Source organism: Colossoma macropomum, unplaced genomic scaffold (genome assembly GCF_904425465.1).
Source record: "Colossoma macropomum unplaced genomic scaffold, Colossoma_macropomum, whole genome shotgun sequence".
NCBI classification, from domain to species: Eukaryota; Metazoa; Chordata; class Actinopteri; order Characiformes; family Serrasalmidae; genus Colossoma; species Colossoma macropomum.
The window spans coordinates 4,084,173-4,210,814 of NW_023494799.1; the positions used below are offsets into that span (position 1 = coordinate 4,084,173).

Below are 126,642 nucleotides of genomic sequence, written 5' to 3' on the forward strand. Positions count from 1 at the left end.
TGCATACTTTGTCAGCCCCCTTTTACCCTGTTCTTCAGTGTTCAGGACCTCCATGGACCCTCACAGAGCAGGTACTGTTTGGGTGGTGGATCATTCTCAGCACTGCAGTAACACTGACATGGTGGTGGTGTGTTAGTGTGTGTTGTGCTGGTCTGAGTGGATCAGACACAGCAGTGCTGCTGGAGTTTTTAAACACTGTGTCCACTCACTGTCCACTCTATTAGACACTCCTACCTTGTCAGTCCACCTTGTAGATGTAAAGTCACAGACAATGGCTCATCTGCTGCTGCACAGTTTGTGTTGGTCATCTTCTAGTCCTTCATCAGTGGACACAGGACACTGCCCACAGGACGCTGTTGACTGCATATTTTTGGTTGGTGGACTATTCTCAGTCCAGCAGTGACACTGAGGTGTTTAAAAACTCCAGCAGCACTGTTGTGTCTGATCCACTCGTACCAGCGCAACACACACTAACACACCACCACCACCACAAAAGTGTTACCACAGTGCTGAGAATGATCCGTCTCCCAAATAGTACCTGCTCTGTGAGGGTCCATGGGGGTCCTGACCACTGAAGAACAGGGTAAAAGGGGGCTAACAAAGTATGCAGAGAAACAGATGGACTACAGTCTGTAACTGTAGAACTACAAAGTGCACCTATATAGTAAGTGGAGCTGATAAAATGGACAATGAGCATAAAAACAAGGAGGTGGTCATAATGATAACCTGATCAATGTGTGGGACAATGGCTATTATTCTATCATGATACAGACGACTGCAATGATAAATAAAGCTAAATGTAAGCTACATAACTTAACATATCTGTTCAAAACTAATAAAAATTTGAAAAAAATTAAATAGATAAGTGGTTTTAAAAATAAATAAATGCAGGATATGGGCCCTTTAAAACACGTCAGTTTGCTTGTAACACTCTACATACAAGCAAGGAGAAACGCTTCAGCCCTAACGAACCACCTTGTGTATGGATTTATGCCTGCGCAGAGCACTTGGGTCGGCGAATGACTTCGGGCAGATACTGCAGGCATACGGTTTCACGCCTCTGTGGATGTTCTGGTGGAAATTCAAGGTCGCTTTGCGAGTGAAACTCTTCCCACACTGAGAGCACGTGTAGGGCCTCAGGGCAGCATGCGTTTTAATGTGTACTCTCAGTCTTTGCTCTGACAAAACTACTTTTCCACAAATATCACAAGCAAATGTACTTCCTGTCTGCCTCTCAGGGACAGAGGTAGTTACAGTTCCGTCAATCTGTATGAAGGAACACTGTAAATCTGGATCCTGTGGCAGGCAAGTTTCACGTCGAAGCTGTTCTTTTTCCGCCTCTCTGTCTTCCCCCTCTCCATTAGAATTAGTGCATGGTCCAGTTTGAGTGTTCTGGTTCTCCTGCTGTCCCTCTCTTTCTTCCTCATAGTCTGTAATGCTGCAGTCGTTCCAGTCAGGCTGTGAACTGTGGAACACTGATTCAGTCTTCTCCGATTCTGTCTTGAGGTCAGGCCTGAGGTCAGAAAGCTGAGCATTTCTGTCCGTGACTGGAACTCCATCACTGGACACATCTAGGGAGAGTAAAGGAAGAGAAAGCATGAAGAAAAGTAAAAATGACTTATGTGGCTGAACATAAACACACTGTTTAAACTTTTAGCTGGTTAACTAGCAGAGCACTTAATGCTTTAGCCTGTGAGTCGCTATGGTGTCCATCATGTTTGCTAAGTAGTTGCTATGGTGTACTAGGTGGTTGCTAAGCAGTTGCTAGGCAGTTGTTATGGTGTCCTACGTGGTTGCTAAGCAGTTGTTATGGTTTCATAGGTGGTTGTTAAGCAGTTGCTATGCAGTGATACGATGTCCTAGGTGGTTACTAAGCAGTTGCTAGGCGGTTGCTATGGTGTCCTAGGTGGTGGGTTAAGCAGTTGCTAGGCAGTTGCTATGGTGTCTTAGGTGGTTGCTAAGCAGTTGCTATGGTGTCTTAGGTGGTTGCTAAGCAGCTGCTATGGTGTCTTAGGTGGTTGCTAAGCAGTTGCTAGGCGGTTGCTATGGTGTCCTAGGTGGTTGCTAAGCAGTTGCTAGGCAATTGCTATGGTGTCCTAGGTAGTTACTAAGCAGTTGCTAGGCGGTTGCTATGGTGTCCTAGGTGGTTACTAAGCAGCTGCTATGCGGTTGCTACAGTGTCCTAGGTGGTTGCTAAGCAGTTGTTATGGTTTCCTACTTTCCACACTGTGCTGATATGGTGAGATTTCAATTGCCCAAGGACCAAAAAGAGTCCTTGGGCAAGATACCTAACACTACACTCCACTACCTCTGTATCACAGTTAAACTGTTAGTCACTCTGAATAAGAGTGTCTGCCAAATGCTTTAATCTAATGTAAATGTCGGCTTTCACCTGTTCATAATGAAAACATTTCTGCATGTAGAACACACTGGACACTTTCGGCTGCACTAAACTGTACTTTTCTGGACTGATTCACTGTTTATGTCCTGTTTTCTGTTGAGGGTGGGCGTCGTAGACCTTGGTGCTGAATGGGCGACACCAGCATGCCAGTTTAAAAACGTTCTAAGGAAGTGAAAGTAGTGAAGAATATATACTAAACAAGGGAGAAATGCAGGGTCAAATCTGTTGAAAGAAGGAGACGGGCTCTGAGAACCCCAACGTAAAATTATAACCCAACCCGAGCCCAACGTGAACAGCTGGGAATCAAATACAATCGTGGCCTGAGTGTAATGTTACACCTTAAGCTGATTCCAATATTGGCTGATTCCGTGCAGTCAAAAATAATATAATCCATGTTAACTTCTCACATAGTTTGTTCATGGGCCCTTACCATGCACCCTGCTCTCCACACTCTGAGTAACATACATCTCCGTCACCTCTTCTTTAACTCCCACCGATGCATCGCTCTGCTTCTGCAGCTGCACAAACAAACAAAGAAATGAGTCTCCAACCTAAGTTTTCCCAAATTATAAAGGTTAATCTATGACTTAAACACAGTGTAAAGCATGCACTATCTGTAACATATACACTGTTTATGAGGACTTTAAAGGGGAATTCCACCTATTTTTCTAAATTTCTGCATAAGTAATCGGATAAGATTCATAAAATCATCCTGCATAATGATTTAATTACGCAGAAATTTTGAAAAATCTGTGGAATTCCCCTTTAAGCATCATGCAAAAATCTTTTATGCACTTAACCCTACTAAAGCTCTATTATTCAGAGGTCACAACTAATTATAACAACTAAATATGAAGCTAATGTGTGATTAATGCAGACATAACAGAGTGTGGCTTATATACAGACCTTTTGAGACCCTGTTAGCAGGCTGATCTGCTCATAATACATCCTACCAAATACTGCTGCTCTGAAAACTCATTTTGAGCATGATTAAACAAATAATTATATAATGAACTGTTTCTCTACTATACTGTATACTCTATACTGGCCCAAACCCACAATGCAAGTGTGAGAGGATTAGCTGCTAACTCAAATTGTTGAAACTGTCAGGTGTGCCAGCTGGTGACATTACCTGCTGACCACTATTGACCGCTCCAGCATCAGTCCCCACATTAAAGGCCTTTGGCCTACGATCTGAAAAACAAAAAAGTTGCAAGGTTAAAGAGGAATTCCAACCATTTTTCAAAATTTTTAAATAATAAGGATAATGTTAAAATCCAAGCAAAGTCATTCAAAGTGATTTGATGTGAAAAGCTCTGTTCTAGAGAACCTTACACAGTGGTGGTGATAGGAACCAGACGTCTGAAGAGATTAATGCCTTGAAAAGCTCCCTCACAGAAGGAAACTTTGCTTTAGGTTAATTTAGAGATGGGTTTTAGGCCTACAATGTATTTTTAAAAATGAATTCATGGCAGATACATACAGGGTGTTTAAAGGAAAATAAATCAGCACCCAAAGAAAACTTTTGTTTTAGAGAAACTTTGCGAGTCAGAATTGTTCACAGTGGTGCTGACAGGAATCAAACATATGAAGCATCTGATACCTTTAACAGCAACAGTACTGAGAAGGTTTAAAACATATTTTTAAGAGTCCTTTCCCTGGTGTAGACTCAGCGACCCCTGGTTCCTATCAACACCACAGTAAAGACATCCAAGTTGTTCTACTATGAACCATTTCACTCCTGCATTAACTGCGGGGAACTTTGTAAAAACGGTGGAATTGTCCTTTAATAAGTTCTTCTTTCTCCTGGGATTCATTTCTAACATTGCAACATGAAATAGTGTGAGTACTTGTGTGGGCCACTATACTGTAATCTACAGTTATGCATTCTGTGCATACTTAGAAAAGGATGCTTCTTTAGCAAAGACAATGGTTCTATTTAGAATCATGAGTTCTACACAGAACCATCTGCATGCTTAAATTGTTCTTTGCATGGTAAAGTGGTTCCTCAAGGTGATGGAAAACATGTTGTATAGTTTTGGTTCCTTATAGCACCAAAATGGATTTTACTATCATTGCGATGTCAAGCTTGCAGCAATAGAAGAACCCTTTTCGGTGTTATAGAACCATTTTTTAAAAGGTTCTTTATAGAACCATGTACAACACAATCTCCATCAATCTGAAGTACCATTTCAACATGCAAAGAACCATTTAAGCATGAAATGGTTCTATACAGAACTCAAATAGATCCAGTCCCTTTACTAAAGAACTCTTGAAGAAAGTTTTTAAGGGTGTGGCTAAAACAGGCCAAAAGCAGAGTGTGGCCACTGTGGGTCCAGTTTGTGGACGATGAAATGTTTTGACTGACTAAAGAGGAAACAGACCTCAGAGGCACTGTGGACCTCAGAGGCATTTCTCTCTTATTCCCACCCTTTTATACCGCAAAAGCTCAGGAAGATAATCATAAACCACAACTTATGGAGCCCAATGGAGTCCCGCTAGTGACATCCAATATAAGTAAAACTAATGCATTGCCATGCCTTATTAGCACGTGGCAACGAGATCCTAACGCGTGGCCATGACATAGTAAGGCATGGGAATGTGATCATGCCTTACTAAGTCGTGGCCATGCATTAGGATCTCGTTCCCATGGCTTACTAAGTTGTGGCCATGACTTAATTATGTTGTTCCGGTGCCTTACTAAGTCATGGCCATGCATTATTTTTATTTATACAGGATGTCACCAGTGGGGCTCCGTAACAAGTAGACATCCCATGTAAATCAAAATAATGCCTGGCCACACCATATTAATGCGTGGGAACGAGATCCTAATGTGTGGCCATGACATAGTAAAGCATGGGAACGAGAAGATGAAGTCATGGCCACGACTTAGTAAGGCTTTGGAATGAGATCCTACCGCGTGGTCATGACTTAGTAAGGCTGGGAACAAGATCATGCCTTATTAAGCTGTGGTCAAGGCTTAATTATCTCATTCCCACACTTTACTACGTGGCAATGCATTAAGATGTCGTTTCCATGCCTTACTAAATTGCGACTTAATTATTTAGTTCCCATGTGTTAATACAAAGTATGGTGTGGGAACGTGAGAATCAAGTTGTGGCCATGATTCAGTACGGCTTGGGAACAAGATAATTAAGTCGTGGCCACGACTCAGCAAGGCATAGTGACGAGATCCTAATGTGTGGCCACTACTTAGCAAGGCATGGAATGAGATGATTAAGCCTTGACCACAGCTTAATAAGGCATGATCTCGTTCCATTGCCTTACTAAGTCGTGGTTACGACTTAATTACCTCGTTCCCACGACATACCTTTATTTATACGGGATGTCACCAGCAGGGCTCCGCACACAAGTATTACAATAATATAATTTGTTGTAGATTATGTTGAAGTTTTGGAGAAGCAAAACCAAGAAGGCAAACCGAGGAGAGGTCACTGAACAGCTGCTGAGTGCGGTACTGACTCCTGCACCACTGACCGTGCGCTTTTCTACTGCCATCCTCCGCGGCTCTGCTGTTTCTCTCCTGAGTTTTCAGCGGAGCCGCTTCTCTGTCAGGTGAAACGCTCCGCTCTGCAGTAAAACTCCGCAGCTGCCGCCTCAGCTCCTCGTTTTCAGATGTACTTCTCTCTATTTCCCTCTGTAAAGATGTGAAGACGCTGTCAGCCAGAGCGCAAATGTCCACAGCCGCTGTTTTAAGCAGCACGTCCAGAATAGCCGTCAGCTGGACCTGAAAATACGAATCTGCCATCCTCGCTAAGACAGCCGGGCTGCCCACGTCAGTCCGCCGCTGATCCACGTCCACTCCGCCGCTGATCCACGTCCACTCCGCCGCTGATCCACTTCAGTCCGCTTTGTTTTTCCTCTTTGAAAAATGATGCTGCATGTCGCCACCAGCTGGCGTGAACGGAAGATCTTGGGACCATTGCAGACGGATCTACAAATTAAAGGCCCAGTAAGGTTAGATGTATTTGGGATTAGTTTAAAAATAAGAATATAATTAAATGGGTATTCTGAATATCTACGGTTATAAAGTATCAATACAGTGTCCGTACAAAAAAAATCTTGATTTTATATAGATAGTACAATTGCCCCGGTGAGGCTTTTGAGGGGTTATCATTAGTTATTTCCCAAGACACACAATTACAATTTGTTGGTCATACTCAATGTTGTTTCCCATTGCAATGTTAAGGCCAACCACCTGAAGGATCCTGCTTGCTATGCAATGCGATTTTATATTTTTTTGAGTAATTCTATTCCTTCAATATTTTACCCCACCCCCCTCTACAATTTAATAACCATATACCTCAATACTACTACTACTACTAATAATAATAATTCAGACAATTCTTATAGATTATATAGACAGGTATATTCCAAATAATTCACACACACACAAACACATATAATATATACAAATAGTATGTAATTTGTATAAATACAAAAAAAATATATTTATATAATTTACAAATAAATATCCATTATATACATATACATATATAACATATTTGTATTAAATACGATGACCATGTAGAAACAGAAGGATAATCCAAAATTCTCCTTTGTCTTCGGAGGGGCATGCTTTGGATACTACAAGTACAAGCTTGCTATTTTAATTCTTTACAAATAATTTTAATTGATAACTTACCTAATGTGCAAGTTTGCATGTTTTTTTATTGTTATATTGTTATATTTTTTATTTTTTTATTATGTATTAGATAATTACGTTTGTACAAAAGCAGTACAAAGCAGAACAGATATAGTTAAGTCAGATAGCAAACTGCATAAACAAAAGATGTGGTAACAAATGTAAACAACAAAGTCTAAACAAAATAAAAGAAAGAAAGAAGGAAAAAATGTTTTTATTTAATTTGTTTTTACAAAAACAAATTAAATAAGGTGCATATATTCATTGTTTTGACAGCTTTTATGTTTGTTTGCGTGTCTCGTCTCCTTTTTACAAAAATTGGTCGAGCTTTTATTTTGGGATATACAGCCAAAGGCGGCCGGAAGTCAGCCCCGCGACTGGGGATGGTTTCACATTGCACAGAATTTAATGTTTGCTGTCCGGCTCTGTGAGGAGCTTTTATTTTTCGCTACCAGACGTTAACACGCCGGACAGAGGTTCGGTTTTCAGCATCATGGACATCCCCACACCCCCAGAAGGTGAGAGCCGAGCGTAGATGGAGTGAGCTAAGCTAACAGCTAACCCATTCTGAATAGCTCCTGCGTGTTAGCCGCTTAGCAGCTGCAGACGAGAGCGCGTTTGTGTGGCGTTACTTTAAATACAAAAACAGGCCACACGAGGCGAATATTATAGAAATTATATGTTTAATAACGCTTCGGTGATGTTTTCTGTTCAACTAATACTGGTGGAATATTAGCTCAGTGTGACAGTGAGCTGACTAACTGCTCAGCTGTCTCAGAGCTGAAGTTGTTGTCTTTTCTCTTTCAGTCATGAATTTCTCTCTTCAAAAGTTCGTTATTAAACCACAGATTTGACCCATAAATTGTGCCACATCTCTCATAAAGTTATTAGCATGCAAACAGCTCCTCTTGCTCGGTGTTGTATTGGTGGGCGTCACTGAAATAGCAACGGTGGTCTCTGTTTCTGCACAATGTGCTGCATAATAGTTATAACTAATTGTCAGAGGTGGGCAGAGCAGCCTAAACACATAACTAATAAAGCAGAAGTCTTGCTACTTTGGTGAAATAGTGGATCTAGTAAGAAAGAAAAGTTCCTTTTCGAAAAATGATGTAAAGGGGAGCTCCACCGATTTATCAAATTTTGTGTATAATTCAGTCGTTGAGATGTAAACATTCAGAGTGGTTTGATGTGCAGTGATTCATTGTAGAGAAACCTGCCAGCTTGGATTTCTTTACAGTGGTGTTGATGGGAAACCAGGGGCCACAATGTGTACAGCACAAAAATTGGTATTTAATTTACTATCCAGAACCTCCAGTGAACCTACATGTGTCTTCTGATTTTTTATGTGAAATGTTGATGATGGTAAAATAATGTTTGACAAAATAAAATTTGGACACCCTTCATGTACCCCTCCACCATGAATCGAGTAAAATATGTTTTAGGCCAGAATGTTATAACAAAACTACTATAACCTAAAATAAACTGTTCACTATATATAGAATACAACACATCACTGCTTACTCTAACAGTACGGAACATATTGTGTATATATATTGTATTTATAGTATTATGAGTGTATATATGATTCATAGTTATATTTATAAGTTTGTGTATACTGTTCATATAGTTATATATTTCATAGACCTGTCATATTTATGCCTGTTATTGCACTATTGCTACTATTTGCGCTTCTGGAAGAGGCTAACTGCATCTCATTGCCTTGTACTTGTACAATGCAATGACAAAGTTGAATCTATCTATCTGTCTATCTATGTATCTATCTATCTAAAGTCTCAGACATCATGCAGGGAATTCATAACCATTTCATGTAGTAACTTTCTGTGAGGGAGCTTTTAGAGGTGGACGTCTGGTTCCTATCACCACCACTGTGAACAATTCTTACTCTGTAAGTTTCTCTAGAACTGAGCGTTTCACACCAAACCTCTCTGAATGACTTTGTTTTTTACATCTCAACCATTTAACTATGTAGAATTTTTGAAAAATTGATCAAGTTCCCCTTTGACACTGTGCAACTTATAGAATTGCAGTGGAACTTCTTAGTATATCCAGCATTTCTCTGCACAGTAACTGATGTTTGTTAGGCTCGGTTCTTCTCTCTCTGATGCACTTTTGTCTGAATAAAATGTAGATTCTTTGCTCACAAATATACTAGATAAGAAGTAAAAGCATTATCATGAATGTACATGTGTCGAGTACATGTAACTAAGTAAATGGAAGTGCCCAGTTCTGAGTCTAATATGTAGGTTTATTCAAAGTTGTCAGTTTAGCTGATAAACGCTTAAGGCCAGTTTCCCAGACAGGGTTTAAATCTAGGCGTAGTCCAGGTCTTAAAGGGGAATTCCATCGATTTTTCAAAATTGCTGCATTATTCAGTCATTAAGATGTTTACAGAGACATTCATAGTGGGCTGATGTCAATATTTAATCCTTCTAAAAGCTACGTCAGATAAAGTTATTACATGAAATGGTCAGAAATATGTTGCCTGATGCCCGAGACACTGTTTTACGGTAAGCTTTTGGCCTAAAATATACATATTTTTTAAAATCCATTCATGGTGAAGAGCTACATGCAAGGCATTTTAAGGCAAAATAGTCCCCAAAAACATACACTGTTTTACCATTACATATAAAAACTCACGTGTTGACTCATTGGTCTTTTAGGTAGCAAATAAAATGGTTATATATGTGTAGTAGACATCACAACCCCTGGTTCCCATCACCACCACTGGAGAGAAATCTGAGTTGGTAAATTTCTCTAAAACGAAGCATTTTACTTTAGTCCACTCTGAATGACTTTCAGTGATTGAATTATGCAGAAGTGTTTTTTTTTAAGCACTGGTCTTCCCATTAAAGCTGGTTCCTGCACATGGATTAAGCCTAGTCTTGGGCTAATTTGCAGTGTCAGTAATGTTTAGTTTTTTGTGTAGGTTTAGGCTTATTTGGGAATTCGCAAAACCAGCTCTAGGATATTTATTTTCCTGCAGTAAAACTGTTTTTGCCTAAAATTTAGTGGAGCTCATGTCTTTTAAGCCACGGTCCCATCAGCAGAGAGAGCTGCTTGGGTTCGTTTTACTTGTTTATGTGGGATTGGTTTCTGTATTCATCCAGACACGCAGCAGTGTGCACATTAAAATATTACATGGTGAAAATAACAAAAATGTAGAAATATCCAATGAATCATGGTGTTGCTGTCAGAACTGGTCTTGAATTTAGAATGGGACCAGTTTGTTAGACCGAGGTCTTGGCAGCTAACACAGTCGACCTAATTGAGTTCCACAGTGAAATTGCACTGAATTCAGACTGAGTCACGATCATTGAGAATAATTTCTTGCATGCTGTTTATTTTGATCTGCTGCTGATGAAGGACTTTCATGTTCACCGTAGTTTGAATCTTTTTTTTAGCTAATGCTTCTTGTCCTTTCAGACCAAGAGCTTCGCAATGTCATCGACAAACTGGCGCAGTTCGTGGCCCGCAATGGGCCCGAGTTCGAGAAGATGACCATGGAGAAACAGAAGGACAATCTGAAATTCTCCTTTCTCTTTGGAGGAGAATACTTTGGATACTACAAGTACAAGCTTGCTATCGAGCAGCAACAGCGTACGTACACTGAAGCTATTAGTGGATGTTTCCTGCAAGGTTTTTCTACAGTGAGCTGGTTTGTTGCTGCTTATGATGTCTGATTTTGTGTTGTTTGGTAGTTTTACTAATGTAACTTGTACTAATGTATATGGAAGGCCATTCACGGCAGGTAGAGGAGGAAAAAAACCTCTGTCTTTGTTTCTAGCAGCTGTATGTCATAATTATGACTCATCTCAAAATAATGACCTATTTTCTTTGTATAATGACTTACTGTGTTGAAACAGTGACTTAAATGTTTGAATTTTTGTTTTCATTAAATTAGTAAAATTGATAAAATAATGAATTATTTTCTCGTGACATCTACTGTATCACAATTATTAATTCTTTTATGTCTATGTCAAAATAAGGCCTTTTTCCTTTACATTTTGACTTATTATGTGACAATAATGGTTGAAATAGTCAATATGTTGAGGTACTAAGTCAAGATTTTGAGAATATAAGTAATTATTTTTTGAGATGTTGATTGAATGTTTTGAGGAAATAAGTCGTTTGGAGGTACTAAGTCAAGATTTTGAGAAAATAAGTAATTATTTTGAGATGCTAATTAAGTGTTTAGAGGAAAATGTCATTATTTTGAGATACTAAGCCAACATTTTGAGAAAATAAGTCATTATTTTACAATACTCATCAAATCTTTTGAGGAAATAAGTTCTTTTGAGGTACTAAGTTAAGATTTTGAGAAAATAAGTTTTTATTTTGCGATCCTAATTGAATGTTTTGAGGAAATAAGTCGTTTGGGGGTAATAAGTCAAATCTTTGAAGAAATAAGTCATTATTTTGAAATGCTAGGTCACGGTTTGAAGATACTAATTGAATATTTAGAGTCAATAATTGAAAATTTAATCAACATTTAATGAAGCAGAGAGAAAAACAGGCCTCCTGGTCGCAATGGGCTTCCATAAATGTAGCTTTATCAGTTAAAGTTTAACTTTTTTTGAAATAGTTGTCAAGGTGAGTGCCAACATGTTTTCCCCCAGTCGAGTGTCTAAGTACAGAAATATGCAACTATGCTTTGTGTGTGTCTAAGGCCTCCTTCTCTCCTCGTAGATCCTCCCACTCATGATGATGAATATAAAATGGAAGGTATTTACTAGATTGACGATCAGAAGCAATTGGTATTTACTGTATAAACTTCGCACCCTGCCTGGTGTCTTTGAGTATTTTTGCATCATCAGTGCTTATCGGCGCTTCCTCTTTACGTTTGTACTGAGCTTTGTCAGACATTTTTTGTTTTGTTTAAGGTTTTGGGAAGGGAACTTCCGCTGCCTGTGACAGAAGCAGCCTGTTCGGAAAATTCGTTCCCATCTAAACACAAAACTGGCTAAAACGTTTGACATATCTTGTTGGCTCAGAAAGGAGACATTTCATCTTAGTTTGTTCCTTGTTATTTGCTTGTTGTTCAGTTTGATTTGTTTTATTTTTTATTAGTTGTATGACTCCAGTACAGCCCCATGCGTTCCACAGCTGACTTTTCTTTTTTCTCCCCCGGAAGAGTTTGTTCTAGTTTTTCATGGGTATTTTTGCACACGGTGAAAAACAGGGCAAACAAACCAGCATGAGTGAACACCGATGCATGTCTGAGTGCTGTTAATATCCCGACTGAATGGCTTTGCTTTGAGAATGTCCATTCAACAAAGTCATTTTCCTTCTTACGGTTGTTCTTTCCAGTTTATGATTTTGGATGTTTCCCTTGGTTCTTTCATCAGAATGTGTATATTTATACTGATCCATAGCTTTATTGGCCTTTTAGCTGAAGGTGTTATGATTTCTTTTGTGACTGGATGGTTTATGCATATATGTATATACACCGATCAGGCGTAACGTTATGACCACCTCCTTGTTTCTACGCTCATTGTCCATTTTATCAGCTCCACTTACTATATAGGTGCACTTTGTAGTTCTACAGTTACAGACTGTAGTCCATCTGTTTCTCTGCATACTTTGTTAGCCCCCTTTTACCCTGTTCTTCAGTGGTCAGGACCCCCACGGACCCTCACAGAGCAGGTACTATTTGGGTGGTGGATCATTCTCAGCACTGCAGTAACACTGATGTGGTGGTGGTGTGTTAGTGTGTGTTGCGCTGGTCTGAGTGGATCAGACACAACAGTGCTGCTGGAGTTTTTAAACACCTCAGTGTCACTGCTGGACTGAGAATAGTCCACCAACCAAAAATACCCAGCCAACAGCGTCCTGTGGGCAGCGTCCTGTGTCCACTGATGAAGGACTAGAGGATGACCAACAGAAACTGTGCAGCAGCAGATGAGCTATCGTCTCTGACTTTACATCAACAAGGTGGACTGACGAGGTAGGAGTGTCTAATAGAGTGGACAGTGAATGGACATAGTGTTTCAAAACTCCAGCAGCACTGCTGTGTCTGATCCACTCGTACCAGCACAACACACACTAACACACCCCCACCACGTCAATGAGCGTAGAAACAAGGAGGTGATCATAATGTTGTGCCTGATCAGTGTATACATATACATATATACCATAGCACTAATTAGTAATCATATTTTGTATTGCAGTGCTTTGCAAACCTCCGGGTAAAGAGGTCAGTGATGTTCCTCCCCCGATGTCTATGCTGGCCCCTCCACCGATCCCTCCCACCACACCTTCAGTGGAGGAGCTCATTCAGCAGAGCCAGTGGAATCTCCAGCAGCAGGAGCAGCACCTGAATAGTCTCAGACAGGTAGCGATGGTCATGGGCACCACCTGTTCACGCTGAAGTTATAAGGAGTGTTTCAGCCCAGACAGCTTTTTGAATGAAGCACAATACAGAACAAATATTAGTCTGAAAAGCACAGCAACAGAACCAGCCTGTTTAATTCTAGGGGATAAAGAGAGGTTGTAATAAGTTAATGTAAAAATAAATTACTGTTGTTTTTGGTTAATAAAATCGTGCAACGTCAAAAGAGGGTCTCGGCAAGGGAAGGAATGCATAGGATATGGGTTCTTTAATTGTATCTTACATTATTCAGTGTTGTCTAAAGTTTCAAGTCTAAATTCTACAAAAAAGCTGGTCTTTTTGGCAAGAAAAAGGCAGAGAGGTTAATTTATAGATCAATAATAATCAAATTTAAATTGCAATACTGGATAGAAAAATCACATCTAGGTATTTTCCGCAAATCGTCTAGAACTATGCGCATCTGATACTGTGATTGGTCAAGAAGCTCACATCACACAGTAAAAATATTGTGGAAAAAAACTGATCTCATTTAAATATTGATATTCTCTTTGTCAGTATTGCAAAGACCAATATTGTGATGAACAATGAAAATACGGTTTCTTTTGTTATTTTTGTGTAATTGTGAATTATTGTATAGCCCTAGTTTGAGCATGTGGTGAAGTATATAGTTCTGATTAGGATGCTTAACATGTTTTATGCAAAGATTTCCGTGTTTCTAACAGGGATGATTTTCTTTGTGTCCTCCAGGAGCAGGTGACCGCAGCCATCGCGCTGGCTATGGAGCAGCAGACCCAGAAACTGCTAGTGGAAACACAGCTGGACATGACTGAGTTCGATGGCCTTCTGCAGCCAATTATCGACACCTGCACCAAGGATGCCATTTCGGTATGTGGCAAAAGAGCTTCAGTGATGTTCAGTGAGTGGGAAAGGAACTTGTTTGCAGGATAGAGTTTAATTTGAGTGATTTGCTTTTATTATTGTCCCAGGCTGGAAAGAACTGGATGTTCAACAACGCTAAAACCCCGCAGCACTGCGAGCTGATGACCTCACATCTGCGCAACCGCATCACAGCAGAGACAGCACACTTCGAGCTCCGCCTACACCTCATCTATCTCATGAATGATGTCCTGCACCACTGGTACTGAAAATAATAAAACGTATTACATTATAGAAAGAAAAGCAAATAACATTTTGGCCACCAAAACATTTGAGCTGGAAATGGCCACAAATGAGGCTTGGTTTTTGGCCAAAAGAGGAAAAATGCACTAGATGCCTCACTCTTCTAATTTTCATATCCTGTCAGCCAAGCCACAGGGAGATTCACTCGAAAGAGGCCCCGAATATTCTGTTGTAACTCTTGTTAGGATGAAGCAATCTGAACCAAAGAAATACGCTACATACCTTGACGTATGTGTAATCGATTGTATTACATGCAATCCTGGAAGTGATCTCCGTTTTCTGACAAACACATTTCGACGCAGTGCTCCATGCTCCTGAACGTATTGGCAAGTATATTGGGAGGAATAGCAGCAATTTCACGTTGGATGTTTTCCTTCAAATCTTCCACAGCGCGAGGCGTGTTCTGAAAGACTTTTCCTTTGAGCAAACCCCAAAAGAAGAAGTCTGGTAGCGTCCGATCTGGCGACCGCGGTGGCCAAAGCCCCTTTGAAATTACCCTGTTGCCGAAGAAGGAATCAATTTCTGCCATGCTCCTTGCAAACTGTATACTGAACAACATCCTGATGAGAAGTCGAGTGACTGAGTGAAGGGGTACGGGGGTCTGCACCCGGACGTTGCAAACAGGTTAAACGTTGCGACGGCTGTGTAGTGCCTACCTCATCGCTCTGATGCAGGGGCATCCCGGCTTGTTCGAAGCTCCATATACTGAGGAGCACATTGTTTCGTTCAGATTGCTTCGTCCTAGAGAGAGTTATTGCAGAATATTCGGGGCCTCTTTCGAGTGAATCTCCCTGTATAATTTTTGTCAGAATTATGCCTCATTTAGAAAACCCACAGTTATTGTTTTTATCCTGTAGCCCTCTACTGTGAACTTTTACTGTGTTTTCTGAGAGGTCAGTAGTATTGAATTCACTTGAGATCTTCTGTTTTTGTAGCCAGAGGAAGAACCAGAGGGATTTGCTGGCCGCTCTGCAGAAGGTAGTGGTGCCAATCTATTGCACCAGCTTTTTGGCTGTGGAAGAAGACAAGCAGCAGAAAATTACACGGGTACCTTTTTTTTAAAATGTCCCCAAAACTACAGACACATTACCACATGAGAAGAAAAAAATATACATGTTTCAATGACACTAATTAATTCACATATCTTTATAGGGGTGTTAAGACACATCTGAAGGTGGTCATATAACTTTTGAATTTTATAATTTTGTAACATATAATTTTTGAATTTTCCATTTTAATAATGTTTTGCAATTATATAATGTCAATCCTGTATCATAGATCTTTCCGTATTCCGCATTCGTAGTTCCTTCAGCCACATTTGTGCATATTTAATAACTCTGTATCTTACCAAAATAATTGAATCATAAAATCTGAGGTTTCTTGATGCATTCAAGGTTTTTCATTAAGAAGTGTATTCAAATCAACCCGAGATTTACACTTCAACATTGTTGAAGAACAGAATGCATGTTGACATTGTTCACCTTTGACATTGTTGAGCCTTTTTCACCCATTTTAACACTTGTTTTTGTTTCCAGTTGCTCCAGCTGTGGGAGAAGAATGGCTACTTTGATGATGTCACCATTCAGCAACTCCAGAGTCCTGCTCTTGGCCTGGGACAGTATCAGGTACAGTTATCTATAAGAATTCTTACTATTGTCCCAGCTTATTTCATCCTGTCATAATGGGGTCACTTTGGCAATAAGACAGTCACAACAGTGCTAGTATGTGTTTGCAATAACATTTGTTAATATTCATATTTTTTGTGGCTTTAAAATAGTAATAATGGCTGTTAGTATCATTATTAATTTCTATTCCTGCAATTAGTAGACTTAACAGCACTCAGGGGGAAGTAAAATCTTTTAATAGCAGCGAAGTGTGACCTAGCAACCTGTACTTTTTTATTCATGAGTATTAATATATTTGTACGTTTGTGCGTTCGTGTATTTTTGTACAGTTGTCTGTTTTATTGTATAAGGTGTGCCGAACTGTTGAAGGCCACAGGAAAGTTCCTGTTTTTAACTAAAGTTGTGTCTCTGGACTGTTTAGGCATCTCTGATCACAGAATATGCCGGGGTGGTGCAGCCTGTGCAGCTGGCCTTCCAGCAGCAGATCCAGGCACTGAAGACGCAGCACGAGGAGTTTGTGTCCAACCTGAAGCAGCAGCAGAGCGTCGCTGCAGCAGCCGCAGCGGCCGCCGTCGGCCAGTTAGCTCCGCCAGAGGCCGAAGTTAAAGTGACCCAGCCGCCGCTGACTTCTCAGTCTGGTGAGTAGAACCTGTTACAGCATAAGTGGAGCCTCAGAGGAACACAGCAGCTATGAAGATTTGCAGGGTCTGCATAACTTCTGTCGCTATGCTACCCACTGTCTGCACGTTTAAGCTGATTTGTAAAAGAAAACCTGCTTTATGCATAAATATGAATGGAGATTATGTTTACTAAATCACTTCTTTGGCTTATAATGTTTTTGCATGCTTGTTAGTTTTTAATTTGATTTGCATTGCAGCGTTTTTTACCAGAATGTGACTTACAATGTGTGTCTCGATATGTTCTCAGCAGAGGTGAAGCCTCCGATGGCTGGCCCTCCTCCAGGTGATTATGAAGGTGCTCAGACGAGGCCACCGGACTCTAATCCTTCTAATCCTGACATTCAGTCCACCAAGCCCGGCTGGTTCGACCCTCAGCACAGCATGCCACCCTGGAACCCACAGCAACCAGTGAGTGTCATTTTCAATTACAGTCTAATGTCCTAGCAGTAACAAACAACACATTCAAGGAAAAGATGCAGCGGTCATGTACTGAGACCTGCATAAAATGCAGTTTTCTTTTCAAAGAATAGAACTGACAAGTTCAGTTTTGTCAAAACTTTTCAAAAGTTCATAACTTTTAACAAAAAGTTTCCCTGAAACTGAGACATTTTTAATAAATCAGTCCAAGGTTAAATAAGACAAAGTCTGCATTTAGCAGGCAGTATAAAGTGATTATCTGCATGATATGTGTGCATGTATGTTGTTTTATTGAGTTGAAATGGATATAAAGAAACTGTTAAGCCATATTCAAAATATATATATATGTGTGTGTGTGTGTGTGTGTGTGTTCTGGAAAATATTGAGTTCATATGTGTCTAACACCTAATTTTTTTTGTATTATTTTTAATAAAGTAAAAGTACCCTTTTTATAATAATAATAGTTTAATACTTTGCTATATTTATATAGCACATCATATTTATATAGCACATACACCAGTAATTTAAAAAAGTCTAATACATCAGTATAAAAAAGGCATACCCTTTTCAATCATTTTTAGTTTGTGCTTCAATTGTTAGTTTCCACATGCACCCCTAACCCCACTGTTTCTCCCTCAGCCACCATTCGATCCCACTCAAGCACCCCCTCCTTGCCCACCCTGGAACAGTCACGAGGGGATGTGGAATGAGCAGAGGGATCCCAGCTGGAGCGGTCCCCGAGAGGGAGGTCCAGGTGGCCCAGGGGGTCCAGGTGGCCCAGGAGGCCCAGGAGGACCCGGAGGCCCTCCTGGAGGTCCCGGCGGACCCGGTGGTCCCTGGGGCGGACAGAACGAACCCCCACCCTCCTGGAGCGGGCAGTTCGACCAACCACCCTGGAGCAATCAGCCAGATCAGCCCCCGTGGAGCCAGAGGGAGCCTCCTTTCCGCATGCAGCGGCCGCCGCACTTCCGAGGACCCTTCCCACCCCACCAGCAGCCGCCCCCCTTCAACCAGCCCCCACCACCCCACAACTTCAACCGCTTCCCGCCACGCTTCATGCAGGATGACTTCCCACCGCGGCACCACTTTGAGCGCCCACCGTACCCACCGCATCGCTTCGATTACCCACAGGGAGACTTTCCTGGAGGTGAGGATGTGATTTACTAAATCAGAATCAGGCTTTGTTGGTGCACATATAAGGAATTAGTTTTCGGTTACACAGTAGCTCATACTTATTTGTTCAGTTTCATTAGCCACGTTTACATGCAGCCTAATAATCCATTAATAATCTGACTAATAGCTCAATCAGAATACAATACGTCCATGTATACACCTCAATCGGAATAGACTAGTCCGATTGAGGACATTCGGAATACAGTTTCTATCCGATTGATCGAGGTGGGTAATCCTGTAAATAATCCGTTAAATAGAAGAATAATATCCGTGTAAACGCCTGTATCTGATTACATTCCCAGTCGGAAAGTTTAAGTACGTTCTGATCATGTTCGTCGCGTCATAGTGAAAGTTTATACCGTTCAACATGGCGGAGCAGAAACTGGTCTGCAGAGGAGACGAAGGCAGTACTACAGAAAATGCATGCAGACTAAATTAGAAACATACAATACAGTGGTGTGATGTCTGCTCTTACTGAGAGAGAGCTTTGTGGAATCAGTTCTGTTCAAATGCATAATTTTCTTTCCTCTGAAGTGTCTGAAGCCTGATAATTGTTGTATGTCCCTCTCTTAGAAATGGGCCCACCCCACCACCATCCAAACCAGAGAATTCCTCCACCAGGAATAGCTGAACATCCTCCATGGGGTAGCAACCAGCACCCTGACTTTGGACCCCAACCCCACGGCTTTAACGGTCAGTCCCCTCATATGAGGCGCCAGACCCCATCTCATGTGACCCAGGATGACCCCAGTCTGGTCCCCAACGTCCCATACTTCGACCTGCCAGCAGGCCTCATGGCTCCTCTGGTTAAAGTAAGTTTTTAGACTTCCTAGTCTGAAAAAAAAGTCTTCACTAAAGCTAAACGTGGTCAAATCAGTAATAACTTCAGTAAACTTAGATAAGGGAGGTTTTTCATCCAGTTGTGCAGTTTGGGCACCAAATGTTCTGAATGAATGTTGGTAGGGGTGGAAACCTCTGACCTCAGAGTGATTTCATTTGTTTTTCATTCTTTAGGAATGGAAATATGTCTTTTTTCACATTTTTTTACTCTTCGTTTACATTTGCATTTAACCTGTCATGTTCTTTGCTTTTTATTTAGCTGGAAGATCATGACTACAAACCTCTAGACCCCAAAGACATCCGACTGCCTCCCCCCATGCCCCCCAGTGATCGTCTACTGGCCGCTGTGGAGGCTTTCTACAGTCCTCCTTCACATGACCGACCCAGAAACAGGTCACCTTCACACATACTCATGCACATATTTTCACGCAGTGGAGTTTTGTTGCTCCATATGGTTAAACCCTGCTCTTAACAATGGCTGAATCTCAAATGGCTCCCTACGTAGTGCACTATGAAGATATTAAAATATGGGCTCTTGCACTTAAACAGTGCACAATATGTCTAACAAATAGCCATTTTGGGTTCAGACGTGTGTCTACAATTCAATACTGGACAAATGGTGCACTATTGGGTTGTAGAAGCTAGAGTTTTATAACTTACATAGTGCATTGTATAAGGAGTAGGGAGCCATTTGAGACTCTGCAAGTTTTAACATTAATGTAATTAATGGGGCAGTCATGAGCTGGAGGTTGGGGAACCAGCCCTGTGACCGGAAGGTCGCCGGTTCGATCCCCTGAGCCGACAGTACGTGACTGAAGTGCCCTTGAGCAAGGCACCTAGACCCCAACTGCTCCCCGGGCACTGCGGATAGAGCTGCCCACCACTCCGGTGTGCTGACTGCCCCCTAGTGTGTGTGTGTACTCACTAGTGTGTTTGTGGTGTTTCACTGCATGGATGGGTTAAAATGCAGAGGTGAAATTTCCCTGTTGTGGGACTAATAAGGGTCACTTAATTGGTCTTCTAACCAAGGTTTTAAGGAGCTTCTAAACCAGACGAGAAGCACACCATATCAAAAGATGGAGCATTTGTGTAAAAAAAAAAGATTGCATTTAATCTGCATCTTAAACTGTCATTAAATGATCTTTGTGTCAGGATTTTTATGTATTTATGACCAGCTTTTTATGTTCAGCTCTGACACAATTTGTCAAACAAATTGTCAGATATTCCTTATCGCAAGACTTGCAGCTTGAAAGTGCAATTTATTGATTTTCAGTGAGGGCTGGGAACAGAACGGCCTGTACGAGTTCTTCAGAGCCAAAATGAGGGCAAGGAGGAGAAAGGAGGAAGAGAAACGCAACAGGTGGGTGTGTACGGTGCTTGCTGTGCAGAGTACTTTGACTTGGGTCACTGATTTTTCTTTAAGGCTTCTTTTTGTGTGCTTTTATCAGAGCAGGAGAAAAAAGCTTTGGAGGATTTAAAAAGCTAGATTCATATTTAAACATGCCAAACGTCCTGTAGGAGTCAGAATAGAGAATAGTGAAGATCAGTAATGTTGATTTGTTAATATTTGTTTCTTTATTTCGTTTCTTATTGTTACTTTATATTGTAACCAACCTTTCTCAACTCATAATTCTTTATTAGTCTTTGAAATGGAGACATTCCACCTTTTTTCAGGCACCATTTTTTTTCACCACTGCAATTAAGTTTTTTTTTGTTTGTTTTTGTTTTTTTTTTTAGAAAACCTTGTTCTTTTTTTTACATAATTTAAAAAGGTCAGCTTTACATTATGCATTTTTTCATGATGAATGGACCAATAGAAATAATTAAAAATTATTTTTGGGGGAAAAAAAAAACGTACATTAAATTACATTAGTAAAGTTAAGTGTGTTTTCCTTCTCCTGAAGTTACTTTCTTGGAAATAGGAGGTTTTGTTCCAGCAATGACAGCTTAAAAGCTGAATATTAAACATGTTTTACTTGTGTATCTGATTCATCACAGCACACGAGGAAGTCGCTCTCGAAGCCGTTCCCGCAGCCGCGGCAGGTCATCGTCCCGTTCCAGCTCCAGATCCTCCAAATCCTCACGTTCCAGGTCGTCCAGGTCACGATCTCGGTCCCGCTCCTACTCCAGATCTCACTCCAGGTACCATTGCACCACTCCCATTTGCACTAATGCTAGACTGGTTTCCATTAAGAAACATTTCTAATTTCAGGGATGTACATTAATATTTGTCCTGTTACAACACAGTTATATTGTGTTTTGGGCAGATAATTGATTAAAATACCCTTTTACCACTAACAGTATCGACTCTACAGAAGGATTATACTAATATTTGTTCTGAACAGACAAAACTGTGATGAATCACAGCCCAGTAAATCAGAATCAGAATATCTTCAGCGATGTAAGTTTGGACTGGATTTTTTACTTTTTTTTTTTTTTTCCCCATTCCTGCTTTCAGGAGCAGGAGCCACTCCAGATCAAGGTCCAGAAGCCGCTCCCGCTCCAGATCACGCTCTAGGTCACGTTCACCTGACCGGAGGCGACATGCTGCAAAGTCCAGCAGTCCCACACCACCGTAAGTTTGCACCGTGTTCACCTACTTACATACGCAGCCAAGTTTAAGAGACGTGCTAAAGGTTATAAGTTCTGTTTGTCTGCAGCTCCACTTCTGGACTGGGGTCAGGGCCCTCAGCTCTGCCTGCTGAAATGAGGTTGGGAGAAGAAAACAAGGGCCATCAGATGCTGATGAAGATGGGTAAGTGATTCAGCAAATTGTGTGTGCATTGGATCTCTAGCTTTCTATGAACAGGATAGAGCGGAGGTCACTAATAGGCGGACCGCAGTCCGAGTCCGGACCCGGACGCTGTCCTATGTGGACCTGGACCTATAACCGATAAACTATGGATAATCGCATGACCAGTCGCATGTGTTGTGAATGTCACACGTGGCACTACTCAGCCAATAAGATCTGTGCATTACATTGAGCACTGAGACTCCAGTGAGAAGCGCACACAGGGGAGGGACGAGGCGAGCGTGCTCTTAAAAAGAGAAAACTGACAATAAATGTTGTTGAAATATGACTGAATTGTACTTTATTTGATTTGACATTCAGTTGTTGACTGTACAAGATGTTGATATAATTACTAGGCTACTTCAGTAAACAGTATATGGCCCTGAATCATAATGCAAGTTAGACATTATGATGTTCTGGATCTTTGCTTGAGGAAATTTTCTTTAACTGGACCTTATTGAACTGTAATTAAATACCTATAGGATAGAGAATGTACAATTGTATGCAAAAGTTTGCGCACCCCTGGTCAAATTTAAAACACTGTTAATGTTTCTAGCCCCTTTTCCTCTGTTACAGCACTTTTTAAAATCCTAATCTTTTAATTTTTTGTACATTTTTAATTTGATGTTTTAACCATCCTAATTTAATTTCTAACTTGATTTTTAATTATTTTTTTTATATCTGTTGTTTTGATCATGCTTTTAATTTCTATTCTCGTTTACCTTTTTTAAACAACTGTTTTTTCTCATTTGTAAAGCACTTTGAATGACAGCAGTGTATGAAAGGCGCTATATAAATAAACTTGCCTTGTCTATGTTCACATTACGAAATCACGTCTGGCCCTGCGAGACTAATGACTGATTAGATGGCTCTTTTGCATGCTGAAGCGTTTTGCAGTAGCTGTATTGCAAAGGCCAACATTGTGATACGATTAACAAACTATACATTGTGCAGCCCTCTGTCTGTGTGGCTCTGTGATCTCTGTATGACCTGTATGTTGAGTGCAGAATGGAGTTTGTGCTTTTCCGTGAACTGTAGTTAACTGTGTGCAGGATGGAGCGGCTCTGGAGGACTCGGTGCGAAAGAGCAGGGCATTCAGGATCCCATCAAGGGGGGTGATGTGCGAGACAAGTGGGACCAGTACAAGGGTGTGGGAGTATCACTGGATGACCCATATGTGAACTACCGGAGAAACAAAAGCTACAATTTTGTCGCACGGATGAAAGCCAGAGAGAAAGGTAGCGTTCCCACTCAGCTTCTCACAGTGGTGGATACGCAGTTAACCATTAAGTATTAGAGTAATAAGGGCATTCACTATAAAATAATGCTTATTATCAATAGGAAGAAATCAAGTTACATCATGGTCCACTGACACTTTTAGATCAGTTCTTACTCCATTGTCTATTCTGTAATATCAGACTATGATTTATTATTGAAAAAACTCTGCTTAATCAGTGCTTGTAAATGTTCACTCACTAGAAACATTAATGCAAGCAACTTTCATTCAGAATTCATCTCACCTATTTGTCTCCTTTGTTTCCAGTGAGCCGGGATCCACAGGAGGCCCCAACTACAGAGTGATTCTTCCTAACATTGTTTTTTTTTTTAGACCTGAAAAGCCCCTGCATAGATGTCTTTCACTTTCTGTTCTGAAAATGGTTATTCTGTTTGGTTTCTTTAATTGTAATAAATCAAAATGTCAAGTCATGTTGTAGTTTGAACATGAAAAGTCCTTGCAGTCAGTTAAATTTAGCCTAGATTTAATACTCAGCACAAGGAAATAAAGGCATTTTAAACATGTAATGATGCTGTTTGTCTGTATAGAACTGTTAAAACCTATTATTTATCCGTTATAAGTGAGTCTTAGTTAAAATTCTTTTTGCAAGGGAACTGTAAGCACCATAAATGACTTATTACACAGTCACAGTGCAGTAAAAACACATTTAATGTAAAACGTTTTTAATGTATATTTCATTTCAATGCACAGTGGTAAGCTTACAAAAATATCTTAATCACAGATTTACAAATACATAAAATCCCAAGAATGTTCCACTCCAGCTGCCTCCAGTTCACATAAGGTACTGCATTTCTTTTACAAAATTGCGTATGTGACGTATTGCATATCACTGTTGTTGGAAGAAAACCTTGTATCTCCAAAATGGTAACTTTATAGGAGAAGAAAAAAAAACTACTTTTAATGTAAGTCAATGGAACCAAAGTCTTTTCCAAGTCATTTTGGTCCATTTCTTTGGACAAACAAAGTAAAGGGTAACAGACATTTTCAAATTATCAAAAACTGAAAAACACCAAAAATGGAGATACGAGGTTTTCTTCCGACAGCAGTGATATGACCTGCAACTAGAAACTGGAGTACAAAACACCATTAGTTTGCATCACATGGGATCAAGGGTGATGTATGTATCCCATATGCCAAAAAGAGGCTGCTTATACAGCTTGTTCCCATGATTGTGTATCTGTGTACTTCATATGTAGTGATATTCCCTCATCTCCTGCAAAACCTCTTCCAAAGCGTCCTTCATGGTCAGCTTGGGTGATCTGTTACAGCGGATGAACTGAGAAAGAAAGGCTTAGTTGAGGAAACCAATATTGTAACACCAAGACAATTATATGAAAAGTACACTAGCTTTGTGGATTTGGAGACCTCTCTGGTGGAAATGTGTAATTGCACACAACATGCAGAACATTTTGTAAAGTATAAGCTGATTTTGCATTTGAGACCTAAACATCAAGCCAGACCTTCTTTTTGAGTCTGTGTGTGTGACTTAAAGACATACATGGTGTGATTATTTTAGGCTTTAGAGGGCGACTCAAAGCAGCGCACACTCACCATATTTTAGCCTGTTTTTATTCTCCTGATTCACTAACGCTAATTATTTGAATTATAACTAAATTCTACATGGTGCAGCTTTAATATTAACATAAATGATGAACCTAATGTCAATTTGTTTTTTGATGTTGCACTAATACCACACTGGTATCTTTGCAACATACTGGCACTTAAAAACAGCATCAGTATTGGCAGTAGAGAATACTGATACCATTTAAGCAATTTTCTGATGTGCGTCAGTAGATCCGTAACTGAAGCAAGTTTTTGCTACAAAACCATTAAAATGTGACATTATCTGACCAGCGAATGCAATTCAGTCACGCTTAATATGTTTTATTTGTGAGACAGAACAATGTTTATACCAAAATAAAATTTATAACAGGTTGAAAAGGATTTATAGGCACCTATTGAGTCGTTATGTTAGTGTTAGGATCGGTATCTGTATTGGAAGGGAAAAAGAGGCATCAGTCCATCCCTAGAAATAACTTTTAGAGTATTAAATGTCTGCTGCATGTTCTGCACATCCTCACTGTCAGAACAAAACCGTGTGTCTCTGAAATAATAACTTTACAGGAAAAAGAATGTTAAATGATTTTATTTTATTTTGGAATATAATATAATATCCATTTATCACAAAATATTTACATGAAAAAAAGCTTTCATTAAAAAAAAATAAAACACAAGCTTAACAAGACAACAGTTTTAATATGACAGTGATGATTTACACCGATCAGGCATAACATTATGACCACCTCCTTGTTTCTACGCTCATTGTCCATTTTATCAGCTCCACTTACTATATAGGTGCACTTTGTAGATCTACAGTTACAGACTGTAGTCCATCTGTTTCTCTGCATACTTTGTTAGCCCCCTTTTACCCTGTTCTTCAGTGGTCAGGACCCCCATGGACCCTCACAGAGCAGGTACTATTTGGGTGGTGGATCATTCTCAGCACTGCAGTAACACTGATGTGGTGGTGGTGTGTTAGTGTGTGTTGTGCTGGTACGAGTGGATCAGACACAGCAGTGCTGCTGGAGTTTTTAAACACTGTGTCCACTCACTGTCCACTCTATTAGACACTCCTACCTTGTCAGTCCATCTTGTAGATGTAAAGTCAGACGATAGCTCATCTGCTGCTGCACAGTTTGTGTTGGTCATCCTCTAGTGCTTCGTCAGTGGTCACAGGACGCTGTTGGCGGGATATTTTTGGTTGGTGGACGATTCTCAGTCCAGCAGTGACACTGAGGTGTTTAAAAACTCCAGCAGCACTGCTGTGTCTGATTCACTCAGACCAGCACAACACACACTAATACACCACCACCACATCAGTGTTACTGCAGTGCTGAGAATGATCCACCACCCAAATAGTACCTGCTCTGTGAGGGTCCATGGGGGTCCTGACCACTGGAGAACAGGGTAAAAGGGGGCTAACAAAGTATCAGAGAAACAGATGGACTACAGTCTGTAACTGTAGAACTACAAAGTGCACCTATATAGTAAGTGGAGCTGATAAAATGGACATTGAGCATAGAAACAAGGAGGTGGTCATAATATTATGCCTGATTGTATATAGATAAAGGTCTCTTTATAGATGTACTACTGAAACTGAAACATTTATCGTCTATTACAGATTACACTCGGAAGAACAAAAAAAAGGTACTATAATTCAGAAAAGCAAAAAGAGGCACCCCAGTGTTTCCAAAAAGATTCTTTTTTTTTTACCTCTTTGGCTTCCTCCAGTGTGGTGTATCTATAGTCAGCAGGCCCCAGGGACTCCACCATAGCCTGGTGCAGATGTCTGCTGGACTCAATGAAGCTCCTGGTCAGTGCTAGCTGCTGTCTCAGCATGTCATTCAGAGCAAACACAGCAGGGCTGTATGCAGATAGCGCTGTGGGACGCGAGGACACAGATGTTCAGCCTTCAGCTTGGGAAGTACCACAGTGATGACTGCTGAATTTAAATGAATAAAACAGCCACATTCTTCCAAAGCTGTAACTGACCTGGTTAGAATGCTCACAACTTCTAACAGTGCCTTACAGTCTTATCACATAAAGCAGAAGTAACGTCAATGATTAGTGGCATCTGACAGAAAAACCTGCTGTACTACCCTCTTAAAAAGATGGTTCTTCAAGGGTTCTTTAGAAAAGAAAATAGTTCTATATAGAACCATTAACATTCAAAGATCACTTTGTAGGATTAAAGTTTTCACTTATAAGCTTTTATGTATAAATGAGTGTCCTGGTCACATCTGTCTCCACCCATAAACACACCCAAAACAGACCACTGAGGCATTCTTTTTGATGGATATGAAAATGTCTTGTGAACACAGTCTAAATTACAATGACCATGAGGCGTTTTGCATCTAAAAATGTTGAAGGATTACTTTAATAAATATAAAGTAGTTTAGGCTTTCTTACCTTCCACTGCCTCTGCGCTGATTGTGTGGCTAGCCACAGGAGTTGGATCCACATAGGACATCCCTACTGACGGACCCAGTACAGCTTGCCCTACAGGAGGAACAATCATGGTCCACTTTTCACTTACAGTCCAGTCTTGACTGTGCTTATATTGCACTGAGCTGTGTGAAATGTCTAGTGAAATACACAGAGTTGCCAGTTTGTTAGACCACTTGGACCACTTACTGCACACTGCATCTGACAGACCTATATCAGTGGCCCTGACTAATGTGGAAATACTACATTGGTGTCACTGCTGCGCTGAGAATGGGCCACCTAAAATAATATCTGGTCAGTTTTGCTCCTTTTCCACTGACGGACAGGGTAGAGGGCTTCAGTCTGTAACTGTACACCTACAAAGTGAACCTGTATGGCAGGAGTTTCTGATAAAATGGCCAACAAGTGTAGGCAAAAAGCAGTAAACTGGCATCTCAGTGTATTATAAATACTATTTCTATTATTAGCATAAGTCAACTAAAGCAGAACAATTAAAGACCCACCAGTGGACCATGTGTAGGTCAGTCCATCTCTTTGCGTCTGCACCGTAGCGTCCTTCACAGGCCGTCTGGTGCTCAGCCTCCGTGGCTCACTTTGAGTAATGGTAGCATCGCTTGAGTCAGAACTTGAGCAAGAGCTTCTGCTGCGGCTTAAAGAAGACCCAGACCTACGATAACGGGCGCTTGTTGACTTCGACGGCTCTTCTGTGAGAGTGAGGTCATCATCAGAGTGCAAATCGCCTGAGCGAGACTGAGCCTCAGTAGCTATGGAGGAATGTTTATCTCCAGCTGAGAAATGCTCAGAAATCTCATTAGCACTCAGAGCTGTGTCAGTCTGGATCTCACTCTCAAAGTCACTCTCATACTCTGCTGGAGCCTCTTCAGGTTTGCGCCTGTCTTTATGCGAGATTTCGTTGGCCGAGGAAATGCTGAGCTCTCTAAATCCAGAGGGACTTTCTTCAGTCTGTATAAACACAAGCATATACACAGATCAGACATAACATTATGACCACCTCCTTTTTTCTACACTCATTGTCCATTTTATCAGCTCCACTTACTATATAGGTGCACTTTGTAGTTCTACAGTTACAGACTGTAGTCCATCTGTTTCTCTGTGTACTTTGTTAGCCCCCTTTTACCCTGTTCTTCAGTGATCAGGACCCCCATGGACCCTCACAGAGCAGGTACTATTTGGGTGGTGGGTCATTCTCAGCACTGCAGTAACACTGACGTGGTGGGGGTGTGTTAGTGTGTGTTGCGCTGGTCTGAGTGGATCAGACACAGCAGTGCTACTGGAGTTTTTGAACACTGTGTCCACTCACTGTCCACTCTATTAGACACTCCTACCTTGTCAGTCCGCCTTGTAGATGTAAAGTCAGAGACGATAGCTCATCTGCTGCTGCACAGTTTGTGTTGGTCATCCTCTAGTCCTTCATCAGTGGTCACAGGATGCTGCCCACAGGACGCTGTTGGCTGGATAATTTTGGTTGGTGGACTATTCAGTCCAGCAGTGACACTGTGTTTAAAAACTCCAGCAGCACTGCTGTGTCTGATCCACTCAGACCAGCACAACACACACTAACACACCACCACCACGTCAGTGTTATTGCAGTGCTGAGAATGATCCACCACCCAAATAGTACCTGCTCTGTGAGGGTCCATGGGGGTCCTGATCACTGAAGAACAGGGTAAAAGGGGGCTAACAAAGTATGCAGAGAAACAGATGGACTACAGTCTGTAACTGTAGAACTACAAAGTGCACCTATAATAAGTGGAGCTGATAAAATGGACAGTGAGCGCAGAAACAAGTAGGTGGTCATAATGTTATGCCTGGTCGGTGTATCTTGTCTTACTTTTGTTTAAATAAAGGTGAATTAAAAAATAAAGTGATTTTATGTATTTCACATACTGTCTGAAGTTCTTTGGAATTAAAGTTTGTAAATCGTTCTTAATAATTCATAAATACATACCATTTTTAGAAAACTGTCCACCTTTTCTTTTGATAACTCAGCTGTACCAAGGGTAACTGGGGCCAGGTCATCCAACGTCATGACATTTAATTTGAAATCTATAGGGGAATGCAAAGATTTTAGAAAATGCTACAGACAAACAATAAACATTACAGACGTTCAGTCCTAAATACTCTGCAACGTTTTGTAATTCATGCTCTAACACAGGCCCTGATTTAACTAGTGAGGGACTAGATATAATTAGCTGAGAATAACAGACGTGTAAAGCTCAGTTCTTACCATCTGATACTGCGCTTCGCTCACTCAGTGTGTCGTCATCTTTAGACGCAACTGGGAAAAGCTCCTCCTGTGACCTGATCTCACTGTGGCCCGAGGCTGAGTTCAGGGACAGCGGAGTGACCACAGCCCTCCGAGAGCCAGACCTGCTGGCTGGGAGGACTTTAGGAGACGAAGGTGGAGAAGGAGAGACACTTTGATGGCGTTGCGCTGTGAATGCTGACGAAACATGCGCTTTTTCTTTGTGCTGTTCGGCAGACGGGACAGACGAGCTGGACACATTTACACTGCTTTTCATAAAAGTCTGGGAATAAGAGACATAAAGAAATAATGAGAACAGATGAGATTTTATCATCAGTACATATTCTGTTGCTGTCATAACAAAATCTCTTATCAAAATGGTTAAAAAATCCTAACTTTAAAGTATGTGAAAGGGAAATACCACTGATTTTCAAAATTTCAGCACAGTTCTGTCATTGTCATTCCGAGTGCTTTTGTGTGAAATGGTGCATAGTAGAGAAATTTACAGACTCTGATTCCTTTACAGTGGTGGTGATAGGAACCAGGGGTTGCGATGTCTACAACACAAATATAGCCATTTTATTTCCTACTCAAAACTACCAGTGAATCTACACGTGTCTTCTGAGTTTCATATGTAATGTTGATGATGGTGAAATTGTGTTTTTTGGGTTATTTATTTGTCTAACAGCACCCTGCATGTACCTCTCGAGAAAAAAAGACGTATTTTAGGCCAAAAACTTATATTAAACTATTAATATAATAGTATAAATTATAAGTATAAATTAATACTTCAGGCATCAATTAGTGTAGTTATAACCAATTCTTGTAATAGCTTTGTAAACTTTTTTAATTTTAATTTTCTTTTCTCTTCTTTTCACCATGATGGACATTTTGGGCATTTGGGGTGTGGTGTAAAGCATGCCACCAATGGACTCTGGAGCAGTGGAAACGTATTCTGTGGAGTAACGAATCACGCTTCTCTATCTGACAGTCTGATGGACGAGTCTGGGTTTGGCAAATGCCAGGAGAACATTACCTGCCTGACTGCACTGTGCCAGCTATACAGTTTGGTGGAGGAGGGATGATGATATGGGGCTGTTTTTCAGGGGTTGGTCTAGAACCCTTAGTTCCAGTGAAGGGAAATCTTAATGCTTCAGCACCAAGACATTTTGGACAGTTGTACACTTCCAATTTTGTGTGAACAGTTTGGGGAAGAACCTCTTCTGTTCCAGCATGACTGAGCCCCAGTGCACAAAGCAGCTCCATAAAGTCATGACTGGGTGAGTTTGGTGTGGAAGAACTTGCCTGGCCCTCACAGAGCCCTGACCTCAACCCCATCAAACACCTTTGGGGTGAACTACAACAGAGATTGTGAGCCAGACCCTCTCGTCCAACATCAGTGTCTGACCTCACAAATGCTCTTCTGGATGAATGGGCAAAAATTCCCACAGACACACTAACATCTTGTAGAAGCTTCCCAGAAGAGTGGAAGCTGTTACAGCTGCAAAGGGGGACCAACTCCATATTAATGCCTATGGATTTAGAATGGGAGTCATAAAAGCTCCAGTAGGTGTAATGTGTAGGTGTCCCAATACTTCTGTCCATATGGTGTAGTTTGCTATTGCATAACAGCCATTTCCACCTTTAACTCCTAGAACTTGAATTTCATCTGACACAACTTGGTATAATTGATTTTTTTGTATCACTATGATCTGTAGAAACTCAACCAAGTGGGTAAACTATGTGTTGGACACTATCCCCTCATCAATGGCTCTGCTGCTGTCTTGCCAACAGTGAGAAACCACAGTCGACTTTAGAGAACCTGGATTTGTGCATCACAGCTGCTGTGAACAATTTCTGAGTCTGAGTAACTTTCTCTAGATTGCAGCATTTCACCTTAAACCACTCTGAATAAGTCTTCAGCACTGCCACAGTACCTTAGCAGACACCTGAGGACTCTGTCTCAGGACTCTGGTCAGGCTCGCATCTGGTGAGTCTAGCGATTCTCCCAGAAGTCTACGCATGTCCTCCTCGTCACTGTCTATGCGTTTTTCCACATTTGAAGCTACATGTGGAGGAGCCTTATTATAGCTGCCCACATGTGTGCTGTCACGGTCCTTCTGATCTGTAGGAGTGGACACTTTCTTTTTAAGGAAACGGCTACCAGCCATACTCAAGTCACTGCTAGACTGGACGGAAAGGCCCGGCTCCTGTGGCAGCGGCACATCAGGGCCAAGCTTTTTGCTCTTATGATTTCGCAAGCGGTCTTCAATTAACGCAAGCCTGCTTAGTGCCACACTTTGTGAGCTACGCTGAGGAATGAGCTTGAGGTCACTTGCATCAGCAGGAGTCCTGCTAGGGGCAGATAACTGTCTGTCTGCCGCAGCGCTGCTGGCAGACTTCTTCAGAAATCTACTTCCACCACCCATGCCAAACGGCTCTGCAAAATGTGGTGCCACTTTAGCAGGATCAGCAGGATGACTTTGGTCTTCACTGTCTGCATCTTCTGAGGAGAGGTCACTCAGTCCTTGTAAAGGGGTCTGTCCGGCTTGTAGCAAGTCTTTTCCAAAGTTTGCCTGAGGACATCAGAACATTTAATTAGGCAAGAACAGGCAAAATTAGAGCAACCCCAAAAAACGTATGTCTACACTCAACCTCTTATTCTCCAGGGTATATTTTGGTTTGTCCATCTATATTTACATGACCAAATCGTAAGGCAAATTATTCAGTGACTGCATGAAATAAGTGCAAATTTTTATTTATTTATTTATTTATTTTTTTGTGAAAGCTCCCCTCAAACTAACAGAAAATGTGTTTTATGATCACACATATTGCTATATGCTTACAATTTACTGCTGAAAGCCAAAAATCTTAGACGCTCTTTGTATTATTTTATAAAAAGAATTTTTACAGTGCAGATCACTGAAGAGACGCCATCTGTTTATAGTTTATAGCTCAGATTTGTGGAAAAATGATTTTCAGTAGACAAAAAACTTGTAAGTTCAGCTTCTTTTATTATAAGGGTTTAAAATTACATCACCCATCTATCTGACTGGAAAGAAGACAGTTACAGCTCTCATATGACCCCCACCTTTAGAACGTAGCTTATGAAATATGAAAGTTATGAAGAATATGACGAAGTGCGTTTTGGAACCACCGGTGCTTCCAATGAGTTTAAGAGGTTAAAAAAGATTTTTCAAGGGTTTGTTAGTGAAGAGAATGGCTGTATTTAGAACCATGAGTTCTACATACAACTATGTCATGCTTAAATGGTTCTTTGCACAGCGAAATGGTTCTTCAGACATACAGAACCTTTTTTGCAAATGGTTTTATATAAAACCAAAGAGGGTTCTTCTACTGATACGATGTCAAGCTTGTAACAATAGCAGAACCCTTTTTAGTGTTTTTCCCCTTTACTAAAGAACCCTTGAAGAACCATCTTTTTTAGGAGTCTAACTTACACTGCCCACATCTCTTTGTGTGTTTTTCTTCGGTGTCCCACTGTTGGTAACCCGCTGTCCAGACAGCTGTGCTTTAGCTCTTTCCAGAGCTGCACTGCGAAAACCTCCTCGATTCCACATCGCAGATGAAGTCCAAAATTAATGGCACCCCACTTAAGCTACATGCAGTGACAGTTACTGTGAATAGTAGTTAACCCATCTTAACCAAGTTAATACAGTGTTAACTAATTAACTGTCTCCAAACAACTAACGTTACCATCACTGATATCTCCGAGCTGCTTCTGCAGTCTCCCGTTCTAGATATCATAAGTTAGCTAGGCTAGATAGGTTAGCTCCTTGGCTAACTAGTGAAACCCATTGCATTTCCCTTTAACTGGCTAATGCTAATGCTAACGCTAAAGCTAACTAGTAAACACTGCTTGGAAGCGACGTTGTTTTGCGGGCGGTGAATCATTTGTGCTACTTAAATGTCATCATTGTGACCCAAACCTAAAATTACTATTGGTGTAAAACCTAAAACCGTTAAACTGCAATTAAAATGTAGATAATTCGGTCGCCATAACGACCAAAGCGTCCCGACAACGGAGTTCAGCAGCTCTCGCGTTGCCAGATTCCTGTAATCCTGCTTTGTTGTCAGTGCTACGGAAGCCCATTCTCTCCACTTCTAATAAAATAAAACATATCTACCATTAATTGTTTTTTTGTTCATTATTAAGTGAATTGCTATGCCATTATAAGTCATTCTAAGTCATTGCATAAGTCATTATTGTGAGATTTTGAGATGCTTTTTCAATATGTATATATATTATATATATATTTATCTCAAAAGAATAAAGCATCTCAAATTAATGAGACAGAATCTAAAATTAATAAGTATCACAAAATAATAACATAGTACCTCAAAGATCATGGCATAGCAATTCACATAAAAATGAACAAAATAATAATTAGGTGCTTTTTTAATTTTAAATGGAGGGAATGGGTTTCCGTACAATAAATGAAGATTTAAAGGTAACCTCTTGGTTGTTTTTCTACTGTATATACATAAGATATTCTATCCTTTTTTTTAACGAAATATTAATGCTGGAAAAACACTCTTTTTGTAACTCACGAGGAGTTTATTGGATTCACGGATGTCAATCTGGCAACACAGCTTGCACGTCTGCAACCGTATTCGGGCGCAGGGGGACTCTGCGTCGATATACGGTCGCTTTCTGGTACATTGACTCGACAATATTAATAAATATGTTACAAAAGATTAAAATAAATGATTTTTTTTTCAAGTGGATACCAGCATTTTGGCGTTTATTTACACGGGGGATTCGTACAGTTGAACGGTCCCCCGTAAACAGGCTGAATGGTTTGCGCCGCACCTGCGGTCTCCACAGTGGAGCACGTTGGATTTGAAAAACATACATAACGAGCTGATTTACAGGTCCAGGGTTACTGAGTGTCTTACGAGTCTGTGAGTCAATATCAATATAATGAGCCTTTGGTGTTCCCAGCATAGCCGTTTAGGTTTCATACAAACATCAAGTTTTACTCTAAATGATCGATCATTATAAATAAATAAGAATGGTAACCTTCACTTTACAACACATCACATTCTGTACATTTTATACTGTTTACTCAGATGTGGAGATGGGGAGGTGCTGCATGGTTCCCAGATAACAGCATATATCTGTCCACTGGCTTGATAAGGCTGGCACCCTGCTGACTGTTTGCCACTGCTGGTTCACCCTCGGACCACCCAGATTACTGTCCTGCATACAACCTCTAACCAGTTTTTAATCTCCTCAAACAGATTTTTAATGCCTAGAGACTTTTATTTTAGAAAATAAACTTTATTACAAACAACTGAGAGAAAAATAATCATGACTAGGCCTGATATAAAATGATTTTATAGGAAATGGTGTTTCTGACTCTGAGCTGGATTAAAATTACTTACTAAACTAATTTACAAAGTAAAACTAAAGAAAGGAAGGAAGGGAAAATCAGTAAGTGAGGGAAAAATGAGTGATGATAAGTGGAATTTTGTCTTGTTACTCTGCTTAAACACCGGTGGGCCACCCAGAAAATGCTGAGCAAAACGCCAGTGGACCAACAGCTTTGCCATTAGCGGGCCGACAGTGGTCCACTATCCTCTTGCCATCAGGGGTTAAGCTGAATAACCCTTTGAGGTGGTTAAATAACACAACCTTTTTTACTACTAAACTTTCTTAAAGTTTATTAATAATTTAGGCATTTTGGTTATCCATTTTGCCATTTTCATAAAAATGTCAAGCTATTTATGATGACACCTTTAAGAAAGTGACCTTTGATATGAGTAAGCTTAATATTGTTTTATCGTCAATGGACTGAACACACCTGCTTTATGTACAGTAACTATATGAATTCATTTAACATAATTTTTCCTAAATTGTCTCCATACTTAGCTTGGGTCAAGCCTAAGATGCCCAGCCTGTCGTGGTGAAATATCAAGTTAATTAAAATAATTAGAGAATATGAAAATATATATTTGAAACAAAACCAGATCATATTGAACATTTCAGCATGTCTGCAACTCAAACATGTGTTCATCAGATGCTAACTTAAGCTAAAACTGTCCACCCTATTGTCCATCTTACCATAACAGTGCGGACGTATGCATGATAGAGTGGACTCATACATGCCTTTTCTTTGTTGTTTTCTTGTCATTGTTGTTAAAAAAAAATAGTAGTTCCTATTAACTGTTAAACTATTCACGTTAAAAAAGGCAAAATGTTTTTGCAGGGTTTTAAAACAGGTTTATTCTGGTCAAAAAATCACCGAAAAAAGGGCACTAAAATAGTCAGAATGACCAAAACACAGACACATTCAGTCACTCCCACAAAGCCACTCCCCATATCTATAGCTTAGCTATTTATTATTATACAACAGTTAGTTCCGGCCACGCAAGCTGATTGGTTGAGAAGCGTTCTAATCGTACTGTTATTTCAACATAACATCACACTGTATCACTCCACTGAGACGCCGTTGTGTGACAGCGTTTTTACATCTTACTTTGCACAAACAGAAAATGGACACTTTTAAGATCACATTTGACCGACAGCCGATTTGGTCAGACTCTGAAGATGAGACAACACTAAATTCCCAAACTGTCATCACCACTGAGCAGCTTTTCAGTCGGCAGCTGAAACAGAAGCTGAACAACCTGGAATCAGCCAGAAATGAACTCAACACCATTCGCCAAACTAAATGGGCTGTAAGATGCTTTACAGACTGGCTGGAACAAAACAACATTAATACTGATCTGGCAAAAACTGACAAAACTGAGCTAAACTTGATATTGCGGCAGTTTTATGGCTCAGTCTGATTTGGTCAGACTCTGAAGATCAGACTACACGTTTGGCGAATGGTATTGGGTTCATTTCTGGCTGATTCCAGGTTGTTTAGCTGTTATTCTGTCACGGCTGCCGACTGAAAAGCTGCTCAGTGGTGATGACAGTTTGGGAATTTAGTGTAAGGAGCTGGAGAACGAACTGCCAGCTGGTACTCTGATGTAGCAACAAACTGCTTGTTAAGGAACTATAATTTGGTACTGCGAACATTAAAACATATTAAACGCCGCATTCACAGCCCAGTTTATTTATTTATTACTTGATTTATTTAATCGTTGTATAAAAGCAATAGAACACTCGAGGAGTGTGTTATCGACAATATTTCACGATAACACACTCCCTCTATTGCTTAATGAACACACTGTTTTTTTATCATATGTTTTTATTTTCAAGATAAAGCCCTAAAATAATAATATCAAATACAGGATACACTTAAAATTTATGGTTATTCAAGGGTTACTTAGTAAAGACAATGGTTCTATATAGAACCATGAACACTCACTCTTCACATCATGAAAGGGTTTTTCTGATTGATGGAGAAAGTGTTGCAGAACAGGATTCCACTACTCTTAGAAGCCAAAGAACGCTTTTTCGTACTATATAGAACCGTTTTTGCTCAGAGTGCATTGTTACGATGTTAAGCTTGTTACAATAGCAGAACCTTTTCAAAAAGGTTCAATATAGAACCATCTCCGGCACAATCTCCATCAGTCTGAAGAACACTTTCATGATGTGAAGTACCCTTTAAGCATGCAAGGGTTCTGTGACTGTTCATGGTTCTATATAGAACCATTTTCTTTACTAAAGAACCCTTGAAAAATCTTTTTTAAGAGTGCAGGCAAAAAAACAAGAAGCTTGACATGGTATCAAGAGCAGAACCATTTTTGGTGCTTTTAAAAATATACACAGTGGTGGACAGTAACGAAGTAAATGTAATTTGTTACCTTACTTAAGTAGTTTTTTCCTGTATCTGTACTTTACTGAAGTTTTTTTGTAATGAAGTTGTTTGTAATAAAGTTTTTTTTTTTTTGGGTGACTTTTTACTTTCACTCCTCTACATTTCAAAGTCAAATATCTCACTTTTTACTCCACTACATTATGAGAAATCTGTTGTTCCTTTTGGTTTATGTGTGTATAAAAACATAACATGTCAAAATGAAAGAAGCACGAAGCAAGAACACCAATCAGGGCACCGCGCGCTTTGTTTTGAGCTTGTTTTGACCTGTTGGTCATACTGACCCAGTGCAGCACACGGTTCAACATCAGCGCAGCAGCGTAAAATTTTGGGAGAGTCTATTCAACATAAATGATGAACTGACCTAACTTTGTGTAAACAGACCACAATATAGAAATATGTACACATATGCAGTTGTGACTAACGTGTTTCTTTTTTCTGAATTTATACAAACGCGATTTCATTTTACAGTAAATTTGTTTTGGCTAGTTTATGTTTATGAACAGAGACCTACAGATGCAGTTTAGTAAAGGAAACTCATTTGTGAATCTGAGTTTAAAGTTTTTATTAATCTTAAACTTGTAACTAAGTTGCAAAAAAATCTTAAACTGAAACTTTGCTTGTTTGTAAAAAGTGATTTCAGAGCCACTCAGTTCTACCTGATGGAAACTGTTTGCCTTCAGTGTTTTGTGCTCATGATAATTTTAATAGACATCAGCGTCACTAATTAATGACATTCTATTAAAAGACTGGTTTACCAAGAGAGACACTGGAGTATTTTCACCTAAAATGAGTTCATGAAGCAGAGTCTGGTTATAAAAATGATAACAGGACATCAGAGCCATAATTAATCTTTTAGTACTTTTACTTTTGATACTTAAGTACATTTGAAGGCAAATCCTTTTGTGCTTTTACTCAAGTGGAGGTCTAAAGGGAGGAACTTCTACTTTTATTGGAGTAATATTTTACCTTGGGTATCTCTACTTTAACTCAAGTACATGATTTGTGTACTTCGTCCGCCACTGAATACACAACACATTCCCTATAAATCTGAAGAACCATTTCACTATGCAAAGAACCATTTAAGGATGCAAATGGTTCTATATAGACCTTATGGTTCTAAATTGAACCACTGCATTTACTAAAGAACTCCTTTTGGGTAACTGGGTAAGCGGTGGTTGATCTTTCACCAAACTATTACATTAAGCACCCTTTACTTCTTAAATGTTGATTTTCACTGCTGTGACTGGTTGTATGCAAAGTAAGTAACATGGAATATATATATATATATATATATATATATATATATATATATATATATATATATATATATATATATATATATATATAAACGAGCAATCTCATTAAATTATATATATATATATAATTGAATGAGATTGCTCGTTTGCTCCACCTGGACCCGGTGAGGTAACATTTAAACATCTGTAAAATAACACGAGGTCGCTGTGGTGCAAAATCCTGCGTCCCTCTGCGCAGCTTGCACCCTAAGGACCCTTTGGTAGCTGTCGTGCCTGCCTGATTTAAAGTCAACAGTCTTCTAAAAAGTCTTCTAAATAATGCGTCAAAAATATAACAGCACATGCTATTTCACTTGTGCTGATTTGAATAAACGGACGACTGGAGAACTTTTTAGCTCACTTAATTTAAAAAGCTTTATAGGTTCGATAGGGCTCTGTGAAGGTTTAGCTCGGTTAGCTAGCAAGCTAGCAAATTTCGGTTACAGTCATCTATTTGTGTTCACTTGTGTAACCTACAAACAGCGTCGTTTATTCACAAATACACTGAAATTCACTAAAAAACACGCACATTCACAGCTTAGTCAACCTAAAAACACCCATTCTCCGCCCAATGTCGTTGATTGACAGCACAGGTTCCTCGGTTCGTCCAATCAGATCGCGGCGGGAAAACAGGGGGTGCAGGATTTTCTGGAGAGACGGTTGGTGGCACCACACCCCGCCCCTGAGCTGGCGTCATAACTCGTGGTGTGATCTGATTGGACGAGCTTCAGTCCAATGAGCCGCGGCCATCTGTGCAGGAACAGCAGAGCTCCGGGATCCTGCTGCCCAGTTTCGTCTCCTTCTGTGTCTTTTCTCCGATTTTAGGGCTCCGAATCAAACTAAAACACAAAGATCTTCACCGAAACATCTCAGAAGGTGCGAATATGAGGATCGCCGTTGCAGTTTTCACCTTACTCGCGGCTGCTAATGCGACTGTGTTCTTCAAAGAGCAGTTTCTGGACGGAGGTAAATCATCTTTGCTTTCGTTTGGCTTCCTATCCGCCAGTTTCTTGCTCAAATTTCCCAGTTCCACCTTAAATGGTGCAGCCTTTACACTGCCTGTTAATGTAGCACCAAGTTCATTTGATTGGCCAATTTTATTATTATTTCGACCTATTTTTACTTGAGCAGTGAGGAATTTATTCAAATCAACTTATGACTGTCATAACTCGCCCTGCCTGCTGTAGAAATGCATGTTATTTAATAGTATTTATCTATTCAGTGAAATATGTTAAAGGGCCCATATCTTACTTTTTTCTTGCATTTTATTTTATTTTATCCACTTGTGACGTTTGTGTGCACCAAAAACAGGACTATTTTCCTATTTCTCTGTTTTCCTTTTGTTACTGTGCCATTTTATAGACTGATGTATGTAAATATCTGTCTTCTGATTGGCTGTCCTGTGCTTGTCTAAGCTGAAACACTCTTTATAACTTTAGTGTGAATGGGCGGGGCTAAATGCCTGTCTGAAAGATGAGAAAACACATTATTAATTCCCAAAGGGAAATTAGAGTGTTCCAGCAGCACAGCATACAAGACAAACATGGAATACACATACGTAAGGTAAAAATATTAATATAGAATAAGGAAAAATATAGATAGAAATACTATACAACCTTGTGTAGAAAATCTTGTAGCACCATTTTTGCCAATTTTCAGTTTTTAGACATAATTTAAAATTGCATGATGTCCTTTACATTGTATATAAATTTCATGATGATTGGACTAAAAGAAACGGCCCAAAATGACTTGGAAAAAATTCTGGTTCCATTGACTTACATTAAAAGTAAAGTAGGTTTTTTCCTTCTCCTGTAAAGATATGAGGTTTTCTTCAACAGCGATTATTTACTGTAATAGTAACTGTAACTCCAATAAATGTATGTGTATATATAGGAGTTACAGTGACTATTACAATGGTATAATAACAGTAATCCACAGATGAGGTAGTTTCCAGTTGCAGTACTGTTTCCACAGTGTGATTCATCACAAAAATGATGAATTCAAAATGAGCTGTTTTTGCGTTTTAGTTTATAAATATATGAACTATGCGAACTGGGGAGTGATATTTCAAAACTTTATCTCCCACACTATTAAAAATCTTTCATTCCCAAAAAAGCAAGGAAAGTTTGGTTTTCCTTGATTTGAGCTCTTTAATGCACTATTATTAATTTTTCCCCCACGCATCTTGATGGTGCAGAACAGACAGTCAAATTAATGCAAATATCCCTAAAACGTCCCCAGGTTTCTTGGAAAATGTCTTTGACAAATATGGGTGCAGTTTTAGTTTTCAGTTTCATTTTCTAAGGTTTTCTTTGTGAAAGTCAGCTGTTTTTGCAGCGAGGATTAAAGGGCCAATATACTACATTTTTATTGGATTTTATTTTTCCCTAGAGGTCCAGTCATAATTAATTTTTGCATTACCATTTCCAACCTTTCTTTGTCCTTCACTATACTGTACTATACTATACCATGTCTTTGAGACACTGATTTCCTTATAAGGACTTTGTAGTAAAAGGTACATTTTAACTTTAAACAATGTTAATTCAAACTTCAAACCTGTTTACTTTAAAAAAAAGTCAGGCAAAGTTTTTCATATATGTTTGCTCTGCATATCTGTTGCTCCTTACAGGTTTCTTATATCTTGAAAACTCTTTCTTTCATTTTGCAGATGGATGGAAGAGTCGATGGGCTGAATCCAAACACAAATCAGACTACGGTCAGTGGAAACTTTCTGCAGGGAAGTTCTACGGCGATGCTGAACTGGACAAAGGTGAGATTTCGTTCTTGTGTGCAGGTGGGCGCTGGTGAAAATGGACTTTGTATAAGCAAATATCTTGATCTGAATAGGAAACTCATGCAAATCGACTGAAGACAAAAGAAAAGATCATCCAAATTGCTTCAGCAACTGAAACACACACATATTCACCAACTCACTGAATAACAGTCCAGATGATGTCTCTTCTCCATGTATACTGATTCATGTTTCTGTCCCCGAAGGTCTTCAGACGAGCCAGGACGCCCGCTTCTACGCCCTGTCCAGTCGGTTTGAGCCCTTCAGCAATGAAGGTAAAGATCTAGTGATCCAGTTCACGGTGAAGCACGAGCAGAAGATTGACTGTGGTGGCGGATATGTGAAAGTCTTCCCTGCTGACCTGGACCAGGCCGAAATGCACGGAGACTCCCAGTATTACGTCATGTTTGGTGAGCCTCGTCCACACGCAGTGCTGCTCACTTCGGTCAGATGTTTGATTAGTAGCACATTGTTTAAAGAACTTTCATTAGATCTGATTTATAATCTAGAAATCATAAATATTTTCAGTTTTTCTGCAAATTAGTACAAATTATTATAATACAAATAACAGTATTAATAATTACAGTATATTTATAGCACTCTTATAATAACCCAGTAACCCAGAGACGCGTACAGTTGTTGAATACACAAACTTAAAGTAAACTGAAATATTAAGGAGGGATGCACTGATACGGGAATTGTGGGCCGATGCCGATATCTGGTATTTTTAATGTACTTATCTGGTGATGTTAATACATAAACAGGTACAAAAAATTTAGAAATTGGGACAAAACCACCTTGAATTGCAAGTACATAACATAACCTATACAAATGCAGTAAAATGAATAAAATGCAGATATTTAAGTGCCAGAATCCAGCGTGACCTAAACATTCTACTCCTCCAAGGTACAACAAATACTTCATCAAATATTGCTTTGAAATATCAGCCAAAACCAAACCTTCTTTGATTAAATTGTTTGGTCCCACTTTATATTAAGTGTCTCTAATAACTGTGTAGTTACATGCAAACAACATATGCAACAACAATGTAACTACTAATGATTTAGTCACTGTTACAGATGATTACAGAAGTGCACCTTATGTAATTACACAACTGTATCTTAATAGTTCTAACAGCCTGTTTTCTCTCATGTAATTACACAATGGTAATAACATAAATGTAATTACATTGTAATCAGACTGGAACAGCAGCTTTTTTCAGAAGTTTTTTTTTCTTTTTCCAGCAGTAAAAGGAAATATGTAATAACTTACATTAAGACATTACTTATTATATCTGCCAGCTTTCATAACACTTAGCTAGCATTTATGTTGCTAGTGCTGTGACACTGTAACCAGTTTCAGCTTTGAACCATTCTGTAATGTGACAGAACAGCAGACGACCCCTTATCTTAAAATGCAGCTAATGTGACATTAATTAAATGTGTTGCATTGAACTAAAAGAAATGTCTATATTACCACTGCATTATTACACAGTAACTACTTAACAACTACACAGGAACTGTCCACTTATTTTAAAGTATAAGTTTAACACTGCACTACAGGAAAGTTCCTCTGTAGAAGTTACACTTGTGTAATTACATGAGGCAAAACTGAAGTTGATACACGTGTGAAATTACTTCTGTAATCCATCTGTAACACTGACTAAATCATCAGTAGTTACATTGCTGTTGCATATGTTGTTCACGTGTAACTACACAGTTATTATAGACACTTAATATAAAGTGGGACCATTTATTTAAGCCATTTTGTGTCGATACCAATATGATTCTGACATCATCCTGCATCCCTGCTATTAATGACATGCCGTGAAAAATTAATCGTGTTTGGTAAACGTCCCAAATCAGTCTGTCACTCACTGCATTTTAAGTGGACAACTGATTGTTTTGCATTTCCTCTTTCCACAGGCCCGGACATCTGTGGCTACAGCACCAAGAAAGTGCACGTTATTTTCAACTACAAGGGCCAGAACCATCTGATCAAGAAAGACATCCGATGCAAAGTGAGTAATCAGTCGATTTCACAAAACTGATCCATTTCATTCAGGATTCGTAGCAGAATTCCATTGCAGATATAGGAAAAAAAAAACTTTCAAAGGAATTCTTATGCAATTATTTTACACTTTTCCTTCCAGGACGATGAGCACACACACCTGTACACCCTCATCCTCCATCCTGATCAGACATACGAGGTCAAAATTAACAATGAGAAAGTGGAATCCGGCTCTCTGGAGGAAGACTGGGACTTCCTTCCTCCGAAAAAGATCAAAGATCCCGAAGCCAAGAAGCCAGAGGACTGGGACGACCGCGCAAAAATCGATGACCCCGAGGACACAAAGCCAGAGGTCAGTTTTAGCCATCAGCCATTATTATTTCTCAGTCAGAAATGCCTTTATTTTATATATTCCATTCATTGTTTTCTTAAACAGGGATTAGAGACCAAGTCATTTTGAATTAGTCTCCAATTCACACAAATTAAGCTGTAATTCTAATTTTATAAGCAGTTATAAAACTGGCTTTAGTGGCTTATGCGCATCTTTAATAATTAGAGTGCTTATATTAAAATGTAACTTGCCTGGCCATGATTTTCTGGCTTGTAAGGTCTTTACAAGCACTATAGATTTAGCCGGATTAATAATAGGCTTTATGGCATAAACCTAAAATATGTATGCAGTTGTATGCAAAAGTTTGAACACCTCTGGTCAGCGAAATTATATGTTTAGTTGATTTTGTAAGTGGAAATAAGTAATTTTCAGTAATTTTTGTGCACAATTTCAGTTTATTTGCTGGGTTTTACACACACACACTCTCTCACACACACACACACACACACACACACACACACACACACACACACATACACATATACCGGCTGTTTCAGGGATTAAAACAGATCTCCCGAAAAATGGAAAACTCACATTTTTTTTTCTTTGCTTCAGGACTGGGATAAACCAGAGAACATTCCCGATCCTGATGCCAAGAAGCCCGATGACTGGGATGAAGACATGGATGGAGAGTGGGAGCCACCTATGATTCCTAACCCGGAGTATAAGGTAGAAACGTCAGTGGAGTTTAAAAGGCAATGGAGGGAGATCTCTGACTACAAATCAGTGCAAACCAACTCACTTATGATCCTTTCAGAAACTGTTTAGTGCATCATGAAATTTCACATTTCACCTCGATTTGATTAAAGTATTTTGATACAGTTGAGTTATTTGAAAAATGCAGTGATTGTACAAATAGAACTGGAGGAGCTGTACATAGTAGTGGAATAGAGACAATAAAACAATAAACCAAGAGATTTTTATGTTTAAAAATATCCTGAGAATTTCATTTTGGAAAAAACTGGCAAAATAAGGGAATATTATATTAATTGAATTGGTAATTGAACTTAATTGAGTTGAATTGAACGGTAATTGAATTGCCACCTTAAAATTGATGCATGATTACAAAACTGAGTTGTTTTACATTCGTAATCTGTATCTGAGTCGAAGTGCTGAAGATCTGCATTGAGGTTTCCTCTGATTAGAACCTCACATTAAGAACACTGATCCAGAATCAGGTCCTAATCTCAGGAGAGTGGAATGGAAGGAAGTTCATTTGGATACCAGTTAAACTGGTTCTTTACTGTGTCCTTATTTACTTGATAAATATTGTCGTAAGTGCTACAGAGCAGTAAGACACAGCGGTCCTGCGGGACTGTTTATGAATAAAGGCTCAGTATCTTTTAAATTACCCACAAACAGTCCAAGTCACTCATGTATTATTATTTATTGTTTTACAGGGTGAATGGAAACCCAAACAGATTGACAACCCCAACTACAAAGGAGCGTGGGTGCATCCCGAGATCGATAACCCTGAATACACACCAGACGATTCCATTTACAAATACGATAACATTGGTGTTATCGGATTAGATCTGTGGCAGGTACAGTTTCATAACTTAAAAATAGTGTATTAGAATAATACGTCTATTGACTTGCTGTTAACATGGCATTACACACTGTCAGCATTCTTTCACTGCACTGCTGTTTCCCATCAGAACACATGTACAGTATCCCCTCATCCCCGAACGACCCAGACTCTAGTTTCTCACTCTCATATCTACATAAATTACATTTTTTACATTACAAGTACTCACTAAGAAGTCCTTAATCTTTATTATCATATTTTAAGATCAACAGCCATAGTAGTTTTGGGGTTCAAGGGGGGGTTGATGTCCCATTCTTGATAGCTTAAACTTAAACTGACATCTAGAAACAAAGTGATGCTTTGAGCTTTCTTTTTTTTGACTGAATTTGGAAAAAGTGCACAGTTCTAGCTAGTTCTAGCACAGTTCTAGCATGCTATGTTCCGATATTGATTACATTGGTTTACTCACAGGTAAAATCTGGTACCATTTTTGACAACTTCCTGATCACTGATGACGTGAAGGAGGCAGAAGAGTTTGGGAAAGAGACGTGGGGAGCCACCAAGGTAACATAATTTTCTATTTATTTTGCACATTTATGCTATTTTGTCCTTGTCAGTGCAGTGGCAAAGTTGTATCTAATCTAATCTAATCTAATCTAATGTAATAAATCTTTTTTTAATTAATTGTACATTACACTACAGTCAGCTCCGACCTCACAGTGTGGTTGGATAAACGGCAATCTGAGTATCTCCCGATAATGGCACTCCGAACGAATCACTCCACCTTATTTTCCTGTAACCTACCAACGACAAAAAACAGCTGTTCATAAGGCTCTGTGGCAACAGACATAACCCAGCATAAGTGTTTAGAAGTTCTTGTTCCAAAAGGTGTCATAGAGGTTACATTGGCCAATTTTGGGTCCAATCCCATTTCACCCCTCGCCCCTACCACTTAGCTCTACCCCTCCGTTTTGTGTGTTCACATCTAGGGGTAGGGTGTCCCGATTTTTGTTGAATTAGAGGGGTACAGTGAAGTGTTAGGGCTACATGACCCTCCAAACAGAGGTTTTTTCAGAGACAGAGAAAGTAACTGCTGCCCCTTTTAAGGTGGAACGGGATGCTTGTTATGTGGGGAAATTCGACAAAGAAGCTGGCGAATATCTGACTTCAGCTTCATATCACTGAAGAATTAGGGGTGGGTGATAATAAATAATTGCCCCCCTCTTTGAAGGCATATGATGCCCTAAATGTAACTAAAGCCCAGCAGTGAGGAGCTGAACTTTACCCTCCTCTGCTGTCACTGCAGACTGGCAGGGTCGCCTACAGAGCAGCGCTAGTAGCTGTTAATGAAGTGATGCTCTTTTTATTTGAGGGTCCCATTTCAGAGGGAAGATTTCAACCACTACCCCTTGTAACTCAGTTCCTAAGGGCAAGGTGACACTCCTTATGTGCTTATGAACAGCACCCTACAGTAAAGTGCTACCAAACTGCATAACAACCACAACAAAGCCGATTACAAAGCAATAGGACTTATAATGTCTCTGTTACAAGTAACCACCCTAGAGAAAAGACCTAGAACAAGTGACCTCTTGTCTTAAACGGCAAGTGACGCAATCGAGCAACCACGAGAAAACTAAAGCGCTGCCTTTGTAATGAACTAGACCGCTGACACCAGAAGTGAATGGCAGTAGGTTTTAACGCATCTCTACTCCCTCATATAGTTGTACTATATATGTAACTGTTTAGTTAATTAAATAGTGGTAAAATCACATGAATTAATAAATGAATTCTGACACTTTCACCTCATGAGCCTGTCTCACTATTCACCAGCTGCATAAACAAACCAACAGCAGCTGCTTGAGAGGCTGAAGCGGCCCTCTTAATCATAACTGGTCACAAGGAAACGGAAAGAACTACTCGGGTATATATTTAATTCTTGGTGCTTGACTACAGTCACCTGCATTTACCAGTGAGGGTTTTTGGACTAATATGAGCAGAATTGTGGTCCTTGTTTTTAACTATACAGAGCCGTCCAGAGAGTCTGATGATTTTTGTGGCCACCATTGAGTTTCAGGTTTCATGTTTCGAGTTTCAAGTTTATTTGTCATTTGCACAACATGTCAGGATATTAATGCATTGAAATGCTTGTGGTGAGGCTCAGGTACTCGCTCTACAGCCGGGCAGCATTATATACACACTAAAAACAGTGCAGACAAAACAAAGTAAAAATACAAAAAGAAAATACTAAAACTGAAATATAAAAAATATACACAAAATATACAGAGGCAGGATGGACCTGTGTAGAAAATCTCTCTGCTATGTACAATAGGGCTGCAACAAACGACTAATTTGATAGTCGAATAATCTACTGATTACTGAAACGAATAATCAATTGTTCGGATTATGAATCACTACCATTTCCAAATAACACTTATTTAGCTATCAGCTTTTAATTTTAGCTTTTTTTGTTTTATGCATTTGCTAACTAACAATGAAGACAATATAAATGACTAACTTATTCCAAAATTCACGGTTTTAATTAACGTTCCTGCTGATACAGAAGATAAATAAAACTACAATATTTTTTTCCTATCAAAATTTAAAACCAAGGATGTGCAAAGTAGCAGCATATATATATATATATATACACCACACAATCTATGTGTTCACTAACATTTACATGTGGGAGTTTCTAGTGCCCTCAAAATCACTCTGGAATTCCGGTTTATGATTCGGACACTAAGCAAAAAATGGTCCACTTACTTTTGTTGCATCGCACTGATGTTACACCTCAACAAATCCTACAGTCAAACCCACACAGGGTTAATTTATCCAAAAATGGGTGAGGAGAAACTCATCTAAGAGGTAATGTGTGTGAACCTTCCTCTAATTTTAAGGAGTCTGAACAGAAACGAGACCTGGAAACAGGGAAATTGCCAGACTGCTAAAAGCGATCTGTTCATTTTTTTATTTTGCTTTCAGCTACTGATACTGCATTTGTATAATGTGTTGCTAGCTAAAGGGGAATTACACCTATTTTCCAAAATTTCTGCATAATTCAGTGGTTGAGATGTAAACAAGTCATTCGGATTGGTTCACTGTAGGGAAACTTGCTGACTCAGATTTCTTTATATTTACGACATTTGGCAGATGCTCTTATCCAGAGTGACTTACAGTTTGATCATTTTACACATGTAGGTGAAGGCAGTGTTAGGAGTCTTGCCCAAGGACTCTTATTGGTATAGTGTAGGGTGATTACCCATGCGGGGATCGAACCCCAGCCTACAGCATAGAAGGCAGAGGTGTTACCCGCTACACTATACCAGCCACTGTTTACAGTGGTGGTGATGGGAACACAGCTATCCAGAAACCATCAATAAACCTACACGCGTCTTGTGAGTGTTTAAATGCAGTGTTGTTGATATTAAAATAGTGCAAAATCTGAAAAAATGGCTTTTAGAAAATACTCTGGTGGCCAAATTCATGTCTCAAAACTATCGTAAAACAACTGCATCATGTAATATCATCTGGTCATTTTCTGTGAGAAGGAGTTTGGAGGAATTTCTCCATCTCTTGAGATGTCTGGTTCCTATTACCCCCACTGTGAACAATTCTGACTGCAAGTGTCTCTAGAACAAAGCATTTAACACTAAACCACTCCGAATGACTCTGTTTACATCTTCACCATTTAATTATACAGAACTTTTGAAAAATAGCTGGAATTTTTCTTTGAAGTGTCGTTTTCCAGTGCAGACATCTACATTTGCGGAGTGTAAATAAACTGTCTGGTTTAACAGTTTTTGTGTCATCGTTACTTTGCAATAAAGTTTCAATGTTTATTTATACAGCGTTTTTTACAACAGACGTTGCAAAGCAGCTTTACAAAAAAGTCCAGGTCTGAGATGCCATGAGCGTCGCCAATGGCGACAGTGGCAAGGAAAAAACTCCTTAGGAGCAAGAGGAAGAAACCTTGAGAGGAACCAACACTCAAAAGGGGAACCCATCCTCCTCTGGTCGGCACTGGATAGCAAATGATAACAAAAGAGCAAAAGATGAACAGACGATAAGGTTTTAACATGAGTATAAAGATATTAAAATACAGAAAAGGGGAAAAGCAGGTTAGGCAGTAGCTATGATTAAATAGTTTGAGTCTGTGCAGCAGCAGCATCATCAGGAGGCTCTCATAATAAATATCGTTAATGAAATAACACACTCCAGGTCGTGCCATACCTTGAGATCTTGACGCTGGTGTGCTGAAAGACTTACATGTGTTAATGCAGAATTATGTTTGAATTAAAGTATATATGTAACGTAATACGCATAACATATATACATCTCTGTGCAACAGGGCCCAGAGAAGAAAATGAAGGAGAAGCAGGAAGAGGAGGAGAGGAAAAAGAGGGAAGAGGAGGACAAGAGCAAGAAGGATGAAGACGACGATAACGAGGAAGAAGATGAGGAGCCGGAGGACGAGCAGGAAGAGGACGAGGAGGAAACCACGGAGGAGCCCAGCCCAGCGGAGGAGGACGACGAGAACGACGATGACAAACCTACTAAAGATGAACTGTAGACACAGCTGGAGCGCCTGAGTGTGGCTCCATACAATCCTCAGTCTTAGGAGAACCTACTGATCCTCACCCGCTGAGCAGAGCTTCTTCTGTGGGGCTTTTACTGCAGGCCTGGGACAGTAGAGTAAGGGTGTGTTGTGCTCTGATTTCTGTGCATTTTGTTTTATGTGGTGAGATTTTTTTTTTTGTTTTGTTTTCCACCCCTTTTTTGTTCCAATCATAACTTAATTTTTATGCGTCATTCGGTGTGTCCTGGATTCTGTTGCTGCTATCTGGCTCCTCCGCTCACCTTGAAAGTCAATTGTAAAAGTAAAATTAACAGGTGTTTTGATTATCATCTTCAAAAAGTCTTGAGAGGAAAAATGACGAGTATCATTTTTAGGTTATTTGCACTTTTTTTTTTAATAAATGATTTTCTTAAACAGTTGGCTTCCTTACTTTTGATGTGTATTACTATTATATGCAAATATCACAACCTAATTTGCATTAAACAAATCACAGATCTCTCTCTGGACCAGGGGAGCTGCCCAAATCAGGTCCTGGGGGGCTGGAGTCCAGCACGGTTTGTTATTCTCGCTGTCCGCACACCCAATAAACCTATTGTGAGTAAGGTGTAATTCCCTTAGGCCAGGGGTCGGCACCATGCGGCTCTTTTACTGCCCTGTTGTGGCTCCACAGCAGGATTAGATTTGTAGGTAAAAATAAAATAATCCTCCTTTAGGGTAAAATAAAGCTCTGCTGATCGTTCAACACAGTTTAACAATAACTGGTCTTAAACGTTGGAGTTAACGCAGCCTATAACTACTAATTCACCGAAGACTGGTGCGCAGAGAGTCTCGCCTAGCTAGTAGCTAACAAAAAGGCAAAGATTTAAGACGAACATCGATAATTTGGAGATGAATGGACTGATTTGCATTTATAATCACTCCAGCTGGTTTCCTGATACGTTTAATCTACAATGAGAAACTGAAAACACTAAAAAGTCGCGAAGTCGGCTTCTCATTCTCCAGCTTCTTGTTTGAATTTTCCTGTTCCACCTTAAACGGTGCCTGAGGTGCCAGAATGTAACCACTTCACCATTTAAGGTGGAACAGGAGAATTTGAACAACAAGCTGGGGAATGAGAAGCGACTTCAGCCTCGTAAAAAGTCGAACGTTGAGAGAAATTTTAGAAGAAACTGTTCTACTTTTGAGGAAAAATGTTTCCTGCCAGAGATGTGAGAAAAGCGGCTATAGCTGAGCTAAAGCTTAAAGCAGAGCAAAGTCTGCATTATTTTCAGCCTATATTAGCACATCAGTACACACTGAGACATGTTTACAGCCAAGATGATAAAATGGACATAAAATGTTGTGGCTCTCAAGGTGGTTTGATTTTTGTTGAAAGGACAAAATGGCTCTTCTTAACATCTGGGTTGCGACCCCTGGCTTAGTTAGAAGGGAAATCACCGAACTACAGGACTTCAAGGGGGGCACCACCTGCTTTCAGCATATTTAGTAAACTGCAGTATTGTGCAAAAGTCAGAGACCACCATTCATTTATTTCTTTTCCAGTCAAAATGGAAGTTCTAGTTATTCAATTTTCAGTGTCAGGAAAAAAAGCTGAAACATAAACAGAAAATTACACAGAACAACTAAATCTAATATATTGTTTCAGTTTTCATTGTGTCCACTTGCTTTACATTTACCTTTATTACAGCTTCCGTTCTTTTCTGGAGACTTTCAGTTTCTCTAAGAAATCTGCAGACACACCTCCAAAGTTCAGTCTTAGAAGTTGGTTGCACTTCCTGCTTCTCATGATCACTTATTAAACTTGTATGAATTACAACTCTACCAAAGATAATTCATTTTTACATGATTTTCCATTCTCTCTTCATCCCTCAGAGTCAGTCTGTTTTTATTTCTGCACCTTTAAGACTCATATATGTAAATGACCTCCGTTCTGATTGGCTGTTCTATATTGCGCCTCATTCAAAAAGCAGTCTGGGCTCATAACTTAAGCATATATGGACTGCATGTTGAATAGGTGGATATATGCAAATATGTTGCTTTTTGTGACATCACAAAAACAGTGACTTCAAAATTTTGCCATTACATTTCCACGTGTGGACTGAGGTTCCTCGTTATGATTTGAAACTAAACACTGAAACCATTTGCATACTGGAAAAATAACTTCTTGTCAGGAATATTCAGTTTTCTACGGAGCCCTGCTGGTGACATCCTGTATAATTACAAATAACGCGTGGCCACGACTTAGTCAGGCTTGAGAATGAGATGATTAAGTCGTGGCCACGACTTAGTAAAGCGTGGGAACGAGATCCTAATGCATGGCCACGACTTCGTAAGCCTTACTAAGATCTTACTAAGTCATGGCCATGCGTTAGGATCTCGTTCCCACGCATTAATAAAGTGTGGCCACGCATTATTTTTATTCATACAGGATGTGTTTTCCATGATACAAGCCCTTTAATTTGAGTTGCCTTCTCACAGTCTGTATTGGAAAAATACATAAATGAATTGTGCACTCATAAAAATGGTTCTTTAGTAACAGGAACAGTTCTGTTTAGAACCATGAGTTCTATATAGAACCATTTCATGCTTAAATCTTCTTTACATGGTGAAATGGTTCTTCAGATTGATGCAGAATGTGATGTATATAGACCTTTTTTGAGAAAAATCGTTCTGTGTAGCACCAGAAAGGGTTCTTCTGTTGTTACAAGCCTGCCAAGCTTCTCCATCAACCTGAAGAACCAATTAAGCATGCAAATATATATATAGAAAAATAGAACCCTTCCTTTGAAGAACCATCTTTTTAGGTACATAAACAAAACAGACTGCTATTCATCAATATGGGGGGGGGGGGTCGTCAATATGAGTGGGCATACTGAGGTACAGTTGTCTGAGTTTGAACAGTGTCCTAAGGGGGGCTCCATATAAGGTATGTGATTACAGCATTCCTGCTGAAGCCCCCCCCCCTCCCCTACCGCGTGTCGTTCCTCCAATAGCCGCTAGATGGCGCCTAAGCGCGGCGCCGTTTTTCCCAGGCAGAAAGCTGAGTCACATCTAAAACCAAAAAATAAAGAGACACACACGGACGCGTGTGAGTGAGTGTGTGTGAGTGTGTGTACATGCCAGACAGTCTCTGACCGCCGCTGACCATGTTGACGATCACGCTGAAAACTCTCCAGCAGCAAACCTTTAAGATCCAGATCGACGAGGAGCTAACGGTAAGTGGCCGAGGGGAGAGAGAGGGCAGGCGGGCAGAGAGGCGGCCTCGGCCCCGGGGGGCAAAACGCTCATCCGCCGAGGGTGGAAAGTAGGGGTAGCACCCTGTCCCACCTCCACACACGCTGTATTCACATGCTATTCTGGTAGCAGCAGGCTAAAGGCCAGGCTTCGAGCTGTTAATAGCCACCAACTTTTCGCCTCAGAATGACGATGCACTTATTGGACACATGACCAAGGGGCTGAAGTTGAATTCTCCGGTCCACCTTAAATGGTGCAGCAGTTCCATTCTGGCGCCTGGAGCGCCAGTGTGGAACTGCTGCGCCATTTAAGGTGGAACGGAGAATTCGAATAACAAGCCAACTTCTGCCAAGACACATGACCAGATCTGATCTGGACTGAACTTAGAACTACACAGTAAAGCTGTATTATTATTTTTTCTCCAAAATATGCATAAATATTAGCAAGTTTTCCATAATTTTGACTTAGTATCTCATGAGTATGACTTATTTTTTATAATTAAGATATTTCTCATCATTTCTCACAATTTTTTTCAAATAATTAATATGAAAGTAAGTAATTATTATTACATATTTAGTCATAATTATGAGAAACTTTCTCATTATGAGACAGTAGGTCATTATTATAGGTATTAATTATGTAATATAATAACATCATTCTGAGATAGCAAGTCGTAATTATGTGAAAGTAAGTCATGATTATGTTACATAATATCATTATGAGATTGCAAGTAAGTCATAATTATGAGATACCAAGTCACAATTATAAGATACAAAGTCATAACAGTGAGATATATCATTATTATGAGATAGCAAGGCATAATTATGAGATACTAGTCATGGTTATGGAAAAGTTTCTCATTATTATGACTTACTAAATGGCTATATATTTCTATCCAGTGGTGGAAACTTCTTCCATATGCCACTGATGAATAGTCTGATATGTGTATATAACAGTTGAAAAAAGTAATAAATACTAAAAGTAATTAAAAGTAATAAATAATAAATAAATAGATAAATAAGCCTCTCATTTGTGTATGAAGTAGCCTGATCCGACTTGCTGTTTAGAAAGCGTAGCTATGTGTTATTGGTGAAAATGTGGATTAAATATAAGGAACATGAACAAACACAACAATTCTCTTTAGGTAAATAATGCATTGAATATAGTTTGACTATGAAAAGCCTCTTGCAAAGCATTTTTAAAGGGGAATTGCAATGAGGTTGCTTTTTTTAGGTTGTAAACAGATGTAAAGTCAGACAGAGTGGTTTGGAGTGTAGAGAAACTCTGATATCTTTACAGTGGTGCTGATAGGAACCAGAGCCATGTTATTTACTATCCACACCTGCCAGACAACCTGCAAGCATCTTCTGAATTTGTATTTGCATATTAATAATGGTAAAATAGTGGTAAAGTTTTTTTGGGGACTATTTGCCCTTAGAACACCCTGCTTCTCTGCCTCAAGTGTATTAATCTTATCTCAGAACTATAATAAAACAACGGCTCAGCCATCAGGCAGCGTATTTGTATCCATTTTAATGTAATAACTTTCTGTGAAGGAGCTTTAAGAGGCATTAAACTCTTCAGATGTCTGGTTCCCATCTTGATAAGTTTCTCTAGAATGGAGCATCTCCCATCAGACCCTTCTGAATGACCCTTTTATGTTTACATCTTAATCGTTTAATCATGCAGAAATTTTGGGAAGTCTGTGGAATTCCCCTTCCAGCCTGTTGCTGGTATTACCATTGCTAATGTATTTTCATTGCAGGTACGAGCCCTTAAGGAGCAGATTGAAGCTGAAAAGGGCAAGGAGGCGTATCCCATAGCTGGACAGAAGCTAATCTATGCAGGTAGGAGAGCGATTGATTCTTTGTGGCTGTTATTCAGTTATAAGTAACTGTTATTTATTCAAGATTAGTAATTGTGCTTTTACTTCAACTTCAATTCAGTTTCATTCACTTTCCCTTTAGGTAAAATCTTGAACGATGACATACCTCTGAAGGAGTACAAAATAGAGGAGAAAAACTTTGTGGTGGTCATGGTTACCAAGGTAGGTTCCTACTTCCGTTGTTCATTTAAGTAATTACTTCTTTATTTGGAGCTTTAGTATTGTGTCCTGTTTTGACCAGTACACTGAATTCACACCAGAGCTGACTCAGCACATAAGCGACCATGCGCCCAAACCACAATGTCCCCGGCTCAGCTCAGTCGTGTAAACGCTTCAGGCAGGAATATAAGCTCTTTTTCTCCTTTTCTAATTAAACAGTTTCATAGCAGGTTTAAAACCTGACAGCATCAACAGCAGATATTTTAATTGCGTTGAAATCAGAATGAGTTTTTTATTGCAGCCCCATCATAAGAGTAGAAGAGCAGAAGCTGCTGTGCAACTACTAGATATAAGAAATCATACCACTTTAATAAAATAGGATTTTAATTATAGTTTACAGTGCTAGGAACTGGTGCGCCATTTAAGGTGGAACGGAGAATTCGAATAACAAGCCAACTTCTGCCAAGACACATGACCAGATCTGATCTGGACTGAACTTAGAACTACACAGTAAAGCTGTATTATTATTTTTTCTCCAAAATATGCATAAATATTAGCAAGTTTTCCATAATTTTGACTTAGTATCTCATGAGTATGACTTATTTTTTATAATTAAGATATTTCTCATCATCGTTCAAAATCTTGAACGATGACATACCTCTGAAGGAGTACAAAATAGAGGAGAAAAACTTTGTGGTGGTCATGGTTACCAAGGTAGGTTCCTACTTCTGTTGTTCATTTAAGTAATTACTTCTTTATTTGGAGCTTTAGTATTGTGTCCTGTTTTGACCAGTACACTGAATTCACACCAGAGCTGACTCGGCACATAAGCGACCATGCGCCCAAACCACAATGTCTCCGGCTCAGCTCAGTCGTGTAAACGCTTCAGGCAGGAATATAAGCTCTTTTTCTCCTTTTCTAATTAAACAGTTTCATAGCAGGTTTAAAACCTGACAGCATCAACAGCAGATATTTTAATTGCGTTGAAATCAGAATGAGTTTTTTATTGCAGCCCCATCATAAGAGTAGAAGAGCAGAAGCTGCTGTGCAACTACTAGATATAAGAAATCATACCACTTTAATAAAATAGGATTTTAATTATAGTTTACAGTGCTAGGAAAGTGTAAGTTTATTTTGACTCAGAAGCACATTGAGGATGACCGTCATTTACAAGTTAATCAGGGATTACAAAGTTAAAAATTGAACGTTATTAACTAAAACAACAAGCTAACAAAACTAAATGGACAAAATAATCATGAAAATAAAATGAATAAAAGCTCACATAAGAAATAGAGATAAAATAGCAATAAAATATGCAATGAAAACAAAGGATGAAGTAAATAAAGGAACCTATTAAGATAACAGACATAAGATAAAAAGAAATAAAATAATAAAACTAAACTGAACAGTAAAAGTACTAATCCAGTAAAAAACAGACGAGTGGAGCTGGTTAGAGATTAAAAGTTGAAATGATTGAGCAGAACTTCAGGGTTTTCTGTAATGTATTCCAGTTCGCTGGTGCAGTGCAGCTAAAAGCAGATTTCCCCAGCTCAGTAAAAACTCTAGGAACCTGACAGGTGGTCCAGTCACTGGAGCGAGCCTGAGAAATACCATTATTTATAAAAATACCATTATTTGACTGTAGGGTTTACGCTTCATACAGTGCACGCAAGTGAAAAACTAGTTTCAGCGCATCAAAATGTGACAGGTTTGAAGGGCTTGTATATTGACACACGTCTGCAGCATATTTTAACACAGAGGTCACTAAAACTAGAGTCATTAGTACTACGTAATCTAGAGTACTGAGCTGCAATGTGGTCAAATGCAGCAAAGAAACATTTGATGAAACTGCAAATACAAAATAAGGCAGCAAGAATTACATTACAATGGTTAAGTGTAGAAGACAGGAGGAAGATGATCCTTGCTGGACTTAAAAATACCTATGAACACAAATATCCAGTAGATCTTTATGATCAAAGGTAGAGAAACTAATACGACAAGATATATGACAAAAAACATTTCAGATTACCTGCATTATTAACTACATGTGTCGAACAGCAATTTATAGAGCTACAAAGGAGTGGAATTCCTTATGGCAAGATATTCTGAAATACATTCGAGTGTTTGGAGTGTATTTCAGCATCGACTGCAGTGTGTTTGAAATTTTGAGATGCATTTCAAATATGTAAAAATAGATGTCCATATATTTTTTTCCATATGAGTCTGATCTGAATTCAATGTGCAAGTTGTATACAGTCTTGTTTTGCAGCATCCTTTCATATATATGTAAATAATAAATTATAAATATTAAAGATTTAGGCATCTGAGAACATTATATTCTAAAAGCCAGTCAGAAGTCAGAAAAACACTAATATTCTCACTGCTTAAAATCGAGGATAAAATATTTTTTTAAAAAATCACGTATGACCTGTTTCATTGATTGTTATTATTATTATTATTTTGTAATGTGTAGTACATCTACTGGACCCCAGGAAGAATAGCGGCTATTGTGATAGCAGCCAAAGGGGATCCTAAAAAATAAACGAATTGTAACGTGACCGAATGAGTCAGACGCTCGCGGAGAAAAAGGGAAGAAAAGGCTTTACTGTTTGAGTCGTGGTCCACAATCGTTGTGAGAAAACAGGCACAGGACAAACATAACACCAGGCGAAAACAGTCCAAAGGGGTCAGGCAAAAAGGGGCAAAGTCAAAAATACAGCAAAGCAGTCAGAATCAGGAAATCACAATACAGAAATAAACAGCAGCTCTTCAAAAGACACAACACCTCACAACAAACTAGACTGAAAGCCTGACACAAACTGTACGGCAACAGGTGAAACAGATTAATATTCTGGAGACAGAGAGCGGTGATTGGAGGGTCAGGAGTCACGTGATCCCCCAGAGGACTCTGGGAGATGGAGTCCTTGGAGGCCTCAGAGCCAGAGGGAAGCGTGACACAAATAAACAGACATAAGATGCATGTCCTGGACTAAAACTTTGGACAAGCGTCTAAAAGACACTTCAGAAACACGTCCAACAGGAATTGGCATTTATCGCTCAACACCTCTATTAAAAAAGACGAATTTTAATCTTTTCAACTTAATATCATCCCTGTGCTCTTTGAAAGACAGCTATGAAGGGAAAAAAAAACAAATAACACCCTTATTCAGTCTTTTTGTAATGACCTGGGGGTGGGGTCACTCTGTGCAGCCATGGCTGTAGCAGAGCACAGTTTATAGAGACTCTACATGTTTTTTTAAGCTTGTTTACACCAAAAGAGCAGAGACAGTCACAAAGTCATGATCATGTGCCAGCCAAGTGTGGCATTACACAGCAATGTGTAAAGCAGAAACCCACTAAGAGAGGGCTCACTTCTGCTAGCCTGGTCATAGAGACTTGCCTGTAAACTTAGCATGAAGCTAACAGAGGTGAATTTTGGCATTTTGTAGCAGTTTAATCTCTCTAGTTTAATCGCAGCCATTTGAAGCTCATAACAGAATTTTAAGCTGTTCTTTACAGTTTGGGTGTTGACTCTTTCAGTAAAGATTTAAAGCCTGTCTCTGAGTAGTACAGCCGCCTGTTAGCTTAGCTAAACGCCACTCTTGCCAAATAATGAGGACAGAAAATGTCCAGGTCACCCTCAGAGAGGTTATGTACATTATATCACTGTCTTTCAGTGTTGTGTCCATCAGAGACGTCCGTATGTGTCTGTGAGTGGTGTGTTTGTTCGAAAGGGGACACTTGCTTGAAGGATCGAGCAGCAAATCCTTAGAGATATATTTTTGTCATTTTTGGACATCAGAACAAACTGAGAAAGACTTGAACCTGATTGAAGTCTTATTTATTTGTAATTTATTATGCAACTTCATAATTGTGATTATGCAGTGCAGAGCACCTAGGAACCACCTGGGATGCTTTAGCAACCTCCTAGCAACACCTTAGCAACCACTTGGAATAACATAGCAACACCCTAGCAATCACCTGAAATACCACAGCAACCACCTAGCAACACCCTAGCAACCATCTGGGATACCACAGTAACTGGCTAGCAACACTTTAGCAACCACCTGGGATACCAGCGCAACCACCTAGCAAAATCCTTGCAACCACCTGAAATGCAACAGCTACTACCTAGCAACACGCTATCAACCCCTAGCAACATCTTAGCAACCACCTGGGATACCACAGCAGCACCCTAGCAACCACCTGGAACTGCTTAAGCTGTGCAACCACTCTGCATTTTTTTCAGGAAACTGTTCTAGTTAACCATGTAATTATGTGATTACATGTAAATAATATAGCAGAATGACAACAATAACACTGAACGTTTGAGGGTTAAACATTGTAAAGGGTGTCATTATAACACCCTGCTGACTGGATTGTGTGTCTTTATTAAACGACTGTATTTTCTCTCTCCACAGCCGAAACCAGCTGCACCTCCACAGCCTCCCGCTGCTCCTCCTGTGGTTGCTATTCCTCTGCCCGATCTCTCACCTCAGATTCTCTCCACACCTGCTCCACCTCCTCCTGCCCCAGCAGCCCCTGCCCCTGCCCCCGTACCCTCCCCCACAGCCACACCGACCCCAACACCTGCCCCTGCCCCCACAGCCACACCCATCCCAACACCAGCCCCTGCCCCTGCCCCCATCCCAGCACCTACATCCACACCCACAAACACACCCGCCTCCGTCCCTGTAGAAGCAGCACTGTCAGTAGAACCTCCTGCTCCGGCCGCCACAGCGACCCCTGCTGCCCCGCCTGTTCCGGCAGAGCCAGCAGAGACAGTGAGTGCGAATCTAGAGCCTGCCCCAGCGGAGCAGCCCCAACCAGCCCAGCCGCAAACAGCCCAACCAGAGGAGCCCCGGACGGCCCAACCACAAACAGCCCCGCTAGAGCAGCCTTCCATCCCTGCTGCCGCCCTCTCAGCTGCCAGGTATGGAGTCATGATTTGGTCTATGCCAGGGGTCGAGAACAGAGCCGCATGCCGCTCTTTTACTGCCCTGTTGAGTCTCCACAGCACAATGACATTTTTAGGTAAAAATAAAATAAAATGCAATAAAATAAAGCTCTGCTGATCATTTTAACACAGTTTTAACAATAAATGGTCTTAAACGCTGGAGTTAATGTAGAACGGCTTATTCACCCTTTAACCCTGAAGATCAGCATGCAGACTGCTGGTCACCGTAGCAACGCAGACAACATTTTCACCTAGCTAGTAGCTAACGAAAAGGCAAAGAGAAAAATTTTAGACGAAAATAATTTGGAAACAAATGAACTTACTTGCATTTATAAGCACTCTAGCGTTTTTTCTGATACGTTTAATCTGCACAGAGACACTGTCAAACAAAACATTTGCGAAGCTTCTCATTCGCCAGCTACTTGTTCGAATTGTCCCGTTCCACCTTAAATAGTGCTAAATAAAATAGTGCAGCAGTTACTTTTTTGGCGCCTCAGGCACCATTTAAGGTGGAACAGGAAAATCAAACAGTTAGCTGACAAACGAGAAGCCTCATAAAAATCGTCTTTGAGGAAAAGTTTCCTGCCAGAGATCCAAGAAAAGCAGCTATAGCTGAGCTAAAGCCTAACGCAGAGCAAAGTAAATGCGTATTCATATATATATAATATTTTTAACCTTTACTAGCACATCAGCACACACTGAGACATATTTACAGTCAAGATGGTAAAACGTTACTTCAATAAAATGGACATAAAATGTTGTGGCTCCCAAGGTGGTTTGATTTTTGTTGGAAGAACAAAATGGCTCTTCTTGACATTTGGGTTCTGACCCCTGGTCTATGCATAACCAAGAAAACATTCATACATACATAGATACACTTTGTTGTGACATGGTTACAGACTGGCCTGCATTATTTTGTTTACAAACCTGTTTGCATTTGCTGAATCATGTGACCCTCTTCATTCATCAGAAAAGCTTGTCTGGAATGTCTGAGGTTGGCCAGAATGATTACAGCACACAATAAAAGCATCTGCAAATTGCTAGAGCGCTCATTGCGTATTACATCTCAGTAATATCAGCATATTTCAGTATTGCAATATCTTGGTAATGATTAAAGGGTCCATGTCCTACTTTTTTTTGTATTTTATTTTCCCCTGACGCCCACCTGTGATGTTTATGTGGGTTTATGTAACAACAACAAGCATAGTTCATTTTACATGACCACTGGATTTTTCCTATACAATTAAAGAGGCTGTTTTATTTACTGTTTGTTTATACGTTTTATGGCTGTGCTGAATAGATGGATGTATGTTAATGCATTAGTTTTTGTAACATCATGTAAACAGTGACTTCAAAATGGGCTGTTTTTGCAGCTTAGTTTCCATCTATACACTGTATGAAGAAAAAATCAAACTCTTGTTTCAAAAAAGCGAGGAAAATTAGTTTTTCTGTGACATGGGACCTTTAACAAATGATATATTGTGCAGCTAAAGTTTACAGGCTACAGCACAGCTCATTGTTTTTCTTATTCATAATCTCTTCAAGATCTCAATCAGGAAGGTTTAAGAGCAGGAAAGTCCTTTAGCCGTGCAGTATTTCTGTGGCCTTTGAGGAATAGGGTTGGGGACCCCTGCTACTGGTGGTCTCTCAGTGTAAAAGTATTCCTGCAACTTACGCTTTTCACTTGACCTCCCTTGTTTTTCTGACATGTTTAAAATACTACCTCAGACATCAAACCTGTGTTTCTAGGTCTGAAATCTCTTGCTCACGCAGTTAATAACCGATTGATTCCTTTGTAGAAGATCCGCTTGAACTTTATTCTTTTGAAGAAATAATTACACCCTCTGAAGCCAAACAGAGCAAAATTAATTTTCCACGTTCTGGCCTGTGGGCTAACAACAACTAGAGCACAAGAACAAAGACTAAGAGGGTAAATAATAATTAAAAGAAAACAAACACTTGAAATGCAAACTTGGCATTGAAGAGCAAAAGCTTTCCACGCTGAGAATCTGCTAATCCAGAGATTTGGGAGACTGAAGCGGAAGCTTTTAAACCTCGGAGGAGAACAGTGTGATTTGAAAAAATGGAAAGTGTGTTGACTCACATCTGTTCTGCCTGAAGCATAGTAAAATAAGCTTTGAATTGCATGTTATTTGGTTCCAGTGTGCTAAATGAGATTTCTTTTTATTCCTACTCTAGCATGATGGAGGAGCTGGGTCTTCTAGAGGAAGCAGCATCGATACTGGGTAAATGATTTATTTCTGCAGTTTTAGAATGACTAAGGCTTCGTTCACACGGCAGGTAAAAGTGGCCCAAATCAGATTTTCTGACCAAATCTAATTTTTTGTTTGGCTGTTTACAATATCTTTTAAAAGTGATCTGTATGTGACATCAGGCTGAACAGATCAGCTCCTAAACTGACCCACAGGCGCAAAAGATCAGAGCGTCACGCTGCTTCACGGCTCATCCAGAGGTAAACAGTCACGACCGCCAACGAACGCCAGTCACTCCCAGAGGATAAGCTTCATCTTCACCAGCATCACAGGAGCCATCATGAGGCTTCACTGACTGACAGCTGGACTCATCACCCAGAATGTGTTCAGCTCACCGTAAAAAAAGGGCGCGGTCACTTCTTTGGTTTGTGTCCTCGGATTCTTTAAACTTTGCTTTCAGACTTTTAACTGTTCTTTTACGCTGCAGCCTCGTTCTCTTACGGCCGCGTTCGGACATTTCTTTCAAAATCTTTTCAAACACAAAGCGGTTGTGATGAGTGTTTCTAATTTTTGTACAGAAACATCAGCCTAAATGTTTATAAGGTCTCAGCAGTGTGAAATGATGACGAATGTCGAGTTGGATTGATGTAAAAGTCGCATGAATTCCGATCTGGCTGTTCAGCCTGAGTCGCATTGCCGCAGATCTGATACAGATCAGATTCCAGTACCACATATGAAACTGAAAACGTCAGATTCAGTGTGTTTATCTGTCCACACTGACACACAGACACACATCTGTGTCACATACGGAGAAAAAGATCAGATTTGGGCCACTTTTACCTGCTGAGTGAACAAAGCCTGAGAGTTGAAGAAGATTTGTCTCACTGTTTTTGGGTCCTGTTGCTTAGTGACAGGACAGGCATATGAGAATTTGGTGACGGAGATCATGTCCATGGGATACGAGAGAGAGCAGGTCATCGCCGCTTTGAGAGCAAGCTACAACAATCCTGACCGGGCAGTGGAATACCTCCTCATGGTGAGAGAAACACCGGATGCAGCATAAGAGAAATGCTCACTTGAGTGATGGCAGTTCATAACCCTTTAAACTGCAGGCTTATTCAGTTACTAATCTTAAAGGAATAATTTAGTGAAAAGTCAAATTTATACAATTTTCCACTCATGCAGTCAAGTAGCCAAGACATGTTCGGTGTCTGAATTTTGCTTCTTTAGTTTAGAGGTGGAGCTGCAAAGCTAACATTGCTAACTAACACTAGAACTCAGTAGTCACCAGAATAGCCCAAATAGTTCATGCAAAAAACGTCTCCAAAACGTCTCTCAACCTGATCAAACTGCATCCAGGTCTTCATTAAGGTCAGTTTGACTTGTAAATGATATAAATTGACAAAGCGTGAGCCATTTTAGACAATACCAGGGCTGGTATTCACAAAACAGTTGTAAATTAGAGGACTTATGTCTTAGATCTGTTGTCTAAAGTGGCTGCCCACAGGGTTCAGCTGCACGCTGACGTTTATAGCTCACAGTAAGTCACACTGTGTCCTAAACCAAGTCTGTGTCACTTTGGTGAAGATCTATACGTGCTTTGAGAGAAGTTTTGGTGATGACTTGTCGCTCCAGCACTAAACCAAAAAAGCAAAATTTGGACACCAAACATGTCTTGGCCGATTGACTCCATCTGGGTTGAGTGGAAAATATTTAAAATTTTATTTTTGCTAAACAATTCCTTTAAGTACGGAGCCCTGCTGGTGAGATCTTGTGGGAATGAGATCCTAATGCGTGGCCACGACTTAGTAAGACGTGGGAATGAGATAATTAAGTTGTGGCCATGACTTAGTAAGGCATGGGAACAAGGTCATGCCTTGCTGAGTTGTGGCCACGTGTTAGGATCTCATTCTCATGCCTTACTACATTGTAGCCACACATTAAGATCTTGTTCCCACGCCTTACTAAATCGTGGCCACGACTTAATTATCTTGTTTACATGCATTAAATCGTCATCAAGAATTTTTTTTATTTATACAGGATGTCACCAGAGGGGCTCTGTACTTAAGAGAGTGAGAAACTGAACTATGGACCCTCATAAAGACCCTTAGAGTTCGAGATTCCTCATTTCAGGCTTTACAGGGCGACTCGCAGCAGCGCATGCTCACCATATTTTAGCCTATGCATGAAACTGTGCATGCTTTATTGAATATTGTTATGATTGAAACACTGCATTCAGATCAATTCATCACAGTTGATCTTTGCATTTAGCGTTTAGAAATAAGGCAGTAATTACCAAAACAATGTGTGCTCTTCCAGGGTATTCCTGCTGAATTAGAGCAGCCTCCACAGGAGATAGTACGACCAACCCCAGCGGTCAACCCTGCCCCTGCTGCCCCTGCACCCGCCCCTGCCACTGCGCCTGCCCCTGTCCCTGCCCCTGCCCCTGCCCCTGCCCCTGCTCCACAAACAGAGAGACCTCAGCCTCCAGCAGCTGCCATGGGTGAGTCTCCAGCATTATCCCTGTTACAGTGTCACTCATGAATACGATCCTGATATATATATAAAACTAGATTGCTGACGGCGTCACTATATACACAGCGTAGTGAAGCCACTTGGCCATTTGGCTCCTTGCGCTGTAAATTATCTATGGATGCAATGTCAACATTCCCAAAAAGTGCAGAGGTGTACTGCTTTTTCCTGCAACAATATCCAATTTATGGTCCATGTCAGGACACTTCATATGTAAGTATCTGTGTAAAAGTTTTATTTATATTATTAAGACTAACATAACCTAATCATATAACCATTTTAACCTAATTTTGTATTATCTTGTAACTTGTAATTTGGGTTTGAACAGAGCGTACAACCTAGAGAGTGAATGAAGGAATGCACATAACTTCTGTTTGCAGATAAAAATTATTATGAAGTAAAATGCCTGATACCATCTTAAGCACGCCCTGTGTAGTAATATGGTTTAGTTTAACTAGCTCTCAGCTGACCGGCTTAGCAGATTGCTCAGATAGCAGACTAAGAGGCTCCTTCAGTAATATCTAGAAAGCAATGTTACATGTATGTCTTACCAGCTTTAAATGTTATGTAAAGCTGCTGTAAGTAATATTAAATCCAGTGTGAAGCGTTAGCACACTTCAGCTTCACATAATATAGTGATTCCCATAGAGGTAGTAGAAATAACAGTAGAAATCAACTACAGCAAAGACTTTAAAAAAAAATGTATGGATGTGTATCTTAATAAAAAAGATCTTGAAAAATCAGCAAAAATGAATGCAAGTCTATGGGGAACACTTTGTTCTGGGGAGCATGCACTGCTGAAGCAGTAGCTTCAGTCATGCGCCCTCTAGGGGCAGTCTAGATATTAATATCTATGGCCAAAACGCATCAATATAGTCTGGCTGCAGACATGCACTCTCTGCCACAATGGCAGAAGCAGCCCAACGGCACGGTAACATTTGGCTGCTGCTGCTTAGCGACATCATCACTTAATCCATTTTTTCGTTCCTAACACAGCTGGAGAACTCTATTTAATGTACATCCCTGTTGAAAAAAGGCATAGAACCCATTAAAAGTGTCTGTTGGTTCCTGGTGGTTTTCAGTGGTCGCTAATGGTCTTCTGTGTTTTCCTGATGGGTTGATATCACAGTGTAAAGGATTCTGCTCATTTAATCAGGTGTTTTGGGACTGATTCCGCATACATTTGATCGTGTCCTAATGGCCGTCATCAAGCCAATTCCCGTTAGGAAGCGAAACCATCAGGTTTTATTCCTAACGGCCCTGCAAACACAGTAACGTTATGACAACGAACTGTTTTGGTGCCACAGCGTCGTCTGCTTGGTGCTCTCTTTATCGTCACGCTGAAATGTAATTCCTCAGAAAGTTATGACAGTGTTGTCTGACAACTTTCTTAGAGGTTGTGACAACGTTGATGAGACAGCAAAAGTAATCAGTGCCACGTTGACTGTATGTTGTCACAGCTTCCTAGAATCCTTAATAAGTTCTATTTAATCAATATTGCAATGAACCCGACATTATGTCTCATCATCGTGGTAGGTTTTAATTAGAAAGTTTCCGTATTTAATTACCTTATTATCAGTACGGCAACGTTAATATACATTCAGTGTAGCTCTTGTGGCCCAGCAGTACGTTTCGCTGTTTTTCCTCATAAAACTGACAAAAACACTGTCGTGGCAGAGCAGCACTGACGTCATCGATAGGCTGGCTGTGCATGTCAGGCTGAGAGTGCATGTCTGTAGCCAAACCCTTCTCAGACACATAGGGTGGCTTTGTAAACTTTAGCCCATAGCTATGACAGAGTAAAGGCTTTTCAATAAAGTGCCAATCTAAATTCATATTTGCACCTTCTTTAGATGCTTTATAGCGCCTTAGCAGCACTCTCTGCTCTGAGTTTGTTTGGGTAATGATTTTACGCTCGCTCCTGACTTTGGTGCACTGGTGCCGTGTTTGGGCCTGGGCAGACTCCTGTACAGCCCCTCTCTATCCTCTGAACAGGTGCGGCGTCTGCGCCCCCACAGCCCCCACCTGCGTCAGGTAACCCTCTTGAGTTCCTGAGGAACCAGCCGCAGTTCCAGCAGATGCGTCAGATCATCCAGCAAAACCCCGCCCTCCTACCTGCGCTGCTGCAGCAACTGGGCCGAGACAACCCCCAGCTCCTGCAGGTGAACGTCTGAGCTGCTTGTCTTTATCTGTGGCACGATATGTTGTTGTCAATATAGTATTGAAAAACGTTAAACATTTTAAACAGAGTATAGAAAACTGTCCTCGTTTTCTCTCCTGAGAGTCTCTCACTAAAAAACCTGTCAGTGATCAAAACTAGGCATCGGGGTGCAGCCTTTCAAAATAAAGTGGGAGGACGGGTTTATGCTTTAGGGCTTTTCCTTTGTAAAGTAGTTCATAAGTTTTAAGTTTTACAGTTTTTGGGGCTCGAATTGAATGTTGACCTTTAAAATGAAAACCATATCAAGCCTAAAAATATGAGTATCGCTCCACTTTTATTTCCTTCTGGGTAAATTATATTACATCAACACTATTGTTGCCAGAAGTAAACTGATAGACACAACTGTGTTGATGTAATATATCTTATTCAAGTGGAAATGATCCAAACATTTGAATGAAGTCTGTTCAACGCAGCCCTTTTTGAGTGTGCCTGAATTTGCATTGCGCTCAAGGCTGAGTTTTGTCTGCAGCAAATCACGCAGCACCAGGAGCGCTTTGTACAGATGCTGAATGAGCCGCTGGGCGGAGAAGCCGAGGCAGCTCAGGGGCACGGAGCTCCGCAGACCAGCTACATCCAGGTCACCCAGCAGGAGAAGGAGGCCATCGAGAGGGTACGACTGTGTCATCACTTTTAAACGCATCACGTCATTTTGATTGTTGTCATTTTGATTGTTGTCATTTTGCTGTCTATCCGATGTACATTATATGATTATTTTAATTTTTACTAATAGCAATATACTAAAAACATAATTACATAATAAATTACATTTACATTCTGTGTGGACGGGTTCGAGTCTGCACTTTTGATGCATATTAAACACTAAAATCAAAAACATTAGCTTTAACGCCATATGTTAACAGCTTATGTAGTCTAAGTGAATTTAATACACCAGTATTATAGTATTTCATTTTCTGATTAGCACAGACTGATGATGAACCAAAATCAAATGAATTATTTCACATTGTCATCAGAATGAATTATCAGCACTGCAACATACACTGAGCTACAAAGTCTACAAAGCTTCATTTCACCTCAGAAAGTGTCATAACAACCTGATGTCAGAAGTAGATCAGTGTCACCTGACACAGATGTTATGTCAACTTCACATCAAAGCTGGCAAATGAAACCTTTATGATGAATGACTTCTGTTAGGATAAGTGTTTCTAAATGTTTACAGTCGTATGCTCGGGCGCCCCAGGTCAGGTGACGTTTTGTTGACTTTCTAAGTGTAAATAATTAACACACCTACAGAGAACACACTTCTGCACATTTTAATGCACTGTTTATTTTTGCTGGTGTGTGTGTATATATATATATATATATATATATATATATATATTTAGTAGCTGTCCAGAGATAAACAAATATCTCCAAAACAGTAACTTTACAGGAGAAGGCAAAAACACTCTTAGCTTTCAGTGTAAGTTCATGTAAAGAGATTTTATTCCAAGTGATTTTAGAGCATTTCTATTCATTTCTGGTCTATTCATCATGGAATTTTCACACAACGTAAAGGACAGCTGGTGTGTTGAAATGATGGAGACACAACAATAGAGGTACATGCTTTTCTTTGGACAGCAACTATATATATATATATATATATATATATATATATATATATATATATATATATATATATATATATATATATTTCATATTTAAACAATATGTCGAAAATCCCCCAAAAATGCCATATTTAAGTGTGTTTTTTGTACAGGATGTTCAAATCAACAAAACGTAATTTGACCAGGAATGTTCAAAACTCTGCATTCACCTCTGTCAGCTGCCATGAAGGGCTTATATGGGTGTCATGTAGCCTTATGATCACTGCCCTTCATCAAAGTACCGGATTGTATTCAGTCAAAAAAGATGCAGCCGTCTGTGTTTAATGCACTGTATTTAATTCACCGTGTACAGTTAGGAGTCTAGGCACGGCCCTGTCCCAAACTCACAATCGTTTGAGTCAGGTTGACACAACTCAAAAAAGCCGTGCAGCTGGTTTCTTTAAAACTTCTTGACCTTTTGCCTGACTGGGGCTCTGATCAGAAAAGAGCACACATCAGTGCAGTACCATTTACTTTCTTCCTGTGTCTTTGTTTATGTCCTGCAGTTAAAAGCCCTGGGGTTTCCAGAGGGACTGGTCATCCAGGCTTATTTCGCCTGCGAAAAGAACGAGAACCTAGCAGCCAACTTCCTCCTGCAGCAGACCTTCGACGACGAGTGAATGTGTAAATCAGGCTCTGGAATCCTAGAGAGTGACAGAATGGAAGCACTAGTTTGCGTGTAGCGTTTGCGTGCTGGGAGGAGATTTTCAATGTGACTGAGAGTTTTCTGTGCTGTTTAGCATGGAGAGAAAAGCCATGATGTGAATTTTTCTAATATCAGAGATGCTTTTTACTGTCTGTATTAGATTAGTTCACTCTTGGACAGAAGGCCCGTCTGTCTGCTCTGCTGCTGTTCCTGCCGAGTGTGCCGTATGAGTTTGCAGGTTTTTATCTCTGCTGTTTAATTTATTGCAATTAAATCCTGCCAAAAGACTCCTCAGTATCGTCTCTCGTGGTGTTCTTCAGACACGTATGATCGTCCAGCTCATAAGGCAAGATTTCACAGTTTTCACGAATGTCTACCCGCCTTGTACTGTGTGTAATGCACCATATTTTGTCTGGAGTTTTGCTTAAATGGGTCAAATTTTCAAGTTTAACCATTATTACTTCACAACCACAGTGATCTCTAGAGTGGGCTCTGCTGGTTTAAAGACTAGAAACCCCCCCTTTTAATGATGTATCTTGAAGGTGAGGTGAATTTTGAAAAGCTATGAGTGCTTCAGCGCAGAGAGCGGGTGATGTGAACACCACGTCTGTTTTTGTTAGCCTCTATATTAATGGCTGTGCTGGCAGTTTGGATTTCTTTATTGCCGTAGAATGGATGCCGATGGATGTATGACATATTTGGATAATGCATGCTGGGTATTGTAGTGGTTAACAAACGCACAAAAAGGATGAAAAATCTGAGGCTGAGGGGTGCAGTGCTGCAGTAGGGGATATTACATTACATGACAAATAACTTTAAATCCCGGTTGTGGCTTGTAATGCCCCTTCAATGGAAGTAAAAGTTTTGGCACCCATCGTAGAACAATAAGGCTTTGAACCAAAATCACACACACAGTGTCTGATTATTTGGCCTTGCCTTTAAAACATTTTAAGTGAGAGTTGCCATTGGCTGTCTCATTGTGGTATCTTTAATTTGTCCCTTAATCCGTATTCTGGAACAAATTAACAGGGAAAGAATTCTGCATACACTATGATATTAAACTTCATGCACAAGGCTTGACTGATTTCTCTTTCTTGGTAAACCTTTTCCTCCACAAACAATGTTATATGATTAAAGGCATTTCCAAAATATCAGCAAATTATACATATAGCTCCATCTCTTCTTCCACTCTATGATCTTCATTAAAAGGTTTTAAGTATTAAATTACATTTCAGTATTAAGAAGTACAATAATACGTGTCTTAGCTCAGTTTTGAAAAAAGGTACACATGCAAATGCATTAAACTGCATCAAAATGAAACAGATTTTGTACCACAGTATTTAATGTTACACATGCCTTGGTAAAGCAATTACCACAATACCTCCAACACGTTCTACACTCACGTTCAGTTTCTTTCAAATTACAAACAACAACACATTTTAAGTGACGCTTGTGTTTTTGGTGCTGTAGCTTTTGGTTCTGTAGCTTTAGGTAAATGGCTTATTTATTTACATTACAATGCTCAGCCACCACTATATATAACATGAAAAAAGGTCTATTTTTTTATTCATGTTTTTCGTTTGTGTGAATGTTTGGGGGTGAGTTTGTTTTTGAATTTTTAATGCTTTAAATTGCTTCAACAGGAGGACTGAATGGCTTGGAATGGTGGAGATATAAAAGATTCACAGGGCTCTGAATGCTACTGCATGTGTGTGTTTTCAGCTGTCCCAAAGATTTTGAATTTGTTATATATATCTTGTATCTTAAGGGAGTTGTTTTTTTTTTTTTTTAAACGAGTGTTACATGCATCAATAAGAGAAGGCTGGATGAATGGATGTAATGGTTGTATTGTCTCGGCAGTAAATAAATAGCTTGTACAAAGCTTTCGGTTCTGCTTTATTAAAAATTCTGAAGTTGAGATTTAAACAGACGTTGCATGCACTTATACATCAATCAGGCATTACATTATGACCACCTCCTTTGTTTCTACGCTCATTGTCCATTTTATCAGCTCCACTTACTATATAGGTGCACTTTGTAGTTCTACAGTTACAGACTGTAGTCCATCTGTTTCTCTGCATACTTTGTTAGCCCCCTTTTACCCTGTTCTTCAGTGGTCAGGACCCCCATGGACCCTCACAGAGCAGGTACTATTTGGGTGGTGGATCATTCTCAGCACTGCAGTAACACTGATGTGGTGGTGGTGTGTTAGTGTGTGTTGTGCTGGTCTGAGTGGATCAGACACAGCAGTGCTGCTGGAGTTTTTAAACACTGTGTCCACTCACTGTCCACTCTATTAGACACTCCTACCTTGTCAGTCCACCTTGTAGATGTCAGAGACGATAGCTCATCTGCTGCTGCACAGTTTGTGTTGGTCATCCTCTAGTCCTTCATTAGTGGTCACAGGACGCTGTTGGCTGGATATTTTTAGTTGGTGGACTATTCTCAGTCCAGCAGTGACACTGAGGAGTTTAAAAACTCCAGCAGCACTGCTGTGTCTGATCCACTCGTACCAGCACAACACACACTAACACACCACCACCACCACGTCAGTGTTACTGCAGTGCAGAGAATGATCCACCACCCAAATAGTACCTGCTCTGTGAGGGTCCATGGGGGTCCTGACCACTGAAGAACAGGGTAAAAGGGGGCTAGCAAAGTATGCAGAGAAACAGATGGACTACAGTCTGTAACTGTAGAACTACAAAGTGCACCTATATAGTAAGTGGAGCTGATAAAATGGACAATGAGCGTAGAAACAAGGAGGTGGTCATAATGTTATGCCTGATCGGTGGATGTGTCAGATTAAAAGGGAATTTCATAGATTTTGCAAAATGTCTGCATAATTCCACCATTGAGATGTGAACCAAGTGAAATGTTTGATTATAGAGACTCTGATTTGTTTACAGTGGTGGTGATAGGAACCAGGGGTCGCCATGACTACAACACAAATATAGCCATTTTATTTATCCAAAACCACCAGTAAACCTACACGTGTCTTCTGAGTTTTTTCTGTGTAATGTTGATGACGGTAAAATAGTGATAAAAAATAAGTAATAACTTTTTGTAAAGGAGCTTTTAGAGTCATTAAACTCTTCAGATGTCTTGTTCCTGTCACCACCACTGTGAGCAGTTCTGATTCATTTTACATCAAAACGCTCTGAATGTCTTTGCATAAACCTTAACAATTTTATTAGGTAGAAATTTTGAAACATCGGTGCAATTCCCCTTTGAAATTTTACTGGTTCTCTGACACAAGCATTGACAACTGTGCAATGCTTCTAAGAAGTATTCCACACGGATGTATTATAAATGGACAAGTGTTTCTGAAAATTAGGGTCCCACTGCTCTGTTTGCATCTATTTTTAGCCCTTGTTTTTCCCCTGCATGCTGACCCCATTCCCATGTGGTGTCAGTGATAAGCTAGAGGTGGTTATAAATACCACAGAAAGCTGTGGTAGCTCAAGCACTGAGGTCAGTGGAGGGTGGGTGCAGAGAAATGGCTTGTGGACAACAGCGGGTAGAGAGCAACTGCCCAAGTCCAGGGAGTGAGAATGGTTTATTCAGTAAAGCCCAAGATGTTGAGGAAGAGATCCGTGAGAAGATCTGTGAGGAGATCCACAAGGAGACCCGAGAGGACAGGGACACTGCAGTGCCCGACGCCGTCCTCCAGGTGGAGAACGAGTCCTTCTTCATAAACCGTGAAAGACTTGCTCAAATGAGTCCCTATTTCCGAGCACTTTTTTTCGGTGGAGGTCGAGAGAGCAGCAGGAAGCACATTGAAATCAAAGGTGTAAGTCTGGACCATTTCCGCAGCCTCATGCAGTACACTCAAAGCTTCAAATTGCATCTCGACAGGAAGAATGTCTTGGGAATTCTGGAGACAGCCAACTTCCTTCAACTGGAGAAGGCCAGGTTGCTCTGCTGCAAGTTTCTAGAGAGGGAGCTGCACCTCAGCAACTGTTTGGGCATGATGGCCTATGCCTGGCAACTGGGCTGTCTGGAGCTTTATGCTGCTTCAAGGGAAGTGGTCCTCACCCACCTATCAGCTGTAGCTTCTGAGGAGGACTTCCTGCACCTCTCTAAGGAGACCATTGCAGACCTTCTTGCAAGCGATGACCTTTTCGTTCCACAGGAAGACCTAGCCTTTGAGGTTACTTTGCGCTGGGCTACCTATGATCCTAGCCGGGAGGATGACTTCCTGGAGTTGATGGGGCTGGTTAGACCTGAAAGTTTGAGTCTGCCGTACATCACAGATCTCTTAACCAGTATCAAAAGTTCGGACCCTCGTGCCAAACTCATCTGCAAGCTCAACGATCATCTGCCCGCGAGCTGGACTGCGGGCAGGTCTGTTCCCAGGACTCGCTCAAGAGAGATGCTTTTCTTGCTTGGTGGATCACATGAACATGACCAGCAGTCCCTCTATCAGTTCAACCCACGGAGTGGCAGGTGGCAGTCATGCCCACCCTTGCAGAGGAAGTGCCTCACGCAGTATTCTGTGGCAGCAGTAGGTAACAAGCTTCTTACAGAGTATCTAGTATTATAATCCTGGCATGAATCTAACCAACAATCTGTAGATCTGTCTATGGTTTTATCTATGCAGTAGCTATATTGGTCCAGTGGTGCCCAAGCTTGGTCCAGGACCACAGAATCAATCAAGTACTAACATTAGATTGTACATTAGATTGGGTTACATTAGGTTACACTGGATCAGGAAAGTACTTCTGGAACAGGGCTGGACTTCTTAGTATGCACCACTTCAAACTGACCAACGTCATCATCTTCTCCAAGGGGACAGTGTGGTGGTGACTGGCGGCTACTTCCGGGAGGTTCTCTGGTACAGTGTGGACTGGGTACGGATTTACCAGTGTGGCAACGAGCGATGGGTGGACGGCCCAGCTCTGCAGAAGTCCAGACACAGCCATTGCTCGATAGGGCTGGACTTCCAACTCTTCGTGCTGGGAGGCAGCACGGACGAAAGACCTGTGGCTGATGTGGAGAGGTTGGTGTTGGGAGCAGATGACTGGGACAGCGTTAGCCCCCTGGTACGGGCAGTGGAGAGGGCAGCAGCGGTCGCCATGGGCTCCTACATCTATGTGGCTTGTGGTCTGGATGAGAATGGAGAAGTGTACAGTGGCATTCAGAGGTACAAGGCAGAGGTCGATCAATGGGATGTTGTCACTTACTCGCCTTTTCCACGGTAAGAAAACAGAACAAAATATGCCACCAGTACTTCTCAACAGAAGTATAGAGGTATTAATGTGTTACTGGTCATTCTGAAAGCTTGTGGAGTATATATTTAAAGTTTGAGATGTGGTTAGTGCCTGAGATTTCAAAATTTCTCCTTACTCAGTCTTAAAAAATCCATAAGAAAAGGTTCCTAAATGGTTCTTGGCTTGGAGATACGGTTCTAGTCAAAATCTTTAATTGGTATTGGTAAAAACTACCAAAAGTATATAGTTGTACATAGTACCAAAGAAGGTTCTCTGACTTGTAATGATAGTGTTACACATTTTGGCAGTATATAGAACCAAAGAAAAAAACAGGTTCTTCAAATAACCATATACAGCAGGTTTTCCTTCATAGAGAAGAAGCATTTAATCTTGCAAAGAACCATTTATGCATTCAAATGGTTCTTTGAGTGTTCACAATTCTGATTATAACCATTGTCTGTGTCCTTACTAAAGAACCCTTCAAGAACCCCTTTTTTAAGGGGCTAGAAAACCTTCACATTCTGTGAAGGTTCTTTAAACTTTAGGTTCTTTACACCTGCGCATCTCATTTAAAACAGAACAATCCGTTGAAACCTCTAGTTAGTCAGGTTCTCGACCCTGATCCTGGAGTACTCATGTTCTGACCGGGAGTGGGAACCGTTGTTCTATGGAATCGCTCCGAAGAACTCTTTGCACCTTCATTTCTAAAAGTGGTCCTCATACCTTAAATACCAACCAGTTAGGTGTCTACATAGTTACGACTCTTGTATTATGATGGTTATGATGCTTGTCTCCTGTTTCTTTTTATCATCCACCCTCAGTTATGACCTTCTCGCCACTGAGCTCAACGGTGCCCTCTATCTGCTGGGAGGTAAAGCTCTGCGCCTGGACATCGATACTGATGAGTGGACTCTGCTGGAAGAGGACTGTCTGGACAGAAAGTTCTTCACTGGCTGTGCTACTGTGAATGGCCAAATCTACCTGATAAGTGAGAGGAAGATTAACAAAGTCTTGACAAACATGATTCTCTTGGACCCCTACACTGACACGTGTTTAGAAATAGATGATGCAATTCCATGCCCTGTACCCATAAGGGGTTGTGTCGCAGTACGTATGACAGGCAGTTGAACTTCAAGCAAGGAAGATATTGGACTAGATCATTTACTAAAAGTTTGCACACCCCTGGTCGAATTATATATATTTTTGTCGATTTTCTAAGTGAAAATAAGTTACACGTCCTCTACAGAGGTCAAGCTTAATATGGTATTTTTCTGCAAATTTTAGTACACACTTTCTATTTATTTGCTGAGTTTAACCGATATTTTAAATTCAGAAAATAAACAGTAATTGTGCATTAAAAAGTGCAGAAGTGTGTTCTCTGTAGAGGATGATTTATACTTGTTTTAGGTAATTTTATTAAGTAATTATTTATCGAAATAGAAATAAGTTAAATAATCCTAATTTAAGCTTGCAACACATGAGAAATATTAGATTTATTGACTATATTTAAGATAGTTGTACTTGACAAGACACCATTTTTGGAGTGCAAACTGAATTAATAATGGCCTTTTGCTCCTTCCTTTCTTTTCTGTGTTTTTCTATCAGTATAGACATGCATTCTGTTTGTACAATGTACACTATGTTACACTAGAATCAGTGTTTTCAGTACTACGCATAGTATTTCAATGCTACATGTACATTCGGATGCAAAAGTTTACACGCCCCTGGTCAAGTTACGCATTTTGTTGATTTTCTTGGTGTTATAGTGAAGTGAAGACATCTTTTACAGAGAACACACTTCTGCACACTTTAATGCACAATTACTGTTTATTTGCAATTGAACATATTGGGGGAAAAAAATAAAACATTAAATGTGGCCACTGTGCAACAGTACAGAGCCCCTAAGGGACCGTGGTTAAAAAAAAAGTTAATGACATTGCGTTCTCTCACGAATGTTTTGCGTTTCCTCGTAAATAGTTTGTGTTCCCTTGAAAAAAATATGCGTTCCCTCACAAATGTTTTGCATTACGATGCAAACAGTTTGCATTCGCTTGCAAAAGCTGTGCTTTGCTTAAGCTCAGAGATGGAGCAGCTCATTGAATTTTACATTGATCTTGGATTGAAATATAACGACATAGTGTCGCTTCTCAAAATCAAACATGATTCTGCTGTTAGTGACTCAAACTGAGACTGAGGTCGAGTGTCCACAGTAAAGGCTACATTTACAGAGACCTGCAGAGAACAACTGCTGAATAAACTCAGCACAGACTGGCCAAACTGGGAAAACAGCTTTTAACATTAGCTATGCTAAAAACAAAGCTCTAATGTAGGCAATATCGTTTGGCACCTCTGGTCCTACGTTTGCTTGCTGTCTGACGAGCATATATTTTGCGAGGAAATGCAAAACATTTGTGAGGGAACGCAACTTTTTGTTTTTAACTACGGCCCCTTAGAGGCTCCGTACAAAAGTTATGGCACAGTTTAAATTTTATTTTCCCCCAATATGTTGTGACTGTGCTTGCATAAAATGTTCATGACGCTATTACTCTACAACTCACTCATTTGTAGGAAGCTGTAAAAAATGAAGAAAAAATGTTACGTGTGTTCAGAATGATGAGCTGAGCTGTAGATGATTCCATAATAACTGAGAAAGCTGTAGAACAGTGAGAATAAGGTTACAGCCAGAATGCCTTGTATTTGTAAAGTGATCATCAAATCTTGAAGCATTACTCTAAAAAGATAATTACTGTATGTTATTTATCATGTGGCGTTCCCAACATCTTAAAAGGGAATTCCATCGATTTTTCTGAATTTTTTTCATAATTCAGTCATTCATATGTAAAGTCATTCAGAGTGGTTTGGTGTGAAAAGCTCTGCTCTAGAGAAACCAAGTCAGAGTTGTTCACAGTGGAATCAGACGACTGAAGAGTTTAATTCCTATAAAAAAAATGAAACGGTTATGAATATGCTGCCTGATGCCTAAAACATTATGATAGTTTTGAGAGGACTTTGGCCTAAAATGTGTTTTTTAAACCCATACATAGTGAAGGGCTACATGCAGCGCATTATGAGGCAAAGAAAATTATTATTTTTTTAATATTTATTACTATTTCACCATCATCAACATTCCATATAAACGCAGAAGACTCGTGTAGGTTCACTGGTGGTTTTGGATAGTAAATAAAATGTCTATATTTGTGTTGTAGTCATGGCGACCCCTGGTTCCCATCACCACCACTGTAAAGAAATTTAAATCTGTAATGCTACGTTCACATTACAAGCCTCGTTGCTCAAATCCGATTTTTTGCTCAAATCCGATCTCTCTGACAGGATGGTTCACACTCGTTTAGGTAAGTGACTCAAATCTGTCATTAATGTGAACGAACCTGCGTCCTGAAATGACCCACATGAGCTCATCCTACTCAGTAACGTCACGTGAATGAATCACGTTCATCATCAGCACAAACTAACGAGCAGAACGAGCTTCGCTGAGAAGATAATTAACTCTGATCAGCTCTCAGCTTCATTATTAGAGCGAGACGAAGAAGAAAAAGGTGAGATGAGCTGCTTTTCCACCGTTTACAGGCTTTAGTTTCTGTTCGGCGCTGCTGCCATGGTAACGCTGAATGATGGCGCAGCGCAGTGGAAAAAAAGCACATGAATTCCGATCTGAGCATCACATTAAGGTTACATGGCCACGAATCGGATACGTATCCGATCTAGAACCACATATGAAAGTGGCTCAGGTCGGATATGAAAAAATCAGATTTGTGTCCACACGGCTCTGAAAACATCAGATCTGAGTCACATTAGGGCAAAAAATCTGATTTGTGCCACTTCAGCCTGGTAATGTGAACGCAGCCTAAGATTCTCTACAAGTCATTTCACATCAAACGACTCTGAATGGCCTTATTCACATTTCAGAGTTAGGTATTCCCCTTTAAAATGTCTTCTACCTTAAAGTATTTCAGTCTACACTGCAATTATTAATATAACAAGCAATTCCAAACTTTAGTAGTGTAGATACGCCGTATAAATACCAACTTTTTAGATTAAGTAATTTGCATAGGCTCTTTTAAAGAAAACAAACACTAGAATGGATGTTTTATCACTTTTGTATTTATTTATGTTGTGAGTGAACAGACAGAATAAGCCTGGAGTTTGTGTGACATGAAAAATCACCACTTGTAGTTATGAATTATCTCCAATATACTTATCAGTGAACACCTTGTCTGGTATCATTACTAGTTAGGAACATAATAAATGCATCAACAATGAGCTTCAACTGAGTAAAACCCCACAAATGAAAATACGATTCCTTTATACAGAAGCAAATACAAGTCCATGAAGAAACTGAGTACATGTACATCAAGCATCTCAGAGAATGACCATCCAGGATCAGCCCTGTCCAGCTGACCTTTGACCAGCACTGTTCTCTAAGAAGTTTCATACATACATGACCCTGCAGTGTAAGACAGTGGTATGGATGTGTGGCTCACAGACTGAGGGCTCAGTGCAAAACGATGTCAAGCAAGCCAAGCGAGTGCCTTTACTTGATTCATCATGATTTAAAGCTATTTATACATCAACACAGTTATTGACAAAAGTAAGTAAACTGAAAGACAAAGCTGTTGATATATTTTGTTCATGTCTAAATGATGTAGACATTGGAGTCAAGTTAATTCAATGCACTTTTCCAGTGCGCCATTCACCATATGTAACCCAAGCACTGTTAGCTAATCGGACATCAGGCGGTCACTATAGATGGTAGACAATACTTTTCAGAAATATGGCTCAGACTATGGTGATATTAGACCTATGCAATAGTAGTAAAGGGGAATTTCACTGACTTTTTAAAATTTCTGCATAATTAAATGGTTCAAATGTAAACAAAGTCATTCAGAGTGGTTTGGTGTGAAACGCTCCGTTCTATCGAAACTAACTGAGTCAGAATTGTTCATAGTGGTGGTGATAGGAACCAGACATCCACCTCTAAAAGCTCCCTCACAGAAAGTGTTTTGCGATATTTTTGAGAGAAGATTTTGGCCTAAAATGTATTTTTCCAAATCCATTCATGACCTGCAGGGCGTTGTGAGGCAAAACACTCCCCAAAGAAAACATTTTTTTTCAGATTACTACTATTTTACATGGAATAGTTGATGATGGGATAGTAAATAAAGTGTATATATTAGCATTGTAGACACATACATTTCGTAGCTGTCCACAGAAAAACATGCATCTTCATTTTTTTTTTATTTTTATGTTTCTACATCGTTTGATGACAGCAGCTGTTCTTTAAACTGTGAAAATTTCATCTTTAATGGATAGAAATGCTCCAAAATTACTAGGAATAAAAAGCAATTGCTTTGCATTGACTTACATGAAAAGTAAAGAATGTTTTTGCCCTCTAATGTAAAGTTACTATTGTGGACTATTTTTCTTTGAACAGTGAGAATATATGTAATAATAATAATAATAATAATAATAATAATAATGTCACTTTTTGAACAGAACATTCTATTTTGATTTTTTGTAGTTTTTTATTTAGTGTTTTTAATATATATATATATATATATATACACATATATATATATATATATACTTGTTCTATTAACTTCCATTCAACGTCAAGAATGTTGGTCCTTCATGTGTAAAGTTACCATTTTGGAGATAAAAGATTTTGTTGCAACAGTGATCATATGTTGCATTGTGTTCCGGTTCCTATCACCACCACTGTAAAGAAATCTGTGTCTGTAAGTTTCTCTACAGTGAACGATTTCACACCAAAACACTCTGAATGACTTTGTTCCCTGCTGACAAATGACCACTGGAAACCAGTAGAAATAAAACCCAATGGTTTTACTTTCTAATGGGAAATGGCTTAATGTCTCCAATGGAGACCACTAGTTTCCTGTAGGACACCTTTGAATCCCATTAAGAAACCATCAGATGCATCCAGAATCAGCCTGTTAAACCATTAGGATCATTTACACCACATGTTTCAGGCTCCAGTCCTTGTTGGCCAAGACACTGCAGACTTCATGAAACCTGGTTCAGCTCATCAGCTAATTAGCAAAGCCTTCGTGAACTGAATTCAGAGTGGTAGAGGAGGGTAAACGCTGATCTTCGCCGCACTTTGGCCCGGAACGTCCCCAGTTTGACATGGCTGATTAACACTGTGACATCAACCCATTAAAATAATAAACTATAATAATAAAATAACCAACATAAACAGTTAATGGTTTCTTTTTTTCAGCAGGGTCTACATCCCAATGATTGAATTATACAGAAATTTTAAAAATTGGAGGAATTCCCCTTTAAAGGGATTGTTAAGGCTTAAGTGCTAAACTTCATGGCTGAATGGAAGAAGCAGGGCACTGAAGGTGGTGGATTTTGACCAAAATATCCCTTGAAAGGTCACTGTGGGAGCACTCATTAGAGTCTATGGGTACATAGACTCATTACACAGTTTTCATTCACGCCTCACTCCGCCCACTGAAGTCACTCTGGAGAAATTCCTCCTGCAGCTGGACGGGGTCAGGGATTAACCAAGGTGCGCAAAACTAATCTCCTACTAGTTGAACTCTTCTGCCACTTGTTTGTGCTTGTTAAAAAGGTCATTTTTTGCAAAATGGTAATTATGTTCAGTCCAGTTTAAACTGGCTGATCTATCAGTCACCTTTTATTATTTTTATTCAGTATATTCTTTATTTCACAAGGCAAGACCCTTGAGATTGAAAACAGTGACCTGGTCAGTTCCTTGGGAATTAAGATGGCCAAAAAAAGATTCCGATTAGGGCGTTAAGATTGAGAGCAGGCAAACTGCTCACATGAGAAACAGATTATGTGCTCATGAAGAAATCCTTTGGTAATCAACCAGTGTCTGATTCAGTAAGGCGATCCGAGCTGCACGGCGCAGGCGCTGCAGAATGTTCTAAACACGTCTGCACAGTACAAAGCTTCGTGGCTCATGAGCTATCCATAATTCATGGCAACCATTTTCTCAAGAGTGAGAACGCTGCCAAGACCAGCAGGGGAGTGCCTTAGTCCATCACTAGAGGGCGCTGTGAGTCTTCCCAAGTAGTCAGTCGCCCTCTTTTAAAGCCGTGGAGACAGAATGACTGCCATATAAACCGCAAAGACAGGTGGATACTCAGTAACAGACGCATGAGGCCGTATCAGAATTACCGTAGGAAAAATTCAGCAGTGAAAGGAATGAAATATGAGTCCCAGTGTGAGAAAAAAGAAGACAGTTTGCCTGATTATCATCTGCCTTCATTAAACAGTAACTGAAATATATTAAGAAATTAAATATATTAGAATATATTGTTCCCTTTCCGTAACTAATTTACTATTAAAATACATTTGACTTCTTTCACAGTAAATGAGACACCTTACGTATAGAGCTTTACCTATATGGTGTCTTAGTGTTGACAGTTTTTTCTTTCCTTGATTGCCAACCACTCTACAGTTTACGAAGACGTCATTAATAGTGAAGTTAAGGGGGATTCCACCAATATTTCTGCATAATTCAAAGGATAGGATGTAAAGTAAGTCATTCAGAGTGATTATTATTACATTTTACAAAAGCTTTGAAATGTGATTTTGGCCTAAAACACTTTTTTAAAACTCATTCATGGCAGAGAGGTACAAGGAGGTTGTTATAAGGCAAAATAGTCCCCAGAGAAAACCTTTTCTTAAGGTTTATCACTATTTTACCAGAAATACATATTAAAATTGATTGGTTCCTTGGTTTCTTATCACCGACACTTTTTAAATATATCGGCAAGTTTCTCTATGATGAACCACTTCACATCAAACTGCTCTGACGGACTGTTTACATCTCCTCCATTAAATTTTGCATTTTGAAAAAATGGGTGGAATTCCCCTTTAACCTGGTTAGAACTGCTATAAGAGTAATAAAGAGTTGCTGTCACGTACCTTTAAAGACAAATACTTAAAAAGAAATACAATACACCAAACCTGACATCTATTTTTTAGTCCACAGGTTTGAAAGATGTCAATTAAAAAAGTCTAATGTGCTTTTTCAAAGAAGAACAGTATGAGTAGCCTCAGAGGATGAACGACGACTTCTGCTATAACGATTACTGCCCTGTAGAAAAATGTAATATATTGAAAATACATTGCACTATATTTAATTTTGTGTTTTTTGCAACATATTCCAATATATTTCATCTTCATACGGACGAAGACAGACTAAAAATAATCACAGTGAGTGAGGGACACTATCTGGCTTTGGGCATTCTGCTGTTTATATTCCTCCTCTGGTGGGTCAGGTTGTTGAGGACGCAGTTGTTGGCCAGTGAGACGGGTCTGGAGTTGAGGGGACCTTTCCTCTGCTCCCAGCAGCTCTCCTCCTCCGCACCATCCCCCTCTTCCTCCTCCTCTCCCTCACTCTCGTCATCACTCCGCTCATCACGTTCCACCTGAGCAACACGATACAAAAACGTCGCTCACTCTTCTGAAACAATACACTGAAAAAAGCGACAGACTGGATCCAAATGTGTAGTCGTGTGCAAAAGTTTTGGCACCCCCGGCCATTTACCATATGTCATCCGAGCAAGCAGGGGGTCATTACGTGACTGCTAGCATACAGATGGTAGACAATACAAATGTACAGACGCATGTGAAAGTTTTGGCACCCCTGGACAAATTATGTATACACCGATCAGGCATAACATTATGACCACCTCCTTGTTTCTACGCTCGTTGTCCATTTTATCAGCTCCACTTACTATATAGGTGCACTTTGTAGTTCTGCAGTTACAGACTGTAGTCCATCTGTTTCTCTACGTACTTTGTTAGCCCCCTTTTACCCTGTTCTTCAGTGGTCAGGACCCTCACAGAGCAGGTACTATTTGGCTGGTGGATCATTCTCAGCACTGCAGTAACACTGAGGGTGGTGTGTTAGTGTGTGTTGTGCTGGTCTGAGTGGATCAGACACAGCAGTGCTGCTGGAGTTTTTAAACACTGTGTCCACTCACTGTCCACTCTATTAGACACTCCTACCTCGTCAGTCCACCTTGTTGATGTAAAGTCAGAGACGATAGCTCATCTGCTGCTGCACAGTTTGTGTTGGTCATCCTCTAGTCCTTCGTCAGTGGTCACAGGACGCTGCCCACAGGACTCTGTTGGCTGGATATTTTTGGTTGGTGGACTATTCTCAGTCCAGCAGTGACACTGAGGTGTTTAAAAACTCCAGCAGCACTGCTGTGTCTGATCCACTCAGACCAGCGCAACACAAAATAACAAGCCCCACCACGTCAGTGTTAATGCAGTGCTGAGAATGATCCACCACCCTAATAGTACCTGCTCTGTGAGGATCCATGGGGGTCCTGACCACTGAAGAACAGGGTAAAAGGGGGCTAACAAAGTATCAGAGAAACAGATGGACTACAGTCTGTAACTGTAGAACTACAAAGTGCACCTATATAGTAGGTGGAGCTGATAAAATGGACAATGAGTGTAGAAACAAGTCATAATAATCAAGTGGTCATAATGTTATGCCTGATCAGTGTGTGTTACTGTTGATTTTCTAGGTGAATTAACACGCTCTCTACAGAGAACACACTTAAGTAGTTTTAATGCACAATTGCTGGTTATTTGCTGTGTTTAACACATTGTGCACATATCAAAATTGTGTACTGAAATCTGATATTATTAAAAATTGCCATATTTAAGGATGTGTCAACTTAATTACAATTAAAATAACAACAACATGTTATTTGACAGGGGCGTTTAAATTTTTCAACTGTGCATCATTTCCACATGAGCAAAATATATAATTTCAACCCAAAATTGTCTTTCAAAGTACTTCGTTTTGGCAGTAACTCGGTTGTTCTGTGTGTAATATGTTTTAATCATGTGGGAATGATGCACACATCTGAATCAAGTAAATTCAACGCAGCACCTTTTTCAGTGCAAGAACTCAAATAAGAGATAACATGTCTGGTAAATTCAGTAAACTTCTCACTTTGCCCAAGAAGACAAATTTGTAGACCATGCGGAGGATGAGGTAGGCCCAGAAAACGTGCAGCGCCTGCAGCACCAGCAGCAGAGCATTGAAGAAATAATAACCAGGGAACGGGTCAAAGAAATCCAACGACTCCACGATAGTCGAGTAGACCACTCTGGAGAAGAATGATGAAGAAAAGAGAGGGCAAGAAAAGATTAGTCAAGCCAAATGAACAAAGAGCCTAGTGACTGAAGTACTAAGGGTTAAATTATGCATTTTTTTCAGATGCAATATCAGAACTGGGGACTTGTACCTGTGCAATGTTTTACTTGTATTCCTGTATGAACGTCTTTGAGTAAGTAAAATGAAAAGTCTAATATAAATAAAGACTGTTATTATAAATTTCAGATCTATGCAGAGAGTAAGAAGAATTGAGCAAGAAAGAACTGTTACAGAATGTAGATCACAAAGCATATTTAATAGGTGGGGCATCAACACCAATCTGAAGGCTGCGATCGCATCGATTTTGCAATGTAACAATTATAATGAATTATAATAGTATTCATATCACTATAGCAATTTCTAGCCAAAACACAATATTGGTGTATTGTTTTTAATTATTATAGTGTAACTGCTGCGCATATAAGTTCTCCAGTCACATCTGTATATTCAGTGTAGATTAAATTAGATTTATTTCACACTTATTTTGCAGTATTACAGAAAGCAAATCTGAATTGCATCAATATTTACAATGCCTACTCATACATGTATAAAAGAGTAAATAAATAAATAAATATGATATGCTTAATTAGGATGCAAACCATTCTATAAATCTTGATTTAACATTCATTAACAACAGTGTATTTTTAAATACAATTTTGAACGACTGCAAAATAATCAAATCAAATTGTGGTGATGTACTGATCACTTTCTAAAGAATCTTAATCAGATCGAATCAGAGACCTAATCACCAAACAACTGTCACTCCTTGCAGACAGCACGCAAGCTGGTATAGAATTAATTCAACCCATCATAAAGAAGCAAAAGAGTGTATTTAGGTGAGGACTTTGGCCTTTTTTTGGATTTTCACCCCATTTTCTCCTCAATTTTAGTCAATTCAATTCTAACTAGCTTAATAATTCTAACCAGCTTGGTAGTATTGAACGATGGGGGGAGGCCTCCTCTCCCCCATCGCGTGGTACTACCAAGCTGGGAGGGTGAAGGCTTCCTCCAAGATGCCACTGCAGCATTTCAAACTGCCGCTACGGAAATGTCACTGGGGCTCAACATGCTTGGAGGAGAGCAGACAATCTGATTGGCTAGCATTGTGCTGAGTAATGGGGAGAGGGAGGACCTTCCTACCCTCCCAGACAGGGTGAACTCTTGGACTCCCAGACAAGGATGGCAGCGACATCACTGGGGATCAAACCTGCGATCCCCCGACAACAGGGCCAACGCTTAAACAGTTGTGCCATGTTTGGGCCTCATTAAAAAACGAGTAGGACTACTTTTTATGGTCCACATATGATTGGCTAGGCCTACAGATGATATTGGCTTACTCATGCCTACGTGTATGGAAAGGCAGGTGTGCTATTTGGCAAAGACTAAAAAAACTTCACAGATTTATGCCATAGTTGACAGCTTACCTGCACGGAAAGATGACGAGGCGAGTTACGAGGAAAACCACAGCGAAGAGAACAAACAAGCCGTCACAGGTTTTCCTCCAGCCAGCGTAGTTAAACATCTTGGCGGACTGTGGGTCAGAACAGAAAAGAGACTCTGAAACTCTGGCAGGTCAGACTGGGGATGGCATCAGTGCAGGAGAAAACCAAAGTGACATCATAAATAATTAATAAATTATGCACTGAAAAAAAGAGATGCACTGAATTTTATTAATTCAAATATGTACATAATTTCAACAAGAATAAAATATATATCAACACAATTCTGTCTCGTTTAATTACTTTTGCCAATAATTGTGAATTATAACATTTGAATCATCTTCATTCTATCAATTATTTTCTTCCAAGGACCCCCAGTGCCTTGGAAGACGTGCAGTAGTTTGGTGCAAAATGGTTCATTTGTAGAGAAACTTACTGACTCTGATGTCTTTACAGTAGTGGTGATAGGAACCAGGGGTCGCCATGACTACAACGCAAATATAGCCATTGTATTTACTATCCAAAACCACCAACGTACACAAGTCTTCTGAGGTTTTTATATGTAATGCTGATGATGGTAAAACAGTGGTAAATCTGAAAAAAAAAGAGTTTTGTTTGGGGACCACTTTGCCTTAGAATACCCTTCATGAATCCCTCCACCATAAACAGATTAAAATAAATTGTTTAAAATAAAATTTTATTCTAATAAAATAAGGTTTTAGGCCAAAACATTATCACAAAACAATGTCTCAGACATCAGGCTGAGTATTCAGACGCATTTTATGTAATTACTTTCTGTGATGTAGCTGTCAGAAGCATTAACCTCTTCAGACGTCTGGTTCCTATCACCATCACTGTGAACAATTCTGAATTATAAGGTTTTTTCTACAATTAAGCATTTTGCACCAAACTACTCTGAATGACTCTGTTTACATCTTAACCATTTAATTATGCTGATTTTTTGGAAAATTGGTGGAGTTCCCCTTTACTACTCCTAATCCCCAACTCCCACTGGAGACTCCCAGTCATGAATGCACGTTATGAACGTCCACTGCAACTAGTACGGCATTAAAGAGCTTTGTAAGTTCCCAATTCACAGACCAGTGATGACAACAACAAAGCAGCTTAATGCATTACTCATTGGATTTTCGAATGGGTGGAATGCTGACGTCCAGTGGCACGCTGCTGAAAGCTTGACCAGAGTAATGGCAGACATTCGCTAAGACCGGGCTTGGGATCAGCTGATAGGATTACATTGCTTGTACATGAATGATGGGAGAGTGAAGCAATTTTTATTGGCTTTAACACAAAAACATCATAGAAAACATACTTTATTCTCTTAAAAATGCAGTTTCAACATGAAGACTTTCATTCCAACATGAGTTTTTGAAAAAAATAACATGACGTATAATGGAAAACATTTTCTCTAATAAAGGTGGTATTAATCATACATACAACAGCGTTAATATTTCTTGTGTGTGTAAAGCACACTCCCAGCGACACACATCATGAAGATACACAGTGGAGTCCAAAAGTCTGAGACCACCAGGGAAAATTTTAGTATTTAGTATGCTTTAATGAAAACAAGCACTAATGGTCTACTAGTTTGTGCAAAAGCCTCCGATGAGCAGATCAAATTTATCTGATAGCTGTCTAAATATGAGCTCCAGTGGAAGAGATAAGACTAAAAAAAAAAATTTGGTAACACTTTATTTGGACAATCCACTTTAGATGCTTTGTAGATACATATTTTTCTTTCATCTTACATTCAACTAAATATCTACTAAACTGATCCATCATTTTCTTTAACTCTAAACCTGCTCTAATCCTAACCCCAAACTTAACCTCAATGCAAAACCTGAACTCACCCCTCACCCTGGTCCAAATCCTAACCCTAACCCCACCACTGCTTAGAATCAACTGAGCTTCAACAGATAGTTTAACAGTTTGAACATATGTAGATAATCTATAGGGGACTATCCAAATTATGTGAGGTCAATGACACAAGAATGCTTCAGTTAGAAGAGTGATCTAGAAACAGGCCACACTTTTCCGTGAGGTCTCAAACTTTTGGACCCCACTGTCCATTTCAAACTGCCGCTATGGAAATGTCACTGGGGCTCAACATGCTTGGAGGAGAGCAGACAATCTGATTGGCTAGCATTGTGCTGAGTAATGGGGAGAGGGAGGACCTTCCTACCCTTCCAGACAGGGTGAACTCTTGGACTCCCAGACAAGGATGGCAGCGACATCACTGGGGATCAAACCTGCGATCCCCCGACAACAGGGCCAACGCTTAGACAGTTGTGGCATGTTTGGGCCTCATTAAAAAACGAGTAGGACCACTCCTATGAGAGCCAGTAAAATGCAGAACGCTTCATGAATATGCATGAATTTTTCTCATGCACAGTACTGAGCAGAAGCCACTTAGGCAAACTGTGTCAAACCATTTATTTAGGAAATAAGAGTGTTTTTGCTTTAACTTCGGAATAAATGCAAATAATCATTAATGCAACGTAGTATATATTTCTGAGCTGGTTAGAAGAATAAAGGTTTAGTTGGACTTGTCCTTGATACTCCGAGTCACTGACATGCATAAAATCTCTGCTGACTGTAATAATGTTATGTGTATTTGTCATAATATTAGTGCTATTTAAATGCCCAGTTTAATAGCTTTCATATCTAATTTTCCTGGGTGCCTAAGACTTTTTGTACAGCACTCTTTATGAAGCGCCTTTGGCACAGAGGGCACCAGGGAGCGAACTCCAGTCACCCTGACTGTAGATCCAGCCAGTGCAGATTCTGCTAATCAAAGAGTAAAATCTTCAGCATTTTCACCTGTAAAGGTGAAACCAGGGTAAAGAGCGATAGTAACCGAGGCTAAAGGGTGTGGCCTTAAGATGCCTGTCACAGATAACAAGATGGAGCTACTACATGAGGGGGTGAACGTTAAGATGATTAAATCCATCAGTAGTATAGCTAAGAAGATTATGTCAGCCTGGACAAGAAGTTTTATATCAGCAAAAGAAAAGATTGAACCGGAGCTCTTATCTAGCATTTCAGAAGACTGGATTTAGCGTATTTCAAGAATGCATCTGTTAAAATCAATAAAGTCAACATAATTTTCTTTCTCTACGTAGGTGCCTAAACCTCAGTGCGTGAATTATATAGAATAATTCACTTATTGCAAGCAAATGGAGCCACTGGAGTCATTTTAAGTGCTCCAGATAACGGACCTATTCATTTAAACCTGTTATTACAGGTGTGCAATGCAACAATATTTCAATAATAAGTCCTAAAAAACAAGCAGAAAGTGCTTTATTTCTGCACTTTGCACTAACAGCCTGAAAGGGAAACCTCCACCTGCACATGTTTTCAAAGTTTCATATAATAATCAGATTGAAGCCACTGGCAGAGAGAGTGGTAAAGCAGGTTCTGGTAGTGATCTGCCCATCAACTGAAGCAGCTCTTTATCTGTGTGTGACGAAACATAATCTGGATTTTACCTCCAGCAGGAAGTCGGAAGAGTCATGCACGAGCATCACGAGCGTCCCCACCCGAATGTAGTTGCCGCAGTAGGAGAAGCTGATCAGGAAGATGGTGGCGATGTGGTGAACGATCTGCTCCTTAAAATCCTACAATAACAAGACGCCGCGGTTCAGTACACTTTGTTAAAAGCCTAAAACTGTAGGATTCTTTATTTCTCAGAAACTGCTATGAATGATTCAACATCCACCATGAAATATTCAGCTTCTACTATAAATTATTCAATAATAACTAAGAATTATTCAGTAATGCATATTAGTAGCTAGTATTACAAATTATTAATAATACTCCAATTAATACATAGTAGTTAGTTAGTATCATGAATTATTCAGTAACTACTATGAATTATTCAGTAACTACTATGAATTATTCAGTAACTACTATGAATTATTCAGTAACTACTCTGAATTATTCAGCAACTACTTTGAATTACTCAGTATCTATTATGAATTATTCAACATCTACTATGATTTATACAGTGTTTGATATGAATTATTCAGTATCTACTATGAATTATTCAGTATCTACTATGAATTATTCAGTAATTATTATGAATTATTCAGTATGTACTATGAATTACTCAGTATCTATTATGAATTATTCAATATCTACTATGATTTATACAGTGTTTACAATGAATTATTCAGTATCTACTATGAATTATTCATAGTAAGAAAACTAAAAGACATAATTATGCTGATATAATATGTTTTGCATGTGAAAATATGAATAAAGAAATTAGAAAGCACTCTGTAAGTTTCTCTATAACAGAGCATTTCACACCAACCCACTCCGAATGACTTTGTTTACATTTTAAGGACTGAATTACACAGAAAATTTGAAAGATCAGTGGCTCTAAGTCACTTTAGACAAAAGCGTGAGCTGGTCCCAACATGCAGCCCGGAGCTGTAAAAATGTTTACAAGCAGCCTGGAGGCAGATTTTTATTGGAGATTTCATCCTTTCATCACTTACAATAGATCAACTTAACTTCCACTAACCATTTCAAGGAGGAACCTATGCTGTGTGTGTCTGTGGTGCTGTGGATAATTAGAGCCCCCAGGGCAGCAGTGCTGAAAGGTTTCCTCTCTCCTGAGGCTCATCTGAACTTCCCATCAGAAATCCCTCGCTAACCAGCGCTGGAAACTCCAGCACCTCTGTGTCCTCAGCACGTAAGCATGAAGGCATATCTCCTAACACATCAAATGTGGGTACACCTTTCCTACTTATGAAATGTGAGGTTTTTTGCTGTTAGTTTTCAATTCATTATGTAGAAATACCAGTAAAAGGATTTGTTAACAATAATTCAGCTCTGTGCTAATCTGCATATATCTATCTTCAACATTCAGCTTCATGTTCATCAATATACAACCCTGTTTCCAGGGTTGGGATGCTGTGCATAGTGTGAACAAAAACAGAATGCAATGATGTGCAAATCATTTAAACCCTATACTTATTTGAAAATAGTACAAAGACAACATATCAAATGTTGAAACTGAGAAAGTTTTATTGTTATCTGAAAAATGGAAGCTCATTTTGAATTTCATGCCAGCAACACATTTAAAAAAAATTAGGACAGAGGCAATAAAAGACTGGTAAACTTGTGTAATGATAAAAAACACTTGGTGGAACATCTCACAGTTAGGTTAATCGGCAGCAGGTCAGTAACACGACTGCGGATAAAAAGAGCATCCCAGAGAGGCCGAGTCTTTTAGAAGCAGGAGGTGGGCGGGAGTTCACCACTCTGTGAAAGACTGCACGGATAAATAGTGCAACAATTCAAGAACAACTCAACGTAAAATAGCAAAGAACTTAGGGATTTCATCATCTACGGTACATAATATCATTAAAAGATTCAGAGAATTGGGAGAAATGACTGGGCTGAAAAACAGTATTTGCTGGCCGTGATCTTTGGGCCCTCAGGCAGTGCTACATTAAAAACAGAAATGATTCTGTGTTGGAAATCACTGCATGGGCTCAGAAACACTTCCGAAAACCACTGTCTGTGAACACAGTTCGTCTCTGCATCCCCACATGCAAGTTAAAACTCTATCATGCAAAAAAGAAACCATAAATAAACAGGATCCAGAAACGCTGACGCTTTCTCTGGGCTGAGCTCAATTAAGATGGACTGAGATGAAGTGGAAAAGTGTCCTGTGGTCCAACAAATCAAAATTTGAAATTCTTTCTGGAAATCATGAACACCGTAAGAAGAGGGACCGTCCAGCTTGTTATCAGCGCACAGTTCAAAAGCAAGTATTAATGATGGTATAGGGGTGCATTAGTGCACATGGCACGGGTGACGTGCACATCTGTGAAGGCGCCATTAATGCTGGATGATATACACAGGTTTTAGAGCAAGATATGCTGCCATCCAGATGACGTCTTTTTCAGGGAAGGCCTTGTTTATTTCAGCAAGACAATGTAAAATGACATTCTGCACATATTAGAACAGCATGGCTCCATAATAAAAGAGTCCAGGTGCTAAACTGCTCTGCCTGCAGTCCAGATCTGTCACCAATGTAAACATATGGTGCATTATGAAACAGTAAATATGACAAAGGAGACCCCGAACTGTTGAGCAGCTGAAATCCTATATCAAGCCAGATAACCAGGAAAACATTTCACTTTCAAACCTACAGCAGCGTCTCCTCAGTTCCCAAACACTTACAGAGTGTTGCTAAAAGAAGAGGTGATGTGACACAGTGGTAAACATGACCCCATCCCAGATTTTTTGAAACGTGTTTCTGGCATCAAATTCAAAATGGGCTCAAAAAAAAAAAAGCAATACAATTTCTCAGTTTCAACATTTAATATGTTGTCTTTATACTAATTTCAATTAAACATAGGGTTTAAATGATTTACACATGATTGCACTCTGTTTTATTTACATTTTGCACCGTGTCCTGACTATTTTCTAAATGGGGTTGTATCGTACTTAGCATGAATAGGAGGTTCCAAAGAATTATGTGACAGTTTCCTTTTCCAGACGCACATATTGGAACTCTTTTGGTCCGAAGGTGGTTTAAACAACTGAAAGGTATGAGTGCTGATGAGTGCTGACATCACAACAAAGGGATGAAGTGCATGTTGCATTTGGCTTTCACTGTCACTAATATTAATACATATTATTTATAACCATGTGCATGATTAAATGGTTCCTTGTATGGTGAAATGGTCTTTCAGTTTGATGAAGAATGTGTTGTATAAGGTTCTATACAGAACCTTTTTGAAAAGCGTTCAATATAGCACCAAAAAGGGTTCTACTACTGTTACAATGTCAAACTTGTAACAATATAAGAACCCTTTTTTGGTACTATATAGAACCCTTTTCAAGTATTTCCACCCCCTTTTCCTTCCACCCAATGGTCCACTAATGTCTTCATAGTCATTTCTAAATTTTACTTGCTTTAGCCAATAATACTACTGATGTAATGCATTTTATTGGAAATGATGCACGTTTGAATCAAGTAAATGTAATGTAGCACTTTTTTCAGTGCAGGTTTGTTAGTGGTGCATCTGAAGATGAATAGAAAAGGTGTCTTTGTTTCTACTGTCTTAGAAACTGTAGACAAGTGTATAATATATGAATGGAAAAAGTTACAAGGCTCACTTTGCGCTTGACGTCCACAGAGACGCAGAACACCAGTGACCAGTAGAAACTGAGCTCCAGGAGGTAGTACCAGTACTGAGCCTCAGTCACGGGCTGCAAAAACAGAACAACAAACAGTGAGTAGCAGGGAGAGGAAGAGTGAGAGTCAGAAGCCCAACTGGAGCTGTCTTATTTTTACCTGGGGAGGTTCTGTAATTTAAGTGATTATCAAACAGGGCTGAATTAATTGAGGGAAAGCAACTTTGCAATATTGTGAAGATTATTCTTTATTGGTAAAGCGAGCCTCACACTATACACTCTCTCTATCAGTTAAGACGATCTTAACACTAAGATGGAAAACTGGCCCCAGATTGGTGATTTTAACGCAGGATTTAATCCAGTATGAATCTGCAGTGTGTGTAGTTTTACAGTCTGACGGTAATAATTGTGGAGCGATTTTAATCCAGTATGAATCTGCAGTGTGTGTAGTTTTACAGTCTGACAGTAATAATTGTGGAGTGATTTTAATCCAGTATGAATCTGCAGTGTGTGTAGTTTTACAGTCTGACAGTAATAATTGTGGAGTGATTTTAATCCAGTGTGAATCTGCAGTGTGTGTAGTTTTACAGTCTGACTGTAATAATTGTGGAGTGATTTTAATCCAGTGTGAATCTGCAGTGTGTGTAGTTTTACAGTCTGACAGTAATAATTGTGGAGTGATTTTAATCCAGTATGAATCTGCAGTGTGTGTAGTTTTACAGTCTGACAGTAATAATTGTGGAGTGATTTTAATCCAGTATGAATCTACAGTGTGTGTAGTTTTAGTCTGACAGTAATAATTGTGGAGTGATTTTAATCCAGTATGAATCTGCAGTGTGTGTAGTTTTACAGTCTGACAGTAATAATTGTGGAGCGATTTTAATCCAGTATGAATCTACAGTGTGTGTAGTTTTACAGTCTGACTGTAATAATCGTGGAGTGATTTTAATCCAGTATGAATCTACAGTGTGTGTAGTTTTACAGTCTGACGGTAATAATTGTGGAGTGATTTTAATCCAGTATGAATCTGCAGTGTGTGTAGTTTTACAGTAATAATGGTGGAGTGATTTTAATCCAGTATGAATCTGCAGTGTGTGTAGTTTTACAGTCTGACTGTAATAATTGTGGAGTGATTTTAATCCAGTATGAATCTGCAGTGTGTGTAGTTTTACAGTCTGACGGTAATAATTGTGGAGTGATTTTAATCCAGTATGAATCTGCAGTGTGTGTAGTTTTAGTCTGACAGTAATAATTGTGGAGTGATTTTAATCCAGTATGAATCTGCAGTGTGTGTAGTTTTACAGTCTGACAGTAATAATTGTGGAGCGATTTTAATCCAGTATGAATCTGCAGTGTGTGTAGTTTTAGTCTGACAGTAATAATTGTGGAGTGATTTTAATCCAGTATGAATCTGCAGTGTGTGTAGTTTTACAGTCTGACAGTAATAATTGTGGAGCGATTTTAATCCAGTATGAATCTGCAGTGTGTGTAGTTTTTGCATTCAGACAGTAATAACAGTTTGACTCCCATTGCTCATGTGGTACAGGAGTCTAAGCCTGCACATGCACACAAGATCAAGTCTGGATGTGGAATGTCTATTTTAAAAGCTTCAGGCAATATCAGGAAACGGAGGACAAAAAGAAGAATGTCAGAGCTTGCACATATGTACTGCAGCTGCATGATACAGATAAACTGCCATACTGCAATTAAACTGCTACATTCTGTGATACATACGCCTCGCATTATATCAGAAACACATTGATGTAAAACTTTTTTCCATTTTTTCCACACCTAGAAACTCATCAATCTGCCATTGTTCACGATGCTCAGCTATCTGCAGTATCAGCACTGCAAAGGCCTATAAGACAAAAATGATATTTTCCTGAGGCTGCATTCACAAGGACATTTTGGTATCCGTCAAAGATCTTGCCACTGATTTCAATGACAACAATTCAATGTGAAGGGCAGCAGGTTCCAACGCATGAAAATACTCTGAGGTACCCCTGTGTCAGACAATAGTTGACACTGTGGGACAGTTACCCTCACTCTCACACAAATGTTCTGCGAAAGCTCTGGGGCTGGTGGAGGGTGGGCTAAACAGCGAGTGAATACTGACATCATATCCTGACTGAAATTTCAACATTACACCAAAACAGAGTAAAGCACTCGACACAATAGCTGGATGTTTGTGAACCGCTTGACCCTTCAAAAATCACATCCTCCCTCTGTGAAAAAGTGTACGCAGGGTCACTGTTACACTGTTTAAACACAATCTCAATCAAAAAACAGTTCTGTGTTTATAATTCTAGTTTTGGGTTTTCAGATGACTTCATACAAATTCTATTTAATATGTGAAGCCATTGCAAAAAAATATATAAAAAACATTTTAAAAGCGAGATGATAAAGTTTTGATGGGCAGCAGTGAAAGCAGAAAATAAATCTGATAGATTCTCTCGTGAAGTGGTTAAAAATTGGGCTCTAGTCTGCTTGAATTCCTTTGCAGAGATTACAGAGAACAGCGCAGTGACGCTGAGTTTCCTGGCATTGTCAGACAGTTATGAGTTACTCCTCTCTTCACTCTTTGCCACTCACTTGTCTCGGGTGTCCACGCCAGCACTCTCTGTGATTCCAAAACCAGGGCGTCTGCATGAGAGAAGAGAGAATAATGAAACTGGCTTGATCACAGATTTATCATAAGAACCGTTAGCACTTATTTTTGGGTGTAGTAGAACTTTCTCCATCTCTTTCTTAAAGCAATGTTTTGGTCAAAAATCAAACAATGTTTTTCAGACTAGCAGAATCAGATCATTAGATCGCATGTTGAGTTTATGTTGGAGGAAAGTTTTCACTTGTGCTCTCTTTGCACCGGCCATATTCACAACTGAAGTCGCACAGTCAGGTGATGCAAGTAGTGCACGCAAATTACACTTAAGGACAAGCACAGCTAATACATCGAGATGAAATATATATTTTAAATGCACTGCGCGAAATTAATATTGTCCTCTTAGGGCATTTTCACACCTGAAGGTTCATGTTTTTGTTACATTGTATACATTTGATCCAGTTAGTTTTGGTTTCACAATGCAATTTAGTGAGCGCACTAAAGAACTCTGCATGACACACCTGCCTCCTGTCGTCATCACCTACATGAGCCGCGTCTCCCTCTACTGAACAATGAGTGCGTTTACATGCATTAAATATTCCGATCATGATCTGAATATCTGATTATTCAAATGGTCATGTAAACAGCACACTCTGATTTCTTAGATCACAGTAAGGTCTAGAAATCTGATTAAGAAATCTGATTAAGAGTGCCAGAATTTAGCTCAGTAATCAGATTTCTCAGAGCATGTGAACTCTCACTCTGATTTCTTTCGGATTTCTCGGTCTGAGCCTGTGCAAAAACAGACAGCGGTACCAGAAATAAGCGAGCAGCGTCGCCGTGAGACACAGCAAAACACCTTTGGAGCGACATTGAAACCAAATACATGCTTGACGAAATGAAGGATTTAAATATTCTTCATCTTCTAGATGATGTATGTTCATATTTTCAGGGAAAGTGGGTCAATGTTTTTTTTTTTAAAAAAGCCGCAGCATGAAGTTTGAGTTTTACATTATGTTTACGTCACGTCTTCTTCTGTGAGTTTATTGGCTGGTTGCAAAGCAGAAATCTGATTACTGTCTGATTCATGTTGACCTGGAGTTTTTGCATTATCTGATTACCCAAGACGCTGACTGGATTACTGGCAAAATCTGATTTTCTGTAGTTATCGGATTATTAAGTGCATGTAAACACACTCACTGGCTGGTTGGTAAAGGAGCGTCTGACATCAGTGTGTTGTCAGTGTGGGAGGTAGCCTTTCCCATTTAAATGGAGAAAAATGAATATCCTCTCTCTCATCCTCTCAGAAAATAAGGAACAGGTTTCGGCATTTTTACGGGTCTTTTCAAGTTGACTTTTGACCTTTTCGTTTTTCCAAATTACACATATTTCATCTCCTCCTCTACCCGTGTTCAACTGCGGCTCATTTCACTTCTCTTCCTTCTTCTATTGTTTAATGGATGACAAATCTGCCTCAACTTCCTGTAATTGGCCCAAAAGTCTGAACCATCCTAAAAAGTGTTTTCACACTGCAAACGAACCAAACCATGGTTCAGTAACATCTGGACTGAGACCACCTCTTTTGGTCCTTTGGTTTAAGGCACATTTCACACCTGCTATTTTCGTTTGTACCAAACTGAGAAGTCCAAAGGTTTGGACCAAACAAGGCAGGTGTGAAAGCACCCTTAGAGATGTGTGTGACCAAAATAATGAAATACTTATCAGTAACTTTAGTCAGTAACTGTAACAAGTACAACGAGTACAAGAATGTAAACTGTAATTAATTACATTATTTTGTTACAGCTAAAAGTAATGTTACTGTAAGTATAATGTAATTATGCTGCCAGTGGTATTGTGCATAAAAAATATGCAACTATTGCTGGCCTGACAACTACCCCACGCTATTTTAGCGAACACCTTTTCAAAGTTGAAGAGCCCTATATTATTATTCCTTTCCTTTTTTGGTTCTTGTCAATTTGTATAAAGTTGAGCTGCTTTATATCTCCATTATATCTTTTTACGTTGGCTACTTAAGACTACTTAATGGTGAGATGTTCATAGTTGTGTATGTCCCTGCCGCTGTGACACTGCAGTGTCTGTCTGCCTCTCTGTCTCGTGTGTTAGTTTGTACCACGTTACCCCCAGGACCATGTTACTGGTGTGTGATCCTAAATTGGCAGCTAGGGTTACATTAATCTTGTAACTTTAGTGCAAAACTAAAGAAGCTTCAGACACCAAACATGTCTTGGCTGACTGACGACATCTGGGGTTAGAGGGAAAACTTCGTCTTTACCGAACTGATTACTTTAAGTGAAGATTTGTTCGGAAATTTATAAATAAAAGACAGAAAGAATAAAAAGATGAAAGAACGAAAAAATGAATGAATGAATGAACAAATGGTATATTTGGTTCCTTCTCCCAGATGAAAGCTGAGCGCAGTGGCAGAAGTCTTCATTAAAGTTAAAGTGATGTTTTAAAAGCCCTGCGGTGAACGGTGTCTCGAACACTCACATCAATCAGGGAGGCGAGTCCCGCAACGAAGGCGATGAGGTAGAACACAAACCTCCACCTGGAGAACGAGAGGGAGAAAGACAGAGAGAGAGAGAGAGAGAGAGAGAGAGAGAGAGAGGCCCTGAGTGAAATAGGTCACCATCACTCCATTCTCATTCATCAATCACATCACCTCAGCATGACCTAAATATGTTAAAATACGTTTTGTTTTCCATGAAGTGAAGTGTGTGTGTGTGTGTGTGTCAAAAATTACCTTTACTTTCAATGTAAGTTAATTTAAAAAGATTCTATTCCAAGCAGTTTTGGAGCATTTCTATTGGTCCATTCATCATGAAATATCCACACAGCGTAAAGGGCAGCTGCCATGTTTAAATGATGAAAAGTAAAAATAGAAAAAAAAAGAGATACATGTTCTCCTTGGACAGCAAAGATATACAACAAGCACAACTCGAAGAACCAGTTGAATGCATAACTGCTCTTTGCATAGTTAAATGATTCTTGTTTTATGTAGTTCTTGAAGAGCCTTTTAAACATGTTTCTCTGTTGCACCCAAAGGTGCCACTATTGTTACAAGTCATACAAACTTTTTTGGTACAATATAGAACCATTTTTGGTATGAAGATGTGAGGAATGGGAACTTTTTCAATTTGATACCAAGTAATATCAGTACTAATATTTTTTAAAGTGCTCTTGTACACATAAAATGGCAGAATGCAGACATACAAAACATACTTGAAAGTCTTTGCATTAATCTTAACTAAACTGTCCAATCTAGACTGTATGTGCCTATTCATTAATCTATTACTGCAAAAATGTTTTTTTTTTAAGAAATTAGAGTGTTAAATATTTAAAATAACTCAATATTATCCCTATATATTCCTTTGTGGACATTTTCCTATCCCACATATTTATTTGTTATATTATTTTTTTACTTTTTTCAGCATCAAATACTAGAGATGTCAAAGTTAACATGATAATAATGTGACACGTACATGATTCATGTTTATAATTTTTGAAAGCTGTTATGCATTTTCCTAGTTTGACTCTTTGAAACAGCCATAATCGTGCAGGCTAAGCCCAGCTGCAGCGCGCTGTACGCTGCTATGATAGACGTGATTGTAGACCTCTCATTCAAATATAGCTTTAATATGGCTTTTAAAGGGTTAAAGCGAAACCTTCAGCACCTTCAGCAGACTATACTGGACAGTACTCCAGTTTAGTGAGAGAGAGGCTACAGGAGTTGGAAACATTTACTGTGTATATGATATATATGATATATATAATTAAGTGGAAGGAACATGCAAGCTCTGTTGCTCTCACTGGATGTCGGTGATGAAAACTGGAAAATCACTTGATGGAAATCACACGATTTTCATGTTCAGGTTCATGTGAACTCTGCATTCACACGCTGTATATAATGTGAGTAATAAATGTATTCTGAACGCTTATATAGCTATAACAAAGTACACTGTTTTTAGTTGGAAAAAGTCTTTAATTAGGGTCAAATCTGAGCAAATAAGAAATGCGATTAATCACGATTAACTACACAAAATAACGCAATTAATTGCCATTCATTATTTTAATTGTCTGACAGCTCTAAGGACTCAGAACTAAATGTGCATGTGGTGGAAAACTGAATGCACTCACGATGCTTCGCAGAACTTCTTGGTGTTGCTGGGTTTGTCCTGGTTGTGGCGGAGGCGGAGCCAGTGGTGGATCTGACGGACTGTGAGGCCGCAGTGCTTCTCCAGGCCCAGGAGCTCACTCTGCACACACACACAGATACTGAGAAGTAGGAGAGTTTGAGACAGAAATAGGTAGGTAGGTAGGTAGGTAGATAGATAGATAGATAGATAGATAGATAGATAGACAGATAGATAGATAAAAAAATGCAATAAGATCCATCATGAGATAAAAAAGGCAGTGCAATAATGACTGTACAAGGAGGTGCAGGTAACCGCATATAATGACAGTACTGAATAAATATGTGCAGATATTGGTACTGAAATAAAGTGTCCAGGTGTGGAGTGTCCAGATGTGCAAGATGTGCGATAAGGTGAGCAGAAAGGGCAGTATGTACAGTAAGCTGTCCAGACAGATAAAATAAACCTATGAGTTAGCATAAGAGATTCAGTCCTAAAGAAATTCAGAAATAGTTCACAAGCAGTCCAATCATCATGTACTCCTTCAGAACTAACCACTAATTAGACACCTAAATCTTCATAGTGATTAGGAACTGTTTAGGAAACTATTAACTGCATCTTCAAACCTCACAGTTCACCACATTTCGATTAATTTATTTATGTAATTCAGAATGAGTTTTAAAACCATATGTATTAACAAATGTATTCAGCTGCAGAATATAGAGAGTAGCAGAATGGAAAACAATACACAAAATACGAACAGAGCAAGCTGAACCAAACACTGGCACTAATGGTAAAATCTTGACAAAATGTACGCTGTAAAAAAGTGTTGTCACTTAAATTTAATGGTAAAATATCTTGTTGAACTGTTGAAACAGTATGTAAAACAGTATCTGACTAAGAAATTAAATGACTGCAATTGTACAGATTTTTACCGACACTGAGGAAACATAGTTTTACTGCAAATTAACGGGTTTTCTCTGACATCCTTTTGCATCATTTTTACCATTTTTACCGTTTTTTTTTTACAGTGCACATAATGTATTAGGTTATAGTTTTCCCTTATTTCCAGCTTTCAAAAGCAGACTGACCTGCTATAAGTAGTACTAAGCCCAGTAAGGGAAAATGAACGCACAGCACCTTTAGTTGACGCTAACATAACATGATTCTCATAGAGGCACCAGCAGACATTAGCATGATCGCAGCGGCTAAATAAAAGCTCCTAATGAAGTGAAGGTAAACTCATTCAACCACACAGCGGTAGTTTTGTAAATGGTGAAGCTATTGATCTGGGAAGACGAGTTTAAAAATAGAATTTAACTGTAAGAGCTTTGGTGCCATACTGGCTTGCTAAAATTAGAGGTGGACGATTTGGCAAAATATAATATTGCGATACTTCAAGACATTTTCACGATACACGATATGTCATGATATCTATTTTTTTCAGACATCTAATCAGTTGGAACAGAGAAACAGCAGTGCTACATTTTAAAAAATAACATCAAAAACTGAATACAGTAACATGTTTCAAATATTTTGCATGCTGTGTTGCACTGAATCAGGTTAAACAGGACTAATTTTGCTCTCTTTATAATGAAACACGCAGTTGGTCAGTTTTCTACAAGTACTGACAACATGCATGATACATTCAGAAAAGCAGATTGTATTGTATTGTGACATAATTGATCACAATAATGATATATACTGTCATACTGCCAACATCGCCAACATCATTAGGAACTTCTAGTTTGCAATCTATTACTATTTAGAAATATCGGAGTGTTTTGATATTTCATGACAAAATCACTCAAAGCTTTCTGTTTGTTTTCAATATCTTGGTTAAATAAACCTCAAATAACGTTCAGGATTAGCACAAAATTCTGTCGCACCAATTTAACGTAGCGCTAACAGCATTATCTGTCCAGAACATATGATTCTTAAATATCATAAGACTAACATTGCAAAATGAAAGCAATTAAATTGCCATCTTCGGATCTACGCATTAATCCATCAAAGCATTTTAACATCCCTGCTATTAATAATAAACCCACACTAACACCCACTCAGAGGGTGGTGTGAAGCTTCCTCAGTGCTGTGGACAGAACAGGGCTGTGATATATCTGCTTAAACGAGCACTAAATGCCCCTCACAGTCAACCGACTGAGAAACTAAGGACAAAAAGATTCTGTCCTCACATTGTTTTCATAAACACAATGATTTGACTGTAGTCTTATGCCAATATGCTAAACTTAGAACAAATATCGGGATTCTCCTAGGCCGTCGCTGTGGAGCCTTTGAGGCATAAGCAAACACAAAATGAAAATGTGAGGTTTGCAAATGATCAAGGAAACTGACAGAGCAAAGAATGTTCCTCTATAGTGTTCCACAGTACAGACAGAACAGCTGATGAATAAATTATGCTAGTCTAAAAACTTGCACATGAAGCCTCTGCAAGCCTGCGCTTGCACGTTCTGGCAGGCTGCTCCAAGGGTGGAGCTTTTTTCCCAGAGAAGTCAAACGGGATCCATTCCAGAAATTGTAACTGAAAAGGGCGCGAACACAGAGCGAGCCGGTTCTCAGCGTGATTCAGTCACTGTACACAAAGGGTTCCGCCTGAAAAATGGAAAACTGCTGCCACTAAAGGTGATATAACTTTAATGGCAGCGATTTTAGTACAGCCATGCAATGACTTCTCCGAATTCGCCCAATACGGTCATGCAGTTATTAGTCGTTATGTTAGACCCCAGACAGCGAGCTTATCGCTGCTGTTGGAGCAAAACCTCATCCTCATATGTCCAAAATGGTAACTTTACAGGAGATGAAAAAAACATACTCTACTTTTAATGTAAGTCAATGGAACCAGATTTTTTTCCAACTAATTTTGGGTTGTTTATTTTGGTCCATTTATCATGAGATCTACATACAATGTAAATGACAAAAGGTACTTTCAAATTAGGTCAAAAGCTGAAAAACAACAAAAATGGAGATACAAGGTTTTTTTCCGACAGCAGCGATATATCGGTCCGCTGGCTTAATAAGGTCGGCACTCCGCTGACAGCTGCCACTGCTGGTCCACCCTCGGACCACCTAGATTATTGTCCTGCATACAAGGTGTACCAAGACTTTTATTTTACAAAATAAACTAAGACAAATATTACAAACAACTGAGAGAAAAAAAATAATGACTAGGACTAAAATAAAATGGTTTTGTAGAAAATGTTGTTGCTGACACTGAGCTAAACTAAAATGATTTACTAAACTAATTTACAACGTATAACTAAAGAAAGGAAAGTAGTAAAGAAAGGAAAAATAAGTAAAATGGACTGTGAGTGGAAAATTAGTGATGGTAAGTGGAATTTTGCCTATTACTCTGTTTAATCACCGGTGGGCCGCCTGGAAAACGCTAAGCGAAACGCCAGTGGACCACCAGCTTTGCCATCAGCGGGCCAACAGTGCCCCACTATCCTCCTGCTATCAGGGACCACTTAACTGAGTTTACATACCATGAGCTTCGAATTACAAGTTTCAGTCTGACATCTTTGTTGAAACTGAATTATGGATATAGTGAATCATTTAGTGCAGATTTTTTCCTGTGGTAAGTTTTTTGAAAACAAGCCTTATATTGTTTGTTTTTTAAAAAGTAAAAGGTTTCTTCTTGAAAATCGCTGACTAAAAGGGCTTTATAAAGTTCTATCAACGGTTCCAAGTCAAAGTTTATTTATGTAGCGCTTTTTACAGCTGGTGTTGTCACAACGCAGCTTTACAGAAAAATCCAGGTCCGAGGCCCCATGAGCATCGCCAATAGAGACAGTGGTAAGGAAAAACCCCATAAGAGAAGGAGGAAGAAACCTTGAGAGGAACTAAGACTCAAAAGGGGAACCCATCCTCCTCTGGTCGACACCGGATAGTAAACAGTATTAGTATAAAATATTAGAATATGAAAAAGGGGAAAACAGTTTAAGCAGCAGCAGCAGCATCATCCAGTCAGACGAATGTGGAAAAACTGTTCAGAATTAACATTTTACCCATTTCCCAAACTCAGCAGTAGGCTGCTTAGAGGTGTTAGCGGCTTAGCTTTGATAATGACTCACAGGTAACAAATAAAATGGTAACACTTTCTATGAATGTCACCTTTGTAAGCATTTATAAACGCATTCATAACATGTTATAATGCATGCATAAGATATTATAAACATGGCTATAAATATTTATACAAATGCATTATACATTATAGCCATGTTTATTATGCATTATGTATTGTTAACATAATACATTATAAGTGCTGATCATAACAAATTATAAGAGCTCATAAGTTGTATTTGTCCGCTCTAAGTAAAGTGAAGCGTACTGTACTTCAAGTTGAAGTATTTACTGAAGGATTTACTGAAACACTAAAACATTCATAATAAAGCACATTACAGGCTTCAAATGTCAGAGTTTAAACTAGTGCTGCATCAGTGTTTTACCCAATGTGGGAAAGGTAATGTACACCACCATTAGCTTGGACTTTACGCTCTCCAAGCTGGGACTGACTTCTTTGGCACTGACATTATAACATGTTATTAACACTATTTATAATGCATTATATTAACAATTCATAATGTATAATAAACATGGCTATAAAGTGCAATTCAGTGTAATTCTTTTTTATAAATATTTATAACCATGTTTATAATGCCTTATGAATACCTTATAACATGTTATAAATGTGTTTATAGATGTTTACAAAGGTGACATTCATAGAAAGTGTTACCAATAAAATTAGCTTTTAGACTTTTTTAATACAATTTAGTAAGAAATGATAGCGGTAAAAGGTAAACTGAAAGCGTAGTAATTCCGTTGACTGGCCAGTGAATTCATAATATAACTGTTTTTTCAAGTTAGCAGCAGTTACTTATGAAAAATTATGAACTCAATGCTGAGTTCAAGTATGAGTGTAAACTGTTCACTGACCAGCTAATATGGTCATTTTTGAAGTTTTTCTATGAAATAAAATACTAAAGTTAACTACCTCCTTTATCTGGCTACTGACTTTGCAGAGTATTTCTAATGCTGATGTCCTGCAGTATTGAGTCATTTTTCCACTCATAATGATTTAGCACAATATATTGATCCTTTCATTATAGTACTTAATGTAGTAATAGTAGTAATATAAATGTAGTGTATACAGTACAATAAATGTACATTATTTCATCAGTACCAAATTCTCATATTGATGTAGGATAATAGATGTATACTACAAAATCAACTTGTGCAGATTTTTATTTCCTGATATTTAACTGATATAATTCTCATCTGGAGGTATCTGGACATATTTCTTATTAACACGCTGTGACACAATGAGAGCTCACAAAATTAACAGGCTCTATCTGTGTTTGGAAAAGGCTACGCTCAAGTATCCTATGATTTTAAAAGGGAGTTCCACCTATTCTGCATAACTTCTACATAATTAAATCATTAAAATAATAACAAAGTCATTCAGAGTGGTTTGGTGTGAAATGCTCCGAGAAACTTGGATCAGACTTGTTCACAGTGGTGGTGATAGGAACCAGACGTCCAAAGTGCTTATTGCCTTAGAAAGCTCCCTCAGAAAAGGTTAATACATGGTTAAATGGTTTTAAATAAGCTGCCTGATGCCTGAGACACTGTTTTACAGTAGTTTTAAGAGGAGATTTACATGCAGGGAGTTGTAAGACAAAGTAGTCCCCAAGAAAACTGATCTGATCACTATTTTACCATCATCAATATTACATATAATAACTCAGAAGACGTGTGTAGTTTCACTGGTGGTTTTGGATAGTATATAAAATAGCTATACCCAGACGAAATAAATATTCTAAATGAGGTCTCATCTTGATCTCAGGTATTTCTCCTAGACACAGTGAAGTCCAGTTTGAAATCAGACTGAGACCATTTTCTCCTGTTTCTGAAATTTGGCTCCTGAGAAATAAAAACTCAGATTTTCTCACTTTGATCAAAATATTGTCACAAATGTGGCTGAACTCTTTAGTGTCTGACTCGTCTCACCTCAGTCTCAGCTGAATAAGATTTCCATAAGAAAAGTGTGAGATCTCACTGTTTTCTTATCACTATTCTATGTTACAGAGCTCTCTCAGCAGTCTGTCAGTGCAGAAAGGAGAACTCACATGTTTCTCCTTCATCACCAGAGCTTCTCACAGTGAAATGCTGATGTTAATCTCCTCTTTTCTCCTACGGGGGGTTCAGGAGAAACAGTTCAGAAATCAGTGATCCTTCATCAATATAATATTGAGATCTGCTTTATTTCTTGGAGACAATCTTAAGACAGTAGTTTTTCTCTGGGTATTTGTGTTGTAGTTGTGGTGAGCCCTGGTTCCTATCACCACAACTGTAAAGAAATCTGAGTCTCTACAATACATCCTTTTCACAAGAAACGGAAGTGTGTAAACGCAGTGTCTAAAACAACTTCAGCTATTGTCTCACCGACAGGTATTAACCACAGAAATGTGTCTCACTTTGTCTTTGTCATAGCTGCCAAGACTGAAATTCAAGAATGTGTCCAGAATTGTTGGAGAACCAAACACACAACACTGAGGGAGTCCAGACTAAATAAAGGATATAAATGCTTTGTGGAAGAAATTCCTTCACAGCTATAAAAGTACAATAACGTTAACTAACATCAGAGTGATGAATCGATAAACAGGTGAAAATGCGGATAAGCCATGTTAGCTGGGGATGTTGAAACAGCTCGCCGGGTCATTATGGTCTGTAGCGCCACCGTAGACGACGAATGTAAAATCTTTGACCATCAATATTGCAATAACTGCACTGAATGCAGATAATTCTAAGCCCATGACACATAATTACACAATTAATTACATGTACATTTCTGGAGCAACACACACTAAAACGCCCACACCGCATCAGTGTCACTACAGTGTTGACAATCTTGATGTTTCGGTGGTGACAATTTTAGCTCATTCTGAGCAGAACTCACCAAAACACTAGTCAGTACATGACCAACAAACGCAGCTTTGAACAGTTGTAAACATATAAAATCATACTATTTTTATTAAACCACAAAAAATTGCATAAATTGTGTTTCGGGTAGCGCTGCTGCCTCACAGCAAGAATGGCCTGGGTTCGATTCCCGGCCGGGTGACCAGGGTCATTTCTGTGTGGAGTTTGCCTGTTCTCCCCGTGTCTGCGTGGGTTTCCTCCGGGTACTCTGGTCTCCTCCCACAGTCCAAAGACAAGCAGTCAGGCTGACTGGACGTGCTAAATTGCCCCTAGGTGTGAGTGTGCGTGAATGTGTTTGTCTGTCTGCCCTGCGATGGACTGGCGACCTGTCCAGGGTGTATCCTGCCTTTTGTCCAATGACAGCTGGGATAGGCTCCAGCACCCCACCGTGACCCAGAAGGATAAGCGGTTTAGATGATATGTGTGTGTGTGTTTCAGAAGTGACAATTCTTAGTATTCCACAGTGATTTTCAGAGTTTGAGACACATTTACTTCAAAACAATGGGATCTAACTGCTCACCATGTGGCCATCAGGGACAGGGATGCAGTCTCACTTCCTGCTCTAAAATGCAGGGGCGTGGCTAAAACAAGGCCCCACCCACCAACTAAAACTCTTTGTGTTTTGGTGCTGCCGGGTCATTACGGTCTGTAGCACCACTGTAGATGACGAATGTAAAATCTTTGACCCTCAATATTGCAGTAATAGTGCGCTGAATGCTGATAATTCTAAGCCCATGATACATAATTACACAATTAATTACATGTTCATTTCTGCATTGGAAGTTTGTGCTTCTGTTTTTTTTTAATCAAGTTTAAAAAATTACAAAAACAAGTTTCTGTAAAACTAGACTGCATATAATAGTAAGAATAATTCATCATCATCAAATTTAAAGCATAATAAAATATCTCCAAACAATATGATATGATATGAACGTTTCATAAAACTTTCCACACAATCTTTCTTCTTGTTGCAATGAACTACGAGTGAGAAATGACCAAACAAAATGTAAGAAGACGTGAAAGCGCTGTGGGGGAGTTGAGCAGGTCACAGCGTTGCTGGATGAGGCCTTTCGAGGGAGTTTTGTTGGCACCTGTCACACAACTTTCTCCACTCACCTGTGAGTAGTGGTTCTTTCTCTGCAGGTAAAAAGCCTCCAGTTTGGGTTCGGGTGGTGCTCGAGCACGCACCCTGTCACACACTCCCAGCGTCCTGCTCAGAGGCAGCGCCACAACCCTAAAACAAAAGAGATGGCATGGCATGAATGAGGGAGTGACTCAGTGCTCTGGCACACACTCTGACACTTCACACCTTCTCCTCTGCACTGTGACTGACACTGTGACTGACATTTGGCCAGACAGCTTTGTTTAAACTGATACGGCCTCAGCGTACATCCGATTCAGTGGCTGAGGAGGTTTGTGTCTTTGTCTTCGTACTTTTTCAGCACAAAGATGACTCGACAGGGCTAACATACAGGACCAACACAGTGGTCCTGACTTTGTAAAGTCCCTTATTACATATAGATACTTACATCTATATAATACATATGCACAATATTATTACATTTAGATAGATACATACATCTCTGTCCATTTTATCAGCTCCACTGACCATATAGGAGCACTTTGTAGTTCTACAGTTACAGACTGTAGTCCATCTGTTTCTCTGTTCTTTAGTGGTCAGGACCCCCACAGAGCAGGTACTATTTGGGTGGTGGATCATTCTCAGCACTGCAGTAACACTGATGTGGTGGTGGTGTGTTGGTGTATGTTGCGCTGGTGCAAGTGGATCAGACACAGCAGTGCTGCTGGAGTTTTTAAACACCTAATTGTCGCTGCTGGACTGGGAACCAAAAACATCCAGCCAACAGCGTCCTGTGGGCAGCGTCCTGTGACCACTGAAGAAGCACTAGAGGATGACCAACGCAAACTGTGCAGCAGCAGATGAGCTATCGTCTTTGACTTTACATCTACAAGGTGGACTGACAAGGTAAGAGTGTCTAATAGAGTGGACAGTGAGTGGACACAGTGTTTAAAAACTCTAGCAGCACTGCTGTGTCTGATCCACTCAAACCAGCACAACACACACTAACACACCACCACCACGTCAGTGTTACTGCAGTGCTGAGAATGATCCACCACCCAAATAGTACCTGCTCTGTGAGGGTCCATGGGGGTCCTGACCACTGAGGAACTGAGGGTAAAAGGGGGCTAACAAAGTATGCAGAGAAACAGATGGACTACAGTCTGTAACTGTAGAACTACAAAGTGCACCTATATAGTAAGTGGAGCTGATAAAACGGACAATGAGCGTAGAAACAAGGAGGTGGTCATAACGTTATGCCTGATCCATATAGGTACGTCCATATAGCCTATATATTATTAAATATGGAACACACATGTGACGCCACGACAAAGTATAAAAACAATCCTGTGTTTTTGTGTGTATGTAACTCAAGAAGCCTAATCAGGTGAGAGTAGATGTGGAAGTTCCAGAGATAAGGTTGTCTGCAGTGACAGCTCCAGTTTCAGCAGCAATATAGGAAATGGATGGGGTCACGACACCTGTTCCTTACGTCCACTCCCACCTCACCTACAGCTCCACGCTAAAGTTACCCATTTAGCAGCTGATTAACTGTGTCTTAACGTAAGTAAACACAGAATCATTTTACATGTACAACTTGACCAATTTCAAGAACATTCCTTACCCATGTTTTTCTATATAGATTAATAGAAATTTTATTAATCCCAAAAAGAAAACTACAATTTTTTAGTGAGTTTAATCCTTAATGCACACCTTAATTTCTATCAGTCTGGGGTCTCAACCCCACCCCCCAAACCTTGCTCATTCTTTTATTTTTAACACAAATGTAACACAATTTAACACAAATTTAACATAAATGTTGTGACAGTTTTACACTATCAACGCTGTTGGGAAACCATTTGCATTAGATTAGTCACTAAAACCATAGTCACCACAGGTCACTGGGTTCGTAGTGTCACCTGGGACTTTCCCAGTTGTAACTCTGTGACATTTTAAGAGGACAGAATATGGACTTACACTGTTAATTGCTTCTTTATTAACCCCTCTGACCTTACACCTGCACTCACTGGCCATTTTATCAAAAACACCTACCACATAGGTGCACACAGTAGCTTTCCAGGTACAGAGTGTAGCCCATCTGTTGCTGCACAGTTTATCAGGCCCTTATTTATCAATGAAAAGGGACCACCATAGGGCCACCACTGACCAGATTCGCAGGACAGCAGTGACACTGACAAGGTAGGGGGCTCTTATAAAATGAAGTGTTTTACGTATGTGTGATGTCAGTTATGAGCTGAGGTGGGCGAGGGCATGTTAGTACAGAAACGGGACCCTAAGCAGTGTTTCCGTGCTTTTTTGAATTAGGGCTGCCAATCAGAACACAGCTCAATCATCTTATATCAGGAAGGCAGGGAAATAAAAACAGCCTGCATACTTCTGACACCAAGTCCTAACAGCAAGCAACGTCAGAGACAATGACAAAACCAAAACACTTCCATTAGAACGTCTGAAGCTGTCTACACCAGCCGTGAGTGGCAGATATGATGTGGTGTGATGCGACATGGTTTCTATTTATAAAGCATCACTCTGCCATCCCACCCCAAAACGGATAAGGAGAAACTCATCCATGAAGTGGAGAAAAGAAGGGATCTCTATGACCCAACAAACTGGTTATTTATATATATGTGGGGGAAAAAAAGATAAGATAAAAAATAGAATAACATTACAAACAGAAATGCTGTGTTTAACTACATTATATAGCCAAGTTAGATGTATCATTAGCCCATTAAGGTAGATTAGTTAACCAAATAACTAGTGTTATCTGCTATAGGCTTTTGAATTTATTATAAATATGTATTATTACTATTTTTTAAAATTTAATATACACACAGTTATACAATGTGTACCTAAAATGGGCTGGTATGCTGACAATAAACAGCATAGCCAGCATACTCACCCATTTTTGAACTATTTAACTATTTTCTGGTCCAGGTTTGTTTACATTTTCACTCGACGAGCGCGCTTGACGTTTCCAGTGTAGACAAGTGACGCCAGGCGATACTACATTTGAATGCTTGCTTGCTGTTAGGACACGGTGTAAACCATAAAGAGAACTTTGAAAATGGTCACGATGTCATGCAAACCAACACATTTGCAAATATCCACCTATTCAGCCTACAGCAGTTTAGCACCACCCACTCTCACCGAAGTTATAAGAAGTGTTTAAACCTGAATGACTTTTTGAATGAGGCAAAATACAGGCCGATCGCAAAAGAGCTCATTTACATATATCAGCCTTACAGGCACCATAAAAAAACTGTTTAATTGTAAGGGATAAAGGGAGGATGGAAAATGGTCATATAAAAATGGATTATGACCATTTTTGCTACACAGACCACACAAATATTATATCTAGCCCCTTTAAACACTTTATGTAGAAATCGGCATTTAAGTTTAACAGTGATTAAAGTGTTCAAATATGTTCTTTTGTGTGCTGCATATGATAAAATGGCCATTTTCGTGCGTGAACGGAGGACCCCTGCACAGCCCATTTACTATGTTGCTGCTTCACTGTACAGCTCTTCATGAGATTAGAATGGATTCTCCATTTTTACGACACAAACTAGACAAATGTTATATGTGGACCTCAAGTGCAAAACACACTACAGGAAAAGGCCCTTTAAACACTTTATGTATAATTTAAAGAACGTCATTAAAGTTTAACAATGCTTAAAATGTCCACATACTTCTTTTGAATATGATATTGTTCTGTATATGATGGGTGTGCCTGAGCGTAGATACAAGGTAGGTGGGCCTGAGACACTACACATAAGTGTATGAACGGAGGACCCCATGCACGGTACATGTTACTATGTTGCTGCTTGAACGTTCATGAGATTAGAATGGGGATGGGGGTTTCTGGAGCATAAAAATCTGAAATGTCATCTCCATATATGTCTCTCCACTCAGAAACACCTCCTGAAGCTATTAGAGCACACTACAGTGCAAACAAACTGACCTTTCGAACACAAACCGGACAGCAATGAAGCCCAGTGCCAAAGGAAGGGTGAGGAGTAAGTCGCGAGGAAGTGGACGCCGACTGCCCTCAATGGCGTCATTCCCAACGTCCTGCCATGCCGCACCAGGGGGCAGCCAGAAGTTCTCCTGCCACAGCCACTGGTTCAGCAGCTCCTCCATCCTGCACACAGAGAGAATGAGGGGGCGGGCGTGAGTGAGGGTGAGACAGAGACGGATACACAGAGATTACATCTTAATCACCAATGCATCTTAATCACTGCCTGATTAAAGATTAATACTGTGATTAATACTGAAGAATGAAGACACCCTCATTCACCAGGTGGGTTGCCGTCAGTGGCTCAGACGCTGAGCCTAAGAAACCCAGTGTTCTGCCTCACCTTATGATTTATACTGTTTCTACATACTATTTACGTATCGCTGTTGTCGGAGGAAAACCTTGCATCTCCAAAATGGTAACTTTACAGGAGAAGGAAAAAACATTCTTTACTTTCAATGTAAGTCAATGGAACCAGAATTTTTTCCAAGTCACTTTGGGTCATTTCTTTTGGTCCATTCATCATGAGATTTACAAACAATGTAAAGGACAACAGGTATTTTCAAATTATGTCAAAATTGAAAAATGACAAAAATGGAGGTTTAAGGTTTTTTTCCGCCAGCAGCGATATATGGGTCATTCTCCATTTGGAGCGGGAAACCATGTCACAAAGGTTGCAGGGCTTAAAAAGATGCTTAAAATATGAGGCGCAGCTCCAAAAGTCAGTATGTCCATTTACACAGTTGACCTAAGATTAAATAACACTTTCCCATTAAGATTTCTCTGATTTTTCTTTTTTTATCCTGTTTCATAGTCGCTCTGCATCTGTAAAACAGCTCCAGTTTTCAACATTTGGGAACCATTTTTAATATAAAACAATATTTTTCAGAGGTTTGACATTATAAAGCAGATTTGTTTACTTTTCTATTGTTACCGTTATACTACATTTAAAAAATCTGTATTTTATTTAAAAAAATTCATTTGTCACAGTGATTTTGGTCACTGGTGTTTTCAGGACTCTTATTTTACATTTTAACACGGTATTTTCAGCTCTATTAAACTGCTTCTTTGAGTCGAGGCTCATCAGAGAAGAAGCATCTCAAGGCATGAGAAGGCGAGTCACACTCGCTCACTATATTTCAATAATTTATTGATAATTTTGTTTATTAGGCAGCACATTACTTCTATATGTCACCGGTGTTTTGTGCTTTAATGTCTGGGTAATTAAACTTTTGTCAAAATAATGCCGTATATCATTTTTATTACTGATTTTAAATAGTTGCACAAGGTCACCTGACCACCAACGAGTCAGCCAGTTTACAGAATCTTCAGTTTTAACCAGAATGTCACTGGAGTCACCGTCACTGGTGTTACACCATATTCATACAACACCAGTGACTGTGAAATATGTTTGGAGTTAAGCTCTTCTTTTAGCATATATGATAATAGGAGATGTTAATGTACATATTAAGATTATTTAGTTTATGATGAAAGAAACCGATTTTTTTAAAAATATATTCACCTGAATTCCCACTCCAAATGGAGAATGAGCCACATATGTTCATACTCTGAGAGAATGTATATCTCTATAGATGATCATTATGAAAGGAAAAGATACAAAGATAGAAACATGGTCATAGCATAGCGTTTCAAAATGCACGTCACACACAGCACATTCCTTATCTTTAAGTGAACAGTACTGAACAGTACCTACAGTACTGAAATACCACAGTGCTGAATTAACACGTACTGTGTTCTATTAAAGGGCAATGTCACAGACTTTTCAAAATTACTGCATAATTCAATTGTGGAAAAAGTCATTCAGAGAGGATTGATATGAAATGTTTCATTGGAGAGGAACTTACTGACTCTGATTTCTTTACAATGGTGCTGACAGGATTCAGGGGTTGTGATGTCTACAATGCAATTCAAAGGTAAAAACAAGTGGTGAATCAGAAAAAAATACATTTTACTTGGGGAACTACTTTGCCTTACAGCACACTGCATATATCTCTCTGCTATAAATGGTTTTAAATATATTGTAGGCCGATATCTTCTCAAAAACTATCATAAACTCCATTTACATTTCACAACAAGCAAATCTGAATGACTTTGCTTACATCTTAATGAATAAATTAAACAGAAATACTGAAAAATCTGTGGAATTCCCCTTTAATACCTTGTGAATGAGAAGAAATCTGTGAACTCTCTGTTTTCTAATCTCCATTTAGCACATATGTATTTGAGTTGGCTTCTATTATGAATAAGTCGACGGGTTTTTTTCTGTTCTTTTTTTCTAAATACAGAGAAATTAAATGATCGTCTCTGCTGTCTAACAGTATGATAAAGGTGCGGCAGATAAAGAAGAGGTTGAAAAAAGCTGGAATATTCTTTTAACACCTACAGTGCTGAATTAAAGGGTCCATATCTTGCATTTTCCTTATAATAATACGGGCCACTTATAATGCTTGTGTGATTTTATGGACCAAAACAGTCATAATTCATGACCATTTTCCAAACTGTCTTTACGCCAAACTAAACAGGCTGTTTTTGTTACTGAGACTTTAGACTGATGTATTTAAAATGAGCTCTGTTCTGATTGGCTGCCCTGTACTGTGCCTCTTTCAAAAAGTGGGGCTGAAACACTCCTTATCACTTCACAGCGTGAATGGGTGGAGCTAGAGGTTAGGAAACCAGCCTTGGGACCGGAAGGTCGCTGGTTCGATCCCCTGAGCCGACAGTATGTGACTGAAGTGCCCTTGAGCAAGGCACCTAACCCCCAACTGCTCCCCGGGCGCCGCGGATAGGGCTGCCCACCGCTCCGGGCAAGTGTGCTCACTGCCCCCTAGTGTGTATGTTCACTACTGTGCATGTATGTGGGTGTTTCACTGCACGGATGGGTAAAAATGCAGAGGTCTAACTCCTCTGTGGGCAAACACAGTTGGTTAATGGTCCTAAACACTAAACTGCTGAGCACTAAATAGGCAGATATATTCAAATGTGACATGCAGCTTAGTTTCCATGTATGGACTGAGGAGTGAAGCGTACATTTCGAAACTTTAACATTGTTAACATACATCATCAAACTCCCTTTACCTTTCTCAGCAATAAATTAACATCTACGGGGCTGGATTCACTCCTCCAATTTACATCCATGGCTTGCTGAACGTTTGTACGTGTTCACTGTAGACTATGCTATACTGATCACGTCACACAGGCCTACATTAGGAGCAGAGCTGCGGATACAAGTGAGAGGGTTAAAGGAGAATTCCCTCCATTTTTCAAATCTGCTGTGTATTTAAATGGTTGAGATGTAAACAAAGTCATTCAGAGTGGTTTGCTGTGAAATGCTTCATTATAGAGAAACTTCCCTGCTGAAAAAACCCATAGAAAGTTGGTTCCTGATTGCATTTTGGCCTTTTGGGTTGACATCACAGAGTAAAGGATCCTAATGGTTTAAATGGTGACTAATGGCTGATTCTAAATGCTTTTGATGGTTTCCTAACGGGATCTTCAGGTTTTCTGCAAGAAACTAGTGATCTGTATTTGAAACCAATAAGCCAATTCCCATTAGAAAGCAAAAACATTAGGTTTTAATCCTAATAGTTTCTAATGGTCCTTTTTCAGCAGGGTTACCAAGTCAGAACTGTTCACAGTGGTGGTGATGGGAACCAGACATCCACCTCTAAAAGCTCCCTCACAGAAAGTTACTACATGAAGTGGTTATGAATTCACTGCCTGATGCCCGAGACACTGTCTCACGATAGTTTTGGGGTACATGCAGGGCGTTATAAGGCAAAACAGTCCCCAAAGAAAACTGTCACCTCCTGGTGGTTTTGGACTGTAAATAAAATGGCTATATTTGTCTCTACAATGAACTGTTTCACATCAAACCTCTCTGAATGACTTTGTTTACATCTCAACCACTGAATTGTGCAGAAATATTGAAACATGGGTGGAATTCTCCTTTAAAGGGGGAGCTCATTTTGGCCTTCAGCCTGCATCCACAGCCAGATTAACACATCACATGCCTCCAAAGCCAATAATTCACTCTGATTTATCCCAGTCAGTGCAAAATGGGTTTTCACAGTAGGAGGGTGAAAGATGGCAACGGCGCTGGCTCTCAGCGGCAAAAGGGGGCCAGACAGAGGCCCTGAAAGCAGCAGTGTATATGATCAGCACCAGTGAGGGTACCCAGATATTAAGAGCTGAGCGGGCCACTGTTGGCCCACTGACGGCAGAGCTGGTGGCCCACTGTCTTTTGCTAAGCGTTTTCCGGGAGGCCCACCAGTGGTTAACCACAGTATTAGACGAAATGCCACTTTTTAGCTTGTTTTCCACTTTCAGTCCAACTTATCTTCCCTATGTTTCTTTCTTTTGTTATCCTTTAAATTAGTTTAATGAAGAATTTTAACAGCAATATCATAAATAAAGCTGGTTATGCAGCTTTATTATATTTATATTATTATATTTTAATCTAAATCATTTTATATTAGGCCTAATTATTTTTGTCTCTACTGTTTGTAATATTTGTCTTATTTTTCCAAAATAAAAGGCTAAAAATCTATTTGAGGAGATTAAAAACTAGTTAGACCTTGTATGCAGGACAGTAATCTGGGTGGTCCGAGGGGGGGCAGCAATGGCATAGAGTCCGCGTGGTGCCACCTTATATAGCCAGCTGACCCATATTTGCTTGCTATTTGGGTATTGATCAGTGATCAGATTACACCAAAGATTATCGATCAGTTCCAAAAACAGGGCCTTAACTGGCAACTCCCACATACAGTAATGAGCTATTATAAGCATGACCACACAATTGGCGAGTCTTATGGCAGGCCAGTGTTAATACCCCCCACCGATATCCATAAATATAGATTAATGATTAAGGATTGGTCGTTATTTTCAGTTACCTGTCAGTAGCGATGGTGGTCATGATGATGATGGTGGTGAGGATGGTGATGACGCAGGGGGCTTGAATCGCTGTCTCCTTCCTCCAGTTTCTGATCTGATCTCCTCTATGAGTCCCAGATTCTCATTATGAGCTTAATAAACAAAATAATAATAATAACCACAGCGGAAACGAGCAGACTGACCACACATGCACATTCACGCACTGCACAGCACAGTTCCCGGAGCGGACCCCAGCCTCGCCCCTTCAGCGGTCAGACGTGTAGAAACGCCTCGGTGAGTAAAACAGTCCGTAAAAAAGCGATGAAATTCATAAAACGGCGGTGTGTTTTGGAGCTGAAGGCGGCTGCGCTGTCAGTGAAGGCGCTGTGTTCGCGCTGGTTGGCGCCCTCTAGCGGCGGGTAACTGCACACGCTCAGGACATACACTCACTGAACACTTCGTCTTCCGAAAACCACCTCCTTGTTTTTACTCTCAGTGTCCATTTTATCAGCTCCACTTACCATATAGGAGCACACTATACCATATAGACTGACGTGGTGGTGTGTTGCGCTGGTCTGAGTGGATCAGACACAGCAGTGCTGCTGGAGTTTTAAACACTCCCACTCACTGTCCACTCTATTAGACACTCCTACCTTGTCAGTCCACCTTGTAGATGTAAAGTCGGAGACGATAGCTCATCTGCTGCTGCACAGTTTGTGTTGGTCATCCTCTAGTCCTTCATCCTTGGTCACAGGACGCTGCCCACAGGACTGGCTGGATGCTTTTGGTTCTCAGTCCAGCAGCCACACTTTGTTCAAAACTCCAGCAGCACTGCTGTGTCTGATTCATGAACAATGAGTGTAGATAGAAGGTGACCAATGAGTGTCCAAAACATGCTACATAGATCCATTTACTCAGTTCTTTGTGCTCAAGTAAAATTATTTTGAATCACCTGTCGTATTAATAATTTCTGTTATTTTATTCAGTAATAGTTTATACAGTGTAGATTGAAAAATCACAAACTAGACACCAGAAGATATTTGAAGATGTTTTAATATTTGGTATTCACATTTTTAGGAAGTTATTAAGTGATAAAATACTCTAATGATATAATTACTGCAATACCTTGATAAAGGTGCCACAATACGATCACCACTGTTCACATATAAGACGTTCAGAATAATCCTTTTATTATGATTCATTTTTCAATGCTATACAGCTTTTTCGGTCATTTTACAGCTCTGTTCATCATTCTGGACAACATTTCTTCATTTTTCACAGCGTTTACTGATTAGATGAAACCTAATTGTTTTAGTAAAATATTTTTATAGATGCGCGTACAGCAAAACTAGATGAATTTATTTATTTATTTATTTATTCTTCTTCTTATTATTATTTTTATTATTAATTGTATTATTTTAGCATTATTCATTATTATTAGTAAGGGGAAGTACTTTTTTGTACTCGGTTGCATTTTAGCCACTAACTACCTGTTAGCTATTCTTACTAATTACATGCAAAAATGAGATTGGACTAGTAAAACACTATTTAGCACAAAAATGCTGTATCGTTAAAGGGCCCATATAATGGAAAACAGAATTTCGCTCAGTTTCTTGAAAAAAATCAAAGTTGAATTTCTTATAAAAATGAATTGTGACCTCAGGATCTCAGGGGGAAATATATAAAATATATAAAATGTGAGAAAAGTGTTGGAAATGGGCCCTTTAAGGCTTTGTGGCTTCATAGAGATGATTTTTGTATTTGACATTCCTTACAGTTTACTTTTTAAAGAGCTTTTTGGTGTTTCATTTCATTGTATGGTGTTAACATCTTGACTGCTTTGCGTTTGGTCACAGCTCTAAACGTTGAGCTTTCACATTTTATTTTAGACTTTAAAGGATCCAAAAACAGAAGAATAGACACTAATAGTCTTCAGTTACTCTGCTGATACCCATGTGCTCCTAAACTAGGAGGTGTGACGCTGTCACATTATCTACTGTTCTTCCGAGTTGCGCAACCAGCTGAAGAAACAATGAAGTTAAGTCAGTCAAGAGTAAGATGATTAGATAAAGTGAGGAATGAAGTAAGTTAAGAAAAAAAAAACACGTTTCAGTAACGGTTTGATGGCTGTGTACATAATGACTTCATAACACAGGCGTAATGCACTGAATAACATATTCATGAAGTAACACTTGAGTTCTGCTTTATGTGTCTTATCTCAAGATGACGAGATATTTTATAAAGTAAATAACCTGGCATTTATACAAGGGACTTAAACGAAACTGACAGACATTTGTTTCCATTTATAACAATGTTATGAAGCATCATTCCCAGGTAATGGAACTTATAAGGCAAAGTTCCCCTTAATAGAAACTGTAACTGCTTTAGCTCAAGTATAAACATCTGGATCGGATATGTGGTGTCCTTAAAGGGCCCATATCCTACATTTTTCTTATATTTAATTTTTTCTACTTACATTGTGTGGTTTTATGTATTTATCTATGTATTCAGGCTATTGTTACTGTGCCTTTAAGACCGATATACATAAGTGAGCTCTGCTCTAATTGGCTGCCCTGTATTGTATACCATATTCTAAAAGCAGTCCAGGCTAAAACACTCCTTGTAACATCAATGTGAATAGTCTGGGTTAAGCCTTGTGTGGTGTTGGGGTCTGTGGGAACCGTTTTCAGTGTTTACCAAAAGAAAAAATGATGCGATTTATTATTATTTTATTTTTTATCCTTTGCTAATTTTCTATGAAGAACATATAAAACTAGAAAAGTGCATTTCCTGAAGGAAACGCGGAATGGTTGCGCAGCGGTTATTACGATATACCAGGTGACCTAAAGTGTTGCTAGGCAGTTGCTATGGTATCCCATGCCATTGCTAAATTACTGCTAGGCAATTGCCACAGTGTATGGGGTGTGTATTTAGTTTTTCGTAGGGAGTTACCAAGTGGTAGCTTTGTGTTGTTTAAAATGAATGGGATTCTACGGGAGGAATGAGGGATGAAAAAACAACACATAGAGGAGTGCGGGTCAGTATGTCTGTGGCTTAGAGCTTGGGGACCTGCCCTGAGTGAGTACATGTAGTTTGGTGGCTGTCGGGAAAAAGAAAGATTAGGGCTTTTTTGGGGCTGAAAAATGAATTGGACTCAATGGGAGGAAAAGGGGATGAAAAAACAACACATAGAAGAGTGCGGGTCAGTATGTCTGTGGATTAGAGCTTGAGGACCTCCTCTGAGTGAGTACATGTTCTTTGGTGGCTGTCAGGAAAAAGACAGATTAGGGCTTCCTTGGGACAGAAAATGAATGGGACTCTATGGGAGAAACGAGGGATGAAAAAACAACATATAGAGGAGTGCGGGTCAGTGTGGCTGTGGATTAGAGCTTGGGGATCTGACCTGAGTGAGTACATGCATTTCAGCGGCTTTTGGGAAAAAGAAAGACTAGGTCTTTGTTGGGGAAGAAAATGAATGGGACTCTATGGGAGGAGCAGGAGATGAAAAAATGACACATAGAGGAGTGCGGGTCATTAATTGTTATGGCTGTATTGTAAAAAAACAACAATGTGGTGGGTCCACCAGACCACTGAGGAACAAACACATCAACACCACACAAGGGTTAAAGGTGGATATATGCAAATCACAAAAACAATTCATTCAAGAAAAGCTGTTAAGCTTAGTTTTAATATATGAACTGTATGTAGTGAAGAGTGCACTTTAAACAGTCTTTACATATTATATCAAGCTCTTATTTTCCAAAAAATGAGGAAATTTCACGCAGTTTTCTATAATATGGGCTCTTTAACTAGGCCTCTGTTTCTCACGGTAACGTTCTGACTTCAATGTTATGTAATTGACACACTGGTAAGACCTAAAACATATGATCCTTTATGATAATGATCCTTTTTAAGGGTTACTAAAGTGAATTTGCCTGGAAAACATACAAGTGAAGTGTTCTTGTACTGCAAAACTGAGAATGGATAAGAAAAAAGGCAACATTTAGCACCATACATGTAAAAAAGGTCTTATTGTTAAGGCTTCGTAGCTTCAAATAGATCGGTTTGTATTTTATGACATTCCCTACCAGTAAAGGAATCATCTGCACCACACAAAGGTCATCAGAAAACAACACAGAGGATGCATGTTTCTTTGTTGGGGGGGGTTATCTCACCCCAGCCTATTGTTTTATTAGACAGAGCCGTAATTACATTCCCCATAATCTGCCATCTATCTTGATCAACCCTCCCAGCTGCTTTTATCTCTTTATCAGCTAATGAAAGACGCTGGATGAGCAGCAGATCACTTACATCAATAAAACTGAAAGCATGGCAGTTGTACTCGTGTATCCTGGGCCACAGTTGCCAAGTGTCTAGCTTGGAATTGAACTGTAGTCTCAGAGCCAAACTCTGCACTTGGAGATACGTTGCCTTAAAGGGCCCATATCCCACACTTTATGAGTTTTACTTCTGTCCCTGTTATCCACTTATACAAGTTGTGTACCAAAAATAGTCATAGGTCGTTTGTACATGACCTCTCTTTATCCCTTAGAATTAAAGAGGCGGTTTTGGTTACTGTGTCTTTAAGACTGATATATGTAAATTTGGCTCTGTTCTGATTGGCTGTACCTGAATTGTGAATGATTCAAAAAGCAGTCTGGGCTGCAGCACTCCTTATAACATCAGCATGAATGGGTGGGGCTAAACTGCTGTAGGCTGAACAGGTGGATATATCAGAGCCGGTTTATGAGGAGTCTGGCCACTTCCTATTTCCCCCCATTATGTCAGAAACAAGACTGCCAAACAGCAGAGGGCGCCCAAGAGGGAGTCCTCAATGAATGGGAGTAAATTGAGCTCAACAGCTAGAATAGTTTCTAATCACTCGCCCCGAACTTTCAGAACGTTTTAGTTTTAGAAAGTATAAGTTCGTATTTCACCAAAAAAGCTACGAAAACTCACCTGGATGTTTCCTTTATTCTACAGCAAATGGGTTTTGGGCAACAGAACGCTGGCATTACTACTACTGAGTGCTGATTGGTTGGCGAGCGGAGCAGCTCATTGGCTGTTCACGCTCACAGATGTCATGAATGTACATGAGGCACCGTTTTAAACTCCTATAACTCGAGTTTAAAAGCTCTTAAAAATATAACAGCGGTGTTAAAAACTTTTTGCTGTTCTGTGTTCAGGAAATGAATGTATTCTTTTACATTAAAAATGTTTGAGCATTTATAAACTATGATTTTGCTCAAATGCTCCATATCAACCCATTCATTTGGATTCACTAGGGAGCATCTGAAAAACCCGGAAGACGTTGCAGAGTGGTAATTCTCCTCTCTACAAGATCTTGGATATATGCAAATGTGTTCGTTTTTGTGACATCACAAAAATAAAGACATCAAAATGGGCTGTTTTTGCGGCTTAGATTCCATATATAGACTGCATGGACTTTGGGGATGATATGCTTTAAACCCTAAAACTGTTCACATACTACATTAAACTCAAGTTTGTTTTTCCACGATAAGGGGCCTTTAATTCTAGACTCTTTAATAATTCATCTCTAATGCCAGTCTTTACTGGCATGTCCATGGCCGGACTCTAAGCTAACATGCCTCTGACAAACAGGGACGCAGGTCACTATAGAGCAGGGGTCGCAACCCACATGTTAAGAAGAGCCATTTTGACCTTTCAGCAAAAATCAAACCATCTTAGGAGCCACAAATCGTGTCCATTTTACCATTTTCGTTGTAAATATGTCTCAGTATGTGCTGATGTGCCGGTGTAGGCTAACAAATTTAACATAAACGAAAACACAGGCTTACTTTGCTCTGCTTTAAGCTTTAGCTCAGCTATAGCTGCTTTTCTCGCATCTCCAGCAGGAAACTTTTGCGCAAAAGTAAAATAGTTTCTTGTAAAATGTCTCTCAATGTTTGATTTTTTTACGAGGCTGAAGCCGCTCCTCATTCACCAGCTTCATGTTCGAATCTTCCAGTTTCAAATGAGAATCTGACTTCAGCTTCATAGTGTTTGACAGTTTCTCTTTGCAAATTAAACATATCAGGAAACCAGCTGAGCACTTATAAATGTAAACAAGTCCATTCGTCTCCAAATTATCATCTTAAATCTCTCCCTTTGCCTTTTTTGTTAGCTACTAGCTAGGCAAGATTGTTGTCTGTGTTGCTATGGTGCGTGAACCTTCAGGGTTAAAGGGTGAATTAGCAGTTCTACATTAACTCCAGTGTTTGTGTTGAACGATCAGCAGAGCTTTATTTTACTGTAAAGGAGGATTATTTTATTTTTACCTACAAACCTAATTCTGCTGTGGAGCCACAGGAGAGTCCACCCCTCTTTAAAGGGCCCATACGCTGTAAAACCTTACTGCACATCTTAATGAAAGAATTAGTAAAGACACAAATAAAAACCTATAAATCCACCTGAAAACGCGACCATTTTTAAACACAGCACCAGACATCAATGACTGGCAGGTATGTAAAAACATGGCCTCCATGCCCTGAATCATGTATTTCGGTTTGGCAGTTTGACTTCACAACTTCACACTAACTTGAACTCTACATCCAGTGAAATTCACTTTTACCTGAATACTTACACACGCAAACAAAAGAGTCGTCTGTGTGTCTGTTCTTGTCGCGCCTTGAGGAAGTATGCTAATGTTCCTTTCAGTCACATGAATCTGAAAAAAAATGCCAGGTCATACCTGCCAGCCTGAGTTCAAAATAATAAACCTACCAGAGATCACCCAAACCCATACTCAACTACAAGTACCTCCTACTGCAATTAAATAATGTCAGAAATAAAAGTACCTTTCCAAAGAACAGCTTGACAGAAGTATCAGTTCCATAACTCATCCAGTAGTGAGTTCCCTGTAGAACTGCAGCGGACCTTCATAGTACCTCCAGCGTCTATCAACAAAGGAACTGTTTGTAAGGCTTTATTCTTGTCTTTTTGGGTCCTTTTGGTCTAAAACAAAATGTCAAAGCTCCAAAGTGAGAGGTGTGAGCAACAATAAAGCAGTTTAGCAGCTGAACCAACACAGCAGAATGAAACTAATCCCAAAAGGGAAAAACAAATCAATGAAAATTTTATTTAAATGTGAATTCCCTTGATTTCCCCCCCCACATTTCTACACAATTAACTTGTGTGGTTTGGTGTGAAATGCAGTGTACTAGAGAAACTTACAGAGTCATTATTGTTCACAGTGGTGGTGATAGGAACCAGACGTCCACCTCTAAAAACTCCCTCACACATCCTCTTTCTTGTAACAGTTATTACAATATTAGTTATATCCATAACAGTTATGAATACGCTGCCTGATGCCGGTGACACTGTTTTTGATAGTTTTAAGAAGATTATGGCATTTATTTATTTATTTATTTATTTATTTATTTATCCATGTGTTTCAAACTCATTTATTGACACTGTTTTCTATTTAAAAAGAAGACGTGTATATTCACTGGTGGTTTTGGATAGTAAATACAACAGCTATATTACTGTTGTAGACATCACAACCCCTGGTTCCTATCAGCACTACTGTAAAGAAATCTGTGTCAGCAAGTTTCTTTATAATAAGCCATTTCACATCAAACCACTCTGAATGACTGAATGACGTATTAATGATTGAATTCTGAATTTTTTTATAATGGTGGAATTCCCCTTTAAGTATATATCATTGAGTCAAGACATTATGTTACACTATAGTGTCTATTTCAGAGTAAATGTAGGCCTCAAGCAGGTGTGCTTGTATTCATGTAGGCCATATATGGACACGCTTTAGTTTATATGTATCTCTGTTCTTTCTATTCATCATGATTAGACACACCTATCCTAATTTATCTTGAATGATTGCGACATTATCTTCAGGATTCCTCCACCATCTCTGGGATCATTTAGAGTCCATTTCCCGCACATGCGTTAATCTAGTCTTGAACTAAAGAGTGCTATGAATGATGATTTTCCCATCGGCTGCTGAATGATCAGGTCTAATGTGTACGTGGGGAGGCACAAACACAATAACAGAAGCCACAAAACCTCCCTCACTGCAGCACCACAGGCTTTAGAAGTTCACTTCGCAGATCAATGTGTGAGATAAGAGTGTAAAGACGTATAACCTGCATAACACAGCGTTTGGCCTTTCCACCAGTTTTTCCGTCTCCTGCTGATGGAGAGCAACAGTCAGATGATGATCACAAGACGAGTTCATGCCAATCGGCTATGTTATTTAACTGCAGTAGGCAAAGGTTTTAATTTTTAATACTATTTGTTTCGGTTTTGCTAGTGTAATCTCTTTTTTCCTGTGGTATCATTGTCCATAGCTGCTACAATCTGCAATAAGCCAGTTTCTGCTGCAGGGGTCTGTGCCACCAAGGGCGTCCCCACCATCTCCCACTGCCAATGCGCCACTGCACCAGTCCCCCATGCTGGACCTTGCGGGTGGTATCTTGGGGTCTTGTTCACGAGTGATGGGAAGAGGGATGGTGAGATCGGCCGCAGGCTGAGACCGGCGGCAGCAGTGATGCGGCCACTGTACCGGGCTGTGGTGGTGAAGGGGGAGCTGAGCCATAAGTCAAAGCTCTCCATTTACCGGTCAGTCTACATCCCGACCCTCACCTGGGGTCATGAGCTGTGGGTAATGACCGAAAGAATGAGATCGCGAATACAAACGGCGGAAATGAGCTTTCTTCACAGGGTGGTGGGCTACACTCTACTTGATAGGGTGAGGAGCTTGGTCATCCAGGAGGAGCTTGGAGTAGAGCGGCTACTCCTCCGCATTGAGAGGAACCAGTTGAGGTGGTTCGGGCATCTGATCCGGATGCCCCATGAACGCCTCCCGGTGGGGGGTGTACCAGGCACGGCCTACTGGGACAAGACCCCGGGGTTGTCCTAGGACCCGCTGGAGGCATTATACCTCCAAGTTGGCCTGAGAGTGGCTCGGGGTCCCCCGGAATGAGCTGGAGGGTGTTGCAGGGCACAGGGTTGTCTGGGATTCTCTGCTCTCCCAACTGCTACCGCGACCCTATCTGGACTAAGTGGTTAAGGATGATGAATGATGATGAATCTGCAATGAATGGGATGTTTTCTTGCATATAGGCTGCAAATGAAGCTAAATCTGGTATTTGAATCTATACCTTGCACCACCAGTCCCAGTTTAAGGGGCCCATATCATGGAAAGCCAAACTTACCTTGCTTTTTACGAATCAAATAGTGCACTATAATTTGTAAACATTCAGGGCCTGATGTACTGAGCATTTTGTTTCAGTTTTAGTTGCAAATCAGGCCCCCTTCCTCATGCATATGTGTTTAAGTTACACCCAT

General features: G+C 39.6%; 7 protein-coding genes across 8 annotated transcripts; 4 read left to right on the forward strand and 3 right to left on the reverse strand.

The window, feature by feature from the left end:
* Positions 1-963: 963 nt before the first annotated feature.
* On the reverse strand, positions 964-6,267 carry LOC118819261 (zinc finger protein 205-like). Its single transcript, XM_036586971.1, has 4 exons — positions 5,900-6,267; positions 3,534-3,595; positions 2,832-2,919; positions 964-1,571 (listed from the first exon to the last, which is right to left on the reverse strand). The coding sequence occupies exons 1-4, from the start codon at positions 6,168-6,170 to the stop codon at positions 964-966; spliced, it is 1,029 nt and encodes a 342-aa protein (XP_036442864.1). The 5' UTR covers positions 6,171-6,267.
* A 1,143-nt stretch (positions 6,268-7,410) lies between these two features.
* On the forward strand, positions 7,411-23,924 carry LOC118819053 (calcium homeostasis endoplasmic reticulum protein). Of its 2 annotated transcripts, none has more exons than XM_036586665.1 (18): positions 7,411-7,585; positions 10,512-10,685; positions 13,256-13,419; positions 14,164-14,301; positions 14,403-14,554; positions 15,531-15,642; positions 16,131-16,220; positions 16,642-16,858; positions 17,148-17,308; positions 17,957-18,464; positions 19,064-19,302; positions 19,590-19,723; positions 20,604-20,690; positions 21,329-21,472; positions 21,789-21,905; positions 21,991-22,085; positions 23,174-23,359; positions 23,665-23,924. In XM_036586665.1, exons 1-18 carry the CDS (start codon positions 7,561-7,563, stop codon positions 23,700-23,702), a joined length of 2,781 nt encoding a protein of 926 aa, XP_036442558.1. In that variant the 5' UTR covers positions 7,411-7,560; the 3' UTR covers positions 23,703-23,924. The 2 variants fall into 2 exon arrangements, with proteins under 2 accessions (XP_036442558.1, XP_036442559.1); XM_036586666.1 differs by having other exon boundaries at positions 17,151-17,308.
* Positions 23,925-23,967: 43 nt separating this feature from the next.
* Positions 23,968-33,975, reverse strand: cunh19orf44 (chromosome unknown C19orf44 homolog). The gene is made up of 8 exons (XM_036586667.1): positions 33,151-33,975; positions 31,627-32,265; positions 29,672-29,972; positions 29,393-29,490; positions 27,927-28,386; positions 27,388-27,477; positions 26,692-26,858; positions 23,968-24,694 (listed from the first exon to the last, which is right to left on the reverse strand). The coding sequence occupies exons 1-8, from the start codon at positions 33,268-33,270 to the stop codon at positions 24,605-24,607; spliced, it is 1,965 nt and encodes a 654-aa protein (XP_036442560.1). The 5' UTR covers positions 33,271-33,975; the 3' UTR covers positions 23,968-24,604.
* A 5,526-nt stretch (positions 33,976-39,501) lies between these two features.
* On the forward strand, positions 39,502-50,470 carry calr3a (calreticulin 3a). Its single transcript, XM_036586625.1, has 9 exons — positions 39,502-39,749; positions 41,452-41,553; positions 41,781-41,984; positions 43,500-43,594; positions 43,727-43,936; positions 44,531-44,644; positions 45,376-45,519; positions 45,975-46,067; positions 49,852-50,470. The coding sequence occupies exons 1-9, from the start codon at positions 39,668-39,670 to the stop codon at positions 50,071-50,073; spliced, it is 1,266 nt and encodes a 421-aa protein (XP_036442518.1). The 5' UTR covers positions 39,502-39,667; the 3' UTR covers positions 50,074-50,470.
* A 2,619-nt stretch (positions 50,471-53,089) lies between these two features.
* rad23ab (RAD23 homolog A, nucleotide excision repair protein b) lies at positions 53,090-69,976 on the forward strand. The gene is made up of 10 exons (XM_036586659.1): positions 53,090-53,294; positions 55,079-55,160; positions 55,281-55,360; positions 59,779-60,290; positions 62,514-62,560; positions 63,436-63,563; positions 64,847-65,030; positions 67,055-67,221; positions 67,750-67,890; positions 69,391-69,976. The coding sequence occupies exons 1-10, from the start codon at positions 53,226-53,228 to the stop codon at positions 69,502-69,504; spliced, it is 1,524 nt and encodes a 507-aa protein (XP_036442552.1). The 5' UTR covers positions 53,090-53,225; the 3' UTR covers positions 69,505-69,976.
* Positions 69,977-72,918: 2,942 nt separating this feature from the next.
* On the forward strand, positions 72,919-75,980 carry LOC118819069 (kelch-like protein 23). The gene is made up of 3 exons (XM_036586690.1): positions 72,919-74,041; positions 74,322-74,730; positions 75,565-75,980. Exons 1-3 carry the CDS (start codon positions 73,030-73,032, stop codon positions 75,869-75,871), a joined length of 1,728 nt encoding a protein of 575 aa, XP_036442583.1. The 5' UTR covers positions 72,919-73,029; the 3' UTR covers positions 75,872-75,980.
* Positions 75,981-82,670: 6,690 nt separating this feature from the next.
* On the reverse strand, positions 82,671-117,698 carry cers4a (ceramide synthase 4a). Its single transcript, XM_036587318.1, has 11 exons — positions 117,336-117,698; positions 112,372-112,551; positions 108,428-108,545; positions 100,317-100,435; positions 98,670-98,727; positions 96,149-96,199; positions 93,539-93,631; positions 89,887-90,015; positions 86,366-86,472; positions 84,738-84,894; positions 82,671-83,190 (listed from the first exon to the last, which is right to left on the reverse strand). The coding sequence occupies exons 1-11, from the start codon at positions 117,356-117,358 to the stop codon at positions 82,990-82,992; spliced, it is 1,236 nt and encodes a 411-aa protein (XP_036443211.1). The 5' UTR covers positions 117,359-117,698; the 3' UTR covers positions 82,671-82,989.
* Between the last annotated feature and the right edge of the window lie 8,944 nt (positions 117,699-126,642).

Bases quoted from the DNA above. Each gene is read 5' to 3' on its own strand.
- rad23ab (XM_036586659.1), top strand. From the start codon at position 53,226: ATGTTGACGATCACGCTGAAAACTCTCCAGCAGCAAACCTTTAAGATC. The intron at 60,291-62,513 runs GTATGGAGTCAT...TTCCTACTCTAG, and splicing joins GCCGCCCTCTCAGCTGCCAG to CATGATGGAGGAGCTGGGTC. The intron at 67,222-67,749 runs GTGAACGTCTGA...TTTTGTCTGCAG, and splicing joins ACAACCCCCAGCTCCTGCAG to CAAATCACGCAGCACCAGGA.
- LOC118819069 (XM_036586690.1), top strand. From the start codon at position 73,030: ATGGCTTGTGGACAACAGCGGGTAGAGAGCAACTGCCCAAGTCCAGGG. The intron at 74,042-74,321 runs GTAACAAGCTTC...ATCTTCTCCAAG, and splicing joins GTATTCTGTGGCAGCAGTAG to GGGACAGTGTGGTGGTGACT. The intron at 74,731-75,564 runs GTAAGAAAACAG...ATCCACCCTCAG, and splicing joins ACTTACTCGCCTTTTCCACG to TTATGACCTTCTCGCCACTG.
- calr3a (XM_036586625.1), top strand. From the start codon at position 39,668: ATGAGGATCGCCGTTGCAGTTTTCACCTTACTCGCGGCTGCTAATGCG. The intron at 43,937-44,530 runs GTCAGTTTTAGC...TCTTTGCTTCAG, and splicing joins CCGAGGACACAAAGCCAGAG to GACTGGGATAAACCAGAGAA. The intron at 46,068-49,851 runs GTAACATAATTT...TCTGTGCAACAG, and splicing joins AGACGTGGGGAGCCACCAAG to GGCCCAGAGAAGAAAATGAA.
- LOC118819053 (XM_036586665.1), top strand. From the start codon at position 7,561: ATGGACATCCCCACACCCCCAGAAG. The intron at 14,555-15,530 runs GTACTGAAAATA...CTGTTTTTGTAG, and splicing joins AATGATGTCCTGCACCACTG to CCAGAGGAAGAACCAGAGGG. The intron at 21,906-21,990 runs GTAAGTTTGCAC...GTTTGTCTGCAG, and splicing joins TCCAGCAGTCCCACACCACC to CTCCACTTCTGGACTGGGGT.
- cunh19orf44 (XM_036586667.1), bottom strand. From the start codon at position 33,270: ATGTGGAATCGAGGAGGTTTTCGCAGTGCAGCTCTGGAAAGAGCTAAA. The intron at 29,491-29,671 runs GTAAGAACTGAG...ATTCCCCTATAG, and splicing joins GCGAAGCGCAGTATCAGATG to ATTTCAAATTAAATGTCATG. The intron at 26,859-27,387 runs GTAAGAAAGCCT...CGCGTCCCACAG, and splicing joins CAGCGCAGAGGCAGTGGAAG to CGCTATCTGCATACAGCCCT.
- LOC118819261 (XM_036586971.1), bottom strand. From the start codon at position 6,170: ATGGCAGATTCGTATTTTCAGGTCCAGCTGACGGCTATTCTGGACGTG. The intron at 3,596-5,899 runs GTCAGTGGTGCA...TTTGTTTTTCAG, and splicing joins TGGCAGTAGAAAAGCGCACG to ATCGTAGGCCAAAGGCCTTT. The intron at 2,920-3,533 runs GTAATGTCACCA...TTGTTTGTGCAG, and splicing joins CGGTCAATAGTGGTCAGCAG to CTGCAGAAGCAGAGCGATGC.
- cers4a (XM_036587318.1), bottom strand. From the start codon at position 117,358: ATGACCACCATCGCTACTGACAG. The intron at 108,546-112,371 runs GTCAGTTTGTTT...CTTTTGTTTTAG, and splicing joins GTCCGGTTTGTGTTCGAAAG to GGTTGTGGCGCTGCCTCTGA. The intron at 84,895-86,365 runs GTAAGCTGTCAA...ATTCTTCTCCAG, and splicing joins CTCGTCATCTTTCCGTGCAG to AGTGGTCTACTCGACTATCG.